The sequence below is a fragment of the Rhinolophus sinicus genome, chromosome X, assembly GCF_036562045.2.
Source record: "Rhinolophus sinicus isolate RSC01 chromosome X, ASM3656204v1, whole genome shotgun sequence".
NCBI lineage: Eukaryota > Metazoa > Chordata > Mammalia > Chiroptera > Rhinolophidae > Rhinolophus > Rhinolophus sinicus.
This window is the reverse complement of record NC_133768.1, coordinates 81,797,920-81,942,098: the sequence shown is the minus strand read 5'-3', so window position 1 is coordinate 81,942,098 and position 144,179 is coordinate 81,797,920. Positions and strand designations below refer to the sequence as shown.

At 41.5% G+C, this 144,179-nt stretch overlaps 2 protein-coding genes across 3 annotated transcripts in view; one reads left to right on the top strand and one right to left on the bottom strand.

Annotated features, from left to right (window-relative positions):
* Positions 1–12,573, top strand: part of KIAA1210 (KIAA1210 ortholog) — a 55,156-nt gene extending 42,583 nt beyond the window's left edge. The window contains exons 5-9 of the mRNA XM_074323314.1: positions 923–1,028; positions 3,033–6,746; positions 8,739–8,902; positions 10,365–10,458; positions 11,915–12,573. Of these exons, the coding sequence (XP_074179415.1) occupies positions 923–1,028; positions 3,033–6,746; positions 8,739–8,902; positions 10,365–10,458; positions 11,915–12,078 (4,242 nt within the window). The 3' untranslated portion in view covers positions 12,079–12,573. The remainder of the gene's footprint in view (positions 1–922; positions 1,029–3,032; positions 6,747–8,738; positions 8,903–10,364; positions 10,459–11,914) is intronic.
* A 49,633-nt stretch (positions 12,574–62,206) lies between these two features.
* On the bottom strand, positions 62,207–121,693 carry LONRF3 (LON peptidase N-terminal domain and ring finger 3). 2 transcript variants are annotated; one of them, XM_074323600.1, is made up of 12 exons: positions 120,717–121,667; positions 117,938–118,056; positions 114,648–114,770; positions 110,557–110,712; positions 108,242–108,503; positions 107,415–107,505; positions 90,455–90,569; positions 88,120–88,241; positions 68,452–68,610; positions 67,615–67,777; positions 66,452–66,601; positions 63,191–63,493 (listed from the first exon to the last, which is right to left on the bottom strand). In XM_074323600.1, the coding sequence occupies exons 1-12, from the start codon at positions 121,525–121,527 to the stop codon at positions 63,338–63,340; spliced, it is 2,427 nt and encodes an 808-aa protein (XP_074179701.1). In that variant the 5' UTR covers positions 121,528–121,667; the 3' UTR covers positions 63,191–63,337. The 2 variants fall into 2 exon arrangements, with proteins under 2 accessions (XP_019572604.2, XP_074179701.1); XM_019717045.2 differs by lacking the exon at positions 110,557–110,712 and having other exon boundaries at positions 62,207–63,493; positions 120,717–121,693.
* Positions 121,694–144,179: the final 22,486 nt, after the last annotated feature.

Genomic DNA, 144,179 nt, shown 5'->3' with positions numbered 1-144,179 from the left:
GACACAGAGGCTGCTGCAACTTGCTCCGTGCTTTGGAATTTGTTAGGTCTGCAAGTCCTACATGGGATTCTCCTTATCCCCAATTTACAGATGTGGACATAGAAAATTAGAGAATAACTTGCCCAAGGGCACAGAGTGTAAATGATGGAGCAGATCTCCACCCAGGTCGACCTGACCACATAGACTCAAAAATAAATAATTTTGAACTGAGTCTGTTTGCATGGGCACTTCAAATGGGAGCATAAAGAGTTGTATGTTTGTCTTTAGATGCACGTCATAAAGGTTTACATTACCCGAATTCTGGACAATGTTCAGTGCAGTGCCACTTGGACATCTCCAAAGCTGCACTGTAATTATCTGGAAACTTTGTTTATACTAAACCAATTTCAACCCTTAAGTATAAGGGCTGAAACCTTCATCTTTTTCTCTCTTCCTTCCCAACAAAACCACAGTGCTTTTTCTTCTTTTGAGCTGGAAAGACATAATTCATATTTTCACAAAATTCCCTGAAAAAAAGACAAACAGGATTTGAATTTGACTTCCAGGTCTGATGAAGCAAATATCAGAATTCTAGTGTTGCGAAGAATATGCTTGTTATCAGGCCCAACACCCCCATTTGCAGATTTATGGCCTTGCAGTGTGGTTCAGTGGTTTTCAGGATGTTTTAGAGAGTTCCCTGAAGCGTATCACTCAGAGATCAGAAACTTCAAAGGGAGGTGATCTACTTCCAATGAGTAAAATGATCACCAGCCGATAGATGCCACTGGAAATAATTTTCATTGTTAATGGTATTGTTATGCTCCCAGCAGAGCCATTTGGATATCAGGGACTTTTTTCTTGATGTTTTTTGATTTGGGCAACCATGTTGTGGTAGGTGGAGAACTCTTCAGTCTGATTTAACCTCTTTCTTTCTCTCTTTTAGGTAAAACCAAAGCAGGAGGAGCCAAACCTTCCACTGGTTTCTGAAGGGAAGAGTACAACCAGATCAATAGACGCTTACCGAAAGAAGCCCCCAAAAGACAGTGCAGGTTGGCACACCTTTACCCTCACCCAGAAACATGTGCTGTAAGCTTAATTTCATAGTGCTATGTGACAGGAGCTATATAATGAGAATTACCCAGGCCTGCTATCCTTGGTCCTCAGAGAGCTTTCAATTTAAGATACATACTAATGTGGTCCAGGTTTCTCCATCTAAACTGCCTAATTAATACACTTGCCAATTGTGTGGAATTTAGGTAAAGGGTTATACGTGGATCCCTACTTTATCTAAATGAATTTTCAACCAGAAATGTTTTGTGATTGTTTGTAAGTTTCTCTTTTTTAATTTGTTTTTACTCTTTTTTAAAAAATAAGTTTCTTTAATCCACTCTAAGTCTAATGTGCATGCTGAGTTCCTCAGCGAGCCCAGATATCTGAGGGCAGCCAATGGTTTCCCCTTCAGCATTCCCCTCAGCAACAGAACCAGACCATAATAATGGAATTGGCCAAAAACTAGTTTTTTAAATTTGCATTTCTCTTCTGGTATAGAGAAAAGGTCTTGCATTAACAGTGAGACCAGTTCCCATATCCATGGGCAACGAGGGCTGGGGCAGCTTCACACAGATGTCTTTGGCAGCCAACACCCATCAAATCCCCAAACAACAAATACTACTGGAATAAAAATCTCTCTCTGTGTGTATATGTGGATGTTGGCTCCAGCTGATAGCAGCACAATTTCAAACGATACTCGATAAAACAAAATTCCAGTTCCACAAATTAAGTCAAAAAGTTTTTTTTTCATATTTTTGCCACAAAGGATTTCGCACCTGGGTTCAAAGACAGGATATCTCTAAACACATTTTCCCATGAAACCTAACAGAACTACAAAACTGTTCTGCAGAAGGAAAAAAAAAAGAAAGCAAGAAAAGAAAGACAGAAAAAGAAAAAAAATAAATGAGCAATCCCTTTACTTTCTTTTCATCTTTTTTCATATTTATTTTTCATAGTTGTCCCTTTTATGCACAGAGGATAGAACTGATTTTGTGTCCATGGGGGCAGATACTGATTGGTTTTCCATACAATTGAGGAAAGTGGTTTGGCATGCAGGTAGCTATGCTCATTGCTGTCTGCTGGATATGAAAGTACTAGGTGGAGCTTGGGATGCAGTGGATGGTAGGGTGGGAAGGCAGCCAGCACCCTCCCACCTGGGGATCAAGCTGAGCACCTTAGTAAAAATACAGAGAGGAGAGGAGCAATCTGTATCACTGTTGCCTTGTGCTTGACCTGAAGACTATGGATCAATGCAATTGTTAAGGCTTTCCAAGAACTGCTTTGCATGTATATTACATCAGATTACTTTAAGGCAAGGGTGTCTAAACTTTTTTCAACGTTTTTCACCAAGGGCCATATGCGGTAAAATACACAAACAGCTGGGCCACTCACTCGAGGTGAAGTACGTATTGCCTCCCCTGGTTTATTTAAGTAAACTAAATATATTTTTGGAATTTGCTGCGGGCCAATTAACAATGAATCATGGGCTGCAGTTGGCCCACGGGCTGCAATTTGGACACCCCTGTTTTAAGACAAGAGAATAGAAAGCAGAAGAAAAGGGGGCTATAACCCTATCTCCCATATAACCCCTGTTGACACCTTTCTAAAAAAAAACCATTACCTGCACATGATATGAAAATTATGTAGAAAATACAAATACTGATTAGAAAGTAAAATTTCCCTTTGCCCTTTCCCAGTTCCCTAAAATGTAATCATTGCTACAAGTGCAAAAATTGCCTTTTGATGTGTCTTACCCTTAATGGTAGACCAGCCTCTTAATATAATGGTGATGAGCCAATCTTGGAATTGGTTCATAAAACTGGGATTTAACTTTGATTTAAAAATTTTCAACTACAGAAGGCCAAAAGTGACCAAGTTGTTCTCTGTCTTTGGAATAGCTACCTTCTTCATACAAGGTACCCGTTGGGCCAAGGCAGACTGTTCTTATATTAGGAAGTCAAAAGCACACATATTTTTTCTTTCTTTATTTCTATTTGGTGCAGGTCCCTCAAGTCAGGAACAGAGCAACAAAACTGAGCTTTATGATAAGACAACAGACCAGGCTGCAAACACAGATGCTGCTGGGAGTCAGGGCTACTCATGGTCAGCAGCATATGGAAGACAATGTGGAAAAAAAGGATCAAGTGCTTCAGGAAAGAGTGAGTGTGGACCCCGAGGAAGAAGCTCTAAACAATTCAGTTGCAAGCTTGGCCTAGGTGATAGAGCTGGGTCCCCAACTGCTGATCAGACTGCACAAGGTAGCCCTTTCTGGCATCTGTCCTTGGAGAAGCAAGTCATGGAGAAGCTCAGAGCTCCACAAGCAGAAACTGCTACCCCTCAGGAATTGCTTTCAGATAAAAATGACATGGGAGGGAGAAAGGCTGATGTAGATGTTGGAGCCAGAAAAGCATCAGCATCACATCCCATACCTGAAGACACAAAAGAGTCCATACTTTGTGGTCCATCACCATATCATGAAGATGGGGCTTCTGGAGCCAAGAAGACAGAAGCCAAAGCTTCTCTCTTACCAGTGGTGGAAATCCCTTCTACAACCCAACAAGATGTCATGTCCTCAGTGGTAGTGGAGGCTCAGGTGTTTGTGGATCCTTCTCATACCCCATCAGAAGAAGAAGATGCTTCCAGCTTTGATTCACAAAGTGTCCAATTTAAAATGGATTCAGCTCGAGATATCCCAACTATCTGCAAAAAAAGCCCTCCTGAAAATGTCCTCCAGGCCTTTACAGCAAGCATTTCGGGTATGGCAAGTGTTTTGGCAGAGGGAGGCATTTCTGCAGAGAGGCTTCCTCCCAGATGCCTTTCCCTGTCCTTGGGGAAGCCCGAAGCTGAAGAAGTCTCAGATTCAGACAGTGTTTCAGAGGAGGGCAGTGGTTCTGAACAGCAGCTGGCACCCACATACTCTTTCGAGTCCTTGGGAAAGCCCAAAGATGGCCAAGAAGTCTTTGGAGAATCAAAAGATGTTGTTGGGAAATTGAGCAGTTCTCAGGAGCAACTGGTTCCCAGATGTGCTTCCCAGACTTTGGGGGAGATCGAAGATGAAGTGTCCCCAGGATCAAATAGTTATGCTGAAAAATACAATAGTGCTGAGGATTGGAGCAGCTCTGAGGAAGATCTGCCTCCCAGATACCCTTACCCAGCCTTGGGGAAACCCAAAGACCACCAAGAAATCTCCTCAGTTTCGAAGAACACCCCTGAAAAGTGGGGTGTTTCTGTGGAGCAGATTTCTCCCAGACACCCTTCTCAGCCTTTTGTGAGGCCGTTTATTCAGCAACAAGTCTCCTCAGGTTCAATGAGTGCTTTTGCAGAATGGGAGCTGATGCCCCGGAGGCACTTCTCCCCGCCCTGGATGAGCCCTAAATCTGAGGAACAAGCCTCTGCAGGTCCAAAGAGCACTGCTCTTGAGTGGGCCATTTCTATGGAGCCACTGCCTCCCAGAATGACTCCTAAGCACCGGAGGTGGCATAAAGTTGAACAACCAGTTTCCTCAGGTCCGGAAATTGCTACTATTGAAGGGATCACTTCCATGGAGCTGCAGCCTCCAAGACATCATTTTCAGCCCCTGGTGAAATCAACAGCCGAGCAAGAAATCTCTGCCAGTCCAGAGTGTGCTGTGGCTGAGGGGAGCATTTTTGTGGAGCCACCACTTCCCAGATATGCCTTCCAGCCATGGATGAACCCTAAAGTTGATAAAAAAGTTTCCTCCTTTCCAGAGAGCACAGCTGTTGAGGGGAGTGTTTCTATGGAGCCTCTGCCTCCAAAAGTTCTTACTCGGCCCTTGATAAACCCCAAAGTTGAACAAAATGTGTTCTCAGGTTCAGAGGGTGCTGAGAGGTTCATTTCAGTGGAGCCACTGCTCCCCAGATATTCTTCCCAATCTTTGACAAATCCTCAAGCCCAGCATATCTTCCCAGAGAATGCTGCTAGTGACAAGGGCATGTTTGTGGAGCTGCTGCCTCCAAAATACCCTTGCCAGCCCTTGGAGAGGCTTAAATCCCAGCCACTGACCGTTACCCATGACTCAGCTAGTGCTTCCACAGAATGCAGCAGTCCTGTGGAGCCAATGCCTCCCAGATACACTCACCAGCCCTGGATGAGCCCTAAGTCTGAGCTACAAGCCTCTGTAGGTCCAGAGAGCGTTGTGGCTGAGAGGAACATTTCTACGGAGCCTTTGCCTCCTAGAATTCCTGCTCAGCCTCCAATAAGACCAGTTGTGGAGCAACAAGTCTCCTCAGGTTCAATGAGTGCTCCTGCAGAATCGAGTGGTCCTGTGGAGCCAGTGCCTCCCAGAATGCCCTCTTATCCCCTGATGAAACCAGTAGTCAAAGAACCAGTCTCTGCAGGTCCAGAGAGTATTGTCATTAAGGTGGACACTTCTACAGAACTGCTGCCTCCCAGACATTTGTCCATTGTGAGACATAAAGTCCAGCAAATGTCATCAAGTTTTGAGAGTGCTGCTGTTAAGGATTGTATTTCTGAGAGGCCACTGCCTCCCAAATATCCCATCCACTTCTTAGTGAGGTCTAAAGTTCAGGAAATATCCTCATGTCTAGAGAACACGGCTGTTGAAGAAGGCATGTCTAAGAAATCGCTGCTTCCAAGGCATCCTTCCCAGTCATTCGTGAAGTTTATGGAACAGCAAGTCTTTTCAGAAGGCCCTGCTATTGAGGAGCAGATTTATGTGAGTCCTCCATCTTCACATCAACCTTCTAAATCTTTGTTGAGGCCTAAAGTCACGCACCAAGTTTTCCCAGATTGGGAGAGTGCTGATATTGAGGGAGGCATTTCTTTGAAGTTGCTGCCTACAAAATGCCCTTTACAGTCCTTGGGGAGACCTAAAGACCCACAAGAAGTTTCCTCACATTCAGAGAGTGATCCTATAAAGTGGAGCAGTTCTCAAGAGCAGCTGCATCCCAGAAACCTTTCCCAGGCACTGGGGAAGCTTGAGTACCAGCGAGAAACCTCCTCAGTTTCTGAGAGCTCTCCTGAAGAATGGTGCTTCCAAGCTGAGGATGGGGCTGAATTCCAGCCACAGATTTTCTCAACAGGATCAGTGAGTGTACCTGTAGAGTGGATCAGTGCTGAGGATCACCTGCCTTCCAGACACCCTTTTCAGGCTTTTGCAGACCCTGAGTATCAGCAACAAGTTTCTTTAAGTTCCATGAGTGCTGCTGCTGCTGAGGGAACAATTTTTGAGAACAATCCTAGCAGCTGGTCCCTACCAAGAGATCCAGCTTCTCCAAACAAAACCAGAAAACAGAACCAAGGCTCTGAAGACCTCACTAAAAATATTCTGACTCCTGCTAGGAAGTTCAGCATTCCTCCTACCAGGCCAATATCCGCTTCTGGAGACACTTACTCCAAGGAGGAGGTTCTTGAGAGTAGTAATCGAAATAATAGCTACTCAAATTTACCCTCCAGTAAGGCTGATGTTGAAAACCTTTTTGGAGTCCGACTGAAAAAGATCCCTTCTTCACAGAAGCACAAGATTGAGAGACAAGACCATTTTACCAAGCTTCTTTCACTCTCCTTGCACCCAATTTCACCTTCTGTAGGTATAGAACCACAAATCAGAAGAAGTGCTTCCCAGGGGACCCTGAGAAGAGAGAACCTCACCACAAGATCTGATTTTGCAGAGAAACAACAGAGCAGACCCAAATCTGACAGCATGGCCAAGAACCAACCTGCTCATAAGATCCCAGGTGAGACTTTAACTTGACAGATGACAAGTAGGTACCAAGTAGAGGGAAGAACTGGAAATCAAAGTCTTGAATGGAAAGAAATCTGTTCTAGCCTTCTCTGCTGAGCTGTTGCTCTGATAGGACTGGCTTGTGGATTTAGGGGTAGGATAGTGCCCCACTCTAGATTAATGAATTTGGAGAGGGTTAGAGTCTTCTGTTTCTCAAGGGGGTCCCCTTTGGACATCCATGCACATTCTGTAATGGACATCTGACCATGTGCCCATTTTCTCTCCCCACCCTCTGTATGTTTTACATTTAGATGGAATTTTATGCTTTTCTCAAAATACTTTTACATGTATTGTGCTCCCTGCAACACCATGTGGATTTTTAAAGCCAACTCATTAATAGAGCACTATGTTTAGACTCTCAGCTTGAAATCTTAATTTATTGTAAATGTTTGTACTCCCATAGCTTATTCGCTCACCTGATATGTCTAAGAATCCAGAGCTAGGTGATTTTTTAAAAAATCATCAACATTTTATTTACATAGAGGAATAATAAGAAGTAAAACTTCTGCTGTATACTCATCTCTGATAAAATTGTCAACTTTCATCTTATCTTTGCAATAGAAAGGGAAAAAATAAACCTATACAAGTGAGACTCCAATGAATTATTCATCACTTAGTAAATGTGCTCAGTGGTCAGATAAGCGTCCCAGCAGGAGAGCCCAGGGAGAAGTGCCCCAGGAAGAGGAAGGTGGGTTGGTGGTCACTGTCCTCAAGGGCTTCGCAGATTCTCCTCAGGACTGCAGCCCTTCTTTGTCAGCTTCGGATCCTTCTTTTGCAAACCGCAGATTAAGTAGTCAGAAGCCATCCTGAGATATCCAGGAAGTTTCTCAGCACCATCTTTTCAACACCATCATCCAATTCTTCCTGTCTTTCACTTCAGCATCAGCATAGATTTGTCCTCCCTGTTCTGAAGAACACAGCCCAAGTGGTACAGGTAACCAACAATTTTGGAGAGTTGGCATTCCTCCATGTCCTTTCCACACTGGACATTATTAATATTAAGTAATTCTGTCAATATGTATACCAGGAATCAGTTTGGTTATGAGGGAAATTCCGAGGATGACCATATGGACACCAAAAACTGAGCGATGGCAAAGCAAAGATAGTGATCCCCACAGATAATCTTTGGACAGTGATTGAGAGACAATATTTCCCTGTTCCATAGGCAAACTCTGCCATCAGGCGGCCTCAAGTCCAATGATTAGTCTCCAGAGGGCCCCCTGCAGTCTTGACATGGCTTCGTCTTTAAATCCTTAGTTTTAGTGGTTCTGTTCAGCTAGAGTTCAGATGAATCTCGAGGTTGATTGTTGTATAATTTATTTGTAATTTTGGTGTGATCCTGGGAGGCAGTTGGTACAGTGCCTGCCTATTCCGCCATCTTAGCTCCTTGGTCTAGAGCCAGACCAAGATTAGCTGCTTGGTCTAGAGCTAGAGCTTTTTTTGAACACTAATCTCTTTAAAAGCCTTTGTACCTTCAGACTCACATAGTTTTGCATATGCCTATAACCACACCCACATAACTACATGCTTGCATGAGGAACTATGAAGTAACAAATACTATAAGATTTTCATCTGAGTTAGAAGAATGACATCAATGGCCTGAGCCTCTGGCCTCCTGGGAATTTTCCCAGCTCACCTGGCAACCATTTTCCTACCATGATTTGGAGATAGAAGGAGAGTTGGACAAAGGTAGAAAAGGGAACAGTAAGAGGACAGGATGCAAACTCTGAAGTATAGCTTCTTATCTATCCAAGTAGAACAACTCTTGCCTTGTCAGGTTGTGGGGAGGGCACAAAAGAAGGAGGCCATTCTCTATGTGATATCTGTTTATTTTCATTTGGTAATTAAAAAAGATCCCTCTGGGGAATTATTGAGGGTGGACCCTAGCCAGGCTCAAGACCCTGCCTGCCTTGCTTCCATTCTAACTCCTTTCGTTCCTTCTCAGGAAAGGCTCCTGGTCAACAATCAGATTATACCACTTCAGAGACAGCTTGCATAACTATGGTAAAGCAGAGACAGAAGAATTTTGTGGCCCACATTCCTATGAAAGAACTGGAAACCAAGAATACAGCTGGAGCTAAGGCTGAGGCTATGAAGCCTAAATATGGGGTAGGACCTGGGACAGACCACAAAACACTTCAAAAGGTTGCTGGAGCCAATTGATTAGGCTGGCATTGGGAAGTTTGCCAGGCATGCAGCTCCCCACCTCTTTGGTTGCATTAATCAAGACAGGGGGAATCTTCAGAGGAAAAGACTTGCTCTGTACTCAAACAAATGTTGCCCACTCTGTGCTCCTAAAAGATTTGTGAAAAGTAATGAATATGAGAAAATTCTGTAAATCAAATCTTATCCTAAACATTCTAGAGCAGGATTCCATGAAATTGGTTGAGAAATAGGAGTAAATAATAAAAAAAAACACAACCCAAATATAACCACTGGGGTAAGAGTTGGGTAATTATCTTTATAAATATTTTATGCCTATAAGTATGTATATATATTCAAGAAAATATAAATGGAATCAAATGATATGTACTATTTTCCATTTAACATTTCATTTCTGGGCACCTTTTCCTGGGAGTACATAAAGATTTACCTTTATATAAATAAAGGTAATTGACTGATGTTTGGGTTTCTACATATTGATTTGGCTTGGTGTGGCACCTCCCTGTAGGATAAAAAGAAAAGTTATGTGATGGACTAGGCTAATAGTACCACATGTGAATCAGGGATGATGGGATGATGTCTTGCTTCCAATGTCCCATTTGCAATGTCTTTGGAAGTGTTGGAATGAGAACCCCTGTTGTCAAAACTGCAGAAAACTGACTAAAGAAAACATCAAATTTACGTATCAAGATATATGTCTAAGTTCCTATACTTTTAAGTGTTTACTGAATTTGTTGAAGGATCGTATGAAGATCTGTTTAACTCTGATTTAGAGATCTTTTTATTTTCATCATTAGTATTTTTATGGCAGCAGGATCATACAGGGGCAAAGTTCACTTTGGTTAAAGCTTTTGTCAAGGGTAAATGCACTAGGGTATATAAACTCATTAATTTAAACCAGTCGTGGAGAGATTAATTTGAAAAGCTTAAACTGTAATTATTGAAAGACCTATAGTTATATTGTTTTCTAATGCAAGGAGTACAAGTCAGATGTCAACGAGTTTTGCTAAGTAGAAATCTTATGGAACTCACTTCAATTAATTGACAAGATTTGTTTGTAACCACCACATTCTGTTAGCTTGCTGTTAAGTGCTGGGTATAGAGAAAGGTGTGTACTCAAGTTAAATAATTCTCACGTTAAGCTGTTCACACTATTTGTATGATTAGACAACCTTTCTTCCAGATCTAAAAGGTGGTAAACTTGAACAAGCTTAGGTTTTGTGAACCTAAATTCTGAACCAATGTGCTCTCAGTGCCATTTCTCTCTCTCTCTCTCTCTCTCTCTCCTTTTAATTAGTGATGAACCCATAAGACCCAGGACAGGGCTTACACCTTGTGATCTGAATAAGTAATTTGCTGTTTTCATGTCAGGACTTACAAGATTCCTATTTTCATCTTTGTATTAAAGGGAGCTGAAAACCAACTAAGAAATATTTTCACTTCCAACGTCAATAGACAGGAGAAGATGGCACAGATGAAGCTACCTAAGTCTACCAAAGCAGGTAAAAACATCGCCCCCCAATATCCCTCCCCAAATATTCCTGGAAGAATGCTATGAAACTTCTGCAATTTCAAGCTCAGATAATATGTCTCCCACCCGTCCAAGTCGGCTTCATGGTTCTCTCATAGCTCTTCCATTAGATACAGATATTAGCTGGTTTTAGGAAAATCCTATCATTATGACTACTATAAGTCCAGTGTGTAACTATGAGTGGGTTCCTATGTTTTACCACATCGAGGAAGTTGTGTAGGCACAAAGTTGGGATCACTCACTAAAACATTCCTGTGGCTGGTATGCAAGAGGAAAGAACCAAGCTACTTTGCAGTTCATAGCAAAGCAACATTTTCTCACTTTCTATATTCCCAATGAAACTGTTAAAAATAATCCACTATAAAGGCCCAATGGTATTGGATTTTTTAACTATTTAAAAGGCTTATTTCAGCCCCTCTGTATTCTGAGCAGGGGTAGGAGCGGTCTGGAAATGTTGAAAGTTGAAAAAACACTGTGCTGGGGTAGAATAGAATGTAGTATCATCAGCAGTGTTATATGCCAGAGGGATTTTTTTTCAGCAGGAGCAGGTGGTAGGGAGAATGGATTTATATTGAATCATATTGTCCTTTCCCTTAGTTCCCCTCATGAAGAAATTAGACTAACAATTTAAGAACCCATTTTCTGGCCATGAAATAGCAGCACCTGACTGCCTCATAACTATTCATAGTCTCATAGGCACTATACTCCTGCCAAGTGGTTCTCAACTCACTGTGTATTAGAATCACCTGGTGAGCTTTTTAAAAATTACTGATGGTCCTGGCTCTGTTGCTAGAGATCCTAATTCAGTCAGTTCAGGAAATAGCATGGCCATTGATATTTTTAGAAAGAGCTCTAGATGATTCTAATGTGTAGTCACTGTTGAGAACCAATGGGTGAGTCTAAGCCGTTAAGTCAATCAACCAGAAAGCAGGATGAGGGAAGGAGTAGAATTGGGGAATAGGGAGATAGTCTGTTCAATCAGAGTAGTTGGTACAGTGTTATTTACATTGACTTTCACTGGTTGGAGCTATTATTTTGTCATCATTAATGTCACACAACACCATGGATTAGCAAAACAAAAAGAATATTGCCTTATTTGAAATTTAAAAAACTAAACAGATACCATACATATGTTTCTTCTCTGGTCTCAATTCAAAAGTGTAAGACAATCCAATAACAACCACCTGAAGATTGGCAGTTACAGCTGTAGGCATTTTCTCTTAGGCCTTCCCATGCCCAGGTCCTGGTGGCCATAGCCATATTGATTTTATCCCTTTGCCATACCACCCATGGCATTGACCATGCACTGAGTTTCAGAAACCAGAGTAAATATGAAAGAAGGAAACATTTTATTGCATCCCATAAACATAGCTCAGTACCTCTGGGGCTTCTTACTGCTTCTGTGCTATTTGCTGTGGTTCTGGTAGGATTTGAAGATCAGAAGATATTTCAAGTGCCTGCCACGAGAAAAGAAACCAGACGATCTTCAACTCTCCCAGCCGTGCTCCAAGATTCTGCTGAGCCAGTCTGGTTCTCCCTGGCTAAGAAGAAAGCCAAAGCATGGAGCCATATAGCAGAAATCATGCAATAACTAGCTCCTGGGTGGAGCATCAGCATTTCAAGTGATAATTGCCAAGAGCTGTATTAATGTCATGTACTGATTTATTTACTGTAACCATTTTTATTAAGCAAAAGAGGCTTAAAATGGGAATTAAAGCTAATAATTATTTGAATGAAACAAATGCCATGAAAGCCTAAAGTTCAGTAGTCACTATGAGCATCTGAAAATCCAGCATTTCCGCTATAAAAAAACTATAAATGTGTGCACTGCTGTACAATTGGGAAATTTTTAGCTTTGTACTTTAGAAGGGAGAAAGCAAAAACATTTTGTTGGAGCAACTAAGATAAGGTCATTTCCCTTGATCAAATACATTAATTCTAGTGGAAATGTCCAGATGATTTGGCCCAAGGACTGACTTTTAGGTTTTATCAGCCTTGTTAAATGTTTTAGTTCTTTGGTTGCTGCTCCAAGCTTTGCAAAAGGCCCTAATGTGTTTCCCCAGAAATAAGACCTAGCCAGACATTCGGTTCTAATGGATCTTTTGGAGCAAAAATTAATATAAGACACAGTCTTATATTATAATATATAAAAGTGGGTATTATATATTATATTATATTATATTATATTATATTAGACCCAATCTTATATAAGACCAGGTTATTATATTAATTATATTATATAATATTATATTATATTATACCCAGTCTTATATTATATTAAAATAAGACCGTGTCTTATATTAATTTTTGTTCCAAAAGATGCATCAGAGTTGATGGTCTGGCTAGGTCTTATTTTCGGAGAAATTCCATAGAAGAGGTGGTGGAAGTGAAAATTCTGGATCTCCAAGAAACATTTTGCACAGCCAGTCTCCCAATAAGCCAGTGCCCTTTGACACAACTTCTCTATATTTGGGGACACTTAATGCCTGCAATTTCTACTGAGCCCTCTCTTTGCATGTGCCCCATGTCAACCTGTCACAGGTCTGGCAGCAGTGAGCAGCTTTTTATGAGGCAGAACTCCTCTGGATGGTTAGTTCATCACTGTTTGACCTCTTGCCCCAAAGCCACTGTGTCCCTCTCCAGTTGCTCAGAAGTGTACTGGGTATCATACTGTGGGGACAGAGCCAGGAGTTGTTTCCAGGCTCTTGGCCTCACGTGGAAAGGTGCTCTCTCAGGTAGTAAATAGCCATCAACTATTATTGCATGGCCATCAGCTGTGGCTAGTTGGCCGTCAGCTGTAACCAGTGAGCCATTGGCCAATAATATAACTGTCGTGACTACGCTAGCAGAAAATGGGGCTAGCAAGCAGATGGTGGCTGGCAAGGGCTAAGTGTGGATTGCGGATTGCAGAGAGGTGGACTGCAGCTAGCAAGTGAGGTTGGTTGGCAGAGACAAATGGACGGCGGGTTGCAGATCCTGTGGCTCCTGCTTCCTGTGTCTCCGACCCAGCCGCCAGCGAGACTACTGTGGTGTGACTCCCTTATCTATGGCTCCGTTGGTGTTCCTTTTTGACCTCACTATGTTCTGTGTTCTTATGTGGGGAGTGGGAGCTGAGACCCCGCAGGCTGCCCCGCATGACAAATGGCGCAGTGAGCAGGGTATGGTGCCGGCCAAAGCTCTCCGAAGGGCAGTGGAACAGTTTGTGCATATGAACACTCAGTCTCAGGAAGACCAGGAGGAGCAGAGCTGGGAACGGGAGGCGTGGTCTTCCTGGAAGACTCGAGCCTCCAGATGGCACACCACCCTCTAGGCCATAGAAGGCGTCACCTTCCATTTGGTGGTCCGCTGCTGCCGTGGGCTCCTAGAATTGTGGACATCTTACTCCTGGGCCACTGCCCACTTGGACACCTGGAGCAGCAAGCAAGTTTCCAACCAGCACAGGAAAAGCCGTGCAGCTGCCGGAGAGCTGGACCCCCGTGGAGGGGTGGACGTTTCCCCAACCAGCACAGGCTGGAGAAAGCGAAGGTCGTTGCAGCCCTGGGGGCTGGGAAGTGCTTCCTGAGGCAACCTGGATGCCGGACTTGTCCCAGGAGGAAAGGCTTGCTGAGTCCTCCGTGGGAGATGCGGGTAAGGTCAAGGTCGTCCCTCACCCCCAGGAAAGCCCTGGCGAATGACTATGGACTATGGGGAATTGCCTTCTATCCCTAATTTAATGGACAGCTTGACTGTTTGTTTGGGAACGTACCACCATGTAATGGAACTGGCGGATGTTTGCTTTTGTGTCTTGACTGGGCCGCTAGCCGTTGAGAACATGTGAGAACCCTGGCTGAGCCCAGGAAGTTTGGGTGTGCCCAGAGAGAGTGGTGGTGCCCTGTGAAACCCTGGCTGAGCCCGGGGAGACTGGTGGTACCCTAAGAAGCCTTGGAAGTCTGGCTGTGCCCAGAAGTACTGGTGGTGCCCTGAGAAACCCTGGCTGTGTCCAGGATATTGCATTCATCTCCGGGGTCCTCGCAGAAGACGCTTGTCGCGTAGATTGTGAGGGAAGACCCTGTAGGGGTGGAGTGTGGGGACAGAGCCAGGAGTGCAGTTTTCAGGCTCTCGCCCTCACATGGAAAAGTGCTCACTCAGGTAGTAAATGGCCATCAACTGTGATTGGATGGCCATCAGCTGTGGCTAGTTGGCCGTCAGCTGTAACCAGTGAGCCATTGGCCACTAATATAACTGCCGTGGCTATGCTAGCAGAAAATGGGGGCTAGCAAGCAGATGGTGGCTGGCAAGGGCTAAATCTGGATTGCGGATTGCAGAGAGGTGGATTGCAGCTAGCAAGTGAGGTTGGTTGGCAGAGACAAATGGACGGCGGGTTGTGGATCGTGTGGCTCCTGCTTCCTGTGTCTACAACCCAGCCGCCAGCGAGACTACAGTGGTATGACTACCCTATCTATAGCTCCGTGGATGTTCCTTTTTGGCCTCACCATGTCCTGCATTTCTATGTGGGGAGAGGGAGCTGAGACCCCGCAGGCTGCCCCACACGACAAGACATATCCTATTTTATAAGCAGTTAAGGCCCTGTTGAAATTCAAAGTTCTACAGATGCCAAAAGCTATAGTTTCAGTCAAGAAGCATTCCATGAAGGAAGTCTGGGGCCACTGGAGAGCTCTTACCCCCTGGCTCCAGCCTTAAGGTGGAGACCTCCCTGTAGCCCAGTTTCTTGTCCCTTTCCCTCAGCAAACTGTTTTACAAGATTTTAGCCCAAAGCAAAACTGCCATAGAACAATTAACTTTCTGCTAACCAGAAGCCTTAAGTAATTAAATCAGCCTCTCCTTGCTCTCACTACTAGAGGCATACACCTCAAAAGTCACTAACTTCGATAGCCCCCACCTCCCAAGTGAACCACTCACCCCAGGCCTTTCCCCTCTATTCCATCCCCAAAACACACCAAACACTGAAAGCTCCCTTTGGATGCCTGGACAGTACCTAGCTAATTTTCTCAGGAGAGCCTGAAGGGTCTTCTCAGTATACCTTTCACTGTGTCTGCCTCTGTCACTTCAGGGCTACTTTGCTTAAACAGAAATGCAGGCCTAGATATAACTGTGCCTTTAGGTTCTGAGTAGGGTGTTGCCTCATTAAAAAAAAAAAAAAATTCAGAGAGGCAGTGAGGTGCCAGAGCTAATCTAAACACTTGATGCTTCGTTTTGCTGATGGTATGTGACATTGTACAATCATATACTGGATTTTGCATTTTCTTTATAAAACATCTATTTTTCCTAATGCTGTATCTTTGCCTTTTTGATAATGCTAGGTTTTTGATTGATTGAGTTTGATATTCTTTGTATTCCCATAGTGAATAGTTAATTAAGGTAGATGCCCTTTAGCCCGGTAATCATCTATATTATTTGTTATACCTCCTTTCCCCCTTTCCTCAGGGTGGACCACCATTAAGTTATTCCCACTCTAAGAATTCTCCATTAACAATTTACTTTCCACAGTTAATAATAAAATTCTGTTTTTAAGTAGAGGTTAAGTTTCTTTTTAATGCCTAGAGGTACATTCTGATGTTTTCAGCTTCTTTTAGCATTCTTGATTTTTGCTGTATGTAAAGCAAATAAATTCAATAAAGGCCTGTTCTGTAGTCCATCTCTGTCTGTCACAGGGAGGGAAATCAAATAGAATGTTGACGGTTCAGGCTTGAGGGTTGTCAGAGAAACAAAATGATCGTAACAGGGTGTGTGAAGCAGAAAGGGCCTGTACACAGGTGTGCCTAACCAAGCTGATGGCCTCTCTTGGGTATTTGTATGTGGGGGAGTGGTATTGAAGAGGAGGTTTTTATCTGTGGAAACACCTGGGGAGCAAAGAGACGGGTGGGAGAGACAACTCTGATGGGGGTGAGTAGAGGGGGCAAGATAGTGGTTGTACTCCATCCTGGCCCAGGGACTAGGTCTAAGTCCTAACAATATGGGCTACTGGAACAAACCATTATCAAATGCTGTGGGGACAGAGCCAGGAGAGCAGTTTCCAGGCTCTTGGCCTCACATGGAAAGGTGCTGGCTCAGGTAGTAAATGGCCATCAACTGTGCTTGAATGGCCATCAGCTGTGGCTAGTTGGCCGTCAGCTGTAACCAGTGAGCCATTGGCCACTAATATAACTGCCGTGGCTACGCAAGCAGAAAATGGGGGCTAGCAAGAAGATGGTAGCTGAGCTAGCAAAAGTGGATTCCAGTTAGCGCGGCGGGTTGCAGCTAGCAAGTGAAGTGGGTTGGCAGATAGAAGTGGATGGCAGGTTGTAGATAGTGTGGCTCTTGCTTCCTGTGTCTCCAGCCCAGCCACCAGTGAGCATATGGTAGTATGATCCCCCTATCTATGGTTCCGTGGGTGTTCCTTTTTGGCCTCACCATATCCTGCGTTCTTATGTGGGGAGCGGGACTAGAGACCCCAGAAGAGACCCTGCCTGTCACCCTGCATGACAAAAGGAAAGGGCTCCACTGTGCTCAGGTAACAGTGTAACTTTGAGTGAACAAGGGGAAGGGGTGATAGATCAGATATTTAACATGGCACTCCTGTAACATTTGTAATATTTGTAGGGTTCAGAAAAATAATTCAGTTAGGGATCCACATACCATATGTATAAAAATATTTGAAATGTTTAAATAAACTAATCAACTATTAAATAAAATAAGTTGTATCTCCTTCTAGGACAAATGTACCTTCATAACCACCTAAAAGTCCAGGTTGGGATTTAGAATTTTCAAACTCTTTTAAATCCTGCTTCAATGTTATGGGAAGTGCTGCCCCCTTGCCCCTGCCCCTGTACCTAGGCTAGACCCCACCACCTGTTCTGGGCATATATCACCACTACCCTTAGGCCTGGGAGCACATACCCCAGTAGTGGTCAGTCCTCCCAAGGTCAGCTCCAAGAGGAGCATGTAGGCCCTGGAAGCAGGCTTGGGACTGTTCAGAGGTGCCAGGTAACTGGAGCATGAGCTAGCAGGGGCACACCCCTTTTTCCTGTAGGGAGGGGCGTGGTTGGAAGAGGACCAAAGCAGAGCCTCTAAAGCATGGAGCTCAGGACAGAGGTCCCTCTTGCCCGGGTCTGAAAGCAATAACATAGTATCAACTTATACAATAAATACTAACAAATCAGAATCAATTTGAAGGTGTTCAAATCACACTATATGGAAAACTGTCTATTGACTTGCCCTTTTGTTTTAGGTAGTGATTATAAGGGGCTTGTACCTCTCTGTCTCACCATGTGGTTCTAGACATAAGGAATACATAATACATTTTAAAATGTCAATACTAATGGCAAAAAAGATTGTTAAAGTGGTACGTTTGCTTCATTTTAACAGGCATTAGTGGAACACCTACTAAGTGAAAAACTCAGTGCCCAGGGCTTTGCGAAAGGTGAAACCTTTTATGGTCCCAACCATTCAGGTGGTGAGGGGTTGGGGACATATATATATATATATATATATATATATATATTTTTTTTTTTTTCCCTCAAATACTTGGATGTGAATGTTCATAGAAGCACTATTCACAATACCCAGAAGATAGAAATAATGCAAATGTCCATCAGTGGAAGGATGAATAAACAAATTTGGTACATTCATACAGAATATTATTCAGCCATAAAAAGGAATGAAGCACTGATAACATGTTACAACATGGATGAAACTTGAAAACTGCGAAGTGAAAGAAGCCAGACACAAAAGTTCACATATCGTATGATTTCATTTTTATGAAGTGCCCAGAATAAGTTCATAGAGATGGAAAGCAGATTGGTGATTGCCAGGGGCTGGGAGGATGGGGAGATGGGGAGTGACTGCTTAATGGGTACAGGATTTTGGGGTAATGAAAATATTTTGGAAGAAGTAGTGGTTGCACAAAATGGTGAATGTCACTGAATTGTTGACTTTTAAGTGGTTAATTTTAAGTGAATTTCCTCAAGTAAAGAATGCTAATATGTTAGGATATGAGATGTGCTACACAGAACATCAGAGAAGGTATCAATCAGTGTGACCAAGAGAGCACTTATCTAATTAAATGCAAAAAATAGGCCACTAGTCTCAAGGCCCCAGGCCTGCCCCTTCACTGATCCTCTGGTCAAATACGACTTCACCCTTTCCTCACCCCTAAACAGCGTAGAGATGAAGCCCATTCTCTTCCTTTCCTTTTTAAATTTCTCTCATTTTTATTAGGAAATATTTGAGACCTACACAAATGTATGGAGATTAATACTATCTACATCAATGTACTCACCACCCAGTTTAAGAAATGTAACATTATAAATACAGCTGAATCCCACTGTGGAGCCCTCTCCAATAGAACCCTCCTCCCTTTCTTTCCCAAAGAGGTAACCATCATCCTAAATGAGATGTTTATCTTTCCCACGTTATATTTGTATGCATCTCCCATATGCATGCTCTTTACTCCAGATATTTGTATCCACAATCAATATATAGTGACCATTTTCCATGTTTTTTAGACTTCACATACATGGTATTACGTTTGTATCCTCCTGGAACCAGCTTTTCTCCCTTATTCATTTTTCTGCTGCCCTCATCCAATCATACCTGTGTCTCAGCCCCTGTGAGTTCTAGTCTCCTCCCCAGTCCAGCCCTTGTCATCCTGTTCAGTTTACTTGCAACAGTCCCAAGCCAGTGAATTAAGGCTGGTCCTACCATAAGTGAGTCTCAGCTTCTTCCTCTGTGGCTTTAAACCAGTGCTTTTCAAACCTTAGCTGCATCAGAATGCCCTGGAAGGCTTGTTAAGAAAGAATGTTGGGCCTTCCCTCAGAGTTTCAGTGAGTAGGTCTTTGGTGGAGCCTAAGGATTCCTGGGTGATGCTTATGATGCTGTTTTGGGGACCAAACTCTGAGAACCACTACTCCAAATCAGTATTGGGGCCCAGGCTCAGCAACACCTTCTGGCCTCCAGGCAAGCTGGGCCACCCATGAGGTTTCCTTCAAAACTGTGCTCTAGGGCCGCACTGTCTAGTAGACATACAATGTAAGTCACATGGGTAATTTTAAGTTTTCTGGTAGCCGCATTAAAAAAAAGAAATGGGTAAATTAATTTTAATAGTATATTTTAATTCAATGTATTATCATTTCAACAGGCAATCCGTATAAAATTTATTAGTGAGATATGTAACATTTTATGTACTTACAGCACATCTCAAATCATACTAGGCATACTTCAAGTGCTCAGTAGCCACAAATGGCTAGTGACTATCATAGTGGACCGAGCAGCTCTATATGCTTGATCTCCATCTCTCTCTTTACTAAAATTGTTTTAAACTTGGCATTTAAAACTTTTATTTTTTTTTTGCCTGCAATATAATAATTTAACCAGGCTTACAAAATGGTGGAAAGTGATACCTTTCCATGAAGGTAAAGTAGGCCAAAACAAAGAGGTATGAGAGAGATTTGATTCAGAATTATTTATCTAAATAAAATCTGCCTGCATTTCAGTTTACTAATTTAAAACAAACTTATTTTTAACTACAACAAATGCTGTCAAATATATCCATAAAATGTAAAAGTCAGATGTCACTGAATAGTATTTTTTGGGTGACAAACTTCGGAATGATACCAGTATTTAATAAAATTCCCATGGGCTTCTGGTAAATGAAAAACCTAAAAAGAGTGAACAACGATTCTTCTTTCTCCATTTTCTTTCTATTCCTTCCAGCTGCAAGATGAAATGAGAGAAAATGAACAATTACAAAGCATTAACCAGCATCAGTGACTTTCTAAATCTAAGTAAATCATCCGCTCTATGTGTATCTGTTGCATTTCTGTGCTATATTGCAACAAGTAGAGAACACATTTCCCTCTTGTAACCTGCCTTGCAGGATATTTGGTCTCATCCAAAACATCCATAGAGACATTTGGTCTATCCAAGGACCTAGGCTAAAAGGTCCTTGATATTTGGTCTTGTCTAAAATGTTCATGCTTAGAAAATATCCTGGGTTCAAATAGCCTGTAGTTTATTTACACTTTTGGTTTACAGGACTAATACCTAAAAATGCCATCATGTTTTATTGGTCCAATAATTGTACTGTGGCTGTATTGCCAATAATAACATTTCCTGCCTCAGTAGCCTAGCTGGTAATGGTACATGGTACATGGGGTCAGGGCTCGAATCTTGCAGAAAAGCGGTATTTAAATATTAAGGACCTTTTGTCATGGACATTTTGGACAGGACCAAATGTCTGGTAGTCGTAACCTGCACTGTTGGATATAGGGTGCTCCTTCCTATAACTGATGGCTTCAATCATGTGATCATACCAGCCAGCCTTATGTTCCTCTTGCCTAATACCATAAATGCTTTTTCTTTTTTCCATGAGAGGCCATTCTGAGATTTAAATAAATCTCTGCACCTTAAAAGCCTGTACTCATTCCATAAATCATACTCCCTTACCCTCCTAGACCCTCAGTTTCCCTATCTCCCCATGAGAAAACGGCTGTTATTAGAAATTACACAGCTGTGAAAGCACAAAAAAAGAAAAAATGTTAATCATTTAAATATACTAAAAAATAACATATACCTTGATATTTACCAATTCAGTGATAAACGATAATCATAGTGTGACTAAGTTTCTTTTCTTTTAACTGTCATGAAATACAAAAATCTACAACCAAATGAATTATTAGGTATTAATCATTAAATGTGGTCATACTTGAAATTCTTTTTGCTATTTGTAAGTAGTCACATTCTAAAAGAACTTGTCTCCTAGTTAGTACAGGAAATTGCATTCCTGTGGCCAAGTAATGAAGGCACAATTAATGAATGTACAGACCAGTACTTTCGCTGCTGCTTCTAGTAACTGTTTTCTAATGTCATATTGGCCTTGGATATTGATACATTTACCATTTGTTAGTAGTCTTACAGGTAGAAGATGAAGACCTCATAAGAACAAATGAGGAGCCATGAAGTATATTTCAGTACATAATGCATTTTATATTGTTAGGTATATGAGTATTCTATTAACATTTTAAGTAGGTAAAATTGAATTTTTAACTAATTTTAAACAAACTTTTTCTTAATTTATTGGGAAAATTAAAAAAATAAAAATAAAGCTGTCAGTAACAGGTAAATGCCAGGAATGGTTGGGTGATATTAAAAGCTATCCACAGATACCTGGGTTTTCCAGGCCCATTCTCTGCTGGGTCCACATCCTTTTCGGGTCCTTCTTGTTTTTTGTTAAACTCCGTTTTTCCTTCCTTACTTTCAGCATCTTGGGCCTCTTCCTCAGAGTTTTCGCACTGATATGTAGTTGTTTCTTTGGTGAAGAATAATAATACAGACTTTGGGATCAGACATTCACAGACAAAAAAAAATCCCAATTCATAACAAATGGGAACATCCACCACTCCACACTCAGGAGAAGCAAGAGGAGAGAAATAACTAGGAAAAGAACAGCTGAGCACCTTTCTACTGGTTAATACAACACTTCCATGGCCCTCATATTTTTGCTGCTTGATCCTTTTCACAGTGACCTATTTCTCTTTTTCCAATAAACCTGCCACCCTGTGCTGCGGATTACTTCTGGCCCTTCAGATAAAAAGGGATCAGAATCATCGGGACCTGATGCATTCTGTATGTTTTGGTCAGAAGTTTCCTGCGAAAATATTTTTGCCTAAGCGACAATTCTATGCTGAAGCTCCTTAGTTCCTCAAGCCCAAATATTTCATTTTTACCAAGTGCTCCCCTTCTGTTCATAATGTTTGGGGATCAATTTTCAAAGAATCTTGACATTTTTAAAAGTCATGAACCAAACATGAGACATGCCATTTGCTTGTTCTTTTCCTTCAGGTTACCCCTCATTATGCTCCCCCTCCTCCCTCCAGAACACACCTACCCCCTTTGGACATTTGTCTGTGGGCCATGAACTGCACTGATGAGCTCAGATTTCTTACCAGAGGTTGGTACAGGGCAGCATATTTTTTTCTCAAAACGGGAAAGGTCGTTATGGAATTGGGCTTTTCCTTTGGCCCATTTGGCCTGCATTGCAGTTTGTTGAGGGCCCTGACCTGAATGAGTGTGGCAGGCCAGTGCGCCCTCGCTGCCCGCCCACAGTGGAGCCTCCCTGGCTCTGGGGCCTCCTAGACCCTGGTGCCTGCTCCTCACCTTCCCAGGCTGCGGCTTCCTGCGTGGGCTCCTCCTCGGCCGCGGGCTGCTCCTTGGCCTCGGCCTCGGCGTCCGGCTGGTCCTCGGGCTCTTGGGCCGTGGCCCCCTCTCCTGGGCCCTCGGGTTCCTGGGCCATGGCACTCTCTCCCGGGCCCTCCAGCAAGGGCAGCGCGGGCAACTGAGCCATGCCTTGGGCCATCCGAGGCCCAACCTGCATCTGCACGCGACCGCCACGGGGCCGCACGAGGATGTGGTGGTTGTAGTAGATGCGGTACAGCAGCGAGTGCACCAAGTCCAGGAATATGAAGCGGAAGCCCACCATGGGGAACTGGCGGGCATCCATCACCAGGTTTCGGTGCCCCGACATGTTCTCCTCCCCCTCATCTGCAGGCCCAATGTCGGAGTCTTCCTCGCTGCTCCCGCTCTCCAGGGCTCTGGCCATGGCCTGCTCAGCCGCCTGCTCACCCTCCTCTTGCCCCAGGCCCCCAGCGGCCCCTGCGACTCCAGCCGCCCCTATCACATCGCCATCGCCCCCGTGAGGCCCCGAGTCACCAACGACCCATGTTCCCGCTGCGCCCATGGGACTCTCCTGGCCACCTGGGCCCGGGTTTCCATCCCCTGCAGCCGGGTTTCCACCCCCTGTGGCAGACATGGCACCAGGCAGTACCTCAACTCGGCAGCGATCCGGGTGTGGTGAAGACAGCCAAGATGGTGGCCACTGACCCGAGGTGGCTGCCGCTGTGGTGGGCAGTGAGGCCTGACACGAGGTAGATGGGGCGGCAGAGGAGCCGGCAGTTGAGGAGGCAACAGTCTCTGGTGGTGCCTGAGGAGGCCCCACGTCAGGAAAGGCGGGGAGCTGATGTCAGGAGCCAACCACCACGGCCTCAGACGACGGTAGATAAGGCGGGAAAGATTCCATGAGACCGGTAAGGAGGGGCGGGGCCAGAAGAGTAAACAAAGGGTTGCGCCCCTCCTCACAAGCTCCAAGCTCATTTGTTGAGAAGTGAGGATTGACGTGCTGGGCGTCCAATGAATGGCCAAGGCCCTTAGGTTCTAGCATGGCTCCCAATCACCTGACTGTTCTGAGTCCTTAGGGTCCTGAGCTACCTCCAGGCCCACGCAAATCCTGCCCTTGTAATTTTGCGATTGCGCAAAAACTATAGTAGGCCAATACGGAGGTATCCTGGGTTGGCTACACTGCTGTAAAGGGCAGAGAGTAAATATTTTGGGTTTAGGAGAACTCAGAGGTAAATTTCACCCCATTCTATAGATACTTATATAACAAGAGAAAAAACAAATTTTCGTAAATATTGTACTGTTGAAACTAAAATTATAATAATTGCAAACCATTTTTTATAATATATGTCTATTAGTGAGAAAAAATGGAATTCTTTGGGGAGAATAACATTTTGCATTACTGGGATACAAAGTTACTGTTCTCTGTCATCAAAATTGATTGTATATGTTCATCTATTGATCTGTAATGACGTTTTACATAGTTTATCTTGCAAATGTGTTTTCACACAGATATTGGCAAATATTAATATCAATCCATGAGATTGGAACTTCCAAATACTGATATCAATCCATAAGCATATGATTTCAATTGCACATATTCATCTCTTAGGCATTTATAGAATTAGATTTGTCTCTTGATACTTGCCTTTTAGCATGTCATTACATTTTAGATTAATCACTTCCAATTGAAGTTTATGTGGAAGTTCCTCAATTGCACAGTCAAGTGGGTTTGAAACATGGAAATTTCCTTTATATTTGCATAGAAGTCTGAAAAAAAGATGCTGGAACTATTGTTTGAGCTTGGCTATATATACCCACTGAAATTTTGTGTGGAAATAGAGATCTAGCTCCTATTTTAACTTTTGCCAGCATGGGAAGTGTGTAAAGCAGCCTGATATTAATTCAAATGGCGTTAGTTGCTATTGAAATGACTTTACCACAGTATAAGTTTTGTATACAAGCACTGCTTACCATGTAATTTTAGGTTGAATTTTTAAGAAATATTATCAAACCTACAACAAAACTAATTTCCAAAGCCATTCAGTGTTGAATGATAATAGTTGACTCTCTCTCTCTCTCTCTCTCTCTCTCTCTCTCTCTCTCTCTCTCTCTCTTTCTGTCACACACACACACACACACACACAAACACCACACATTTTTCTTTTTTCTTTTTTTTAAATTAAAGTTTATTGGGGTGGCAATCATTAGTAAACTTACATATATTTCAGGTGTACAATTCGGTTATACATCATCTGAAAATCCCATTGTGTATTCACCACCCAGAGTCAGTTCTCCTTCCATCACCATATATTTGATCCCCCTTACCTTCATCTCCGACCCCCAACCCCCACCCCCCTTACCCACTGGTAACCACTAAACTATTGTCTGTGTCTATCAGTTTTTGTTTCTCACTTGTTTGTCTTGTTCTTTTGTTGTTTTTGGTTCATATACCACATATCAGTGAAATCATATGGTTCTCTGCTTTTTCTGTCTGACTTATTTCGCTCAGCATTATATTCTCAAGATCCATCCATGTTGTCAAAAATGGTCCTATTTCATCTTTTCTTACCACCAAATAGTATTCCATTGTGCATATATACCACAACTTCTTTATCCATTCATCTATCAATGGGCATTTTGGTTGTTTCCATGTCTTGGTCACCGTAAATATAGCTGCAATGAACATTGAAGCACAGGTGTCTTTATGGATAAATGTTTTCAGATTTTTTGGGTAGATACCTAGGAGTGGGATTACTGGGTCATAAGGTAATGATATTTTTAATTTTTTGAGGAACCTCCACACTGCCTTCCATAACAGCTGCACCAGTCTGCATTCCCACCAACAGTGTATGTGGGTTTCTTTTTCTCCACAGCCTCTCCAACACTTGTTACTATTTGTCTTGTTGATGATAGCCATTCTGACCGGGGTGAGGTGATAACTCGTTGTGGTTTTTATTTGCATTTCTCTGATGATTAGTGATGTTAAGCATTTTGTCATATGTTTATTTGCCATTTGTATGCCCTCTTTGGAGAAATGTCTCTTCAGGTCCTCTGCCCATTTTTCAATTGGGTTGTTTGTTTTTTGTTGTTGAGTTGCATGAGTTCCTTGTATATTTTGGATATTAGCCCCTTATCGGAGGCACTGTTTGCAAAAATCTTCTCCCATTCAGTTGGTTGCCTCTTTATTTTGTCGATGGTTTCTTTTGCTGTGCAGAAGCTTTTAAGTTTCATATAGTCCCATTCATTTATTTTAGCTTTTACTTCCATTGCCTTGGAGCCAAATTCATAAAATGCTCTTTGAACCCAAGGTCCATAAGTTTAGTACCTATGTTTTCTTCTATGCAGTTTATTGTGTCAGGTCTTATGCTTAAGTCTTTGATCCATTTTGAATTAATTTTGGTACATGGTGACAGATAGCAGTCCAGTTTCATTCTTTTGCATGTGGCTTTCCAATTCTCCCAACACCATTTATTGAAGAGGCTGTGTTTTTTCCATTGTATATTTTTTGAATCTTGTCAAAAATTATCTGCCCATACTTATGTGGGTTTATTTCTGGGTTTTCAATTCTATTCCATTGGTCTATGTGTCTGTTTTTCTGCCAATATCATGCTATTTTGATCATTGTTGCCCGTAGTACAAGGAAAAGTCAGGGAGTGTGATACCTCCAGCATTGTTCTTTTTTCTTAAGATTGCTTTGGCTATTAGGGGTCTTCTGTGGTTCCAAACAAATCTGATGATTTTTTGTTCTATTTCTTTTAAAAATGCCATTGGGATTTTGATGGGGATTGCATTAAATCTGTATATTGATTTGGGTAATATGGCCATTTTAACTATGTTGATTCTTCCAATCCATGAGCACGTAATGTCTTTCCATTTCTTTGTGTCTTCTTCAATTTCTTTAAAAATGTTCTATAGTTTTCAGCATATAGGTCTTTCACATACTTGGTTAAGTTTATTCCTAGGTATTTTATTTTTTGCTGCAATTGCAAAAGGAATTGTTTTTTGTATTTCTTTTCTGAGATTTCATTGTTAGTATATAGGAATGCAATGGACTTTTGTACTTTGATTTTGTAGCCAGCAACTTTACTGTATTCGTTGATTGTTTCTAATAGCTTTTTGGTGGAGTCTTTAGGGTTTTCTATATATAGCATCATGTCATCTGCAAAGAGTGATAATTTAACTTCTTCATTCCCAATTTGGATGCCTTTTATTTCTTTCTCTTGCCTGATTGCTCTGTCAAGGACTTCCAACACTATGTTGAAAAGCAGAGGTGATAGGGGACAGCCCTGTCGTGGTTCTGAACGTAGAGCAAAGGACTTCAGTTTTTCACCATTAATTATGAGATTAGCTGAGGGTTTGTCATATATGGCCTTTATTATGTTAAGGTATTTTCCTTCTATACCTATTTTATTAAGTGTTTTAATCATAAATGGATGTTGTATCTTGTCAAATGCTTTTTCTGCATCAATTGATATAATCATATGATTTTTGTCCTTTATTTTGTTTATGTGATGTATCACATTGATGGATTTGCATATGTTGAACCATCCTTGTGCCCCGGGGATGAACCCCACTTGGTCGTGATGAATAATTTTTTAATGCATTGTTGTATTCGATTTGCTAGAATTTTGTTTAGGATTTTCGCATCTGTATTTATCAGAGATATTGGTCTGTAGTTTTCTTTTTTTGTGTTGTCCTTACCAGGTTTTGGTATCAGGGTAATGTTGGCCTCATAAAATGAGTTAGGGAGTACTGTCTCTTCTTCAATTTTTTGGAAGAGTTTGAGCAGGATTGGTATTAGATCCTCTTTGAAGGTTTGGTAGAATTCACTAGTGAAGCCATCTGGTCCCGGACTTTTGCTTTTGGGAAGGTTTTGGATGACTGATTCAATTTCTTACTGGTGATCGGTATGTTTAGATTTTTCACTTCTTCATGGTTCAGCCTAGGAAGGCTATATGTTTCTAAGAACTTGTCCATTTCTTCTAGGTTATTGAATTTGGTGGCATACAGTCCTTCATAGTATTCTTGGATGATCCTTTGTATTTCTGTGGTGTCCGTGATAACTTCCCCTTTTTCATTTCTGATTTTGTTAATTAGTGTCTTCTCTCTTTTTATCTTAGTGAGCCTAGCCAAGGGTTTGTCAATTTAGTTAATCTTTTCAAAGAACCAGTTCTTTGTCACATTAATTTTTCTATTGCCTTTTTGTTCTCTATTTCATTTGCTTCTGCTCTGATTTTTGTTATTCCCTTTCTTCTGCTGACCGTGGGTTTCATTTGTTCTTCTTCTAGTTCTTTAAGGTGTAACATGAGGTTATTTATTTGGGATTTTTCTGGTTTCTTGAGATAGGCCTGTAATTATATACATTTCCGTCGTAAAACTGCTTTCGTTGCATCCCCAAAATTTTGGTAGGCTGTATTTTCATTGTCATTTGTTTCTATGTATCTTTTGATCTCTCCTCTAATTTATTCTTTGATCTAGTCATTCTTTAAAAGTATGTTGTTTAATCTCCATGTATTTGTGTCTTTTCCAGCTTTCTTTTTGCAGTTGATATCCAATTTCAAAGCCTTGTGGTCAGAGAATATGCTTGGTATGATTTCAATCTTCCTAAATTTGTTGAGGCTGATTTTATGTCCCAATATATGGTCTATCTTTGAGAATGTTCCATGTACAGTAGGAAAAAATGTGTAGTCTGATGTTTTAGGATGAAATGTTCTATATATATCAATTATGTCCATTTCATCTAATGTGTCATTTAGGGCTGCTATTTCATTATTTATTTTCTGTTTGGATGATCTATCCATAGCTGTCAATGATGTATTTAAGTCTCCTAGTATAATTGTGTTTTGGTCAATTTCTCCCTTTAGTTCTGTTAGTAGTTGCTTGGTATATTTGGGTGCTCCCTGATTGGGGGCATAAATATTGATGACCGTTACGTCTTCTTGTTGTATCCCTTTACCATTACGAAATGCCCATCTTTGTCTCTTGTTAGTTTTTTCACCCTGAAGTCTGTTTCATCTGATATCAGTATGGCTACACCTGATTTTCTCTGGATACCATTTGCTTGGAGTGTCAATTTCCACCCTTTCACTTTGAGTCTATGCTTGTCCTTGTAGCTGAGATGTGTCTCTTGGAGACAGCATATGGTTGGGTTTAGTTTTTTGATCCAATCTGCTACTCTGTGCCTTTTTATTGGTGAGTTCAGTCCATTTACATTTAGGGTGATTATTGATATGTGAGGATTTCCTGTCATTCTATCTTTAGTTTTCTGGTAAGGCTGTGTCTCCATTGTTTCTTTGCCTTTTTGTTGTTGTCCATTATTTCTGTGTGGAGGTATTCTATGATGTGTCCCTCTGTTTCTTCTTTATTAGAGTATATGTTTCAGTTTTGGATTTTTTTTAGAGTTGTTACCGTTAAGTTTATGCAAAAGAAGGTTTGATATTTATAGTATTGCTTTTTTTTCAACAGGCTTACTTTCTTTGTTCCCATGTTCAGGTTCAGGCCTTTACTCTCCCCCTTTTTATGTTTTGGTTGCCACAAATTGTCCCTGTTGATGGTGGTCAAATAGCCTCCTTTGGTATTTCTTGTAGTGCAGTTCATGTATTAGAAAATTCCCTCAACTTCTGTATGTCTGGAAAGGTCTTCATTCCAACTTCGTATCTAAAGGATACCTTTGCTGGGTATGTTATTCTTGGCTTGTAATTTCTCTCTTTCAATAGTTTGAGTATTTGGTGCCTCTTCCTCCTGGCTTGTAGAGTTTCTGCTGAAAAATCTGATGATAATCGAATGGGCTTTCCTCTGTAGTTTACCGTCTTCTTTTCCCTGGCTGCCTTGAGGATTCTTTCTTTGTCGTTGATTTTAGACATCTTCAATACAATGTGCCTTGGAGAAGGCCTGTTGGGGTTCAGGTAATTAGGTGTTCTATTTGCTTCTTGGATTCGAGGGTACAGTTCTTTCTACAAGTTTGCAAAGTTCTCATCGACTATTTCTTTGAATATGCTGTTTGTTCCCTTCTCTGTTTTTCTCCTCCTGGTATGCCCATTATTCTTATATTGCTCTTTCTGATGGAGTCAGAAAGTTCTTGTAGAGTTCTTTCATTTCTTTTAAGTCTCAAGTCTCTTTCTTCTTCCATCTGTGTCATTTCCAGGTTTCTATCTTCGATGTCACTGATTCTTTCCTCCATCTGGTCAACTCTACTACCTAAGCTGGTTATTTCATTCTTAATTTCTTCTATTGAGTTCTTAATCTCCAGAAATTCTATTTGGTTCTTTTCTAAAATTTCAATCTCTTTTGTAAAATGCTCATGTTGTTCTTTGATTGTGTTTCTGAGTTCATTAAACTGCCTTTCTGTGTTTTCTTGCATCTCATTGAGTTTTTCAGAAATGCAATCTTGAATTCTCTGTCATTCAAGTCAAATATTTCCATATCTTTAACTTCATTTTCTGGAGACTTTTCACTGTCTTTCTGAGCTGTCTTGTTGCCTTGGTTATTTATGGCAATTAATGATTTATTATTTCTCTTCCTAGACATCTACAGGAGTGGGTTCTGCAACTGGTTGATAGGAAGAGGTCTTTCTTTTGTTTTCCAGTACATGTTGGTAGAATGTTTTATTTTCTCTCCGTCTGCAGCCCTTTTTTCTCTCTCACACTGTAGTGTTATGTTTTCTCTGCACTATTCCAGCTTCTCACACAATGGGGGGGGGCGTTCTCTTGAAGGTGGGCTTCTCCTCTTTTAACAGTTTGCCTGGGTCATAGGGCGCTGCTTCCCTGTGGTGATGCGGAGAGCTTTTGAAGTTCCAAAGCTATTCCTGCACCAGATTCAGAGCCCGTGTGTCTCATCAGTTCTATTTACTCCTGCAGGGATCCACCCAGGTAGGTGGGGACAGGGGTGGGGTGAGTTGTGAGAGGTGGCCCAGAGCAATGACGGTGACCGCCACCACCACAGCCAGTCCTGCTTCCACAGCTCCCTCCCCTTTGCTGGAACTAGTTGGGCTGCGAATCTTTGTCTGCAGATCACAGTTCTCAGAACAGCAAATACTCTGTTGTTTTGATCTGACACTGCTGCTGTTCTGCCTCTTGTACTGGGCAGGTGGGGGCAGGGAGAGCTCTGGGAGGGTAGGGAAGGGGCGGCTAGTCTCAGTGACTAAGGTTTCCGTTCTCTGCAGCAGTGAGGGCTTAAACCACCGTTTTCAGCCTTCTTCCCTCAGTCTTTTCTCCGAGGTCTCTGCTGTGAGCGTTGGGTTCGGCTGAGTTATATGCTGCTCCCTCAGCCCTGTGGGCCATAAGCGGAGCCCTAGTAGTCTGAGTTCTTCCCTCTCCCACCGCTGTAGTAGTTCCAGGATGCAGCGTGGTCGGAGCACTGAGCTAGGTCTGCATCCTGTGCCCACGCAGCTCCGTTTTCACAGTTCTCCCTTCCCTCCTCCCCGGCTCGCACAATTTGCCCATCTTTAGGTCAATTCTGTAGTGAGATCCTTCGTCTTGCCTGTCTGCTGTGCAGGGAGTCCTTTGTGGTGTTATAGCTGTTTAGTTTGTTGTAAATTCCAAGGGAGCTTTACAGAGGCTCACCTCACATTGCCATTTTGATCGGAAAATCCACACCCCACACATTTGTACCACAGTGAAGTAATAGAATTGCTCTGTGGCAGGGCAAGTGAGGATATGCGGCTTCTATTTCTGACAAAAGTTCACAGAAGCGTGAAGTTAAGTTAATGAGTGTGAATGAAGTTTAATAACACATCAAAGATTCAAATATTGTCTGAAATGTAACTGCTGATAAATAATATAATGAATAACCATAATAGTTAAATACCTTACATTTTCACAAGTTTTACATATTTGTTTACTAACCTTTCATCTGCTCCACACATATTTTTAGCACCATTAGTTGTAACACATCTTAGGTGATTCCACTTCAGGTTATACTAAGTGTTTTTATTCGAATTCTTCAAAAATATTCTCCCCAGAGTGGTTCCATGCGGACTGTTCATATATACTAATTCTTCAATCATTTTAAACTCAGGAGTCACCAACCTCTCAGTCCTGCTCTGATCACTCTTTTTACTGTCAAGTTCCTGGGATGACAAGTATGAAATTCTTGATATGTTTTGTTAGACAGTACAAGTATTACTAGGACAATCTCAGGCAGGTCTTTGAACTCAAAACTCTCCCAAAGTAAATAAAAATTCTAATTGGCTATCTGATTACATCTCTTAAATTTCTTGAAGAAAGCCCATAGTTCTGCCACTTGGCATCCCAAAAATGAGCTTATTAGGAAGCTGCCAATGAAAAACTATGGCTATGAAATGATGGAGATTACTATAACTAACCATTTCAGTGCTGAGACACTAGTGGCTAATTCACACATAAGGGACAGTAGTACCAATATAGAATATGATGCTAAAACAGTGCCTTAGTCCATACAATGAAAGGTGATCATTTGAAGTCCAAGCTACCTCCAAGTAAGTCCCTTACTCCTCTCTCCAATCTAACAGTAAACTGCTACGTTGTTTAACACCATCAGAGTCAAGTCTCTCTTACAGTCAATATTCAATGGACACAGAGCAACTGAATAAAAGACATTCAAGGAACTCAGACAAACCATTGTTGAAATACTTTGTAGTAAATATGCACAATTGGTAGAAAAGCACAAGGGGTATATGGGCCTTTATATAGTGGTGATATTTTATTGTCAATAAGTCTAGCTAGCAAAGATAAGTATTTTATTTATGAGTGAGCACACATTGGAAGCTTTACTATTTCCAATTTGTGAGAAAGTTTCTGTACTTAAGATCAGAGACAAGAAACCTGGCAATAGTTATATGGACTTGTTAGCAAAAATCTCATCTTTATAAAACCCATACATGAAGAAAGTCCCAGAAACACAATGTAAAAAACCAGCAACATCTCAGCATTGGCTCCTCAACTAAACAACAGCAATCTAGCAATTTTAATAATATCTGTTGGCTCACAAAGCTACAGGACATACACTGCAGATGCTAGTCATTCCGTTGTTCACCAAGCATGCATTAAGCACCTACTATATGCCTGGAGTTTTGCTAGTGATTCCCCATTCACAGTTGCATAAGACTTATGACTGGCCCTAGTTCGTGGTATAGAGGGTCAGACAGACACTTGGACGATGATGACACAGGTGTCAAGTGCTAAAACAGAGATGAACACAAAGTGCTATGGGAGCACAGAAAGAGAATGATTAACTGGGAGTTGGGGAGCAGGGAAGTGGTTTGGTGCCTGGGAAGATGCTCAAGAAGAGGCATTTCACCTGGATCCTGAAGGATCACTAGGAGTTTACCTAGCAATGAAGGATGGCAATGAAGGGGGAAGGAAGGGGGGGAAGTTAAGAGCATGCATAGTGGAAGAGTGTGTGTGTGTGTGTGTGTGTGTGTGTATGTGTGTGTACCTGTGTAGGGAATGAACTGGCTCCAGCATGGACAGAGTAGCAAATGGGCCTGGAAGGACAACTGAGGCAATAATTACTACTACTAATAATTAATTATTATTACTAATCATTAAGATTTTCTGCCTCCTATATAAGCACACATTCCTCTTTGTGCCACCATTCCCTTTCCCTCTCACCTAACACAGTGCCCTCCCATCCTCTATTCTTCCTACCCAAACTGATCAACTTTATTCATTAAATCATGCGTTTACACATCTACCATATTTATTGGGTAACTTCTCATAATAGCAATGCTGTGTCCCATTGGAACTCTCTTGTATCTATTCTTCTTTGACACATGAAACCCAAAGATGGCAAAAGTGTTCATGATCCCCATCCTGTTGTCTCTGCCACCATCACTCCTGTGCCCCTCTGGAGGAGTTGGCTAAGACCTCTTGATGCCAGGCCCTCCCAGCTGCACACAGTGTTGGTGTTCTGAAATATCTGCCAAGACACTATGTATATTCAATCATTTTCTCTCCAGCTGCTTCCTCCAGTTATCAGCAGGGCTGAAACACAACATGATGACAGCTGTGACATGAAGTCTCTGGTAAGTGCCCTGCACATGGAACCTCTTCTTTGTGCAGGGAGGTGTGACTGGATACTTGGCATGGAGAAATATGTTGTCAATGAAAAATTAAGGCTATGAAATGATGGGAGTGAAGGAATCCCAGAGGAGATGGTACTTTTGCAGAGGTAGCAAGTTATCTCCCTAGGTGGTTGGAGATAAGTCCCTGGGAGGTAGAAATAATTAGCACCAGCAAAGGAGAAAGGAAAAGTGGGTGTATCTTCAGGAAATACCTGAAGCAAAACTGTGGAAGAGTCTCCTCCCAGCTCTGACCTTGGAGCTCTCTTCATGGCAAGTATGTGGCCCAGAAATCCATGGAACAGTCTCAAGGGCCTCAGTCATCTGCCTGAGCCTGCCTGGAGTTGAAAATCTATCCAGGAGGTCCCACTTCATATCTCTAGTGTGCAGTTTGTGCCTGACTTCCATATCCAGTCATCCACCCAAGACTTTTGATGTTCTCCAAGCCAGGAAGTTGGCACAATCCAAGACTTCAGATTTCCATAGGGAAAAATACTCCTTTTCCCCACTCCATTCCCTCTGTCAGTCAACAAGTGGCCAAGTCCTTTCCCTGTGTAGACCTCTCATCAGGATCAGGTTGGGACAGAGGGAATAACCCAAGGCCACAACAATGTGAAGAGATTACCATTTGATGGCATGGCAGGGGACACCCTCTAAAGACCAATCCAAAGCTCTTTTTCACAGCCTGGCCCCCAATTCACCACCTCCAGGAAGACTTATTTTCTATATCTGCTCTCCTTCCCCCACCCTCACTCCACAGGCTGTCCTGAATTACAGTGATATGTGTGGATGTTGTTTAGCTCCCTCACAAAAGCACGGGTCTTTGTAGGGGAACGTATAGATCTGCTTCGAGTTTCTGGCACCCATGGCATCTTTGCACAAGTAGGTGTTTGTGATGGAATCACAGGGTTTTGGAATCACTATCACCATCAATGGTATTCCTCTTCCATCTGCCTAGGGCCAACTGTCCACAAAGGGCCTTCCCATCCCCTCTCCTTTTCTCTCTTTGGATCCAATACACGGCCACCTATGAGGTTTCTGCTCTTGTGGCTGGTTGTGATGCTGGGATGCCTGGGAGAATGAGGGATTACACCCCCCAGGTGAGACCCATCTCACCCCCTCCACACACACAGGGAGTGACTTGGCCTGTTGCTGGCCTCTTTGCCCACTGTGTTACAGCCAGACTGGGCTGTGGGTGCTCCCCAAAGAGAAGCAGCCACACAGGGGTGCCATCTCCCTACAGGAGCTGAAAGTCCTGGGGTCAAGAACGTGGGGTCCTCAAGTTGAGCGCTTCCTGCTGTTCATGGAAGCCACGGGAGGGGCAGGGGACTGTCAAGAATCCTGGTCTCTCAGGACATGACGTTGCCTCCCATGTCTCAAGGGGCTCATTGCAAGGCCCTGTGACTTGGAGCTCCGCCCCCTGGGAGTGGAGTGGAATATTAGGGCTCCGTCCTTTATATTGAGAAGGAAATGCAGCCCTGGTGGGCTCTGGTCCCAGGGGCGAGTTTGCACCTACAGACGCCCGTTTGCACTTACAGGCTCACCTTCCTTGTGGGGTTTATGTTTTTCCCTCCAAGCTCAGTTTTCCTTCCTAAGCCGGACCTCATTCATTATTCCTGGTGATATTAACATCTACATCTATCTCACAATCTAGACTTTCACTTCCAAGACTTCTTTTTTTTTAAATTTATTTTTTAAATTTATTGGGGTGACAATTGTTAGTAAAATTGCATAGATTTCAGGGGTACAATTCTGTATTACATCATCTATAAATCCCATTGTGTGTTCACCACCCAGAGGCAGTTCTCCTTCCATCACCATATATTTGATCCCCCTTACCCTCATCTCACACCCCCCACCCCCCTTAACCTCTGGTAACCACTAAACTATTGCCTGTGTCTATGAGTTTCTGTTTCTCATTTGTTTCTCTTGTTCTTTTGTTGTTTTGGGTTTATATACCACAAATCAGTGGTATATAATGTGACAATCAGTGAAGTCACATGGTTCTCTGCTTTTTCTCTCTGAATTATTTTGCTCAGCATTACACTCTCAAGAATCATCCAGTTGTCACATATGTTCCTATATCACCTTTTCTTACCGCCGAATAGTATTCCATTGTGTATATATACCACAAATTCTTTTTATTTTAAATGAAATTTATTGGGGTGACAATTGTTAGTAAAATTACATAGATTTCAGGTGTACAATTCTGTATTACATCATCTATAAATCCCATTGTGTGTTCATCACACAGAGTCAGTTCTCCTTCCATCACCATGTATTCGGTCTCCCTTACCCTCATTTCCAACCTCCCACCCCTCGCCCCCCTTACCCTCTGGCAACCACTAAACTATTGTCTGTGTCTATGAGTTTCTGTTTCTCATTTGTTTGTCTTCTTTTGTTGTTTTTGGTTTATATACCATGTATCAGTGAAATCATATGGTTCTCTGCTTTTTCTATCTGACTTGTTTCGCTCAGCATTACTCTCTCAAGATCCATCCATGTTGTCACAAATGTTCCTATATCATCTTTTCTTACTGCCGAATTGTATTCCATTGTGTATATATACCACAACTTCTTTATCCATTCATCTATCGAAGGACATTTTGGTTGTTTCCATGTCTTGGCCACCGTAAACAAAGCTGCAATGAACATTGGAGCACACGTGTCTTTATCTCTAAATGTTTTCAGATTTTTTGGGTAGATACCCAGGAGAGGGATTGCTGGGTCATATGGCAATTCTATTCATAATTTTTTAGGAACCTCCACACTGCCTTCCATAATGGCTGCACCAGTCTGCATTCCCCCCAACAGTGTATGAGGGTTCCTTTTCTCCACAGCCTCTCCAACATTTGTTACTATTTGTCTTGTTGATGATAGCCATTCTGACTGGGGTGAGGTGATATCTCATTGTGGTTTTGATTTGCATTTCTCTGATGATTAGTGATGTTGAGCATTTTTTATATGTCTATTTGCCATTTGTATGTCCTCTTTGGAGAAATGTCTCTTCAAGTCCTCTGCCCATTTTCAATTGGGTTGTTTGTTTTTTGTTGTTGAGTTGCATGAGTTCCTTGTATATTCTGGATACTAGCCCTTATCGGAGGCACTGTTTGCAAAAATCTTCTCCCATTCAGTTGGTGGCCTCTTTATTTTGTCAATGGTTTCTTTTGCTGTGCAGAAGCTTTTAAGTTTCATATAGTCCCATTCGTTTATTTTAGCTTTTACTTCCATTGCCTTTGGAGTCAAGTTCATAAAATGCTCTTTGAACCCAAGGTCCATAAGTTTAGTACCTATGTTTTCTTCTATGCAGTTTATTGTGTCAGGTCTTATGCTTAAGTCTTTGATCCATTTTGAATTAACTTTGGTACATGGTGACAAATAGCAGTCCAGTTTCATTCTTTTGCACGTGGCTATCCAATTCTCCCAGCACCATTTATTGAAGAGGCTGTCTTTGCTCCATTGTATGTTTTAGCTTCTTTGTCAAAATTATCTGTCCATATTTATGTGGTTTTATTTCTGGGTTCTCAATTCTATTCCATTGGTCTATGTGTCTGTTTTCTGCCAATACCATGCTGTTTTGATTATTGTAGCCCTGTAGTACAAGCCAAAGTCAGGAAGTGTGATACCTCCATTATTGTTCTTTTTCTTAAGATTGCTTTGGCTATTCGGGGTCTTTTGTGGTTCCAAACAAATCTGATGATTTTTTGTTCTATTTCTTTAAAATATGCCATTGGGATTTTGATGGGGATTGCATTGAATCTGTTTATTGCTTTGGGTAATATGGCCATTTTAACTATGTTGATTCTTCCAATCCATGAGCACGGAATGTCTTTCCATTTCTTTGTGTCTTCTTCAATTTCTTTCAAAAATGTCTTATAGTTTTCAGCATATAGGTCTTTCACATCCTTGGTTAAGTTTATTCCTAGGTATTTTATTCTTTTTGCTGCAATTGCAAAAGGAATTGTTTTTGTATTTCTTTTCTGAGATTTCATTGTTAGTATATAGGAAGGCAATGGACTTTTGTGCGTTGATTTTGTAGCCAGCAACTTTACTGTATTAGTTGATTGTTTCTAATAGCTTTTTGGTGGAGTCTTTAGGGTTTTCTATATATAGCATCATGTCATCTGCAAGAGTGATAATTTAACTTCTTCATTCCCAATTTGGATGCCTTTTATTTCTTTCTCTTGCCTGATTGCTCTGGCAAGGACTTTAACACTATGTTGAAAAGCAGAGGTGATAGGGGACATCCCTGTCGTGTTCCTGAACGTAGAGCAAAGGGCTTCAGTTTTTCACCATTAATTATGAGATTAGCAGAGGGCTTGTCATATATGGCCTTTATTATGTTAAGGTATTTTCCTTCTATACCCATTTTATTAAGTGTTTTAATCATAAATGGATGTTGTATCTTGTCAAATGCTTTTCTGCATCAATTGATATAATCATATGATTTTTGTCCTTTATTTTGTTTATGTGATGTATCACATTGATGGATTCGATGTTGAACCATCCTTGTGCCCCGGGATGAACCCCACTTGGTCGTGATGAATAATCTTTTTAATGCATTGTTGTATTCGATTTGCTAGAATTTTATTTAGGATTTTTGCATCGGTATTCATCAGAGATATTGGTCTGTAGTTTTCTTTTTTGTGCTGTCCTTACCAGGTTTTGGTATCAGGGTAATGTTGGCCTCATAAAATGAGTTAGGGAGTACTGTCTCTTCTTCAATTTTTGGAAGAGTTTGTGCAGAATTGGTATTAGATCCTCTTTGAAGGTTTGGTAGAATTCACTAGTGAAGCCATCTGGTCCCGGACTTTTGCTTTTGGGAAGGTTTTGGATGACTGATTCAATTTAGTTACTGGTGATCGGTCTGTTTAGATTTTCCAGTTCTTCATGGTTCAGCCTTGGAAGGCTATATGTTTCTAAGAACTTGTCCATTTCTTCTAGGTTGTTGAATTTGGTGGCATATAGTCCTTCATAGTATTCTTGGATGATCCTTTGTATTTCTGTGGTGTCGTGATAACTTCCCTTTTTCATTTCTGATTTTGTTAATCAGTGTCTTCTCTCTTTTATCTTAGTAAGTCTAGCCAAGGGTTTGTCAATTTTGTTAATCTTTTCAAAGAACCAGCTCTTTGTCACATTAACTTTTTCTATTGTCTTTTTGTTCTCTATTTCATTTAGTTCTGCTCTAATTTTTGTTATTTCCTTTCTTCTGCTGACCTTGGGTTTTACTTGTTCTTCTTTTTCTAGTTCTTTAAGGTGTAACATGAGGTTATTTATTTGGGAGTTTTCTTGTTTCTTGAGATAGGCCTGTAATGAGATAAATTTCCCTCTTAAAACTGCTTTTGTTGCATCCCAAAAATTTTGGTAGGATGTATTTTCATTGTCATTTGTTTCTATGTATCTTTTGATCTCTCCTCTAATTTCTTCTCTGACCCAGTCCTTCTTTCAAAGTATGTTGTTTAATCTCCATGTATTTGTGTTTTTTCCCGCTTTCTTTTTACAGTTGATATCCAATTTCAAAGCCTTGTGATCAGAGAATATGCTTGGTATGATTTCAATCTTCTTAAATTTGTTGAGACTGATTTTATGTCCCAATATATGGTCTATCCTTGAGAATGTTCCATGTACACTAGAAAAGAATGTATAGTCTGATGTTTTAGGATGAAGTGCTCTATAAATGTCAATTATGTCCATTTCATCTAATGTGTCATTTAGGGCTACTATTTCGTTATTTATTTTCTGTTTGGATGATCTATCCATAGCTGTCAATGATGTATTTAAGTCCCCTAGTATAATTGTGTTTTGGTCAATTTCTCCCTTTAGTTCTGTTAGTAGTTGCTTGGTATATTTGGTGCTCCCTGATTGGGGGCATAAATATTGATGACTGTTATGTCTTCTTGTTGTACAGTCCCCTTCACCATTATGAAATGTCCATCTTTGTCTCTTGTTATCTTTTTCACCTTGAAGTCTGTTTCATCTGATATCATTATGGCTACACCTGATTTTCTCTGGGTACCATTTGCTTGGAGTGTCAATTTCCACCCTTTCACTTTGAGTCTATGCTTGTCCTTGTAGCTGAGATGTGTCTCTTGGAGACAGCATATGGTTGGGTTTAGTTTTTGATCCAATCTGCTACTCTGTGCCTTTTTATTGGTGAGTTCAGTCCATTTACATTTAGGGTGATTATTGATATGTGAGGATTTCCTGTCATTCTATCTTTAGTTTTCTGGTAAGGCTGTGTCTCCATTGTTTCTTTGCCTTTTGTTGTTGTCTATTATTTCTGTGTGGTGGTATTCTATGATGTTTCCCTCTGTTTCTTCTTTTATTTCAGTATATATTTCAGTTCTGGATTTTTTTTGAGTGGTTACCCTTAAGTTTATGTAAAAGAAAGTTTGATATTTAGAGTATTCCATTTTCTTCAGCACGCTTACTTTCTCCATTCCCATATTCCGGTTCAGGCCTTTACTCTCCCCTTTTTGAGTTTTGGTTGCCACAAATTGTCCCTGTTGATGGTGGTCGAATAGCCTCCTTTAGTATTTCTTGTAGTGCAGGTCGTGTATTAGAAAATTCCCTCAGCTTCTGTATGTCTGGAAAGGTCTTTATTCCTCCTTCATATCTAAAGGATATCTTTGCTGGATATATTATTCTTGGCTCATGATTTCTCTCTTTCAATAGTTTGAATATTTGGTTCCACTCCTCCTGGCTTGTAGAGTTTCTGCTGAAAAATCTGATGATAATCTAATGGGCTTTCCTTTGTAAGTTACCGTCTTCTTTTCCCTGGCTGCCTTGAGGATTCTTTCTTTGTCGTTGATTTTAGACAGCTTCAATACAATGTGCCTTGGAGAAGGCCTGTTGGGATTGAGGTAACTAGGTGTTCTATTTGCTTCTTGGATTCGAGGGTCCAGTTCTGTCCACAAATTTGGGAAGTTCTCATCGACAATTTGTTTGAATATATTCTCTGTTCCCTTCTCTTTTTCTTCTCCTTCTGGTATGCCCATTATTCTTATATTGCTCTTTCTGATGGAGTCAGAAAGTTCTTGTAGAGTTCTTTCATTTCTTTTAAGTCTCAAGTCTCTTTCTTCTTCCATCTGTGTCATTTCCAGGTTTCTATCTTCGATGTCACTGATTCTTTCCTCCATCTGGTCAACTCTACTACCTAAGCTGGTTATTTCATTCTTAATTTCTTCTATTGAGTTCTTAATCTCCAGAAATTCTATTTGGTTCTTTTTTAAAATTTCAATCTCTTTCGTAAAATGCTCATGCTGTTCTTTGATTGTGTTTCTGAGTTCATTAAACTGCCTTTCTGTGTTTTCTTCCATCTCGTTGAGATTTTTCAGAACTGCAATCTTGAATTCTCTGTCATTTATGTCACATATTTCCATATTTTTATGTTCCTTTTCTGGAGAATTTTCACTTTCTTTCTGGCTGACTTGTTGCCTTGGTTATTCATGGCTGTTACTGCTTTATTATTTGTCTTCCTAGACATCTACAGGAGTGGCTTCTGCAACAGGTTGATAGGAAGAGGTCTTTCTTTTGTTTTCCAGTACTTGTTGGTAGAGTGTTTTATTTTCTCTCTGACCGCAACCTTTTTTTCTCTGTCACATGTTAGTGCTTTGGTTCCTCTGCACTATTCCAGCTTCTCACACAATGAGGGGATTCCCTGTGAGAGGGGCTTCTCCTTTGTTAATAGTTCACCTGGGTCACAGGCACAGTGTCCGTGTGGGTATGCAGAGAGCTTTTGAAGTTCCAAAGCTCTTTCTGCACCAGATTCAGAGCCCTTATATGTCAGCAGTTCTGTTTACTCCTGCAGGGATTCACCCAGTAAGGTGAGGCCAGGGGTGGGGTGAGTTGTGAGAGGTGGCCCAGAACAATTGCAGCGACCACCACCTCAACGGGTCCTGTTTCCACAGCTCCCTCCCTTTGCTGGAACTAGTTGGGTTGTGAATCTGTGTCGGCGGTCCACAGTCCTCAAACAGCAAATATTCTGTTCTTTTGATCTCACACTGCTACTGCTCTGCTTCTAGCACTGGGCAGGTTGGGGCGGGGCGAGCTCTGGGAGGGTAGGGAGGGGCCGGCTAGTTTGAGTACCTAAGGCTTCCATTCTCTGCTTGGCAGTGAGGGCTTAAACCACTGTTTTCAGCCTTCTCCCTCAGTCTTTTCTCCGAGGTCTCTGCCATGAGCGATGGGTTCAGCCGTGTTATATGCTGTCCCCTCAGCCCTGAGCGCCATAAACAGAGCCCTAGCAGTCCGAGTTCTTCCCTCTCCCGCAGCTGCGGTAGTTTCGGGATGCATTGAGCTTGGAGCACCGAGCTAGGTCTGCGTCCTGCGCCTGCGCCTGCGCCTGCGCTGCTCTGTCTCCACACTTCTCCCTTCCTTCCTCCCCTGCTCACACGATTTACCCACTTTTAGGTGAATTCGGTAGTGGGCCTGTTTGTCTTCCCTCTCTGCTGTGCAGGGAGTCCTTTGTGGAGTTATAGTTGTTCCATTTGTTGTAAATTCCAGGGGAAATTTATAGAGCCTCACCTGACACCGCCATTTTAATCCTCGTAACTTGTCATTTCCTTCTGCACCAGCCCCTGGCAACTACCAATCTTTACCAACCCCTTCTTAATTCCAAGTGTGCACATTTAGAAAGGTTCATCATATTAGCATCCCTAACCATAGTGGTGAATGACAATGATTGCTTTTAGAAGGTGGAAGAATGTTCCAGAAATAGACTTGGGAATGTTAATGCAAGAAATTGTCTTCTCAGGATAAAAATAAAGAAATGTACATATAATTCTGACATTCTATCTTATAGATAGGTCAATGTAAATATCCCTTATAATCTTCGTACTATTCTACTTGGATTTGATTGGTTAGCTTAGTAAATTAAATATTATAATAAAAGAGTTGTATGGTGTGATGTGCAACCTTGGCTCAGTTACTTGACCTGTCTAAGCCTCCATCCCTTTGTCTATAAAGTAGGGGAAATATAAGTCTCTATCTCTTTGCTTCGCACAATTCTTAGTACATTGGGAGAGGTCAATAAGTATTAGCTGTTATCATTTAAGGTAAAACAAATGCCATTACAATGGAAAGTAGCATACTGTCCTGGAAAAAGCACTGAACTGGACGTCAAGAGTCCTAACTTCTAGTTTTGATTCTGCCAGAAAATAGCCATAATGGCCTTGGGTCAGTGACAAAATCTCTCTGGACCTTAGTTTATTCACTTGTAAACAAAAAAAAATGAGGACATTGGACTAGGTAATTTCTAAGGGCCTGTCAAACTTTAAATATCATTCTACAACAGTTTAATAACTCCCCTATTATAGAAAACTCCACCCTCTCTGCTTCCTACTATCCTCAAAGTGAATATAACTAAAATGTGTAAATTACTGGATTAAACAATATCCATGAGGTTATCAGAGGAAAACTTGTACGGGCTTCTCACCAGTACTGCAGCACTTTTTTGCCCATGGCTGTAGTCTGTTGTGAGGGACAAATTACAGCAGGAGCCTGCAATAATGAGCTGGAGAATATTGGCACCGCTCATGAGTATGTTATTAGCATGATGAATGAGGCTGTTGAGCTTACGCCTTATCATCGACATTCATGTGCCACTATCTTCTGCATTTGGAACACATGGAGGTGCTTCAGAAGCACCCATACAATAGTTCTTTGATGACTATGTCTGGAACAATTAAAACATTCATACTGATCTTGCTTTGGCTTTGTTTAAATGAATATTATCAAAGCTTTGTTCCTGAAGAAAAGCTGCCTCTGGAGACTGGAAGCCAGTCAATTTCTTATAACTGCAACCTGGCATTGAAAGGCTATGTGGCAAATTGGTCTTTATTGATTTGGGGGGGTATTAAAAGCACACTTAGCCATATCATCAACAAGACAAATAGTAACAAATGTTGGAGAGGCTGTGGAGAAAAAGGAACCCTCATACACTGTTGGTGGGAATGCAGACTGGTGCAGCCGTTATGGAAGGCAGTGTGGAGGTTCCTCAAAGAATTACGAATAGAATTGCCATATGACCCAGCAATCCCTCTCCTGGGTATCTACCCAAAAAATCTGAAAACATTTAGAGATAAAGACACGTGTGCTCCAATGTTCATTGCAGCTTTGTTTACTGTGGCCAAGACATGGAAACAATCAAAATGTCCTTCGATAGATGAATGGATAAAGAAGTTGTGGTATATATACACAATGGAATACTATTCGGCTGTAAGAAAAGATGATATAGGAACATTTGTGACAACATGGATGGATCTTGAGAGAGTAATGCTGAGCGAAATAAGTCAGACAGAAAAAGCAGAGAACCATGTGATTTCACTGATATGTGGTATATAAACCAAAAACAACAAAAGAACAAGACAAACAAATGAGTAACAAAAGCTCATAGACACAGACAATAGTTTAGTGGTTGCCAGAGGGTAAGGGGGGCGGGTGGTGGGGGGTGGGAGATGAGGGTAAGGGGGATCGAATATATGGTGATGGAAGGAGAACTGACTCTGGGTGATGAACACACAATGGGATTTATAGATGATGTAATACAGAATTGTACACCTGAAATCTATGTAATTTTACTAACAATTGTCACCCCAATAAATTTAATTAAAAAAAAAAAGCACACTTAGCCATGAAATTGACTCTCTGAACCTGTTGTGGAAAAGACTTCACAATCCTTCACAGAAAGTCACTTGCAGACTTCCTTTTCTCTGAAGAAAATAATAAACAAAAAATAAAGAAAAAAAGTTTTGTAGGAAACATCTTGATTAACGTGCTGTTTCCAGAGAAAGAAACTAACAAATTAGCCTTCAGTTTGAGGGCTGATTGGTTGAGTATGATGTCAGGATGCCCAAGGGACACCTACAAAGGACGTCAAGTGTACAGGGAAACCAGGGGCACCGAGGTGACCAAAGGACAAGTTCTACTGACAGAAACATCATATTTCTGTAAGGGTCAGACAAACATTACATTAGCATAAACATGGAGAACTCTGGGATACCTGCGCCCCTTGCAGAAGTCTAACAAGTGGAAGGTAGTTAATGCATAATCCGCTCCTTACCATGTGCAAGGGAGGTGCAGAAAGAAGCCCGTGTGCTGTTTCATGGATAGATTTGTGGGGTATGTGCCCTTTGATGATGAAATTAGATTGGATTACTGCCTGCTCCTCCAGGGTGTTGAGGTTCTGGGGAAATGATTCTCACTAACCAATTTCATAATAGGTAGATTTCCAAAAATATTTCCAAAATAATTGGGGGGAATGACTTAATAATGATTCACACTCATTGAGTACTTACTATGTGACAGGAACTCTGAAAAATCTTTACATGATTTATCTCATTTATACTTCATAATTATCCTGTGATATACTGTGAGGTACTATAAGGAAATTTAGCCTCAGACAGAGGAAGTAATCTACAGGAGGTAAATGACAGATCTATGTGACTCCAAAGCCATTATAACATTCATCATCATTATAATAGAAGACACAACTCCTTCCTCAAGTAACTAGGAAGAATATAGGGAGGGGATAAGGAAGAAGGCCTATAAGCAGAAAACAGTCTTTTTTCTTTTGCCTATGACTCAGCTATGATTGTGACTCATACAAGACTGAAGGTCACTCAGCAATTTGGAAATAACCCTGGGCATGTATTAGAGCCAATGCATGAGTGCTGTAGCTCTGGTTGTTATTCCAAACTGTCCTCTCTCACCACTACTCCCTCAAAGTTAAACATTCTTCAGTCTTCCATTCCTACCTTCCTCACACAAATGTGATCAAAGACAAAAAACAAGGTGCCTGAATGTGCTGTTTGGGGGGTAAGGAGGGCAGAGGTGTGTTCTGAGACACAAGGAAGGTTGACAAAAGAGCAATTTCCAGGGCCCAGGAATTGGGCAGCATCCCAGCATGGTCTCCCAGCATTTTTGTTGTTGGTGAGAATGGGGACTCTGGCCCTTCTGTTGGGGCTGATGTTGATCGGGTGACAGGCTTTCCTCCCACAGGATGCTGAGAAAATAGAATTAATTTCTCTCTTTTTCCTTCATTGTATGATCCAGACTAGAAATAAACTTCTCTAAGTCAAACCGCATTCTCATCAGCAGGTGCAAAATAAAATAGCTGCCTTATATAATGCTCGGCAGTCCCCCACATTAAACAAAAGTGGGTTGATTAATCAATCCATTTACATCTGGTTTGCAGAGGTGGCACTGAGATAAAAGAAACTAATGGTGGGTGTTTACTTCCAGCAGTTTCTGTATTAATCATCAATTTTCTACTTGATGCTTGGAGACATAAATGGGAATTTATTATTGTTGTCAGAGGTTGTGGGATGGGGGAGAATGAGAACAGCAAGGGATGTATCTACAGGGTAGTTTAGCTCTTTATAACCTTGGTAAATCCTCAGGTTCCCAGGCCTAGGATTTTTTTTTTTTTTTGTACCTGCCACCATGCCCATCCTGGTTTTCCTGTGTTTTCTTGCCCACACATCACTTTACTCTCAAATACAGCTGGCTTGTACTCATCTGCCCCCTAACTCACCAAAAAAGGATGCCTGCCCACTCTTGCAAGGGTAGCAGAACAGCAAAGATCACCCAGTCTGAGCAGCACCAGGCTTTTCAGACTGAAGCTTTAGAGTTTCTGCTTTCTCAAGTTTTTTCCTTCCACCCTTTAGGGCACCCCCCTCATCCTGAAGATGTATACATAACTTATATACTCCCAACCCCTACTTCCCACCACCATTTGAAGGCCTTCTTAACAATAGGGTAGTAGGAGGCAGCCTCAGGAATTTGTAAATACCTACTTGTCTCCTCCTTGATGAGTGGGGATGTCATTCACTCATTCCAGTTATATAACTGCTGGTCAGCCAATTCCTATAATGCTATTCTCCGACCTAGTTGCACCTCACCATTTAATGATTTCATAGGTTACAAGAGGTGGGGCTGTCAGGTTGCTATAGAAACCTTTGCTCTACTGATCTTTATTATTTTTTACCCTAATAAAAAGTTAAAGCAAAGTTAAATCAACTATTCAATGAGGGATTGGGTATATTCTAAGCATAATGTGCTCTTTCATACTAGGGAATACTTGAAAATTTTCTAACTCAGACAAATTCAACTTGCCTCCTTGGTTTTTTGTTTTATATGGTATTTTGACATTTTTCAATCAAATAATCTTATTAAGTTTCCAAAAAGAAAGAGAAATATCCCCTAGTTGTGCATGCTTTTGCTAAAGGACTAACTTCATTTTCATGCCTAGACTCCATAGGCTGGAATGGAGTAGGGAAGATTGGAGAAATGATAAGACATGGAAAAGGAAGAGCTGGAGGTACCAGATGTGTGGCAAGCCTGAAGTCACAATAAAAAATGATCAGCTAAGAACTATGCTCTAGGTCCAAGGGGTAAGGCCACAAAATCCCTGAATCCTGTGTTTTGGAGACCAGCAAGCAGTTAGGTACCTGAGTAACTGGAACTCAGGCCCCAGGCAGGTGGCTGAGGAACAGTAGAAGTCCCTAAGAATAAAATTTGAACTTGGAGCTGAAAAACTGCCTTCTGATAAAAGATTGGGACCCTAGATGCCTCCTGCCCAAGAGTGGGTGGCACCAAGGAGTAGCTTGGGGGAGCTATATAGACCCCCTTGTATCTACCTGTATCCTAAAGTTACCTTCAAATAAAAATAACAAAAGCTTTCCTTGATTAAGGCAACTTATGTTTTCTTAATATTTAGGTAAAGGATGAAAGAAAACCTACTTAAAGACTTTTGCTATTTCTGCTCCTCTACCACATACCATCCAACTAGAAGTAGTGTGCTTGCTATGTTAACTCAGCTTTAGGACAAACCCCTGGCCACAAACAGTGATGCTTCTTTTTGGCCCATTTCCCCACCTCCCAGAATGTCTATATAGATAGACATTCTTCCTATATAGATATTCTAGAGCTGTCACTGTATCTAAAGCTGACCCTTGGTTTCCAAATAATAGAAAATCAGTTTACACAGAAAAAAAATGTGACATTATCATTATCTACCAGTCTTCATGCCTGAGTGCAAAAAGGGCTTAGATGGGGTGGCAGGGGATGCATTCTAAGGCAGCTTTCATTCCCAAGAGAGCCCAGACTGAGTAGGGATCACAGCTGCCTTACTCTCAAGGGCTCCACTTAGGGCTGAACAATGTCTGTGGAGCCTACTGGCCTAGCCAAAGCATTGGACAAGGATGAGGAACAAAAAGGAAGGACTAAATAAATAAATAAATAAGGACAAAAAGGAAACGGGGGAGGAAAAGAAAAAAACACCTCAGGTCAGGTGTTCCTCTTGCCAGTATCTCTGATGGCTAGAGCACTGCTCAAAATTACTTGACTACTGAGAACTCTGAGGCCATCACCTATCCAACTTTGAATGTCCCTGACACCTAGTAACATTTGCAGTTGAGTTGCTCTCAGGATACAGATGTAGACCTGTATCATAGCAGTCAGTGGTCTTAATTATAAGCCACAGAAACCATTTCTAACTGATTTAGGGAGAAAATGTATTTATGTAAAGGTTTTTGGTAGCTCACAGAGTCCCTAGGAGAGCTAGGCAGCCTAGCCCAGGTCTATGCAAGCCAGACAATGACCATCATACTGCATAACTACCCTGCTCAGGACACTACTAAAGTTGCCACCAGTGGGCACTAGACATGGCAGCCTGCCCCCTAATACTCTCAACACTGAACTAGAAACTCCATCTTGATGCAACCACTGCTGCTGCTAGAGATGCTCTGCCTCCCGCCAACACTGATCAATGGGAATTTCCCCAAATATTGGAAGGGAATTTAGAGTCTGGAAAGTAAAAAAAAAGAAAAAGAACTGCATTTATTTGCTAGAGCTGCCATAACAAAATACCGCAGGCTGGGTGGCTTAAACAGCAAGAATTTATTTTCTCACAGTTCTGGAGGCTAGAAGTCCAAGATCAAGGTATGACAGGTCTGGCTTCTCCTGATGCCTCTCTCCTTGCCTTGCAGACAGCCACCTTCTCACTGTGTCCTCATATGGCCTTTTCTCTTCTTATAAGGACACCAGTCATATGGGATTGGGGCCCACCCTAATGGCCTCATTTTAACTTAATTGCCTCTTCAAAGGCCATATCACATTCTGAGGTACTGGGGTGGGGGTGGTTAGGGCTTCAACATATGAATTTTCCAGAGGACACAATTCAACTCACAACAGGGACAAATGTTTATTTCCCCAAGTTTGCCATGCTGCTATAGGCACTACTGGTTTGGGATGGCTTGCTACTCCATTCCGTATACCATTCTCAGGTCAAACCAGGCTATCTTCTCTCTCAGAATCTTATATAACAGCTACTTTCTCTAATCTATCAGTCCTCTATTGAAGTCCCAGCCTGCTCTGTGACTGCACTTACCCAAATTAAACTATCTGGAGTTCTTAAAGGTCTTGATCTGATATTCTTCTAGATGAAATATTGCACTTCAAATTGGCTTATCTAATGGCAGGTAGTTCTGGTACAAGTATCAACTTATGTCCCTAGGACCAGATGGGCGGAGATATCTAGAAACATTTGACTATCATGTTCCTCAAGATAAGCTCTGGAGAAAATGATTTAGAATATCGTCCCACTGCCTTTAAAAAAAATCACAATGCATATGCAACACTGTTAATCTAAAAAACCTAGCTAGGTACAGATATCATGTTCTTACTATCAGAAATATGCTATTTTCTTTTTGCCATGTAGTTCTAGGTCAATGAAGAGTGTTACCCCCATGAGTTCGTCTATCTAGCTCTCATTGTGCAAAATGTCATAATCCTGTTTTGTAAGTTGAGAGTCATTAATTTTTCCCTAATAAGTGGCTGTCAACAGAAGTGACCTAGCTAAAATTCTGTTTGAAAAGAGTAAAACAAGGTTGTTTTGTTTATGGGCCACCACATAAACATTTCTGGGCTCAATCTGATGACCTCTTTTCTTTAGACAAGTAGAATGTTCTATTCTTTAGCCCCACAACTAAGGGAAGAAGAAGGTGGGGAGAGATATAATGCTACTCCTGGCAAAGAAGCAGTTTTGAATGGTGGAAACCAATGGAGGATAGAAGGATAGTCAGAATTCGACTTTTAAAAAATGTATCAACGTGGCTTCCTGAGCTGTGGGTTTTGTTTTGTTTTTGTTTCCGTGAAGCTGAAATTTATAGGAATTATAATATGCAAAAGTATATTGGGAAACCATAATGAAACTTTTTAGGAGGATAAGGCAAAGCCCGTTTGTGGGAGATGCTGGAAACCGTCAGCTGGGTCAGGCAGAGGATGAGCAGGCAGGTAGTATTCAGAGGCTACTGGGGAAAAGGGGAAGCTCAAACCAAAAGAGCAGAACAGTGTAATGCAAGGCTCAAGAAAATAAGAGCTAAAAGAGCAAAGGAGGGAAACCGGGTGGGAATATGACTATGGATCCAAGATGGGAGAGCACAAGTGTGGTGAGGCAAGGACAGAGACTACCAGATGAATAAAACAAGGGAAAAAACAGGAAGTGAACGTCCAATTTGTTTTAGTCTAGGCCTTAGAGTCAGAGAAAGACTATTACCAGGAAGGGCGCAGGTCAGAAGCCAGGGAGCAAATAGAGCAAGATGGTCCATGATGGACGCGTGTCATGGGGTCTAAGACCCATCCCCCAATTTATGTGTCCATGTATATGGCTTTTAGCTGATTCTCAAAGGCAGAACAACTTACACACATTTTCTGTTTACACAGAATGCCCTCAGATAGATTAGGTGAATATTTACACTTGCATATTCGCTAGGTCAATTCTAAGCTGTAGCCCAATAGCCAGCATGCCAAGGAGACGAAGTCAAAGGGAGGTGGGGGAGGCAGTCCTTAAACTTATCAGACTCGAGAAGTTACAAGTTTGGGTCAAGTCCAAATTTGGCACGTTGTCCTGATATGCTGAACCGCCACCAAGTCACTGGAACATTACGGGGCTCTCATGTTAACCTTGGTAGCCTTAAATAATTATGGCTTAGAACTTCTTGTTGAATATTGTGGACTTTAGTGTGTAGAGAGTGCTTATACACAGAGTGCATGAATGGGCTTCATTGATTCAGAGGAGGTCTGTAAACTATGCAAAGTGTATTCAAAATTGTGTGTGTGTGTCTTTTTCTAGAGAGCAGGTGCATAATGTTCCATGTTTCTGTGTGACGCAATAATGGTGATAACCACTGAGATACAGCAATATAAAGAACAATGAAATAAGGTTAAATTATCTACTCAGATGGCCAAAAATTCAGGAAAAGGTCGTCTTGGCCTAGAAGGAATTTCAAGCTTGTGCTGCCCCTCTAGAAGCTGCGGTGAGAGTCAGAGCTGTGAAACCAAGTAGCACTGATAGTACTTGTGAAGGGACCTCTGCTGCCAGAAGCCTTATGTCAGGGTAAACACGGATAGGAAGCTAGGAAAGCCATTTGATGAAAGCTTACATTCATGAATAGCCTCAGTTTTTGAGGTTATCTTACAACAAGGCTATTTTTCATACAGTCACAGAGTTTTACCGATAAGTCTGAACAAAGACAACATTTGTCATACAACATAAAGCTTGTGTTCCATTTGCCGACCACACTGCATATAGTGCAGTACAATCTAATTTACATATGAATCCTGGATTTATCTTGTGAATATCAAAACCATATCGTATTAAATGTGTGAATGTGTTACCACATATTTTTTCCTTATCTTCGGCATTCTCTCTCTCTCTCTCTCTCTCTCTCTGGTTTATTTTACTACATTGGAAGAATCATAAAATGGAAATGGTCTGGGGCTTCCTCAGCTTCTGTGATTTTTCTCACTTAACAGTCAAGTTCAACCATACATCTAAGTCCCTAAGTGTGCTATCCTGCAATGGACAGGGAGAGAGAACAGGCTGGTCAGAGACAACAGGGGATGAGCCTGGGCCGAGCCATGGAGAAGGCAATGAGGATAACTTTGATGGGATAAAGCTCCCTGCCATGGTGAGAAATGAGCACTCTGGAAGAAGACTGCCTGGATTCATATCTCCTTCCACTGCTTGATTGCTCTGTGCCTTAGAACAGGTTCCTTAACCTCTCTGAGCCTCAGGTTTCTCTTCTATGAAATGGGGATGAGAATGGTACTTGCCTTATAGGACTGTTGTGAGTGTTAAAGAGCAATTCGCCTGGGACATAGTAAGCACCCAATATATGTTAGCTGCTGCTGCTATTATTAGTATTACTTATCCTTGTGTAGTGGTGGTAAAAGAAGACCTTTCTAGCTGAGAGCTCCCGGGCTGGGGACCTGTAAATCTATTTTGCTGTGACCTTAATGGAATGAATGATGAGGATTGAACTACTCAATTCCACTGAAATCCTAGAAAGCGGGAATAGTTTCAATCTTGTGGTTTGAAATGGGTGGGTGTGGAAGGATGACCTTAAGCAAAAGCACAGAAGATAGTTGTCTATTATGTGTATTTCAACAGCCTCTGCCGAGGTTGTTCTGAAAATCTCTCTATCATACTATCATGGTGTCTCTAGGTCTCTGTTAAAGTACAAATAAATTATCTAAGAGCCAAAAACCTGAAATCTGGACTCTAAGTACTTCACATGTCCAAATGAATTCATTTACAGGATTGCTTTTTCTTAAAAACAGCTATTGGCATTGGAGGTAAGTTTAGAGACAGAGAAAGAAGAAATACCTAGAGCCGGTGGTATACTGGTAAAAAACGCAGCAATCGGTTTTCTGAGAGGGGAGCCCTGATTTCTAGTGTGATGTAAGTACTCCCACCGTGGCTGACTTCAGCTACCAACCTGACATCACTGAACATGGACTTGGAAAGAGATGCTCAGTGGCATACCATTGTCTAGCATTTCCATCACATAGATGCCATAGGCCCAAATAACTTTAAGAGCATAGATAAGAGTCATAGCCAGTATAATAATTAGGAAGTGATGAGCTTTGAGCATTTATTACTTTGTTTTTGATGTAATTTATTTAATTATAAGTTTATATAACATTTTAAAATAATGGCTGTGTTTAACAACCAGCTTGTAAAATTTCTGAAATCTGGACAATTAGCTTTCATAAGCCAGTATGAGCCAGCTCCCACACACCACAGCCAGGGCCCTGGCTTATGTTGATTGATCGAGGTGAGGAAATTGATCTGGGGCCATTGTCCCAACACCTTCAGAAGTTATAAATCACAACCCTCTACTCTAGTCCTGCCAGAATCTTCCTTTCCCCACCTCTACTCCAGGCCTCCCCATTTCTGAACATTCTATGCACTCTTTAAAACATGTACATCCCACTGATCCCCACTTCTCTTCCTCTGGTCTAAATCCTAAGGTGCCTTCTGGGCCCAGCACCGGGAATCAGGCTGTGCCAAGAGGATTTCCATGGTGGTTACCCAATGAACCTGACTTGGCCAGCAAGTTGAGCTCTCATACACTAGCCGTCTCCCCATCTTCCAGAAGCCTGCTACACAGGCCCACCTAGAGACCAGATGGTGGTTTCAATCAGCATAAAATTAAAGTGTGAGAAACCAGACCCTGTTTCCCTGTTAGGAACTGCCATGCCTTGAACTCTGTGCTCTGCCAGGCTGAATTGCTCACAATATACCTTATAACATGCCAGGGCTCTCTCTACGGACCACCAGATTTTTTCACGTGTTGCTTCTGCCTGGTATATTCTTCAACCCCTCTCCACTATTCTTACCTTTCAGGATTCAGCTCCTGCATTACCTCCTCCAGAGATCCTTCCCTGAGCACCTCCAAGCAAGATTAAGTGCCTTTCCTCTGAGATATCACCATGCTCTATAACGCTCTGTGTTTTCTTTCCTAGGCTATGAGCCTCTCAAGGACACGGACAGTGTTGTATTCCTCTCTATAGACCAATGCTAGCATATGTGTCCTGTAAATATTTGTTCCCTTAATAATTGAATGAATTAGAGGTGTTAATGCCCTTGGAGAGCCTGGACTAAGTAAGAATTGCCATTGTAGCTGAGCCCCTATTTTCCTGGCAGTTCCTATAGGTGGAAACACCTCAGGTGAACACCCTCCTGTCTGAACTGTGATGCCAATGTGAATATTAGAAGACCCCCTTTCCTATTTATTTATTTTTTGAACACATGTCAAAGACTTTATTCAACTCATTAATTAATGAGGAAACCAGTTAGATGTTACAACCTGTTCCAAGGAGAACCTTTTTCCACTTTAAAAATTCCTTCATCCATGAATTTATAAGCATGTAGAGCTGGTGGCCAACAAATCCCACCCCTTCAGGCATCTGGCCTCCAGCATGAAGGACTGGATTGAAAGTCTTCTTTTCTTTGTGAAGCTGTTTCATTAAGGGACTTTAAAAACTTTTAGGAAAGACGGAAACAGACCAGACACTTGATGGAATCATTGGACCTATGAACCAACTCTGAAACCTCTTGATTATGGTCTTCCTACTATTGCGGTGTGGATATAGGAAAACTTTTGATGAGGTGTCCTTTGAAAAGCAAGGTTGAATATGTTTTGATGGCCTGTCCGTACTGGATCAGGATCCCAAAATCTGATTTTCTTCCTCGCTGGGATATATAAAAATCTCAACTCCTTCAATGATCACCTGAATGATTGGGAGTGGAGGGGTGTCTAAGCTGGCAGACATGATTCTCAAGGACTCCTTCTGCCCAGCCTAAAGCAGCCTGTATTAGACCCATCAAACTCAAACTTCTGAGGAAGAGGTAGAAGTTTCTCCCATGCAGCAGGTTGTGTGACAGAAAACCTCCTTGAACAGAGGAGCAACCTAAAAAGAAAAGGTGGGGGGAGTCAGAGAGAGAATAATTCCCAAAGGGCCCTGTCCAGACAGGCTGCAGTTCTTAAATTTTTGTTGTTGTTCTTCGCAATGGAAGTTCCATCTCCAAGATGCACCCCCATCAGAACATTCACAGGGTGAGGACAGGCAGCTGTAAGCTTTCTCTAGTGTGCAGAGTGTGTATAAAATATTAAGCCCTATATTGGTCACTACTTCATGGAATGACCTTGAACACTGTTGTACGATCACAGTTCTGTTTTCTGAAAAATGGGAGAACAATACCAGCTAAAAACAGGAAGCTGGGCTGGGTGACTCTTCCAGCTCTGGGATGTGTGACTCTAGAACTATGGGGTTGCAGCATTCAAATGTTCTCATATATTACACATTTTGAATCTTCAAATCTATACTCATTTTTTTTTTTTTTTTTTTTTTTTTTGGTGACACAAGAAGGCTCAAAGCAACCACAGAGATGGGTTGGGGGAAAAGTAAGCTGGGCAAGCTATGTTGAAAATTGTGGAGCCCCTGAGTTTGTACTCATTAGGGAGAGAGGCCCTCATGGAGGAGAGTTCCAAAGACAGAAGATGGGCAAGACTTTAGGAGACCAGAATTAGAAAGAATATGCTAGGACACAGGAATCAAAACCTGATAAATGAGGAAATGGCGGGCTTCATGAGATGCCATCTAAATTGCAGAGTAAGAATAACAACTGTGAGGCCAGACAGCCTGGATGCCAAACCCAGCCTCCCTGCTTCCTAGCTGCATGGACTTCCAAAGTTGCTTTATTTTTCTGAGCTGCAGCATCCTCCTCTGTAAAAGCTTGGTAATAATAGCACCTCCCTCAGCACTAAACATGATCATACTTAACACAGTACCCAACCCATTGCATTCAGTAAATGGGAATTGCTCTTGCTGCTTTGCTCATTTGCTGTCTCTGTTACTATAAGTTTCCCACTGGGCATCCATGAGTGGTTGAGTTGCTCTCCTAGGCCTGTGACACTACAGGATGGGCAGCTTATAACAGCCATTGAGTGTGGGCTCTGGAATCAGACTGCCTACGTTTTAATCTGCATGACCATAGGCAAGTAACAAAACCACCCTGTGCTGCAGTTTACTCACCTATAACATGGGAATTGAGATATACTTCATAGATTGTAGTAAGGAGCTCATGGGAAGCTAAACATTAAAAAAAAGTATATATATATATATATATATATATATATATATATATATATATATATATATATATATATATATATTATAAAAGAGCCTGGCATACAATGAATACTTAGTGGACATTAGCTGGGACTTTGGCTGCCTGAGAGTGTAAGAACATGACTCATATTGCCCGAAGACATGACTGCAGTCTTGGTATGGGTACAAGTGGTATTCCCAATTAGATGGAAGATTAAAATCCAGTCACTATGGCAAGAGGATACATGAAGCTCCACCTAGAAGGAGGCAAAATGTCGCCACTTTGGTTGCCATGATTATCTATTTCCAGAGCCCTTCCCTCCCCACTTCCCTTCTTCCCTCCCTCTAGCTGGAACTTATTCCTGTAGACTGCCTAAACAGAAGGGCTTAACTTCATTTGTGGACATAATGCTCCCCCGCAACCCTAACCCCTGGCTTCTGATGAAAATGCTCATTTGGGCTTGTAGGAAGAGCATGTAGTCCTGAGAACGCAGTTACATGCTAGGAGTGGCAATAGGCATCCTGATTGGCCAAAGAGGCAGTGATCTCCCCTGTTCCCATGACTGTGTTGAATATTCCCATAATGCACCTCAAAAATCCAAAAGAAGCAAGATTTTTAAAAATTAAATTTATTGGGTTAGTATTGGTTAGTAAAATCATACGTGTGAAATCATGATTCTTAACTTTTTCTGTCTGACTTATTTTGCATAGCACGATAATCTCAAGATCCATCCATGTTGTCACAAATGGCAGTATTTTATCTTTTCTTATGGCCAAGTAATATTCCATTGTGTATGTACCACATCTTCTTTATCCAATCATCTATTGAACGACACTTTGGTTGTTTCCATGTCTTAACCAATGTAAATAATGCTGCAGTGAACATAGAGGTGCAAATATCTTTATGAATAAATGTTTTCAGATTTTTTGGGTAGATACCCAGAAGAGGGATTGCTGGGTCATATGGTAATTCCATTCTTAATTTTTTGAGGAACCTCCATACTGTTTTCCATAGTGGCTGTACCAATGTACATTCCCACCAACAGTGCATGAAGGTTCCTTTTTCTTCACAGCCTCTCCAGTACTTGTTATTTTTCTTGTTTATGATAATCATTCTAAGAGGTGTGAGGTGATATCTCATTGTGGTTTTGATTTGCATTTCCCTAGTACCTAGTGAAGTTGAGCATTTTTTCATATATCTGTTGGCTGTTTGTATGTCTTCTTGGGAGAAGTGTCTGTTCAGGTCCTCTGCCCAGTTTTTAATTGGATTGTTTTTTGTTGTTGTTGTCGCTGTTGCTGCTGTTGAGTTGTACGAGTTCTTTACATATTTTGGATATTAGCCCCTTATTGGAGGTGTTTTTGTGAAGCAAGATTTTTAGAGCAAAATTGGATTTAGGGTAAGTGGGCTACTTTGGAACTTGATTTGCTGCACTTGTGGCATCCAGAAATTGTTTATATTGACTTACTGGAAGGAAGGCAATGTTCTGCTGGTGGGTTTAGAAGGCAGCACTTCAGTAAGTGGAGGAAAGGTTTTTTCAGGGCTTTCTAATGCAACAATGACATTTGCTAATCCATGAGTTTAAGCGCATATTAAACTTGTGTAGCCAGTCAACCTGAGCATAGGTTGAAATGGGAAAACCAGTAACAGAGAACTGGAAAGGGTGGGGGAAGTGGGCTCAGAGATCTAGAGGCAGGGTTCAATGGAGCCTGCACTTTCTGCCTTGACCAGGGCATCCTGTACAATGGGCTGACCATGGCCAAGTCTGGCTGGGAAGTTTCTGCATTATGTGGAAAAAGCCCATACTGGGGAGCAATACATCAGCCCCTTTTCATCCCACCTCCTGGGAGTGAAGAAATCAAACATAAAAGAGAAAGGGAAATATCTGGGATTCTATGGGTCTTGGGCATTTTTCCTTCCCTTATCTTGCTACTATCTCTTTTTACGACTTGGGATTTCCTCCTAGAGAGGTATCTTTGACCCTGGAGAACTGAAATTTGCTAGGGTGGATCCCAGAGGAGAGGAAGCAGAAAGTGTTGTTGACTTTGCTCAAGGCCTAAGGGACAAATGCAAACAAGTCCTTCTTTTTAGATGATTCAATCCAGATCTCCACAGAGAGTTATGCCAGCATTCTGGGCTGAAGGACTGCCTTGGAAGGAAGATTGTGTCATGAAAGCCAGAGAGGGGGCGACTGGGTACAGAGGGAAATGTCCAACAGAGCCAAGAATTCCCTCTGGAGCCTAGTTGGGCAGGGATTCTGATTTTTCTCAATTATCCAAAAGATCCTGTTACAAACAACATGGTCCAGCCCAAGTGAAATTTTCTATCATTTCATGTTTTAATTGTCCCACTCCCATGTCTTTTTTTTCTTCAGTGGTAAAATAAACCTTGTATAAAATCATCAATGGCACGAGACTAAAATCGGTCCTGTAAAGAAGCTGAGATGTTGCTGAAGTTCTCTTGCTGGAGTTAGCTCATTGTCTCAGTCAGTTTTACCAATTTTCCTGTTAAAAGGTTCACACTTTGCGCTTTAGATTTAGCCTATTGTTGAGAAATGGTTTGATTTAAATTAAAAACGTGTAATTTGCTTTCATGAACATTTTATAATGCCAAAGAAAACAGAGTAAGTTGTGTGCTCTGCTTTAAGCAAACCCAATATATGAATGGATTTACAAATAAACTAGGGGTAGATTATTGGCAAAACTCTTCAACATAATTCTTTAAATAACAAGATTTCCTGGTGTATTTTTTAACATTAATTTATGGCCAGGTTTTCAGAACACATTAGTCACATTAATCAGTTCACACCTGCCTCACTGTCACATACTAAGAGCTTTTTGTCTGAGTGCTAGTCTAGTTCCTTGAAAGATCTTCAGGTCGAATATATTACAACCAATAGGAACAAGAACAAATTAAATGTTCCGATAGCTTTCCTTTCTATTTGGCTTCCAACAAGATGAAGGTATTTGGGTAATTCTTTCCCTAAGGTTTAGGTAGAGGTGTGTTACATACAAAATGAGATGATAGGAAATATTTTTTAATGAACAAATAGCTTTCACAGAGACTTTCTATATCACATTGTTATTACAACATAGATGAGCTGAAACATTTTTGTACAAATTTGGAGGAAAGAAAATCTTAAAGAGAAATCAAGCATATAGAGGTAGTTGAATAGCAATACAGGGGTAAAGCAGTATTTTAATTCCCCTTTCAGTTCATTACAGTGAGGGAGTAAAATGGCTGCTCAACAAACAAATGGAATAGCAAACACAGACACATTTACAGCTGTTTAAATGGCTTGCTTGATATTTTACTCCTAGAATTACTGAGAACTACATAAAATGATGGTACTAGTTTATCTAAGATAAGACTATGATGCCACATTGACCTATTTGCTTTCCTTTAATTTTTTTTATTGTTGTTGCCTTGACAATAGATAAATGTTAAGCAACTTTTAAAATGATGCATAAGCTACCGTGTCACTTTTTAAACTCCTTTTAATCACATTTGTTGTGACAAATTTTTAAACGGCTACTGAGTCATGAAGCAACAACTTTAAAATGACATCAGTAACAGAGATTACAGGCACTTCTCTCTCAAGGTTAACTTAGTGCATTTGAAAATACCCATTTGTAAGTGAAAATGTCTTCATTTCACCTCTGGATGTACATAACCCAGATTATTAAATAATTGAATAGAGGGAGCTATCATTCTAAGAAGAATTGAACATGTACATTTTATATGGCTCCTTTTCCTTCCTTCTCCCTGCACTCAGGAAGGGCCACAAACTACAGCCCATGCAACCAGCTGCTTTTCAGAACTGTCTTCAATCATACATCAAAACATCAATCAACATGCCTGAGAATGGGCTGAAAAATCTGTCCTTTTCCATCATTTGGACTGCCTTCTATTTGCATCTTTATTACACACCTCTGCTATGATTCTGCCTTGGTAGACAGAAATGGATGAAAGTCAACATACTGGGAACTCAAGGAATGAGTCCCTGAACAAAACTCCATCTTGGAAATGGAGTTAGCATGGGGGAACACAGTCCCCAATGGATTCCAGTCCATCAACAGTGTGCAATCTGTTGACAGTAAGAGACCTCTGGGTGCTGTTAACTAGCCTCAGGAGCTCCACTGATCCAATGGCTAGTCACAGGGGATTACCTGAGCCCAGGCCAGCTCCACAGGCAGAGCTGGAAGTGCCACACACACAGCAACTCAACTAGCCCTGTGAGGCTAGCAGCAGTCAGCCTTCAGAAAAAGCAAATTGTTGAAATAGTGAGTCTCTTGCCCCCCTAAGTCAGGGGCAAGCATTCTTTTCTCCAAGTTGTCTACAGAAAATTAGTGTTATCATTTTTCATTTTCTACATTTTGCTGGTTGTTAGCTAGCAGCAGTAGTACACTACACAGCAGAAAGATGTAATGTCTGCTTGGTACCTAATAGATATACACACACATATACATATGTGTGCACAGAGAGAGAGAGAGGGAGAGAAGAGAAAACTACTAAGAAAAACCTATGTCCTGATAGACAGGAAAACAAACAAAATAAATGACACTGTCTATCAAGGGTAAGTCTTGTCCTTCTGGATTTATGTCTTTTCTCTGTATACTCTTCATTCTCAAGCTTTTCTGCAAAATCAATTTACAAGCATTGAAAATATCCATGTCTAACTTATTGCCCCATTCATGTACATTCCAAAGAACACTAAGCCTTAGCGTTGCATCCTGCCTCTCACCACTACTGAAACAAAAGCTTGCAGTAAAACCACCCAAATATGTATCTAGGCTACTGAGAGTAAAGTGCAATTCTGCCTTGCTAAGATCTACATTTGCTGGAGCTCGGTACTCATTTATATAAACATGAATCATTGTACTTTGTGGAATTTTATTTTAAAAAAAATCAAACTTCCCTTTCTATCTAGATTAAGAAGATATGTGTTGGGTAATTTAATTTTACTTAACCTTCAACTTCCCATTGTGAGCTTCTGGGGTGCTTTTGTGACTTGGTTGCCATGCCTATTTAATAAAATTGTGTGTAACACAAACTATTTAAAATGTTAAAAATCTGCAAAGTAATGAGTTAAAAATCAGGCTTGGCTATTTACTGGCTATGTTACTTAGACAAAGTATTTAACATTGCAGAGCCTCAGCTTTCTCATCCACAATATGGGGATAATACTTGATCTCACAGGATTGATGTGAGAAAGACATGATTTAATGAGCTCATGTATGTGAAATCACCCAGCTCAGTACCTGGTATGCAGTAGGTTCACAATACATTTTTGTTGGGGCAACATAAAAAAATACCATAAACTAAGCACAAAAGTCATAGATTGTAAAATTTGTTCACTCGCCCTGGCATGAGCAAGATTTTCAATACATTTTGGAGAGCAGGGAGTGATGAGTTGGTTATCCTAAAGGAGCTAGAAGTTAAGCTTCCATTGTATCAGAAATTCTAGACCTCCAACCAATACTACTTTTTAGCCCTATTGAAATAAGAAAAAATTGCTGACACAGAATTCTCCCTTATCTCAGACCCTCATTTGTTTTCCAGTCTTTTCACTTTCCCAAACAGACTTGATTCCAAAAGGAATTACCTGTAAAGCATCAAGTTATAGCCTGAAACTCAGTGGTGTGGATTCCCCAGACAAGTTTAAAGTGGTTTAAACTGGACATTGTGCATAAAGGTAGTGTTTTATGCCAATACTGGCCCCTAATGATATCCCATGACTATCAGTAACATAATCACAGCTATTATTGTTCAATGTCTCTTCTTAGCTAGGTACTGTGCTAAGTGGTATATATATATATATATATATATATATATATATATATATATATATATATATATAATTGAAGTATGTATATAATATTATATATATATATATATATATATAATTTAATGTTCATAACAACTTATATGCTGTATTTATCAATACCATTTGCTAGATGAGGAAACTGGGTCTCAGAAAAAGTTAATTCACAAAACTAACACATCTAGCAAGCAGAGACACTTATGACCCTTTTTTGGATTGCATTTATACTAGATAATAGGAACCTCTTGTACTAGGAATGTGTTATGACCACATAGTTGGGCACCAAGTCGGAGGAGGGAGCCTTTAATTTCCTGCTCCCTGTGTCTTGTAGAGTTTGCTTGGGCAGTAACCACACCTATCCTTCCATTCTTCATTGGCCCAGTCTGGCTCCAAACATCAAACCTGGTAACATAATGCTCTGACAACATGGCATCCATTACAAAAGTTGAGAAAAGATAATCTGATTTCTGCTGCCCTTAATCTCTCATGTTTCCTGGATCATCTCATTCTGCCTTTTCTGTTTCTGGCCATAGGTGGTAATGGAAGAAGTCAGACTGATTACTTGAGGCATTAACCTCTCACCTTAACAGAGTGGTCAGGGTGCGAGTGTGCAGAATCACGGGGTGGGGTGGGAGCAGTTTGCATAAAGGTGCAAATGGCACAATTCACTTTTTCCCTGCCTTAATCTTTTCACTCTGTCTTATGATACTCCCATACTCACCAAAATATAGTTTTTTTAAAAGTGTACTACCTTTTCTATTGTTTTTTTGATATTTTTCATAACAAACAGTCCTTCAGCAAGTGTTTTCACACATGCTGGCCAGGCTGTGATCCTCAGAACCCTGAGAAGAGGAGGCTAGCTGGGCCTGGCTGTGATGTGCCAAACTGAAAACCATTTCTTCTGAAGGGCTAAATATTATCCTGCCTAAAATTCCAATTCCTAATTGCACTGGGGCAAATTAGAAACACTTATAATTAGATTGCTGAAATGACCACCTATAATAGATTGCAATAAAGGACACTCCTCTGATTCATCAATTTGTTCCAGAAAAATAATTCCTTCAGCCTTGTTCTATGTAACACATAGAAAACGGATTATTTTACTTTACCCTGGCTTATTCCATAATCTATGCCAAATTCCTTAAGTATTTTATACTGTTGAATTCAAACTAAAAGTAAAATGCAATCTGTGAAGATAGATGATCTTACCATGATTCTAAACTTCCTTTAGACATCCAATTGGATAGATACAAAAATGGTTCATGAACTGGCATCAAATGTAATAAAAAATGGTTAAAACAAAAATGGCACTAGTATTGTTACTTCCCCCTAAGTACATAGTAAACTACACCAATAAATAAAGCAACTAACTTCAGTAATGTAACTTAGTTACAAACATACATGTAGAAAAAAAAGTATACAGTAGTGCAAAAAATAAATTATTAAAATGGAAAGAAGTATGAACATTATTTTACATAATGCCATATAAAACCTGAACCATTTGGAATGAGGCCTCAAGTAAGTGAAATAATGCAGTAACATTATTAGTATCTTTGTTTCACATTTCAACCATACAGTCATTCATAGATGAAAGAGAAAATTAAAGCAAAACCACTTTAAACTTTCAGAAAATTTTATGTCAAAAACAAAAAAAATTCTGGGCTCTCAAATACCTCTGCTGTGCATGTAGTTGTGCAGCACGTCAAGAAGCAGGTCACATTCTTTTCGTCTTTCTACTCAGTTTCTGTGATCAACAGCAGGGTAATAATACCTCTGTTTGACACTTCCTGCTGTTAAGATGTTATTGCAACTAGACATATTTACAAGACGACTCCTGTAGGCAGTGGGGAGGGTGGGACTTCCTCTTCAGCAATCCACTCTAACTAGTTTTGGTTTCGGGATATGAAGGCCAGGACACGCCGAATACCATTCAGTCTATCCTTTAAGGACTTCATTGCTAGGAACGGGAGCTGAGCTCGGCCTTCTAATGGAAGAACTGCTAATGTCCACCAGCACCAGGCTGGACCATTTGGGTTAATCTGCAACAGAGAAACAGAATGGGTCCATCCTATTCCCATGGAAGCGATATCAGTCTGTACGTTTCCAAAGCCACAAGGTAAACATCCCAGGTGGAACTGCTTCTGTGTGTGGCAGAGACTGCTAATTTCCCTTGTATCTATTTCCCCTTATCTTAGCTGGGCATATAGCTACCCAGAAAAAGACTACATTTCTCAGCCTCCCTTGCAGCTAGGTAAGGCCATGAGACAAAGTTCTGGCTAATGAGACGTAAAGGGAAATGGTATGTGCGACTTTTGGTTCATGCCTTGGGAAAGAGGCATGTGCCCTCCACCATCCTCTTTCTCTCCCTTCCCTCTAGCTATAATATGGATATGGTGACAATCAGCCTTCTTTAATCAGGAGGACAAGGGCAACATTCAAAGGATGGTAGAACTTTGTGAGGAAGGAACCTGGCTCTCTGAATGATCTCATGGAATGGAACTGCCCTAGGCCTCCAGGACATATGCCTGCTATCTTGTTTAATTAAGCTAGTTATTTTTGGTAGTTGTTAAAGCAAGCAAATCAATATCCTAACAGATACATTATACTTCTTATCCAGTGTGACTTTATGAGCTGAAATATCTACTACTCAGTCTCTTCCACTTCTAAGGTTCTATTTAAGGCCCTTCGGACTGATGCATACAACATGTGGGCCTTCAATTTCCATGACACCCTTAGGCTTTGCTTGTCTCTTAACTCCATTTCCCTGCTTCTGACTCAAGGCAATATAGTCCACATATGCCATGTCACTATATAGGGCCACAGCTAGCTTCTCCCCTGACACCAAGCCTATGATTCTCAGCCCAAAGCCCAGCAATCCCACTTGGCAAAAATTCCAATTCAAAAACATATTCACATGAGAAATATATTTTGTGTCCAGGTATCCTTTTAATAAAGAGCTTTCCCCTCCCACACAAACCTTCACCAAAATTCTGTCAGCAGCTGCCCAGACACACATTTTAGACATTGGTGACTTATTTCCTGCTAAGCCCAGAATGAGTTTTCTGCCCACAACTTCCCAAAGGTTGGTTTTAGGACTATAGAGAACCACATTCTGGTCAGACCTCCTACATGTGGAATTATTTGCCTCCAAATTGGTTCACCTGATTCTCCCTCAAACCTCATTACCTGCATTGCTTCTTTGTGTCTCTAGCTTCCTTTGGATTCATTTTTGTCCCTCACTTTAGTCTGTAACATGCTCTCCCTCCTATTAGCAGTTCTGAATATTAGATTGACATATTTTGAACTTTCTTTCCCAGAATCATTAACAAAGATATTTAAGCTGATGTTAATATTTGTAGTTGTTTCTAAGACTTCTCCTCCTGAGGCTTAGCACATTCTCATTAATAGGACCACTGGAACTGCAGCATTGAATGGATCAAACTGGATGGAATTTGGGCGGGGGTTGTTTGTTTGCTTGCTTGCTTGCTTGTTTGTTTTGCTGATGCTGCCAAAGCAACATGATAAAAACCTTAATAAAAAAGGAAATGAAACCCAAAATTTCAGCTTTCTGTTACTGAAACTTATGAATCACTCTGTGGCATCTGTGTTTTCTCTTATAGAAGATGCTGTTATCATGGCTGATTGCTATCTTTTGCCTGACTGAGGCAGAATGCTTTCCAGAAGGTGAAGGGGTACATTAAGCTTGATCATGAGCTTGCTCAGAGCTCTGCTGTAGTCCTGAGTCACCATGGCCCAGAGCCAGGAGCTGTGTCACACTGGGAAGCACTAACTGGCCTTTCTTTCTCCTTTCAACATTCACTATGCCTTTGCATGAGGGAAGGAGCCACTTTTGTGGTCTGGAGAAAGCAAGACATTTCAGCCCACTAGGGAACAGACTGGTGTTTTACAGCCTCAGAATGCAAGAGGAAGAGGGGACTTTAGTGAGTACCTCATATACCTACCTGCCTCATTTCAGAGATTGGAGAAAAGTGGAGAAAGGGGAAGGGACTTACCCAAGGTCACACAGCTAGATAGGGTAAGCAGAACAGTCTTTTGGGCAAGGAAGTCAGAATATACATATTCTATTTTACTATTGTGACAGAGTCACAAATGACTGTAAGTAAAGAATCTAGAAAGTTATAGAGTGATGATATAAGAGAGCCAGCTCAGAATGTGGGAAAAGTGATAGTGGGGAAATATTTGACTAGGATATCTCCAGCCTTGTCCTAGTAAGAATGTGTTCTCTGATTTATACCAGGCAAGCAAAGCTTGGTGAAACTTAACTATCTCCACTTTCCTGGAGCCTGATCTCTCAAAGGGACCTGTTACCCCAAGCAATAGACTGATCCAGTAGAACCCAATGAACTGCTTTGTAGTGTAACTCAACCAAAGGTAAATTTAACTATTGGGTCAGTTTTCTCAAGACCCACTCACCCCTGATGAGGACAATGACAAGGGTCGAGAACTACAGGGCTACGCATAGAGGAACTCAGGTGTGAAATATTTCTGTGGTCTTGCAGTTGGAAAACTTTAAGGTAGCTGGCCCTATGTCCTAGCTTCCACAGTAATGGTGGAGAGCATTATGAAGCTCTCTGGAAGTCGCAGCCTTTGGTCTCAGCTCCCAGGATACTTTCTCTTAAGCCTGGACTTCATGTAAATCTTGTCACCCTAACACATTACCATGGTATGAATCTGGACTCCCACTGAAGCTGCTCCTGTTGATGGTATCTGTGTTTCCTTTTCTCACCTGACTTATCTCTCAAAACCTGTCTTGGATCCAAGTTCCTACTGTTGCACTTTAGTTCCTCCAATTCTGACCTTGGATCCTTTTGGTCTTAGCCCTGATGCCCACTGCCCAGACCAACAATACCATATTAGCTCCATATTGTTCTCTGAACCTGATTTGCTAGATGGCAACCATGCACCCATCTAATCACAAACCCTATGCTCTCTCATGTGCTGGGGGCAACCGATTACAAAGAGACATCTTTATATACCTGGGGATCCACATCTTTCTCTGGCATTGGACCAAAGTGATTGAGTATCCGATTCTTCAGAGATGATTTGAGTGAATGAAACCATGATGATGCTTGCTCATAGACACAGTTATGCAATCCCATGAGCTCAGCACAATCCTCTCCTTGAACCTGAAAGTATCAAAGTGGAAGTGAAGCATTCTGTACCTTCTCCATTACTCCAAGAGCCACTGTTGGCACTTGACTCTCTTTGAGCATTCATCCTATCTCCCTACAGGAAAGCTAATCTACTCAGATTTCTCTTGTGTGGTATGTGAAAGGCTCCTTAACCAGATAATGGATTTTGTGTAAATACTGGTGAGGGTGGAGGAAGGAGAAAGATTCAGCTGGGTAAATTAGCTGAAACGAGTCATATATAAAACCAGAGCTATAAACTGGACTGAGTGGAAGTATGCTGTTAAACTGGTTATGCTGGTTTATGCCTCTCAACTTTTCATTTTTTTACATCTGTTTTCTAATTGCTCACTGGGAAGAAAGACATGAATGTATTTGTGTCTCAGTGTATAACTCTATCTTCCAAGTTGAATATATTTTTTCATTGATCAAATACTTATTAATCATGTACTACATAGTAAACATAAATATAAGTGAACATGGAATTATTTACCTGTTCTTCTGTCCATTGGTTCAGAAAAACAAGGATTAACTGGACATGTTATCTTTCTGACTCATGGGATAATGGATTTTGGGGAAGGGCTTTTAGTCAGGATGCCCATTTAAAAATGCAAATGCACATGTGAATTTACAATTATCTCAAAAGTTTTTAAATCTAAATAAATTGATAAGTTCAATACACATGTGTAGACCTCACTCGAGCTCTATCCCTTGGTACCCCTGGCAGAGAACTAAATCCTAGCTGAATGGGCGCCCCAAGATTGGTCTGGCTTGGCATTTTTTATGCATGAATATAACTCAGCAACTAAGCAGGGAGACCAGGATACTGGGAGCTGTCATTGCCATTCTATAATCCAATAGCAGTCGGGCAGCATTCAATGTTGTTGCACCAATTTGATGACAAATCCCAAGCCCTCCAAAAGTGAGGAGAAATCCTTTTGCAATCATCTCCATCTGCCAAGTTACAGGGACTGCCTGGCTTTGAGATTCTTGGCACTGGCCACCCTCACCTTTTGGTCTTCAATGTATTCAATGTCGGCTGTGTTGTAACCATCCCGTTGGCCCTGATGGAGGACCTTGAAGCGCCTCTTGCCTATGCTGTCGACCACTGAACGGCCATCGGCAAAGAACTGAACATTTCTGATCTCTAGGATGCAGCCATATTCTGCAAAACTGTTTAAAGGAAATGGAGTAAAAAAAAAGTGAATTCTTGGTAAGTTGTTTCCCTGGCCTTGCCCCCAGCTGTCTCTGTAACCCCATGTTGTGCCTCGAGGAAATTCTTCCTATTTGCCTGCCCCAGGGTCTACAGCTAAAACTATACAACAGGCAGTGCTTATGTGAAAAAAAAATCTTAATGTATTAGTATAACTGCTACCATTTAGTGAGCACATACTATGTGTTAGGTACTGTGCTCAGTGTTTTGCGTGCATTATTAACTCACCATTCCTCCCAACAAACCCAATGAGGTAGGCATTCTTATTGTACCCACTTTACAGATAAGGAAACTGAGTGACAGAAAGGTTAAGTAACTTTCCCAGAGTCAAACTTGCTCCAATGCTGGAGCCAGAATATGAACCCAGACAGTTTGACTCCAGGGTCCACACTCTTATAAAACAAGTTTTACACTATATACCACCCAATTAATAAAAGATTAACCCTGGGGTTTCTTTATATAGGCTGCTTCTCACATGATAAACAAGGGGTCAGAGGGACCCTGATCATTACAAATGCTCATGTTCATGAGCTGGCTAAGTCTCATGAGCTGTGCCTCCTCATCTTCTGGGAGAGCCCTAAAGTAAAACAAAAATCCTCTCCACTTCCCTTGACTCACATAGCCCCTCACTTACCCTTTGATGGGATCTCCAAGGCACATACCAAATTGTCTTGTGCCTGTCTCAATGCATCTACGAATCATCAGACGGTAACAAGGCTCAAAGATGTGCAGGGGACAAGGAACGGTGGGATAGGCCATAGTACACACGAAAATAGGCACGTTCTTATTTAAGCTGTCAGGAAGAGCAAATGACATGGATCTCAATACAATAAAACACAAGACAGAAAGGTTGGTCAAATGTCATCATATGGTTCCCCCACAGGAAGGCAAGGAGACATCAAGATTTGATGGCTGATAAAAAATATTGAAACATATAAGCTTTCCAGTCAAGAAGGCAGCATAGGTAAATGCTGTGCTTGCCTTCTCTCATGACCACATCAAAATTACAACTAAACTACAAAAAAACTATCATTGAGAATCACTTGAATTCTAACTGAACAGAAGCCCCACAACTAAGGACATACAGAATAAGCCACCTTGAGACTGGTAGGAGAGGGGGAGACAATGAACGGCCTGGTCCCACACCCATGTGTGGCAGTGAGAAATTGGGAGGGATAACTTGGATGTGGAGCTCTCTCCCTGAGGAGCAAGGGGTCCCAGCCCTACACCAGATCTTCAGCCCAGATTTCTAGTTCTGGGAAGGGCAGCCCCCACAACTTCTGGCTGTGAAAACAAGCACAGAGTGTCACTGAGTGAGACTGAGGGCAGCTGGAATCCCGGGCACTCCTCTTAAAGGGCCCATGCATGGACTTACTTGCTGATGAACTCACTTGCTCTGAGCTTCAGCGCTGGGGCACCAGCTCAAAAGGCGCCAGGGACATATGGGGCAGAACTGAGTTATCTAGCTTAAGAGTGATGGTTGGAGGGGCAGCTTTCTCCCAGACAGAAGTATTGGCATAATCCATAATTTTTGTTGAGCCCTCCTCCTTCCCACCTGCATATGCAGGGAGCCACCATATATGAGTCTCCATCAACCTGGCTAACACTCTTTGTGTCATCCTAGTGATTCCCTGACAGCCAGCCCCACCCAACTTGTGGACCTACCCAAGATGCTTCCAGTGACTTTTCCATATAAATGGTCTGACTTGGCTCATGCTGCGGACTTTCCTAACATCTCTTAAAGGTTCACAAAACCCAAACAAGCAGCATCTGGCCTCAGTGTGCCCTTCACCTAGTTCTGAGTAAGTCCAAGCCCAGCACTAGTAGCAGCGAGCCTCGGTTTGTGGCTTGGCCTCTTCTAGGCACCTCGAAGCCCAGTGCGAGTAGCTGCCATCTGTGGATTGCATTGTATCTTGTGCCAGGTGGCTCCGGGTATAACACAGGCTGTGGCTGAACTTCGCCTTAGGCTCCAGGGCCAGCACACCCAGTGGTGGCCAGATTTGGACCAAGCTGGAGCCCCACCCAGCTGCATCCATGGGAGACGCACCCAAAGGGCCAACTGGGCAGCCACTAGAGCCCCACTGAAGCAAATCCTTCTCCATAGGGTCAGATCATGCACAATAGCTCCTCCACTGTGGTCACAGAAAGTCCTCACAACCCACGAGATGAGGGTCAATCCCTCCTATTGATGTGCAAACAGCAACCAAGCCTCAACTACAACTGGATGGCACACACAACCCATACAAGGGACATATCTGGAGCACCCGGCTCAGATGACCAGAAAGACTGGGCCACTGTGCCCCAAAGAACATCTACTACATAAGGCCACTCTACTAAAACTGGGAGATATAGCAGCTCTACTTAATACAGAGAAACAAACACAGGGAGGCAGTCAAAATGGCGAAACAAAGAAACATGTCCCAAATGAAAAACAGAACAAAGCTCCAGAAAAAGAACTAAGCAAAATGGAGGCAAGCAATCTACCAGATGCAGAGATCAAAACACTGGTTATAAGGATGTTCAATGATCTCAGGATCAAAGAGATAGGAAACATAAAAATAGAGATAGAAAACAAAAAGAACCAGTCAGAAATGAAGTATAAAATAACTGAAATGAAGACTACATTAGAAGGAATCAACAGTTGATTAGATGAAACAGAGGATCAAATCAGCTGTTTAGAAGATAAGGTAGGAGAAAACACCCAATACGAACAGCAAAAAGGAAAATAAATCCAAAAAAAATGAGGACAGTTTAAAGGGCCTCTGAGACAATATCAAGTGTACCAACAATCTCATCACTGGGGTACCAGAAGGAGAAAAGAGAGCTGAAAACCCCTCTCTTTTAATGACAAAAAAATGAGAGAATGACAGAAAACTTTCTTAACCTGATGAACAAAATAGATGTACAAGTCCAGAAAGCACAGAGAGTCCCAAAACAGATGAACCCAAGGTTGAAGGGAAAAAGAGAATCTTAAAAGCAGCAAGAGAAAAGCAGTTAGTTACTTCCAAGGGAGATCCCATAAGACTGTCAGTTGATTTCTCAAGAGAAATTTTGCAGGCTAGAAGAAGTTGGCACAAAATATTCAAAGTGAAGAAATATGAGGACTTAGAACCAAGATTACTCTACCCAACAAAGCTATCATTTAGAATTGAAGAATAGTGAAAGAGCTTCCCAAAGAAGTAAAAGCTACAGGAGTTTATAATCACCAAACCAGTACTACAAGAAATGTTATAGGGACTTCTTTAAGAAGAAAAAGAAAAAAGAAGATAAAAAATATGAACAGGACGTCATAGAAATGGCAGTGTGAGGTGAGCCTCTTGAAATCTCCCTTGGAATTTACAACAAATTGAACAACTATAATTGCACAAAGGACTCCCTGTGCAGCAAGCAGGCAAGACTAACAGACGTGCAAGTGAAATCATCTAAAGGTGGTCAAATGGGGCAAGCAGGGTAGGAGAGAAGCGGGAAGCGTGGAGACACGGGCCACACTGGCACAGGACACAGACCTAGCTCAGAGTTCCGAGCTCCCTGCATTCCGGAGCTCAGCAGCCGTGGGAGAGGGAAGAATTCGGACTGCTAGCGGTCCCCTTATGCCCACAGTCCTACCTGAGGGATCAGCATATAACACAGCTGAACCCAACGCTCACAGCAGAAACCTTGGAGCAAAGACTGAGGGAAGAAGGGTGAAAATGACAGTTTAAGACCTCACTGCCTTTTGGTGGAGTCTTTAGGGTTTTCTATATATAGCATCATGTCATCTGCAAAGAGTGATAATTTAACTTCTTCATTCCCAATTTGGATGCCTTTTATTTCTTTCTCTTGCCTGATTGCTCTGGCAAGGACTTCCAACACTATGATGAAAAGCAGAGGTGATAGGGGACATCCCTGTCGTGTTCCTGAACGTAGAGCACAGGGCTTCAGTTTTTCTCCATTAATTATGAGATTAGCAGAGGGCTTGTCATATATGGCCTTTATTATGTTGAGGTATTTTCCTTCTATACCCATTTTATTAAGTGTTTTAATCATAAATGGATGTTGTATCTTGTCAAATGCTTTTTCTGCATCAATTGATATAATCATATGATTTTTGTCCTTTATTTTGTTTATGTGATGTATCACATTGATGGATTTGCGTATGTTGAACCATCCTTGTGCCCCGGGGTTTCTCAAAGAATTACGAATAGAATTGCCATATGACCCAGCAATCCCTCTTCTGGGTATCTACCCAAAAAATCTGAAAACATTTAGAGATAAAGACACGTGTGCTCCAATGTTCATTGCAGCTTTGTTTACGGTGGCCAAGACATGGAAACAACCAAAATGTCCTTCGATAGATGAATGGATATAGAAGTTGTGGTATATATACACAATGGAATACTATTCGGCAGTAAGAAAAGATGATATAGGAACATTTGTGACAACATGGATGGATCTTGAGAGAGTAATGCTGAGCGAAACAAGTCAGACAGAAAAAGCAGAGAACCATGTGATTTCACTGATATGTGGTATATAAACCAAGAACAACAAAAGAACAAGACAAACAAATGAGAAACAGAAACTCATAGACACAGACAATAGTTTAGTGGTTGCCAGAGGGTAAGCGGCGCGGGGGTGGGACGTGGGAGATGAGGGTAAGGGGGATCGAATATATGGTGATGGAAAGAGAACTGACTCTGGGTGGTGAACACACAATGGGATTTATAGATGATGTAATACAGAATTGTACACCTGAAATCTATGTAATTTTACTAACAATTGTCACCCCAATAAATTTAATTAAAAAAAAAAAAAAAAAAAAAGACCTCACTGCCAAGCAGAGGACAGAAGGAGTAGGTATGTAGCCTAGCCGCCCCCTCCCACCCTCTGCGATCTCGCCCCTCCCATACCCTCCTACCTTTAGAAGCAGAATGCCAATAGCAGTGTCAGATCAAAACAACAGAATATTTGCAGTTCTTAAAATTGCGGCCTGCAGCCACGGACTTACAGCCCAACCAGTTCCGGTGAAGGGGAGAGCGCCCTGGGTGCAGGACGGCCTGTGCTGATGATTGCCCCCGTAGCTCACAGCAAACTCTCACAACTCACACTGCCCACCCCCACCTATCTGGGCGGATCCCTGCAAGGATAAATGGAGACACTGAAACACACAGGCCCTGAACCTGGTGCAGGAAGAGCTTTAGAACTTCAGAAGTTCTCAACATTCCCCAAAGGACGTGGTGCCCTATATCCCAGGTGACCTGTTCACACAGCATAAGTCCAATTTCCAGGGAATCCCCACAGTGTGTGAGAAGCTAGAACACTGCAGAGAAAATATAACACTACAGTTTGAGAGAGAATAAAAGGTTGCAGTCGGTGAGAAAATAAAATGTTCTACCAACACCTACTGGAAAACAAAACAAAGACCTCTTCCTATCAACCTGTCACAGAACCCACTGCTGAAGACGCCTAGGGAGAGAAATAATAATTTACTAATTGCCATGAATAACCCAGGTAACAAGGCAGCTCAGAAAGAAAATGAAAAGTCTCCAGAAAATGAACTTAAAGACACGGAAATATGTGGCTTAAATGACAGAGAATTCAAGATTGCAGTCCGGAAAAAACTCGACGAGATGCAAGAAAACACAGACAGGTAGTTTAACGAACTCAGAAACACAATCAAAGAACAAAATGAGCATTTTACCAAAGAGATTGAAATTTTAAAAAGAACCAAATAGAATTTCTGGAGATTAAGAACTCAATAAAAGAAATGAAGAATGAAATAGTCAGCTTAGGTAATATAGCTGACCAGACGAAGGAAAGAGTCAGTGACATCGAAAATAGAAATCTGGAAATGACACAGATGGAAAAAGAGAGAGACTTGAGAGTTAAAAGAAATGAAAGAACTTGACAAGAACTTTCTGATTCCATCAGAAAGAGCAATATAAGAATAATGGGCATACCAGAAGTAGAAGAAAGAGAGAAGGGAACAGAGAATATATTCAAACAAATACTCGGGCAGAACTTCCCAAAGTTGTGGAAAGAGCTGGATCCTCGAATCCATGAACTAAATAGAGTACCTAACTACCTTAACCCCAACAGGACTTCTCCAAGGCACATTGTATTGAAGGTGTCAAAAATTAACCACAAAGAAAGAATCCACAAGGCAGCCAGGGAAAAGAAGACGGTAACCTACAAAGGAAAGCCCATTATGCTATCATCAGATTTTTCAGCAGAAACTGTACAAGCCAGGAGAGAGCGGACTCAAATATTCAAACTATAGAAAGAGAGAAATTTGAGCCAAGAATAATATATTCAGCAAAGATATCCTTGAGGTATGAAGGAGGAATAAAGACTTATCCAGACATACAGAAGCTGAGGGAATTTTCTAATACACGACCTGCACTACAGGAAATACTGAAGGAGGCTATTTGACCTGAAACAAAAACAAACAAACAAAAAAGAATACAAAACCATGAGAAGTGTGATGAACAGACAGAAGCAGGAAATGGCAACCCCTGCACAAAATAGGGCACTGTACACTTAAACATAACATACATGATAAAGAAGAAAAATGAAATCATTAAAGAAAAGGAGGAAAAGGACACCTTGCTACTGCAGTGCAGGAATCAACTCACAACATAAATACGGATGATTTGTGACAACAAAAACTTAAAAGGGAAGAGGGTAAGTTCTGAACTGGCATAAAGGAATGGAGAAGGTAAGCATGCTGAAGAAAATAGAATACTCTAAATATGAATCATTCCATTACATAAAAATAATGGTAACCAACAACAACAACAGCAAAAATCCAGAACTGAAATACATAACATAATAAAAGAAGAAAAACTGGGGAAAATCACAGAATACCACCACACTGAAATAACAGACAGCAATAAAAGCCAAACAAACAATGGAGATGCAGTCCTAACATAAAACCAAAGTTAGAATGATAGGAAATCCTCATAGGTCAATAATCACCCTAAATGTAAATTGACTGAACTTACCAATAGAATCGCACAGAGTAGCAGATAGGATCAAAAAACTAAACCCAACCATATGTGGCCTCCAAGAGACACAACTACAAGGACAAACATAGACTCAAAGTGAAAGGGTGGAAATTTACACTCCAAGCAAATGGTATCCAGAGAAAACCAGGCGTAGCCATACTGATATCAGATGAAACAGACTTCATAATACAAAAGGTAACAAGAGACAAAGATGGACATTTTATACTGATAAAGGGGACTATACAACAAGAAGACATAACAGTCATTAATATTTATGCCCCCAATCAGGGAAAACCAAAATACGCAACGCCACTATGAACAGAACTAAAGGGAGAAATTGACCAAAACACAATTATAGTAGGGGACCTAAATATATCACTGACAGCTATGGATAGATCATCCAAACAGAAAATAATAAAGGAAAAGCAGCCCTAAGCAACACATTAGATGAAATGGACATGATTGACATTTATAGAGCACTTCATCCTAGAATATCAGACTATACATTCTTTTCTAGTGTACACGGAACATTCTCAAGGATAGACCATATATTGGAACATAAAACAAGCCTCAACAAATTTAAGAAAATTGAAATCATACCAAGCATATTCTCTGATCACAAGGCTTTGAAATTGGATATAACTGCAAAAAGAAAGCAGGAAAAAACACAAATATGAGCAGATTAAAGACATACTTTTAAAGAATGACTTGGTGAAAGAAGAAATAACAGGAGAGATCAAAATGTACGTGAAACACATGAGAATGAAAATACATCCTACAAAAATTGGGGGGATGCAGTGAAAGCAGTTTTAAGAGGGAAATTCATATCATTAAATGCCTAGCACAAGAAATAAGAAAATTCCCAGATAAGTCACCTCATGCAACAACTTAGAGAACTAGAAAAAGAACAAATGAAAACCAAAGTCAGCAGAAGGAAGGAAATAATGAAAATCAGAGCAGAACTAAATAAAATAGAGAACAAAAAGACAATAGAAAAAATGAATGTGACCAAGAGCTCGTTCTTTGAAAAAGGTAATAAATTGATAAACTCACTAAAAAAGAGAAGACACAAATAAACAAAATCAGAAAAGAAAGAGGGAAGTTCTCACGGATGCCACAGAAATACAAACCATTATCCAAGAATACTATGAAGGACTATAGGCCACAAAATTCAATAACCTAGAAGAAATGAACATGTTCTTAGAACCACATGGCCTTCCTAGGCTGAATCACGAATAATTAGAAAATCTAAATAGACCAATCACCAGTAAGGAAATTGAATCAGTCATCCAAAACCTTCTCAAAAGCAAAAGTCCAGGACCAAAACCCTCCCAAAAGCAAAAATCCAGGACTAGTGAATTCTACCAACATTCAAAGAGCATCTAATACCTTTCCTACTCAAACTCTTCCAAAAAGTTGAAGAAGAGACAATAATCCCTAACGTATTTTATGAGGCCAACATTACCCTGACACCAAACCCTTGTAAGGATAAGACGAAAAAAGAAAACTACAGACCAATATCTCTGATGAATACAGACACAAAAATTCTAAACAAAATTGTAGCAAATCATATGCAGCAATGCATTAAAAAGACCATCACGACCAAGTCCGTTCATCCTAGGGCACAAGGATTGTTCGACATACGCAAATGGATCAATGTGATACACCACATAAACAAAATAAAGGACAAAAATCATATGATTATATCAATTTATTCAGTAAAAGCATTTGACAAGATACAACATCCATTTATGATTAAAACACTTAATAAAATGGGTATAGAAGAAAACACCTGAACATAATAAAGTCCATATATGAAAAACCCTCAGCTAATATCACAATTAATGGTGACAAACTGAAGCCCATTGCTCCACATTCAAGAACACAACAGGGCTATTCCCTATCACCTCTGCTTTTCAACATAGTATTGGAAATCCTAGCTGGAGCAATCAGGCAAAAGAAAGAAATAAAAGGCATCCAAGTTGGAAATGAGGAAGTTAAATTGTCACTCTTTGCAGATGACATGATGCTATATATAGAAAACCCTGAAAAGTCATCAAAATGGAAGCGTGAGGTGAGCCTCTGTAAATCTCCCCTGGAATTTACAACTAATAAAACAAACTGAAACTCCACAAAGGACTCCCTGCACAGCAGACAGGCAAGACGAAGAGGCTCACTACTGAATTCACCTAAAGGTGGGCGAATCGTGCAAGCCTAGGACGAGGGAAGGGAGAAGCACAGAGACGGAGCCGCGCGGGCACAGGACGAAGACCTAGCTCAGTGCTCCGAGCTCCCTGCATCCTGGAACTATCACAGCTGTGGGAGAGGGAAGAACTCAGACTGCTAGGGCTCGATTTATGGCCCTCAGGGCTGAGGGGACAGTATATAACACGGCTGAACCCAAGGCTCACGGCAGAGACCTCGGAGAAAATACTGAGGGAAGGAGGCTGAAAACAGTGGTATAAACCCTCACTAACAAACAGAGAATGGAAGCCATAGGAACCGAGATAAGCCCCTCCTTCCTACCCTCCCAGAGCTTACCCTGCCACCACCTGCCCGGTGCTAGAAGCGGAATAGTAGCAGTGTCAGATCAAAAGAACAGAACATTTGCTGTTCTGAGAACTGTGGACCGCAGACACAGATTCACAGCCCAACAAGTTCTGGCAAAGGGGTGGGAGCTGTGGAAACAGAACCGGCTGTGAGGGTGGTCGCTGCAATTGCTCTGGGCCACTTCTCACAACTCACCCCACCCCTGGCCCACCTATCTGGGTGGATCCCTGCAGGAGTAAACAGAACTGCTGAAACATACAGGCTCTGAATCTGGTGCAGGAAGAGCTTTGGAACTTCAAAAGCTCTCCACATACCCACACGGACACTGCGCCCTGAGACCCAGGAGAAATATCAACAGAAGAGAAGCTCGTCTCCAGGGGAATCACCCCATTGTGTGAGAAGCTGGAATAGTGCAGAGAAAACATAGCACTACTGTGTGTGAGAGAAAAAAAGGCTGCAGTCGGAGAGAAAATAAAACAATCTACCAACAAGTATGGGAAAACAAAAGAAAGACCTCTTCCTATCAACCTGTTGCAGAAGCCACTCCTATAGATGTCTACGAAGAGAAATAATAAATCAGTAATTGCCATGAATAACCAAGACAACAAGTCAGCTCAGAAAGAAAGTGAAAACTCTCCAGAAAAGGAACTTAAAGATATGGAAAGATGTGACTTAAATGACAGAGAATTCAAGACTGCAGTTCGGAAAAAAACTCAATGAGAAGTAAGGAAACACAGAAAGGCAGTTTAATGAACTCAGAAACACAATCAAAGAAAAATATGAGCATTTTACCAAAGAGATTGAAATTAAAAAAAAAAAAAAAAAAAAAAAAAAGAATTTCTGGAGATTAAGAATCCAATAGAAGAAATTAAGAATGAAATAGCCAGCTCAGGTAGTAGAGTTGACCAGATGGTGGAAAGAATCAGTGACATCGAAGACAGAAACCTGGAAATTACACGGATGGAAGAAGAAAGAGACTTGAGACTTAAAAGAAATGAAAGAACTCTACAAGAACATTATGATTCCATAAGAAAGAGCAATATAAGAATAATGGGCATACCAGCAGTAGAAGAAAGAGAGAGGGGAACAGAGAATATATTCAAACAAATTGTTGGTGAGAACTTCGCAAACTTGTGGACAGAACTGGATTTTCCAATCCAAGAAGCAAATAGAACCCCTAATTACCTCAATCCCAATAGGCCTTCTCCAAGACACATTGTATTGAAGCTGTCTAAAATCAACGACAAAGAAAGAATCCTCAAGGCAGCCATGGAAAAGAAGATGGCAGCCTACAAAGGAAAGCCCATTAAAGTATCATCGGATTTTTCAGCAAAAACTCTACAAGCCAGGAGGGAGGGGAAACAAATATTCAAACTATTGAAAGAGAGAAATTATGAGCCAAGAATAATATATCCAGCAAAGATATCCTTTAGACATGAAGGAGGAATAAAGACCTTGCCAGACATACAGAAGCTGAGGCAATTTTCTAATACACAACCTGCAGTACAAGAAATACTAAAGGTGGTGATTCGACCACCATCAACAGGGACTATTTGTTGCAATGAAATCATAAAAAGAGGGAGAGTAAAGGCCTGAAGCGGAATATGGGAATGGAGAAAGTAATCGTGCTGAGAAAATGGAATACTCTAAACATCAAAATTTCTTTTACATAAACTTAAGGGTAACTATTCAAAAGACATCCAGAACTGATTTTGTATACATACATACTGTAATAAAAGAAACAGAGGGAAAAATCATAGACTACCACCACACAGAAATAATAGACAACAATAAAAAGGCAAAGAAAAAATGGAGACACACCTCACCAGAAAAGTAAATATAGAATGACAGGAAATCCTCACATATCAGTAATCACCCTAAATGTAAATGGACTGAACTCACCAATAAAAAGGCACAGAGTAGCAGATTGGATCAAAAAACTAAACCCAGCCATATGCTGTGTGCAAGACACGCATCTCAGCTACGAGGACAAGCATAGACTCAAAGTGAAAGGGTGGAAATTGACACTCCAAGCAAATGGTACCCAGAGAAAATCAGGTGTAGCCATAATGATATCAGATGAAAAAGACTTCAAGGTTAAAAAGATAACAAGAGACAAAGATGGACATTTCATAATGGTGAAGGGAACTATACAACAAGAAGACATAACAGTCATCAATATTTATGCCCCCAATCAGGGAGCACCGAAATATACCAAGCAACTACTAACAGAACTAAAGGGAGAAATTGACCAAAACACAATTATACTAGGGGACTTAAATACATCATTGACAGCTATGGATAGATCATCCAAACAGAAAATAAATAACGAAATAGTAGCCCTAAATGACACATTAGATGAAATGGACATAATTGACATTTATAGAGCACTTCATCCTAAAACATCAGACTATACATTCTTTTCTAGTGTACATGGAACATTCTCAAGGATAGACCATATATTGGGACATAAAATCAGCCTCAGCAAATTTAAGAAGATTGAAATCATACCAAGCATATTCTCTGATCACAAGGCTTTGAAATTGGATATCAACTGTAAAAAGAAAGCGGGAAAAAACACAAATACATGGAGATTAAACAACATACTTTTAAAGAAGGACTGGGTCAAAGAAGAAATTAGAGGAGAGATCAAAAGATACATAGAAACAAATGACAATGAAAATACATCCTACCAAAATTTTGGGATGCAGCGAAAGCAGTTTTAAGAGGAAATTTATCTCATTACAGGCCTATCTCAAGAAACAAGAAAACTCCCAAATAAATAACCTCATGTTACACCTTAAAGAACTAGAAAAAGAAGAACAAGTAAAACCCAAGGTCAGCAGAAGAAAGGAAATAACAAAAATTAGAGCAGAACTAAATGAAATAGAGAACAAAAAGACAATAGAAAAAATTAATGTGACAAAGAGCTGGTTCTTTGAAAAGATTAACAAAATTGACAAACCCTTGGCTAGACTTACTAAGATAAAAGAGAAGACACTGATTAACAAAATCAGAAATGAAAAGGGAAGTTATCACGGACACCACAGAAATACAAAGGATCATCCAAGAATACTATGAAGGACTATATGCCACCAAATTCAACAACCTAGAAGAAATGGACAAGTTCTTAGAAACATATAGCCTTCAAGGCTGAACCATGAAGAACTGGAAAATCTAAACAGACCGATCACCAGTAACTAAATTGAATCAGTCATCCAAAACCTTCCCAAAAGCAAAAGTCCGGGACCAGATGGCTTCACTAGTGAATTCTACCAAACCTTCAAAGAGGATCTAATACCAATTCTGCACAAACTCTTCCAAAAATTGAAGAAGAGACAGTACTCCCTAACTCATTTTATGAGGCCAACATTACCCTGATACCAAAACCTGGTAAGGACAGCACAAAAAAGAAAACTACAGACCAATATCTCTGATGAATACAGATGCAAAAATCCTAAACAAAATTCTAGCAAATCGAATAAAACAATGCATTAAAAAGATTATTCATCACGACCAAGTGGGGTTCATCCCTGGGGCACAAGGATGGTTCAACATCTGCAAATCCATCAATGTGATACATCAAAAAACAAAAAAACAAAATAAAGTACAAAAATCATATGATTATACAAATTGATGCAGAAATATCATTTGACAAAATACAACATCCATTTGTGATTAAAACACTTAGTAAATAGGTATAGAAGGAAAATACCTTAACATAATAAAGACCATATATGACAAACCCTAAGCTAATCTCATACTTAATGGTGAGAAACTAAAGCCCTTTTTTCTATGTTCAGGAACACGACTGGGCTGTCCCCTATCACCTCTGCTTTTCAACGTAGTGTTGGAAGTCCTCGCCAGAACAACCATGAAAGAGAAAGAAATTAAAGACATTCAAACCGGGAATGAAAAAGTTAAATTGTCACTGTTTGCAGATGACATGATGTTATATATAGAAAACCCTAACGACTCCACCAAAAACCTGTTAGATACAATCAACAAATACAGTAAACTTGCCAGCTACAAAATCAACGTACAAAAGTCCATTGCATTCCTATATGCTAACAATGAAATCTCAGAAAAGGAAATATAGAAAACAATTCCTTTTGTAATTGCAGCAAAAAGAATAAAATACATAGGAATGAACTTAACCAAGGATGTGAAAGACCTATATGCTGAAAACTATAAGACATTTTTGAAAGAAATTGAAGAAGACACAAAGAAATGGAAAGACATTCCGTGCTCATGGATTGGAAGAATCAACATAGTTAAAAGGTCATATTACCCAAAGCAATATACAGATTCAATGCAATCCCCATCAAAATCCCAGTGGCATATTTTAAAGAAATAGAACAAAAAATCATCAGATTTGTTTGGAACCACAAAAGACCCCAAATAGCCAAAGCAATCTTAAGAATAAAGAACAATAATGGAGGTATCACACTTCCTGACTTTGGCTTGTACTACAGGGCTACAATAATCAAAACAGCATGGTATTGGCAGAAAAACAGACACATAGACCAATGGAATAGAATTGAGAACCCAGAAATAAAACCACATAAATATGGACAGATAATTTTTGATAAAGAAGCCAAAACATACAATGGAGAAAAGACAGCCTCTTCAATAAATGGTGCTGGGAGAATAGGATAGCCACGTGCAAAAGAATGAAACTGGACTGCTATTTGTCACCATGTACCAAAGTTAATTCAAAATGGATCAAAGACTTAAGCATAAGACCTGACACAATAAACTGCATAGAAGAAAACATAGGTACTAAACTTATGGACCTTGGGTTCAAAGAGCATTTATGAACTTGACTCCAAAGGCAATGGAAGTAAAAGCTAAAATAAACGAATGGGACTATATGAAACTTAAAAGCTTCTGCACAGCAAAAGAAACCATTGACAAAATAAAGAGGCCACCAACTGAATGGGAGAAGATTTTTGCAAACAGTGCCTCCGATAAGGGCTAGTATCCAGAATATACAAGGAACTCATGCAACTCAACAACAAAAAACAAACAACCCAATTGAAAAATGGGCAGAGGACTTGAAGAGACATTTCTCCAAAGAGGACATACAAATGGCAAATAGACATATGAAAAATGCTCAACATCACTAATCATCAGAGAAATGCAAATCAAAACCACAATGAGATATCACCTCACCCCAGTCAGAATGGCTATCATCAACAAGACAAATAGTAACAAGTGTTGGAGAGGCTGTGGAGAAAAAGGAACCCTCATACACTGTTGGTGGGAATGCAGACTGGTGCAGCTCTTATGGGTGGCAGTGTGGAGGTTCCTCAAAAACTTACGAATAGAATTACCATATGACCCAGCAATCCCTCTCCTGGGTATCTACCAAAAATATCTGAAAACATTTAGAGATAAAGACACGTGTGCTTTAATGTTCATTGCAGCTTTGTTTACCGTGGCCAAGGCATGGAAACAACCAAAATGTCCTTCGATAGATGAATGGATAAAGAAGTTGTGGTACATATACACAATGGAATACTATTCGGCAGTGAGAAAAGATGATATAGGAACATTTGTGACAACATGGATGGATCTTGAGAGAGTAATGCTGAGCGAAACAAGTCAGACAGAAAAAGCAGAGAACCATGTGATTTCACTGATATGTGGTATATAAACCAAAAACAACAAAAGAACAAGACAAACAAATGAGAAACAGAAACTCATAGACACGGACAATAGTTTAGTGGTTGCCAGAGGGTAAGGGGGGTGGGGGGGGAGGTGTGGGTAAGGGGGATCGAATATATGGTGATGGAAGAACTGACTCTGGGTGATGAACATACAATGGGATTTATAGATGATGTAATACAGAATTGTACACCTGAAATCTATGTAATTTTACTAACAATTGTCACCCCAATAAATTTAATTAAAAAAAAAAAAAAAAGAAAAATGGGCAGAGAACCTGAAGAGACATTTCTCCAAAGAGGACATACAAATGGCCAATAGACATATGAAAAAATGCTCACCATCACTAATCATCAGAGAAATGCAAATCAAAACCACAATGAGATTTCACCTCACCCCAATTAGAATGGCTATCATCAACAAGACAAATAGTAACAAGTGTTGGAGAGGCTGTGGAGAAAAAGGAACCCTCATACACTGTTGGTGGGAATGCAGATTGGTGCAGCCGTTATGGAAGGCAGTGTGGAGTTTCCTCAAAGAATTACAAATAGAATTACCATATGACCCAGCAATCTCTCTCCTGGGTATCTACCGAGAAAATCTGAAACATTTATCCATAAATACACGTGTGCTCCAATGTTCATTGCAGCTTTATTTACGGTGGCTAAGACATGGGAATAACCAAAATGTCCTTCCATAGATGAATGGATAAAGAAGTTGTGGTATATATACACAATGGAATACTATTCAGTGATTAGAAAAGATGAAATAGGACCATTTGTTACAACATGGATGGATCTTGAGATTATAATGCTAAGCGAAATAAGTCAGACAGAAAAAGCATAGAACCATATTTAATTGATATGCGGTATATAAACCAATGTGATTTTTGGATGATTTAATACAGAATTGTATACCTGAAATTAATGTAACTTTACTCATAATTGTCACCCCAATACCCTTTAATTAAAAAAAAGATAGAAAACGAGACCTTTGTATATGCTGCCTAAAAGAGACTCACTTCAGATGTCAGAGGGTCTGTAGATTGGGGGAGGTGGCTTATCACTTTGTAAGGGGTGAAATGTCTAACTATTGTATTGTTTTGTACACCTGAAACTAATAAGTAATAAAAAGATGATGACAACCTTAAAAAAGGCACAGAGTGACTCGCTTCATATTGAGAGATAGAAACAGATTGAAAGTAAGTGGATGGAAAAAAATATTTTATGAAAACGAAAAAAAAAAAGTTGGGGAGCAATTCTTATTCCAGACACAATAGACTTTAAAACAAAAGTATAACAAGAAAGAAAGAAGGATGTAGTATTCCCACTTCGTGTATTTATCTGAAGAAACTGAAAGCACTGCTTCAAAGGGACATGTGTATCCATACGTTTGTTGCATCATCATTTACAATAGCCAAGAATTTGAGGTAACCTGTGTGTCCATCAATGGATGAATGAATGAAAAGGTAGTACATACATATAATCGAATATTACTCAGCTGTAAATAAGAATGAAATCTTGCCATCTGCAACAACACTGATGAACCTAGAGGGTATTGTGATGAGTGGAGTACGTCGGACAGAGAAAGATAAATGCCATATGATTTTACTTATATGTGGAACCTAAAGAACAAAATAAACAAAAGAGAAACAGACTCTGTATCTCTTAGATACGGTGTACATTTTGACGGTTACCAGCTAGGAGAGGGTTTGGGGGTGGGTGAAAAAGGGAAGGGATTAAGAAGTAAAAATTCGTAGTCACAAAATAGTCATGGGAATGTAGGGTATAGCATAAGGAATATAGTCAATATTATTGTAATAACTACCATGTTTCCCCGAAAATAAGACCTAGCCAGACAATCAGCTCTAATGTGTCTTTTGGAGCAAAAATTAGTATTTGACTATAAGACCGGGTCAATATAATATAGTATTATATAACATAGTATACTATACTATACTATACTATACTATACTATACTATACTATACTATACTATACTATACTATACTATACTATCATGTAATACCGGGTCTCATTAATTTTTACTCCAAAAGACGCATTAGAGCTGATTGTCTGGCTAGGTCTTATTTTCAGTGAAACACGGTGTGTATGGTGTCAGATCCGTACTAGACTTACTGGTTGATCACTTTGCAAGTTATGTAAATGTCTAATCACTATGTTGTATATCTGAAACAAAGATAATATTGTATGTCAATTGTAATTGAGGAATAAAACAATTATTTAAAAAATATGTATTGAGGAATCAGCAGGATTATTCTAACAGGGAAAAGAATATAAACTTTAAGGAAAACTATAGACCAGTTTTATTTACTCCATAAAGAAACAAAAATTTTATATGTAAGATGTAAAACAGCACAAATTTATATTCATCTATTTAGTTGCTTATGCAATCATTTTCTCTCTAGACCAGTGGTTCTCAATGGGGCAATTTTGCATCTCAGGGGACACTTGGAAATATCTGGATACATTTTTGGTTGTCACAGCTGGTGAGCAGGTGCTACTGGCATTTGGTGGATAGAATTCAGGGATGCTGCTGAACATTCTATGATGCACAGGGCAGCCCCTCTCCTCCACAACAAAAAGTGATCCTGCCCCAGATATCAATAGTGTTGAGTTGGAGAAATCCTGCCCGAGGGGGTGAGGTTGCAATCTAGGTTTTCCTGAAGGCACACACTTCTGGTCGTGCTCCTTTAGGGAAATTGCCATGAGTCTTCTATCTGATGTTTCTCATCTACAGGTAAGGAGTAAATATCACTGGCATATGGAATGTTATGATGTAGAATAATGACCATATGTTTTCACAGCATTTTGAAAATATTAAGGACTATAGAATTGAGAATAATTATGAAAACAATTCTTAAGAGAGTTTGTTCCCATCATAATTTCCAACATTAACACATATTAGAATGAAGGAAATATTAAGTATATGAATGTAAAGATTTCTTAATATTGTTTTATTTATGAAAACCCTAGAAAGTATAGTTTATTGTTAACAACTGAGAGCTTGTCCATGATATACATATAGGGAACAGGGATGGAGTTGCGATGGGGGAAGTGAATCTGTATTGATTCTTATAGGAAATTCTGAGTTTCTTTCAATAACAGTTGTTGATATGAGTGCATGACCATTTAGTTACCAAAAATTCACAGTAAAATTTAGTCATAGTAAAATTCACTTTTACATTTAAGTTGTGTGCCTATTGTTTGTGAAGAAACTTGAGGATCTTAAATATTATAATATAATATATGATTGCATTTCTGATTTTGCAACTTGCTGATTAAACTCTCTACAAGAGTTAAAAATACTAAAATGCAGCTAATGCTGCAGGCTCAGTCCCATTATCAGGTTAGCCTACAGGCTCAAAGATGAAAATTGACATTCTATATCATCTAATTTGGCTCAAGAAGTTCTCTGGTATGTTAACATGGTGGGTGACAGTTATACTTCACTTTTTTTTTTCATGTCTCAACTCAAACAATCTCTACAGGTTTCTTGCTGGCAATATGGCAAGTGTACTGGTAATATAAGTGGACCCAGCTCTCCAGAAGGATGGTGGAAAATTCTCTGCAGAGTCACCCTGAGCATCTCAAATTTGCACAGTCCCTAGAAGATCTGCGTGGCAGGCCCAGCTGGGAAGAGGAGGTAACAATGAAGAGGCGAGAGTAATCTAGCCTCGTGATGCTCAAATATGCCTGTGCATCAGAATTGCCAGGGGCCCTTAAGTCCAGACAACCAGGTTGCAGCACCCCCAGGAACACTGGTGCATTGGTTCTGGAATCAGGCCCGGGCAGCCAGCCCTTCAGCAAGTGCTCATGAAGATTCAGAAACAGACTGAGAGGGAATCAGCAACTTGGCCAGCAACTCCTGGATCCCTGTTCTCTTATTTGTCTAGTAAATCCAATACAGCAACAGCTGAACCTGAAACTACCAATAAATATAAGATCATTTGCCCAAATCTCAAAACGATTAAGTTTAGGATGCCTTTAAATAGAAATCCCTCTAGCATAGTGCAGTGTTTGTTAATGGTTAATGAAACATTAAATTATATTTGAGAGGAGGGCTCAGAGAGATTCAAGGTGAACTTAGGAATCAAAAATAAAGATAAAGGTGACCTGAGCATATTTAATATGAGTCAATAAGGGAAAAAAAAGATTTCATTTCTAGCTTCCCAGGAAAACATGTCCAAAGTAGGAGGCACATTCAGACAAACTGATGGTAGTTTAGAAATAGTTCTCTACAGGGTGGGTACAAAACCAGAACAGCTTTTGCAACCAGGAACCTAGACCTCAGAATGCTGTGAGGATTCCACACCTGGGTTGGGGAGACAGGAGGGCAGCAGTACAAGAGGCAGATATTAGTGATTACCTCCTCCTGCTTTGTCTGCTAAATGAACTGTTCTTCCAGCCAGGCAGAGCTTGGAGCCCTACTTCCATCCCCATCCCTACCTACCCTTCACCTCTCACAATACCTGTGCATGGCAGAGAACGCCTATAACAAGAAGCATTCTTACTATTACCATTATTAAGTGCTTACTATGCACTAGCTCATTTGATCTTCATAGTAAGTCCATAATTATCCCCAAGCTACTGATGAGGAAACCGAGGCCCAGAGAGGTGAAGTGATTTGCCTATGGTCATGAAGTATTCTCACTTTGTGGCAAAACTGGGTCATAAACCCAGGTCTGGCTGACACCAAAGTTCTTAGCACCTCCTTATATATTTGAAAACAGTCTTCTGGACACTTTATCAGTTCCCCTTGATTATGCTACTCCAATTTACTCCTGCCGGTGACACCCAGTTACTAGTGCCAAGATGAGACCTAGTCAGTGGTTTGGCTTAAGCTTCTTCAGTGGTATGCTGACAAATGTTGAACAACTGGCTTTCGGGAGGCGGGTTGTGGGGAGAGAAGCCCTTGTTTATAGCATTTGCAAATTTCCATGGTGTAAATACTCTCACCATGGCCAATTTTAAGCTACCAGCGTGATATCACTGAATGAGGAGTTAGGAAGAAATGTGCACATTCAGCTCTATGAACTGGTATGAGTGAAACTGAAAAGAGAAACATGCATATACATACTTAGAAAGTTCTGCCATTTCCTCTTCATAAAGTTTCCTTCGTTCCTTGAGCTCTTCTGGAAGGAATTTAGCTATTAGCTCTTCCATTATGACATTTTTGCTGTATTTTCTTGATGCCAAGCACTATATGGGAAACAAGGCTATTAGATATTATGCAGTCATCAGAAAAACACAAAGCACTTCTGATGCAATCAGTAAAATAGTCAAATGGCCCACATATTGGAGTAATTTAGACCCATATATTAGCAGCTGATACTATTATAATGTATGTATTCTTTCGATGTTAGACTTTAAAAAATGCAATCAATTACTCTTATAATTAGAAATAAATATTTTAACAAGGAAAAAAGATTTGTATTGATGTTTTAAAAATCTCGTCACTGTCCTAAAACACTTAAATTGAGATCATGTTCCTGTCAAAAAAGGGGTAAAATCCTTTCCTTTCCTATTTCTGATTTTTGTTTACAAGATCACAGAAACTGTCTCCATCTGGGATATGCTGAATGTCTGTGGCCAAAAGGTTCAGGGAACTAAAAAGCAATTTTCAATCATTGATCCTTTCCTTTCCTGCCCAAACTCCACCCCATTCCAATGCTTGGCTTCTGGATATTGCAAGTCTAAATATTTTTCTTCTCTATCTTTAGTTTAAAAAAAGAAGAAAACAAAAACAGCTAAATACTGGTGATGTGTTCATCTATTTGTGTGTTTTTTTTAATATACCATTTAGGTACCACTGAAATTATGTCATAAATCATGATTTCAGAACCGAACTCAGCCTCAACTGTCACTATTACTCTCCTCCCAAACATCCCTAACCCATGCATATCTAGGTATCTGTAAGTAGGGGGCATTTAACCGTGTGGACCAGACAATGGGACTTAAAACATCTGCAGAGAATTGCTTGCTATGGAAGCTACCCACACAGACTCAGCAGGGGGAGCTCCTGAGTATAAAACTGCTGGCTTTAGACAAATTTTCCTTTCCCAGTGTGGGCTATGTCTGTCTATACTGCAGTGAACATGATTGGAATAAGATATTCATTTCTCTGGGAGATGGAGTAAGTGTGACCCTGTGTGAATACAAAGAGATAGATGAGAATATCTTCTAGACCCTGTGTCTGGAACCCCACAGTATCTGCCTCCAGGATGCTTTATAGGACACTGACTGGCTGCCGGAGAACTAACTGCTTTGTCCAGCTGGGGAAAAGCAATGACTCAGGAGGTAGCCAATCCAATAAAGAGATGACTCCTCTGTTGACGCTAAGACAAAAACCCAGGAAAGGCATATACTAAACTGTTAACAGTGATTTTCTCCAGGTGATGAGCAGATTATGGGTAGATTTTTCTTCTTTCTGCTTATCTGAATGTCATAGTGTTAGCACAACACAAATATATTATTTAAGTGTAAAGACTTCTCATCTACAATATGCCAGCAAACCCCACCCCTTTACCTAGGTAAGGTACGGCACTCACCCTCTTCCAACCCAATACACACCCCCAGAGTTATCCTGGATGATTTCACTCCATTCCCTTAGTTTACATTTTGGGGTGTTGGGGAAACTCAACATGTGACTTCTCTGGACTTACATTCACCTAGAGATAGTCTTGCATCTCCAACCTCTAGTCTGGGATGACAGGGGTCAAGTGACCTTAATACTGACTGTAAAATGTGGCACACATGTCCCTGTGGGAGGAAAACAAGATGGATTCCCAGACCCATTGGTGCTAAAGGAAATTCCATTAGGTCCACTTGAAAAAACCAAGGTGGCAATTTGTGTGATTCATTTTAGAAAACCTGAAAGCCTCAGAGCTTTTCAGGTAGCTAAGGATCTGCTAATAAATACAGTGGCTCCTGAGGGGTGGGACAAGGACTACATTGAAAGTCTGTGAGATTTAGCTGAAGCCCTGGGAATGGTCTCTTCAAGTCACAGAATAAACACTGACAAAAAGAGGACACCAATGCTCATCTAGTCCAAGCCCAGAGAGGACACAAGATTCACCCAAGATTACAGTGAATCAGGTGCTATGATGGGATTAGAACCAGGCTACATATTTATCATCAATTTAATATTTTTGTTTCCAACACAAATTAATTTCACTACAAACAGTGCATAAAAAGCTAGCTGTTGCCTCATTTTCTTGAAGGATTTTGTGGAGAGGGGATGGGTGGCTATAAAGTAGGAGAAAGAGATGGATGGTCTGAGGGAGTATTTTGCCCTAGCACAGTGCAGTGGCTTGGAATCCAATAGGACACAATTTCAAATAAGAATTTTATTTAAGAGTCTTAGTACCCAATTCCAAATAAGCTAACCCAACCAAGAAAGAAAAATGTTTTACCTGTGAAAGACCATCTTTGCACAGTGGACACTTCGCGTTGTGATCTAGGCATCTTTCAAGACATTTTAAGCAAAATGTGTGCCCACAAGGTGTTGTGACTGGCTCATAGAATAATCTGAAATTTAGGAATCAAAATGAAAAAAAAACTGCAATAAGACCAAAAAGTAAAAGACAGAGTATTATTTGGAAAATTCTGTGTGTGGGGCAGGATTCTTTTTTAAAAATCCCTGCAGTTGTTTCACTTCAGAAAAGCATTTGTTTTTATTTGTGAACTTGATTTTAAAATAATGCATTTATTAAAGTTTAGGACATAGCTAGATCATTTTGTAACATTAGTTCTAGTCAGTCTTTTCTGGGGCATACCGATTACTTTTACCCTGTCTAGAGATGAATGCCCAGAGTGTCTGATAGATTCCATTCTAAAATATTTTGCCAACCTGCTCACCTGAACACTGTAGTACCTCGGTTTTCAAAAGTCTCAGTTGACGAACATTTTGGTTTATGAACGCCATAAATTCGGAACTAAATGCTTCAGTTTTCGAACACGACTCAGAAGTTGAACATGTCACACGGCTTCCGCTGAGTGCAAGATCCTGAGGCCTAGCTGTCGGCTGTTTTTGAATGTTTCACAACTCGTGGATTACACTCGAAAACCGAGGTACCACACTGTATATGTAAACACACAGATAAACACACATGCGCGTACATACACACACACTCACACATTTACCCATTTAAGTACTTTATATCACATTACAATGGAAACAGACTTGGCTTCTTTGCTAACCTTGAATCCATTTTTCACCTAAGCAATGTGTGATCCTGAAGGATTTTGAAATTGCCCCTGCTTTTTATATGGATAGATCATTTTCCTAGAGGCAATAGAATAATATTGTTAATGTGCTTACTGATACACACGTACATACAAATGTACATATATACATGTATATGCATACATATACTTCATGAGGTCCTATTTTAATTGCTTTGTGGGAACTGGACATTTTCAAAGTAATCTGGGTGTCTTTTTAAAAGCTGTTCTGTACATTCAGAGATTCATGGGTTTACTTTGCTTAAAGGAAGGCTCACCTGCAGAACCACTGGTGGGGGCAGCTGAAGATGATGGTTCAGAAGTGGGGCCTGTACTCACCAAGAGGACAGAAAGAAAGGAAAGATGCTTGACCAGCCTATTTTGACCTCATGAAAGTATTCGTTGAGAGAAAGAGGCTGCCAGCTGCACAGCCTCCCTTGTGTGGCCAGAAGGTGCACAAGCAGCCTGGTCGCACTGCCAGGCTGAGCAGAAGAATCAAAATGTCAGAGTTGAAAAGCACTTGAGAAAAAATGGAACCCACCATCCAGAGTAAAACTGAGGTTCAGAGGGGATGAAGTGGCTTATCTACCTACCTGTATATAGCTAACTGTTGGCAGATGAAAGGCTTTCCAACTTTCACTTTCAGTTGTGTGTTCTTTCTACGAGAACAATGACCCTCAGCCATTGCTGTGCATGAGAATCACCAGGGGAGCTTTTTCTTTAAACAGCTTTATTGATGTGCAATAAACTGCATATACTTCAAGTGTACAATTTGATAAGTTTTAATATATGTGCACACCCATAAAACCATCTCTACAATCAAGTTCATGAACACACCCATCACCCCCAAACATCTCCTCATGCCTTTTGTAAACCCTCCCTCCTGCTCCTGCCCACACCACCCATCACCTGGGGACTTTTAAAAACTACAGATGCCTTGGATCACACCTACAGAGATTCAGATCAGTTGGCCCAGGGTAAGGGCCAGGAATCAGGATTTTTTAAAGCTCCTTGGGTAGTTTTAATGTGCAACCAGGGTTGAGAATTACTGTATTATGCAATCCTACTAATCTCTGCATAGGCAAATCTTCTGCATTTGTCTTCAAACCTAATTGTCAGAGTCACCTGTAGAGCTTTAAAAACATAGACATAGCGAAGCCCCACTGGATAAAGTTTGCGATTCAGCAGGTCAAGGGGAGGGGCAGAGATCTGATATTTTTAACAAGCCAAGGAGGTCTGGAGTAGGAGAGAGACTTCAGATATTCACTTTTGTTCTACTTTTTGAATGTTATAATCCTGTCTTAAAAATAGCTAATTTAACAAAATTAATAAATTTTAGTTATTAAATCAGCCAACAAGTAAAATTAATTAAAAAATATCTTTATGATGGAGGTCCTAACTGGTTCGCTAAGGCAAGAAGAAAAGTAAATAAAAATAAGAGGATTGGAAAGGGAAAAAAAAACCTGCTGTTATTGACAAATGGTATGATGGTAAACTTAGAAAATCTAAAAGAATCTACAGAATGATTATTAGAATTAATAGGAATTGATAGAATTAGCAAGGATGCTTGATAAATATACACACATTTGTATTCTATATATCAGGAACAGACATGAGAAAATACATTTTTGAAAGATGACATTTACAATCGCTTTTATAAATCAAGTACCCAAGAATAAATCTAAACAAAGTTGTACAAGACTTCTTAGTGGAAAAAAAACAAAAAAACAAACTATAAACACTTCATTGAAAGTAAAGAAGACCTAAACAAGCACCAATACAAACTCCAACAGGTTATTTTACTTGTTTGTTTTAGTGGAACTTGGCAAGTTGATTTCTACACTTTGTAAGGCAAGGCAAAAGGACTAGAAGAGCTGAGATACTTCTGAAGAGCAACAATGTGGAAGGACTTGCTCTACCAGATGTCAGAACTTATTATAAAGCTGTAGTGATTAAAATAGTGGTAGGACTATCACAAGGGCACACAGATCTGTGGAACAGAATAGAAAGCCCAGCAATAGACCCAGACACAAATTCTTCACTTATGACAACTGTGGTACTTCAAAACAGAAAGGGGATTTTCAGTACATAAGTAGCATTCTCAATAAATGCTATTTGGGATAGTTGGCTAAGCATAGGGGGAAATGAAGTTAAACAATTTCTCACACCATACACAAAAATCAGCTCCATGTGGGCTGTAATAATAAGTGTGAAAAGGAAACAGTAAAGCTTTTAGAAGATAAAATACAATATATTTATGACCTCAGTGTTAAAAGGAAAGATTTCTTAAACAAGACACACACACTAACTATAAATGAAAAGATTGGTAATTTTTACCACGTTAAAATTGGTAAAGTTCATCAAAAGATACCATTAAGAGAGCAAAAAGGCAAGCCACAGAGTGGGAGAGGGTGTTTGCAGCACACATGATTAACAAAAGAAGTCAGTAAGAAAAACAAAGATAACCTAATAGAAAATGGGCAAAGACTCATATGTACCAGTCTACATAAAAATTGGTCATAGCAATGTTGTCCACAGTAGTCCAAACTAGAAACAACCCAAATATCCATCTATAATAGAATTGATAAGTAAACTGTGGTAGATTCATACGATGAGACACTATACACTAATGAAAGTGAACAAACTTCACCTACATGTAATAGCATGGGTACATGTAATACTGAGGGAAAGAAGCCAGAAATGGATATAAATGGATAATTCAATTTATATGAAGTTTTTTAATAGGCAAAATGAAATTACACTGTTTAGAGATGCACACGTGGGTGGTAAAACTATTTTGAAAAGGAAGAGGGAGGTTGAAGAGGGTAGAGGGGGTCAAATATATAGTAACAGAAGGAGACTAGACTTTGGGTGATGAGCACACAATGGAATATACAGATGATGTATTATAGGACTATACTCGAAACATAATCTTATTGACCAATGTCACTCAAAGTAATTTAATTTAAAAAAGAAGAGATAAAAGTCAAGATAGTTGTCTTGGGAAAGGGAGGGAGTCATGATTTGGAAGTGGCATATAGGCAGCTTCTGAGGTTCTGGCACTGTTTTATTTTTTGAACTGAGAGGGGTTGCATGAGTATCCTTTTTACAATAATTTGTTAAGAGATTACATTTATATTTTATGTATTTTTCCACTGTGTATATTTTACAATTTAAAATGCTTTTCAACAGTGTGATTTGCAGCCTGATTTGTGAACCACGACTATGATCTAACTGCCATGTTTCCCCAAAAATAAGACCTAACCGGAAAATAAGCCCTAGCATGATTTTTTTCAGGATAACATCCCCTGAACATAAGCCATAATGCATCATTTGGAGCAAAAATTAATATAAGACCCAGTCTTATTTTAGGGGAAACATGGTACACAGCAGCAAAACCAGAATATCTCACTTCCTCAGTAATCTGTGTCCTAGAATCGGAATGCTTTTTATACATTATCTGATGATGCTGAAGATGAAGATGATTAATGAATCTGTATCTGCAAAACTATTTTTCCTGACGATTTCAAAATTGGGCCTTTAGGTCATTTAAGAATGTAATCCACATAAAATAATAATGATATAGCTGGTTAATTAATTGCAATAAATACTGATATTTAATGAGCAGATGAGTAAAACAGACACAAAAGGATACAGCAATTGTTTGCAAGAGTTATGATTAAAATGTCCCTGATCTGAGTGGTCACAAACAAGAATGCTGCCACAGATGCTGCATAATTATTGCTTTCAGCGGTAAGAAAAGATGATATAGGAACATTTGTGACAACATGGATGGATCTTGAGAGTGTAATGCTGAGCAAAATAAGTCAGACAGTAAAAGCGGAGAACCATGTGATTTCACTGATATGTGGTATATAAACCAAAAACAACAAAAGAACAAGGCAAACAAATGAGAAACAGAAACTCATAGACACAGTAAATCGTTTAGTGGTTACCAGAGGGTAAGGGGGTGGGGGGTGGGAGATGAGGGTAAGAGGGATCAAATATATGGTGATGGAAGGAGAACTGACTCTGGGTGGTGAACACACAATGGGATTTATAGATGATGTAATACAGAATTGTACACCTGAAATCTATGTAATTTTACTAACAATTATCACCCCAATAAATTTAAAAATAAATTTAAAAAAAAAGAAATAATTCTGTCTGACTTATTTCGCTCAGCATTACACTCTCAAGATCCATCCATGTTGTCACAAATGTTCCTATATCATCTTTTCTTACCGCCGAATAGTATTTCATTGTGTATATATACCACAACTTCTTCATCCATTCATCTATCAAAGGACATTTTGGTTGTTTCCATGTCTTGGCTACCGTAAACAAAGCTGCAATGAACATTGGAGCACACGTGTCTTTATCTCTAAATGTTTTCAGATTTTTGGGGTAGATACACAGGAGAGGGATTGCTGGGTCATATGGCAATTCTATTCGTAATTTTTTGAGGAACCTGCACACCGCCTTCCATAATGGCTGCACCAGTCTGCATTCCCACCAACAGTGTATGAGGGTTCCTTTTAAAAGCTGAGAACCATGTGATTTCACTGATGTGTGGTATATAAACCGGGAGCAGCAGGGGAATGGGACAGACGGGTGAGAAACAGCAACTCATAGACACAGACAATGGTTTGATGGTTGCCAGAGGGTAAGGGGGGTGGGGGGTTGGGGGTGGGAGATGAGGGTAAGGGGGATCGAATATATGGTGATGGAAGGAGAACTGACTCTGGGTGATGAACACACAATGGGATTTATAGATGATGTAATACAGAATTGTACACCTGAAATCTATGTAATTTTACTAATAATTGTCACCCCAATAAATTTAATAAAATTAAAAAAAAGAAATAATTCAAGGCTCAAATCCTTAGAATATATCACTTTTCAATATTCAATTCACTTCTATATTCTAGGGCTATTCTGCTACTCTCCAAATGCTGACTGAGTAAATTGACTAGAACAGATGGAATATATTTCTCTTGGGTATGTGTAATACTGCTTTTCACATAAGTTAACTTTATATATTAACAGGCAGTAATTATGATTAGATCCATTATACTATTGAGGAAATTAAGACCCGGACAGGTTAAATAACTTGCCTAAGATCATACAGCTAGCTAGTAAATAGCAGGGCTTGGATGTGAAGTCACATCTGATCCCCAAGACCATTTTCCTTCACTATATGACATGGCCACAACTGTGTGTACGTCTATAGTATCTAGAATATCTAGAACAGACATCATCCATCTACATGTAGAAACACACACTCGCACACACACTTTTCCCCCTCCCTCTCTGTTTCCCTCCTCCCCCTCTCCGAGAGAGATGGAGGGAGGTAGGGAGGCAGAGAGAGAGAGAGAGAGAGAGAGAGAGAGAGAGAGAGAGAGAGACTCTATATAAAGATAGAAATGGATATATACTCAAATTCTTCTCCATTTTATTTACCACTTTAGGTAATAATTTCAGAAAACATTTCAGGGAGGCATTTATAAATCAGAGTAGGGTCAGATTTTTTTCACAAGAAAGCATTTTACATTGTCACAGTGAGGAATTAAACAATAGTAATCATAAATATTTTCAGTTAAATGTCAGCCTGGATACAATGTTTGGCTTATCTGAAAATAGCTATCTTTTGCCAGCAGCTACATCCTTGTATTGTGTTCTTTTGCGCCTATCAAAACGTGAGCAAAGAGAGAGCAAGAAGGAGGGGGACAGATAGAGAGGGGGATAGAATAGAATAGAATAGAATAGAATAGAATAGAATAGAATAGAATAGAATAGAATAGAATAGAATGAAATGACTCCTTAACACCCAGGTAGTTGAGTAGCTAAACCTAGGTTAAATGTAAAGCTTTTTATTTCAATTGAAAAAGAGGTCCCTGGGCCATTAGGTAACTGGTTCAAATATCAAACATTCTTGCTCCACATCTCAAAATATCCTTGTCACCCTAATGGTGCTGCTCCATAGCAGTCCCAGAAGTGGCCCCCAATGGCCAGGATATCCATATCAGGTGAATCTCAAAGAAGAATTTCTATTCACTAAAGACTGAGGGGCAGAGTTTTGAGGTGTTGGATTTAGAAGAAACATCCCTCAGTAGATCTCTCCAAATCCAGCAAAGTATACTCGGAGACTGGAAAGTTCCTCATGAATGCACCTGCCAATTATTGTTCCATTCACTCTTTCCACCTTTTCCCTGTGGAATTTATAAGCTGCTCCTGATTTTCTCCCTAGAGTCAGAGTAGATAAATGCACACTCTAACTTGTTTTCTACCAATGCAGCACCACAGGACTGGAGTTCATTCTAGAAACACACAGGAAGTACAACCTGTGTATGTAAAATTTATGACCAGGCAGATTGTTTAAAACTATCTCTACCCTTAGATCCTCTACCCCAAAGACACAAGAGGGTTGTAATAGAATCTAATAATAATGGTAACAATAAAAAGAAGAAAAACACTAAAGAGCAGTGAAAACAGGAACTTTTCAAGACTACAATAATTCAAGCTAAAGCATGTATATGAAATAGCTCCTGTCAACATCCAATTTCTGACTTAGAGACAAACCTTGTTGGAAAGGGAACTACATTTTTCTGACCAAGAGTTACAGTTTTAAGAGCCTTGAGAATTGACTGGGTGGTGAGTACACAATGTGATATATAGGTGATGTATTATAGAAATCTACACTTGAAACCTATGTAATTTTAATTATCATTGTCACCCTAATAAACTTAATTTTTTTAAAAAAGCCTTGAGATCAGAAATGCTCTCTGGACTTGGCAAGGTTCTTTTTGCCAAAAGCAGCTAGTCCTCCTATAACTTCCCAGCCTATATGGTACAACAGCTATTCCAGACAAAGATGGCTTTTTGTTTTGAAGTGTCACTTAGAACAGAGGGGCAGGATAAGGGAAATAATGGCTTTTAAAGTCAGAGTGAGCAAACTAAAAGGGGTCTTATCCTCTTGGTACTTACTTCTTGGACCAAATTTCTAACCCTTCTCTGAAGCCCCCTGTTGAGAGCAGGAACAAACAAGATGAAAGGGAGAAAGCAGAGGAAAGGGAACAAAAGAACTTCAATCTCAGGATTCTTAGTCTTCAGGGAAAACACAACCAGGATGAGTCTGTGTATTTGATTTTGCATCCCCTGGATGTCGAGGGGAATGATAAGTACACCAAAGAGCTGGGCTTTCTGAGCAAGCTGAATCAAGTCTCTCAAAGCCTGACATCTGAAAGACCACAGGTCATGTCACAGACTTAGAGCCACCATGGAGGCCCATTTCTCTGCTGGGAAGCAGACTTTCCTATCTCATACCTTGACTCTGGCATGACCCACCTGCCACTTTGTTGTGGAGGAGTGGGAGGTGGTAAAAGGAGCAAACTCCGTACAGTATATGGAAAGTTTTCCTTGAGTGCTTCTATATCCCATGTGTCAAACTGTTCATTATCAGGCCTGCTGAGCTTATGAGCAAATCTGACAACTAATTTTTTTAAGAGAAAGGAAAAGTACACATTCGGGTAATGGCTGCCTTAGTTATTTTTATTCAGACGACAAGAAAAGTCATCCCAAATACAAATGCATGTGACTGATATGGAAGGCATATGTGCTTGTAAAGGGCAAGAAAATATCTGAGGATCCTCTGCTGGCAGGATCCCAGTGTGTGGTAGACCAAAATATTTTTCTTGATTATCTCTTCTCTTGAATCAACCATCTTAACAACTTTTGTGCAAATATCTGAGCTTCCTTTTAATATTTTTTTTTCGGGGGAAAGAGGCACATTTGAGAATCTACTCAAAGCTGTGGACTTTGTCCTGAAAACACACACACACACACACACACACACACACACACACACACACACACATGTTTTATATACAACATCAGGAGATTCATAGATCTATTAGAATCCATACATGGAACCTCTTCAGGGGTCCACGGACCTAAAATCAAAGAACCTGTGGTCTAGAAGAAAAAAAAAAAGTTAACATTTATTGAGTGCTTACTATATGTCAGAAACAATTCTAAGAGTTAAGTAGATTTTCTCAATTAATCATAACTACCCCAGGGGGTAGAGACTTCTGTACCCTATTTTACTGATGAGAAAACAGTGGCAGAGAAAGTCACTTGCTCCAGGTCAAATAGCCAGTAAGTGACAGAGTCAAGGTTCAAAGCCGGGGCATTTGGAGCTCTTCCTCTCAGCCACAAAGTCACAGCTGTGAACTGAAACAAATGAAAGCTTTTTTTTTTACACAGACCATGATTATAGTTGCTTCCATTTACTTTTTTTGTTGGGGGTGAGCGGGCATATGAATACTTTGCTTCTCCAGAGTTTTGAGAAAGTAAAGATTTGGCACTGGGTGAAGGTGAGATGTTTGGCCAAGAAGTACAAGCCCAGTTTGACGTCATAGGAATGGCGGCAGCGGGGCACACTTTTTGAGTTCTCCTCCGGATCTTATCACAAACGGGACATCTATAACCCATCAAAAGACTCTCTGCTCGTCACGCAAAACAGCTAAGAGACTCATGCAAGGATTACTTGCAGGTGGGCAAATGGGGCAAGCAGGGGAAGAGGGAAGGGAGCGGAGTGGAGACGTGGCCGCACCTGCGGCTGTGGAAACGCAGCCCGCATCTGCGGCTGTGGGGACACGGACCACACCTTTGGCTGTGGAGAGGTGGCCCGCATCTGGGGCTGTGGAAACACGCCCGCATCTGCGATGGTGGAAACCCGGCCGGAATCCGCAGCTGCAGAGACGCAGGGGATCCCAGGACGGAACAGAGAACACAAGAGCCAGGAGGTGGGCTCTTTCCCTGTGTCCCACAGCTGATCTCTCCCACCGAGGGGGCAGCAAATCCATCATTTGAGGCAATAACCTCAGCTGAGACCTCCAGTTGGGCCCTAGGCTAGACAAAGGACACAAGCTCCATACCTGGGCCCCTCCCCCCACTCTTCCAAGCCTACCGCCGCCCTTCCAGAGACCTAAAATGGCCCCTGAACTGAAAAGTAGTATCAGATTACAGAGGAGCCTTAGTGCTCAGGCTCTGGGAAGACTGCAGCTGTGACCCAGGGAAGAGGCTGGGAAGAGTGGGATTTTTGCTGGGCTAGGAGAGAAGGGACTCCTCCACCCCCAGCAACCACCTTTTCTGGCCTGGGGGAAGAGTGTGACACGGCTGGGCTGGGAGAGAGAAGACCCCTCCATCACCAGCCCCCACCCTTTCTGGCCTGCCTAGGGCAGGGCAATTACAACTGCAGAGGCACTCACAGGGATTGCAGCATTAAGTGGCACACACAGCTCTGGGCTTTCAGAAGCTCAGAAATCTCCCGCCAGCCATACACACACACACACACACACACACACACACACACACACACACACAGAAGAAGTGCCCTAAGACTCAGGAGAACTGGACACAGGGCTGGTGGTGCTACTCTCAGTGTGCATATGTGCAGGCAAGAGCAGAAACTGCACTGATTTTGTAGAAACTACCAACCAGACCCCTCAGCACCACACACCTAAATCTGCAGTTCCAACGTCACTCTGGGCACCAGGAGACCGGCTCTGCCTGCACAATACGCAGAGGACTCTTTGGTACAGCAGAGGACAACCTAGAGATTACTTGGTGGGCTTAAGCCAAGACTGGCACTGCTTTTTGTTTTCTTTTGTTTTGTCTTTATATCTTTGATATTTTTGCCTGTGTTGAGTGGGAGTTGTCAGGTTTTTTTACATGTGAAGGTATTTGATTTTTTCTTTGTTGTTGTTGTTGTTGTTGTTGTTGTGCTGGGTGATATGCTTTGTTCTGAAATTGCCCTACCAGGGCCCAGCTTAAGAGGCACAAGATTCAACATACCCAGAGGCCAACTCCAGACCAAACCAGAGTACTACTGGGTTTGACCTACAAGTGACACACCCAGAGGGAATTCTCTATAGGCACAAGAGCCCATAGAGGCCAAACCACATTTAAGTGGTCAACCCTCATGTGACAGAACACCCTGCGGTGGGCAGAGCCAAGTCTCACAACTAGTCAGCCTAGGAGTTAACCCCACCTACTCACAAGAGAAAAGCAATTAAAGATCTTCTTTAACAGGACAATATAAAGAACACAAGAGTTGCCTTTGGAGCACACGCAGAGGAGAAGAACGAAGTAGTGCTAGTCAAATATAAAGGACACATACTACATAAGATAACCCAGCAAGAACTAAGAACTCTAGGGGATCTACCTAATACATCGAAGCAAGCACTGAGAGTCAGCCAGAATGGGGAAACAAATAAATATGTCCCAAATAAAAGAACAGAAGAAACTTCCAGAAATAGAACCAAATGAAACAGAGGTAACCAACCTATCAGAGACAGAGTTCAGAACACTGATGATAAGAATGTTTAAGGAGCTTAGAGATGACATAAAGAAGGATGTAGAAATCATAATGAACAACCAGTTAGAACTAAAGAACACAATTACTGAAATAAAGAACTCACTTGAAGGAATTAACAGCAGGTTAGATGAAGCAGAGGATCGAATCAGCGACTTAGAAGACAAATTAGCAGAGATCACCCAAACAAAACAACAGAAAGAAAAAAGAATTAAAAACAATGAAGATGGTTTAAGAGACCTCTGGGATAACATCAAGCGCAACAACATGTGCATCATAGGAATACCAGAAGGTGAAGAGAGGAAGCAAGGGATTGAGAACATATTTGAAGTAATAATGTCCGAAGATTTCCCTAACCTGATGAAGGAAACCAACATACAAGCCCAGGAAGTGCAGAGAGTTCCAACCAGGATAAACTCAAACAGGTCCACACCCAGACACATTATAGTTAAAATGGCAAAGGTGAAAGACAAAGAGAGAATCCTAAAAGCAGCAAGAGAAAGACAGAGGGTTACATACAAGGGAACTCCCATAAGACTATCAAATGACTTTTCTACAGAAACATTGAAGGCCAGGAGGGAGTGGCAGGAGATACTCAAAGTGATGGAAAACAAAGGCCTACAACCTAGATTGCTTTATCCAGCAAGGCTATCATTTAAAGTTGATGGAGAGATAAAGAGCTTCCCAGAAAAGAATAAGCTAAAGGAATTTATTACCACCAAGCCAGCATTGCAAGAAATACTAAAAGGACTTCTGTAAATAGAAGAAAGATGAAAACAATCTAACTACAAATTTTAAAATGGCAATAACTATGTAACTATCAATAATGACTTTAAATGTAAATGGATTAAATGCTCCAATCAAGAGACATAGGGTGGCTGAATGGATAAGAAAGCAAGACCCTTGTATATGCTCTATACAAGAGACTCACCTCAGATCAAAAGACACACACAGGCTGAAAGTGAAGGGTTGGAGTAAGATATTTCATGCAAATGGAAATGAGAAAAAAGCTGGAGTTGCAATACTTATATCTGACAAAATAGACTTTAAAATGAAGAACATATTAAAAGACAAAGATGGGCACTATATAATAATAAAGGGATCGATCCGACAAGAGGACATAACCCTAGTAAACATCTATGCACCCAACATAGGAGCACCTAAATATATAAAACAGATATTGACTGACATAAAGACAGAGATCAACAGTAACACTATCATAGTAGGGGACTTCAACACACCTCTGACAACAAGGGACAGGTCTTCCAGACAGAAAATCAATATGGAAACAACAGTCTTAAATAACACATTGGACCACTTGGATTTAATAGATATTTTCAGAGCATTTCACCACAAAGCTGCAGAATACACGTTCTTCTCAAGCGCACATGGAACATTTTCCAAGATAGACCATATGTTAGGCCAGAAAACAAGTCTTGATAAATTTAAGAAAATTGAAATCATACCAATTGTCTTCTCTGACCACAATGCTATGAAATTAGAAATGAACTACAGGAAAAAAACTGGAAGACACACCAATTCACGGAGGCTGAATTACATGTTACTAAATAATGAATGGGTCAACCAGGAGATGAAGGAAGAAATCAAAAGATATCTCGAGACAAACGAAAATGAAAATACGACGACCCAAAATCTATGGGATGCCGCAAAAGCAGTCCTAAGAGGGAAATTGATAGCATTGCAGGCCTACCTAAAGAAACGAGAAACATCACTAATCAACAGTTTATCTTCACACTTAAGGGGTCTGGAAAAAAACAACAACACGGCAAAATAAGCCCAAAGGGAGTACAGGGAAGGAGATAATAAAGATCAGAGTGGAAATAAATGAAATAGAAACCAGAAAAACAATACAAAAGATCAATGAATCCAAGAGTTGGTTCTTAGAGAAGATAAACAAAATTGACAAACCTTTAGCCTGATTCATTAGAAAAAAGAGAGAGAGGACCCAAATTAATAAAATCAGAAATGAAAGAGCAGAAATGACAACAGACACCGCAGAAATACAAAAACATTTTAAAAAATTACTATGAGCAGCTATATGCCAACAAATTTGACAATCTGGAAGAAATGGACAATTTTCTAGAGGCATACAACCTTCCAAGGCTAACTCAAGAAGAAACAGAAAACCTGAATAGACTGATTACCACCAGGGAAATTGAATCAGTAATCAACAGTCTCCCAACAAACAAAAGCCCTGGAACAGATGGCTTTACAGGTGAATTTTACAAAACGTTCAAAAAGAATTATCACCTATTCTCCTCAAGCTCTTCCAAAAAATCCAGAAGGAGGAAGACTCCCAAACACTTTTACGAAGCCACTATCACCCTGATCCCAAAATCAGACAAAGACACCACAAAAAAAGAAAACTACAGGCCGATATCTCTAATGAACATAGATGCAAAAATCCTCAACAAAATATTAGCGAACAGAATTCAGCAATACATTAAAAAGATCATACACCAATGATCAACTGGGATTCATCCCTAGTATGCAAAGGTGGTTCAACATCCGCAAATCAATTAATATGATACACCACATTAGCAATTATGAAAAATAAAAATCACATGATCATATCAATAGATGCAGAAAAAGCATTTGATAAAATCCAGCAGCCATTTATGATAAAAAACCCTTAAGAAAGTGGGACTAGAAGGATCATATCTCAACATAATAAAGGCCATATATGATAAACCCACAGCTAACATCATACTCAATGGGGAAAAGCTAAAACCATTCCCCTTAAGATCAGGAACAAGGCAAGGTTGCCCACTTTCTCCACTTCTATTCAACATAGTGCTGGAAGTTCTAGCAACAGCAATCAGACAAGAAAAAGAAATAAAAGGCACCCAAATCGGTAAGGAGGAAGTAAAACTGTTATTATATGCAGATGATGATACTATATAGAGAGAACCCTAAAGACTCCACCAAGAAACTATTAGAGCTGATAGATGAATTTAGTAAAGTGGCAAGATACAAAATTAATATTCAGAAATCAGTTGCACTTTTATATACCAATAATAAAACATCAGAAGGAGAAATTAAAAAAAAAACAATCCCATTTACAATTGCTACAAAGACCATAAAATACCTGGGAATAAATTTAACCAAAGAAGTAAAAGATCTATACTCAGAAAATTATAAGACACTGAAGAAAGAAATGAAAGAAGATACAAATAGATGGAAACATATACCATGTTCATGGATAGGAAGAATTACTATAGTTAAAATGTCCATACTGCCTAAGGCAATATACATATTCAACGCAATTCCTATCAAAGTACCAACGACGTTTTTCAGAGAAATAGAACATATAATCCTAAAATTTATATGGGACCATAAAAGGCCCCGGGTAGTCTCAGCAATCTTGAGAAATAAGAACAAAGTGGGAGGTATAACAATACCTGACATCAAATTATACTACAAGGCTACAGTAATCAAACAGCATGGTACTGGCATAAAAACAGACACATAGATCAATGGAACAGAATAGAGATTCCAGAAATAAATCCATCCTATATGGCCATTTAATCTATGACAATGGAAGCAAGAATTTACAGTGTGGTAAAGACAGTCTATTCAATAAATGGTGCTGGGAAACCTGGACAGACAAATGCAAAAAAATGAAGCTGGACCACCTCCTTACACCATATACAAAAATAAATTCAAAATGGCTTAAAGACTTAAATGTAAGATCTGAAACCATAAAATTCCTAGAAGAAAATATAGGAAGAAACTTCACAGACATTACCTGGAGTAAGATTTTTACTGATATATCCCCTTGCGCGAGGGAAGAGAAAAAATAAACACGTGGGATTACATCAAACTAAAAAGTTTTTCACAGCAAAGGAAACCATCAATAAAACAAAAAGGGATCCTACTGAATGGGAAAAGATATTTGCCAATGATATATCTGATAAGGGGTTAATATCACAAATTTATAAAAAACTCACTCAACTCAACTCCAAAAAAACAAACAACCCAATTAAAAATGGGCAGAGGACATGAAGAGACATTTTTCTAAAAAGGACATACAGATGGCAAACAGACATATGAAGAAATGCTCAACCTCACTAACCATCAGAGAAATGCAAATAAAAACCACAATGAGATACCACCTCACCCCAGTCAAAATGGCTATCATCAATAAATCAACAAACAACAAGTGCTGGCGAGGATGTGGAGAAAAGGGAACCTTGTGCACTGTTGGTGGGATTGCAGATTGGTGCAGCCACTATGGAAAACAGTATGGAGGTATCTTAAAAATCTGAAAATGGAAGTACCTTATGATCCAGCAATTCCACTCCTAGGTATCTATCCGGAGAAATCCAAAACTCCAATTCAAAAATCTTTATGCACTCCTACGTTTATTGCAGCACTATACACAATAGCCAAGACATGGAAACAACCGAAATGCCCATGGGTAGATGACTGGATTAAGCAACTGTGGTACATTTATACAATGGAGTATTACGCAGCCATAAAGAAGAAAGAAATCTTACCATTTGCAGCAACATGGATGGACCTACAGAACGTTATCTTAAGTGAAATAAGTCAGACAGAGAAAGACAAATACCATATGATCTCACTTATACGCGGAATCTAAAGAAAAATATAAGTGAATGAACTAATCAGAAACAGTTTTGGAGACAGAAAGTTAAAACTGAGGGTTGCTAGATGGGCAGGGGTGTGAGGATAAGGGGAAGGTGAGGGGATTTGAAAACAGTCGGTAACCACAAGATGGCCACGGGGTTTTGAAAATTAATTTGAGGAATGTAATCAATACTGTTTTAAAGATTTTTTAGGGTATCCGATTTACACATGTCCCATTTGGGAAACCACCTCAGGGATGATGTAGATGCCTGATCTCTGCACTGTACACCTGAAGCTGAACAATAATGAATGCCAACTATAATTTTATATATATATATACACATATATGTATATATATGTATATATATATGTGTGTGTGTGTGTATGTATGTATACACTTACAAGAATAGGCGTACAGCATTAGGAATAGAGACAGTGGAAATGTAATGGCTCTGTGCGATGTTGGAGGGATAGTGGATGGGGGGAGGGGGGATCACACAGTTTGAGGGATATAAATGATAAATATCTAAGTATTACTTTGTCTTGTGTACCTGAAACTATATATATATAAAAAGAAGTACAGGTCCAGTACTAATCCTGTTCGTGGCACAAAACAAAACCTAGTCAGGCCCTCAGGCTTCCAAAGAATAGGCCTGTGGCATTGACATTAGCCCTTGAGCCAGTATTGATCTTGATCCAGTAGTTGACATTAGTTTCAGGGTAATAAACCTATGTTACCTACAAGGGTCAGGAAAGTAATGGAAATGTGAGACCCTGGCTAGCATAAAGCAATGGGATGGGGGCAGATACCATGACCAGCTGGAGAGTGTGTGTCCTGTCTCAAGACATTCACATTTAACAACAACAACACAAATATCAATAAGGCCAAATATAAGACATTTAGCCTGTGGGCCATCAGTCTGTGACCTTTGAATAGACCGTTTCCTTCCCACTCTCTAGGTATTTCCAAGTCAGGAGTACAGGGAATGCAATCTGTAAACAGGGGACATAAGCTAGCCCATGTGACAATCAACATGATTTCTGTTTTGTTAGAACCATATTTTATGTGCTACCAATCGAGCAGTAGGTCTCTAGCAGAAAGATTCACACACCAGAGATAAAGACCCCCGAGGCAGTAAGTGACAGCATACATCACATACCTCATACATAGGGAGCATTCAAGATCAGATGCGTCAAAAGATGCAAGGGGAACACTGAGAGCAGGTCTGGCCCCCGGATCAGCAGGAGGATCTGTGATTTAGAAAGCAGTAAGTCAGAGCTGGACCAACCTTGGTTTTACAAACAGTATTTCTGAGGCAAAAGAACATAATTACTTTTTCAGTTTGCCACTCTCACCCTCTCCCAGAGAGTTGATTTAGAGACCACCTGACCCACTGAGAGTGGGATACCCTGAAGTAGACACTTGAGGTGTCCAGAAGCCTCATAGAAAGAGAAGCGCAAGTTCAGGAGTCCTGGGGATTTCATTCAAATGCAACAGGCACTTCATTCAGCAGGAGCAGCAGCAGCAACTCCATGGACTGAGCCAGGCTTTCAAAGCTGATACTAAGTCTTGGCACTGCCCACCTCTCTTGGAAAGATATCGAGCTGCAACTGCTGTTTCTCAGATGCCAACCTACAGGAACAGAACTGGGGCCTGATCACAGGGCCCTTGTCCTCCCTTCCTGGAATAAGGGTGGGGTAGGGAGAAGTTGACCTGGCAGGAAGTGACATCATCAAGGGCATCAGATGTCATAACTTGAGACTGTGCTTGATCTTATGGCTTGGCTTTCCATTGTAATTATTATTGAGTACTGGCAGTACACTAGGAACTGTGCATGCTTTCACAGAAACTTCGCAGCAATGCCTGAGGTAGCACAGCTAAGTGCCAGAGCCTGAGGAGCCCTCATATGGAGGTCAAGTAAGTTGCATATATTGGGGAGCCCAGGCATCTCCTCCAAGCCCCTTTCTCCCTGAGTAGAGTAGGTACCTGATTTAGAGGCTTTATTAGGCACCTCTGGGTCTTGGGTTTCAATTTGACAGTGTTTCCTTTTCTTTTCCTGGCATTTGCCAGTCTTGCTGCAGGCAACTTCTGGAGAGGCAGCAGCCCCCTTCTCCTCTTCTCTTTCCTGGTCTTTCATGTTGCCTTGTCGCCCATCCCCCTTTACTTTCGTTGGGTTCATCAGGCTGCTGCAGTCCCCCCTGGCTGCTGCTTCCTCCTGTATAGAACAACGTGGGAGCTCCGTATTTTCCTGGAGGAAGAAAGAGCCAAATATCAGAATCTACTACAGGGGACAGAGAGAGAACTGAACAGCCCTGATCACTCCGTGGACACATAGGTTAACTGGGTGGCATATTTCTCACTTCTGTCCACACAACATCAGCAACAAAAGCATGCCCAGCTTGGGCAGAGTGGGGGGACTTCCCTTGTTAAGGACAGAAGGGTTTGTAGGGGACAGATTCCTTGGGCAATGGTAAAGGGGAGAAAAGTAAAGTGTGGCACCAGTCCCCGCTTCTATGCAGATTATTCCCCAGTCACCACGTTAGGGAAACCAAGTTATGCAGTGATGGTAGATCCTATCAATGCTTCCTCTCACACACCCCACCACTCCAGGCCATCTGCAAGCCTCATAGCCCAGCTCCAAAAGGACTTTTGGTAAGGCTTTGATACAGGTGTGTCCATGGGTCTACAGTTACCTCATGCTCCAGAGGTATATGTCATACTGGTCAAATGAACTAGGGACAAGCTAATCCTTTTACTAGATTTTGAGGAAAAAGTCTGAAAAAGAGACAAAATAATTTGGCAAAACAATCAATAACATCTCTAGCATTTTAAATAATTTTTGTCTAGGAGAGGGATATTTGAAAATGGATCTAGAAACAAATGCAATGACAAGGATTTATGTGAATTTACTTGGGGAACCCCTAACTGCTCTAATTCATAGTCTACATGTTAAAATGCTCATGTTTTTATTCCCCCTCCAGCCCCTACCAAAAAAAAACAAAAAAAAAACAAAAACAAAGGTAGATAGATGAAAAATGGGAGCATACAGTTGGGAGAAAACAATGAGGTGAGGAGAAAAGTAATGTGGGTTTTCTCATTCTCTAACCTGGGGAGTTCAGGTTTTTTTTCAGCACCATAACGATGCTGCATCCTCAACTTTCCATGAGCCCCAAGCATTGTCTACACAGGACTGCACTGTTTTACAAAGAAAAGTTTGGGTGGAAACCCCATCCCTGTTCCCTAGCTGGCTCTCACTGGAAAGCCAGGGGTGTTCTTCTGCATTTCTGATTGAGCTGCAATTAGAAGTCACTCCAGGCACTTGGGTTCAGTGTTAGTATTCTTGGTCACGTAATCATAATCTCAAACAATTCTGAAATGCACTAGGGCTTCTCTGATTTTAGGAGATCCTCTGAGTTCTACTTACCCCCCTTTTCTTGAATTGGGCACACCTGCATTTTATTCCTTCTCCAAAACAGGGAGAAAAGCTGGGAAAATGTAGGTTTCTACTTGTCAGAGAATCCAACAAGCCGTGGAGAGCCCACAGCTTACAGACAGGAAAGAACATAGGACACACACGGAGGGGGGACTGACTGCTGCCCCAAGGGGCTGAGGTAGTCAGCACTAAACTGCCTTCAGGTCTGGACTTCTGAGCCTCAGCTGCTGCCCACTTGCCCTCTGCTGGGAAAGCCAGGGCCTAGAGACCATCTCTCCGAGATTCTGAGATTCCGTTCCCTTGTTTTCAAAGAAAGGCACAAATACTTGTCTTCCTCCCAGGGACTTAACACTTCCCAAATCGCTTCCCTCTTGTCAGCCTCAAATGTATACCGGAAGTGTACTTATGTGTAAGACATGGTGCAAGAATAGGAAATTACCTCCACTTAGTGATCAAATTGAGCTGTCTTTACTTAAGGAACTCAGCTGCCGCTCAAAGACCAGCAGCTTGAACAAACAAAAACCAGGAAAGGAGGGGCTGTCAGGGGCCCTCTTCCCAGGCTCCACCCCTAGGCTGATAAAGCCACTCTGCTGAATGGCTCCAGGGGAAGTGAGCCAATTTCTTTCTAGTGCTGTCAAATCTCTCTCTCAGCTGGATCTGACCAAGAACGGAAAAATGAATGTAACTAATCATACACACTGAGACCATGCCTGAAATCCAGTTTTATCTTTAAGAAATAACCTTCTAGCAAAGAACACAACCACTAGCAACTACATTTCTTCTTTTTCAGGAACCCCTAGGTTTGCCCACAAAACAGCCAAACAAAGCGTCACGAAGTCACAAACAAACTGGGTGAGTTGAGTTTTACCTGTGACAACTTTGGTAGATTATGGCTGGTGCCTTCAGTAGCCATTGACTTTACATGTTCCTTTAATCTAGGGTGAGGTGCCAACAGCTTCAGGATATCAGGATAATGTTCCTGAGAATCCCCCGGGACTGATGGTGAAAAGAAACTAAGGAGAAGCTGTGACATAAAACAGAAGACTTCACTACTTAAGTTTCTATAGGTGCTCAGGTAAAGGGAGAGGGGTAGGAAGGGGCAGGGGACAGAGCTTTCAGGGCAAAGCTCCAGGGAGGAAGCCCAACACACGGCAGGGGGCCTCACTTCAGCATGAACCAGAATCACCTGGGAGCTTATGAAAACTCCAGGTTCTGAGTACCCACACCCGGCTGCCTAGGTCTGAAGTGTGGCCCAGGAATCTGCATTTTAAAAAGATACCACAGATACCTTTTTCACCCTGGCCAAAGTTAAGAAATCCAATCTAGTGCTACAATTCCGTAGAAATATCTGCAGTATGACTTGAAAACCTATCTAGGAGGAAGGAGACAGAGATGAAAGCAGGGGACAAACATCAGCTGAGGGACCTGGACTCATGCCCATAACACTGCAGTGGGTAGAAGTCCACAACTGTCTTCCAGGTTCCTTGATATTTCTTTCCTCTGCCTGCCCATTTTGCTCCCTCTTCCCCCAAGCATCATCCCTGGATCTTTATTCCCTTCTGCAGTGAAGTGTTATAAAAAGCAGAAGCCAACCTTCCTCCCTCTTTTCCCAGCTTCTCTTCCCTCATGTGACCTTCACTTTCCAGAGAACGTCAGGTAACTTCAAGTACCAGTACTGGGGCTGGCAGGTCCAAGTGTATGGCTGGTTCCCTTGCAATTAGATAAGCCAGTTGAGTGAGAAGATCCAGAAGGAACTGGGAATCAAAGATATGTGTTCCAGTGCAGGCTGCACCATTAGCTGCCCACATTCTTGCTTCAATTCTCCCCTGTGCCAGCAGGAATTATGAACACATGTGTATATCTTGTATGTAACATGTAACACAGGAGCACAGGTCACTTGGCTTCTAAAACATATTCAAGTGTTTATCACCGAGTGGCCCTGTAGTGTTCAGAGACCCACTAAGGGATGCTACACCCCCTTGCTCAGAGTACATAGTCAGGGTATTAATTGATCAAGGGAACCTGACAGAAACTGTGACCAAACTCTCTCCAGTTTGATTTGTTCCCTTGCTAGACCTCGGCAGTTCCTTCATGACGTTCCTTTGGATGCCAGCACTTGCTACATAACCAAACCCTGCTCAGCCTTCAAGGCTCAGCTCCAGTGCTGCCTTCTACTACCCTAGCCTTCCTGATCTCACCTGTCCTTTCATGTTCTTCACTGCACCATAATATAGCACCGTACACTACATAGTCTTGTGTTAGCCTCAAATCGTGTCACAGATGTAAGTCTTTCTCTCTAACCAGATGGCCAACTTTTGGAGGGCACATGACAGAAGTCCAATACATACTCATCACACTGGATGGAATGGAATTAAGACACTAATCCATCCCAGGGCCCACAGAGAGGGTTTGGGTTCAGGCCCAAAGTCCTCAGACAGATCCTTATGTTTCCTTCTAGCTCTGGGAAACCCACTTCCCAGGTCTAAGTTGGTAAAGGACTGAGGTAGGGAGGCACTCACAGTGACCTGGGCCATGAATGCCAGCTTTCAGAGGCCCCTCCTCTACAGGAGCTAAAGTTGGCCCTCAGGAGCCAGTCCCCTTGAGTGGCCCAACAGGCCAACCCATTTCTGAAGCAGTCTCCCTGGAATTCTCCCAAAAAGAGCATGATGCTCTTCAGCAGCAGGCACACAGAATCCTAAGGTACAAGGATAAAATATCAGAGTGTGGAGGGAGGGAAAGTGAGGCAGAAGGGAAAAATCGAAGAAAACAAGGCAGAAACAAATGCAGTATTCTGCTTCTCCCCTTTACTAGCTAAGATCTCATTCTAGGCCTTTCCAATGGCTGGCTTTGGAAAATAGAAGTTGGGGTCAACTCTCAGTGACAGTAATCACTTCACATGAAGGAAAATCAATTTCACTCCATGCCATCCTTAGAAAGGCCCAAATGGGTCAAAAAAAAGGGTTAAAAAAAAGAATCTGAGGTCTGTGGGTATGCAAGGCAGCTAACTAATGTCAAATGAGCCTGGACCATCTCTGTCAAATCTTTAGTCCTGAAAATGGAACAATCCAGTAAATAAGCACTGCTGAGGATGCTGGTCCCCATACATGGCTGCCATGCCCTTATCACACTCAGTAGAATTTTACCTCTAAATTGCCCCAGCTTCAGAACTCCAGACCACTCGTCACGAGCATATGCTTGCATGTATTGTCTGACATTTATATTGTACTGTATAACACATGTAGGATTGTAAGGTCCTTGAGGACTGAGATTGTGGCTTATGCCTCTTTGGGTCTCCAGAGCTTAGCATGATGCCATGTCCCTTCCGGTTAGGCAGTTGTATAAATGACACTAGATGGTCTATAAAAGCAGCTGGAAAGAGAGGTCAACCCAACTGATGATACCAGAGTCTATCAGGCCACCTGGGAAATAAGCAAAAGGTAGTAAAGTAACCACTCACTGCTGGACCCAACACCTGCCTCTTGGCCTTTGCACACTGTCCCCAAAGTCAAGGTTCTTCTAACTTCCTTTGTCCATCCACCCCAGAACTTGATGGTCCCATTGCCACTCTCCACCCAGCCCCAGCGGTGAGTGCTGAGACTCCCAGCATGTCCTCCCTGGACAACAGGATGGTGGAGCAGCTAAGAAGGCAAACACTGAAAGCAGAAGGAGTTGGGTTTGAATGCTCTTCCACCAATCACTAGCTGTGTGGCCTTGGGGAGCCTCAGCTTCTTAATCCATCTCATCTGTAACATGGGAATAAATAATAGCACTTACCTCCATAAGGATGTTGTGGGCATTAAATTACATCTTCCACAGAGAGCCCTAGCCTGCCTGGTGCTAAGGAAACGCTCAATAAATGTTAGCTATTATTATTATTCACACCATGGACTACATTTAAAGTATGGGGAAGGGTCCAGAGTTTAGAGCAATTCTCTGCCACGAGTGCTCCTTTCAAGAACACCTTGTCAATATTCTCAAACCAGGTCAAAGCAGCTTCCCAGAAAAGAAATCTTCTGTCAGAGGCAGAACCTCCAGAGTTCCACTTCCCCTAGTTCAGTGATTTTGTTAGATTCCTTTCTGGAGCCTTCAGAAACCAGTCCTGTCTCTTGCTCCCTTTCTTCACCTGCCACTGTGCTGAACCACACTGGGACAGAAGCACCTGGGGTGTGGTGGTGACTTGGGGGTGGGGCACAAGGAGAGCACAGGCCACCACTGACTGTCAGCATCCAACTTCGGGCCAATTAGCCAGACACCCTGAGTACACTGCAGGAGAGTAAGCAATGAAGTCCGCGAAGTGCAGGTGCTTGAGCTAATGCTCTCAGTGTATCATGCAACTTTTTTAAATAACCGCTTTCTCCTGGGACTCAAGAGTTGGAATGACTATTTCGATTATATTATGATGGCCTCTGACTTACATTTGTGAGACAGTGTATGTGTTTTATTTCTAGCAAAGGAGCTAACAGCTGGAGTTCTGCATATGGCAGGGGAGATTGGGACCAGCATCCTTTCTGAGGACCTGGCTTCCCAGTGTGGTTGGTGAAGCCGTGACTCAGTCCAAAAAAAGTTCTACAACTGCAGGCAGCTCCACACTCCTGACCTCTCGTCAACAGCCAGAATATTCCTAGTGAGCCTCCATCCCCATGTTATCTTGTTTGGTTTTTATTTTATTTTGTTTTTTGTCCCACTGACAACCCAGACTCTGCGTGAAAGAAGCAAGAACATTCCTCACAGAGTCCTACAGAAATGCAGGAACTACTCAATCTGATTGTATACGCCAAGAGAACAGTGTTTGGTGGCAATCAGTTAGCACTTTTGCCTCCTTCCTGTCCCCTTAACCAAGAGAACTGCCCACTCAAGACCCTAAATGCCAGGGAGGGCAGTTCTCTCACTCCCCTCCCTGGAGAAGACAGAGGGGTGGGAACCCATTGGTCAGCTGGACCTGCTGTCATCTCAACTCACCTGTTCGGCTTCAGATCTTGCTCTTTTGTTCTTTCCATCCAGGGACACACAATATAGAAATTCCCTTAGTGCATCCTCCACTTTGCCTAGAGTGGCTAAGGCTTGTGCTTTTCTGAAGTGTGCCTGGAAGAAAACATTAGCATTCAATCCCATTCTTATTCACCTTCTTATCTATAGCCCTATAATGCAGGCAACTGTTTCAAAGCCCGTTTTAAACAAAACTGAGACCCAGAAAAGTGACTTGCCCAAAGTAACACAGCTGGCAAATTCTGGAATCAGGGTTTGAGCCTGGGACTGACTGATACCAAAGTCCAAATTCTTAACCACTGGCCAATACTACTTCCCCCCATCCCACCCCACCATTGTATTGGAGAGATCACCAAGTAACAAGAACCCTCATTTGAGCACATACTAACAAGCTTTCAGGACCCGCCCAGATATGCCTTCCTATTAACTAGTCTGTCAAGCAGAGGCCTCGTCTACTTTATTGACTTGAGTGACCATTTGTAATTACTGATCATTTCTCAGAGAAGCCCAAGGGAAGGGGCATGACCTCTCCAAGACCCCAAAGGCATAGCTGGAACTAGAACTGTGGTCTAGGACCCCCAGAAAACTCTTCCCCACAAAGCAGACTACTTTTCAGAAGGCTAACCAGGGGCTGAGCAAATGCTTTCGCTCCTGTAGGCTCAGCTCACTTCTGCTCCCTCACCACATCTTTAAGAACAAGAAAGAAATTTTGGGGCTCCTCAAGGCCCAAGTCCAACTTCTCAGGGAGAGAAACTCTAGGGGTAGAAGAGGAGCATACTAGGGAAGAGGGAGGAAGAAGAACAGAGGTGGGAAGAGGGCTGCCCTCTCTCTCTGCCATGGGACAGATGGCCCCTGCAATTCCGCTTGGAGAGCATTCCTCTTGAGTCATCTAGGCTGCCCTTCAGGGCCTGCTCCCCACTCCCTTGCCTCCGCAGCTGGTCCAACATAGTGAAAGAAATGATTCAGGTGGCCGCTGCTGAGCAGTCTCCTGCCTCCCCTTTTAACATGACTCTACAGGCCTGGAGCTTCAGACTCCCTGCCTTGGCTACAGAAGCCGGCTGGAATCTGTCTTCTTGAGCAATGCCTCCTGCTCTAAACCTCTTGGGGACCTCTCCTTGTGTCCCCTACCATCCTCCTGTAGCCTAATCTCAGAAGCTAGTGGATGCCAATAACTTATTGCTCCTCCCACAAGTGTTTACCAGGGGCCCTCTGGAGAAAGGCTTGTGTGACATTACAGGGCAGTTAGAGGGGAATTTTGTTGGAAGACTGGAGAGGCCTCTGGGATCCTACCAATCCTACCAAGTAGCAACCCACACACTCCATCTGCTCAGGGCAGCCAGCTCACCCCACTGAAAGCTGTACCACCTACAGGACACTTTGAGTACAACTGAGCCCTGGCTGGATGGCTGGAATAGGGCTTCAAAGGTGAACCCCTCCCACAGGGACATTTGACATAGAAATTGTGGAAACTATGCAAATCAGGCGGTGAGGTGGTTTTGAATTATATGCATCAGTTCAAGTCTTCTCAACTCCTAAGACAACAGAATTCTCTCATCACTGCCTCTCTGCTTACATTTGGGAAAATGAAACTCCTGTTTAATACTTCCATTGACTCTTCCTTCACTGGGGGAGTCACTTTTCCCATTTCACCCCAAAAGTTCTGCTGCTTACTCAGCCCTGCTTCCCACTGCACTATCCAGGCCCCCAATCTTAGTCCCTAGGTTTAGGGTGGGAGCAGAAAAAGTTGCAAGAGAAGTCCTCTTACTCCCCAGGCAGCTACCTGACCTCCACTGCTACAAGGCCTGAAATGCTCCCACTGAAGCTCCTTTGAATTAAGACATTGGTAACTTTTAGCAAACTATGTGTTCCCTAGGAAAGAGAACACACTAATCCATCATCACCCATGAAAACCTTCTCATGAAAGAACATACGAGATTCACTCTGACATTAATGGCCCAGTATACATGTCCACAAAGCTTTATCTTAAGTTCCCAGATCCCCAAAAGTCTGATAATCCAATATTTTCATAAAATTGACATCAAAAGTTACAAGGTGGCAAAACCTGACTTAAAATGACATAAAGTGTGTTATATTCTTTATCCCACTTAGTGTGAATTCTCATGTAATATGCTGCAGTAATATTAGTGTGCTTGATTATGGGGAGCTGTCCAGAGCTCACTGAAGGTGTTACTTCATATAAGGTCTTTCTGAAATCGGAAACATTCTGGATTCTGAACACACCTGGCCCTACGGGATTCAGATAAGAGATCATGGACCTGGACTTGGATTAGTTGGGTTTCCAAGGAAAACATCCTGGGGTTGTGTAGAGAGAGCACTATACCAAAACCCAGCAAGTGTTATATAGCTCACAGAATGGCCATGCTCGATGGTGACTCTCACTGAATCCCTGTGAGGCGATCAGGGCAGATAACAATAGCTCTGTTTTGCAAACAAGGACACTTGGGGTCCAGAGAGTGAAGAGACTTTCCCATGGCCACTTAGCTGGAAGTAGTAGAGCCCAGGCTCAAATCTAATCTTATAAACCAAATATTGACATGTGGCAAAGGGCCAGTTCTGAGGCCAGACAGAGATGGAGAAGGTGACACTTTGCCTCCTGGCATCCTGAGAGATGCCTAGCTTGTCTTTCTCCCCACCCCTCCATGTGACCTAGATGTTTGTGGATACTGGCAGGCTGACTGACTATATTAAGGACTCGAAATGGCACAACCAGCCAGCGATACTTCCCTTACTCTCTTCTTTCTACTGTCCCTGGAAAATAATGGTGATGTTGATGACAGCAAACACTTATATAATGCTATGTGCTAGGCATTGTTCCAAGCATCTTACATGTATTAGCTCATGTAATTCCCACAACAAATTCTGTTGAGTAGGTGCTTTTAATATCTCTATTTTATAGATGAGGAGATGAGGCATGGGGAGGTTAAGTAATTTGCCCAAGGTCACACAGCTTGTAAAAGTAACAGAGCTGGGACATAAACTTAGGCAGTTGGGCTCCCAAGTCCATGTCCTGGAGTCACAAAGCCCAGGCTGCTCTGTAGATCATCAATTAGAGATCAAATTGGGGAAGAGTCCAGTACCTTTCCAGACCCCTGAATCACCCTTTGTCAAGGGTCCCCCAGCTCCCTTGCAAACCCTCCCAGTTCTGCTTGAGTTCTAGTGCCCCTACCCCCCAGGGTGGAGCCCTCTCTGCCAATTCCTGTCTACAGTACAACCCCTTCCCATCCCTCCCATCCCACACTCACCTTAAAACCCATTGGGCGGAGCTTACATGCTATTTCTGCATCATGCAGTGCATCCTCATGAGACTCCAAGGTGAAATAAATTTGAGATCGGTTGCTATAAAGCAAGTGGTCATTTGGAGCTGCCAAAATGAGGGGGGAAAAAAGCCCTCATTAATGCCCCCAGAACAAACACATGATAAGTCCTGTATGAGGATGGAGCTTGAGCAAATGGCAAGTTTAAAAGTTATCTAGGACTTTTCTACTGGGGATCTAAAGGATTAGGCTCAATTTCTAGCACTCATATTGCCCTGACTACCATGCTCCCAGCCACTCTGGGTCTAAGCTTCCTCAGCTATAAAGAAGTATTTTTGCCGCTCTCTGAAGCAGTTCCTTTAGAGGGCCTGTGGTGTCCGTGTGACTGACATAGAGAAAACCCTGGCACCGTGCTTCATGGCTACGTGTGGCTAGCAACAGGAAGGCTGTGAGGTACCACCCACAAGGTAACAGGCCAGGGAAGGGGGAGAGGGAAGTGGCCAGATGTGACCCCTGACAAGTTTAATTTAGTCTCCTTGTGGCATTAGCAACATCTTTGTCTACAAAACCGAGCGCATATTAAGTTTCTCTGAAGAAAATGGAAATGTATTTGCAAGGCTCCAACCTCTCATCACAGATTTCCAAATGTGAATGAACCCGGACTAGGCTTCTGAGAATAAAGTGAGGTTGGCTGTCACCAACACTCTGAATCAGTAGATGCCAGGGATGGACAGGACTTTAGAAATCAGATGGCTCAACCAACCCATTCTTCAGATGAGGAAAATCAAGCCCAGAGAGGGGAAGGCATTTACTGAAAGTCACACAGCTAGCTGGTCAGATTCATTGCTAACTGGCCAGACTGCATCTGGGGTGGGGGACAGGTTCCTTTTTGTTGAAGGGGGTTACAGTACTTAGAATAGTGAGGAGAGAGTGGCTGTCTTTCAGCACAAAGATACTCTTTGTTGGAAAGATTCCTTTCCTCTTAGAAGGTTGAAGTGGTCTTGGCACTCACCCTGACTACTCTGAAGGTAGAAGGAAAAACCCCAGGGAAAAGTGGTCGCAGCAACAAAGGGCAAGGAAGAGGGCAGGGAGGGGCTTTCCTGGCCCTTCGGTGACAGCTGAAAGGGATAGAACTTCCCTTGGAGACCTAGGCTGAAGTGGCCTCCACCTGTTTCCTTCGTATTGCTCTGTTCTTTCCCAGGGACCTAGATCCAGCTTCTTCTGTGGGAACAGGCTTTGTTGTTTTGTTTTGTTTTTCCCCCAGGGGTGTGCCATGGCTTGCTTGGGTGCCCATTACTTATTCTTACGACGTTAGCAAAGAGTTTACAGTCTTCTCTGTCCCTTCTTTTCTGCAGCACATGCCAGCAGAAAATAATGTGCTTTGCCTGGGCACAGAATGAGTGTGTGTGTGGTGGGGGAGTCCCCCTCTCCCTCAGCTGCCGGTCTTGCCCAGTCAACCCTCGTTCCTCCCCCACCCCCATTACCTGTTGCCCTGCTCAGGTGGAGATTCAACACGTGGAGACTCCAGCCCACCCTCTTCCTCCACCCATCAGAGATGGGCTCAAGGCACCCTCGGATCCCAGAGCCCTGTCTGCCCAGCTCTGCTGCCTCCTCCCCAGGACGCTTCACCAGACTCCACGCCCTGCCGGCTGAGTTCCTGGCAGCCAGCCCGAACTGGGCAATACGGGCCGGCGGCTCAGCGGCCACTTCTTGGGACCAGATGTGGGGGCATCGGGGAAGCCTCTCCTTGGGGGAACTCAGGTACTTAGTCCTGCCACAGGGGTGGGGCTGCCCACGTTGCCCTTGAACCTGCAAAGCCCACCCATAAGTCCTCAGGTAGCACGGGAAAACGGGACAGAGGCGTGTTCCCTTCATAGCCAGCCCACAGCCCTCCGGATCCCTGAGCAGTGGCCCGGCCGGTAGTATGCCCGGCTGGCGGGGTAGGGGTTCAAGGCGAAGGCGCAGGCTGCTGGCAGCGGCGGCGGGGGTGGGGGGCATCTATTTCAGCCGAAGCCCGTGTGATAGGAAGCAGTGACAGTGAGTCACAGGGCAGCGGGGCGCGAGCGCTACCCCCCCTCGCCCCCAAGGCTCGCGGGATGGTTTCCGAGGAGAGCGTGGCCCACTTCGGTTACCTCAGCCGTTACACAATCCTGCCCGCCCGCGCGAAGGAGGGGCCGCTGGGCTCCGGCCGCTCGCAGCCCTTATGCAACCAGTGCTCTCCTGACCTAATTCCACGCCGGACCCACCCCACCCGGATCCGCGGCCCCGGAAGGGACACCTCCAGGCCGCAACGGCGGCCGGGGCCAGGCAGGACTGCAGACGCAGGCGCGGAGCGAATACCTCGGACTGGCGGGAGCCCAGCGGAGCCGGCGCGAGGGTGGGAAGAGTGCAAAGTTCCCTTCCTGGCAGGGAAGGTGCGGGCAGGTGTAAGAGGGGGTACAGGAGTGAAAAAGCAGAGGGAGGAGCAGAGACAGGGAATCAGAGATGTGACACCGAGCAAGAAAAGGAGTGACAAAGGTGTGAAAGACAGAGAAACAGTGCCACAAACAGAAACAGAGACACAGAAACACAGAACCTAACAAGAGACAGAAAAAGAAACAGAGGTAGAGAGGCAGGGACACAGAGAGAAATTGATAGGGACAGAGACGAAGTCAGAGGCCAAACTTCAGAAACCTGGTCCTCCCCCACGGTCCCCAGCGTGCTTCTCGGCCCCTGTCCATCCCCCACCTCCCTGCAGGTTCATTGCTGGGCGGTGCTGTGGGCTCACCTAGCCTAACTGCCTCGTTGTACTTGAGCAGCGCCGCCTCCACCTGGCGCTCGCGGTACAGCCGGTTGCCTTCGTGCCGGAGTTGCGACGCCCGTGCCGGACCCGGGAACAACTTGCCGAGGAGACCGCTGAGCACCACGTTGACCCGAAGGGGCGGCGGCTGCCCAGCCCGCCGGGCCCCGCGCGCCCGCCCTGCGGCCACCATCAAAGAGGAGAGCTTGACCCCGCACAGCGCACAGCGCCGGTCGGCTGCCCGCCCGCGTTCCAAGCACAGTTTACAAAAGGTGTGGCCGCAGGACAAGGACACGGGGTCTGATAGAAATCCATGGCACTTCCGGCACTTGAAGCCGTCCCACACTTCGGTGGCCTCAGAGGCCGTTGTTACCCCTGCCTCTTCCGCCACCACCGCGCAGCTCACCACGCTGCTCCGGTCCGCCGGTGCAGGCGCCAGCGCCTCGCCTTGCGGGACGTTCTCCGCCAGGCAGCGCACCAGCTGCTCCAGCTGCTCGGCCACCAGCTGCTGCCGCTCTGACAGCTGTCTGTACACCTCGAGGGCTTCGCGGAGGCGCCCCCCGGACGCCAGGGCGTCGGCCTGCGTGAGCAAGACTTTGCACTCAGTCGTCGAAGCCCTTGGAGGCTGCTCCCGCTCCGGCTTCCGCGTCAGTAGAGGTGCGGAGCCTTCTGTAGCCGCCTCCGGATGGGAGCCTGTGTCTACCCGGTCCACTGATGCCGCCGGCTCCGCCAGCTCGAAGTTGTTGCTAACAAGCTCAGTGGGCAAGCTCAGCATCTGTCGAGTCTGCAATGAATCCATAGAGAGAAGAACACAAGCGGGAGGAGGCGTCTAGCGGCCCAAGACCCTGAGCAGGAAGCGGCAGATGGAGGGAATTGGGGCTGCCACTGCGGCCACGCTGCCGCACGCCGGTCCCTGCCACGCCACCGCGAGCTCCATGCCCGCCGCCCCGCGCCGCCTAATAACTGTCTTGTCTCAGCAAAGTGTTATATAAAACGGCACCACGTGACGCACCGCCACGCCGCTCATTGGCCGGCGGCGGGGAAATTGTTACAAAACCAGACAGTTTTGTAACAGTGTTGCGCTTGCTTCTTTTGGCTTCGCTTTTCTTGGCTTCTTTTTGAGGTTGTTTGTGTTTACACTCCACCTTATTTCTCCCTGGCAATGTGGTTCCTTTTCGGAAGAGGGGGAGAGAAAAGAACCCAGTGTCTGCTCCCAGGCTCTTCTGTCGCCAAACCCCACCCCATCCCACCTCCAAACAGGTCCCCCTGACAGCTGTTCGCTAGCGGCCCTCTTCCCCGCCCCTCCCCGGAGAGGCCGGTACCTCGAGACGCGCAGTCCGCCAGGTCTTTCCGGACGCCCAAGGCTCGCCCTTCTGCGGGTGACAACTGCTGTCTGCGAAAGGAAGCGGGTTGGGAGCGCCCCCGGGAAGACCCCCACCCGGGTCCCGACCCCAGCCAGCGAGCCCTGGGAGCCCCGCCCCATCTCCTCACACTTGGGGTCCCTGACCACCTTCCCCGGGAGTCCTCCAAAAATAGTGAATGCGGTTATCCGAGGGCGCTTGGTCTCTCGTGCTGGGAGTGACTCGGAGCAGCGGCCCGGCGTGTGTAGAACTTGGGCGGCGTGGGCTGAGTGGTGGAAGACGCGCCGAGAAGATGCGCTCGCCAACTCCGACCCGGAGGAGGCGCCCCGCGTGCCCTACTCTTCACCTTTCTCCCCCCAACACCGGAGCCTGCGCTGCGGCGGGAGTCTCACTGGAGACGCACCCAGCCCCGCGGGCCGCTAGCTGGATGAGGGCGGCCGCCAGAACTCGGCCTGTGAGGGTCATTAGGTACTCTGGGGGCGTGGGAGAATAGCAGGCAGAAAACGGGACACGAGAGGGCTACTCTGGAGAAAGTACGCGAATCCTGGTTGACTCCAGTGGCCCGCTGAGCTGCCTCCAGGTTCGCCGCTTCAGAACCCAGAGTTCGGACATCCACGCATAGGGCTGCGCACAAGCCGCCGGGGCTTGGCTTACAATGGCTAGGGGATCTCGAGGGTGCCCCGCTTACTTTCAGAAGGCCAGTGTAAACCGCCCACACTCTGTCTCCCGCCCACCCCCACACTTCGGACCCGAGCCACACGCACAACTAAGTAGGCGATGCTTAGAGACCTAAAGGAATAACGCACTTCCCCCACTGTCAAGCTCCTTGGAGTAGGGAGGCGGGGTCTGGGCTTGCCTCTGGCTCAGTCGGTCTCCAGATCTGCGGGCTCTGGGCAGTGTCTGGAGCAGTACCCGGGGCAGAGCGCCGCCCCTGGGGCCTGAAGATCTGCAGTTGGCTCCTGCTGTGGCCACTTCTTAGCTGAGTGACCTTGGGCAAGTGACCTAAAATGTGGGAACCATGTTTGGGCTTCTGAACCAATGTCAGGGATGAACTTAGTTGAGATCAAATCATGTTTCAAAGCTGGGGACCACAGGCTCTGTCCCAGCTTTGTGTTGCTTTAGGTCGTTAATTCCTCCTTGAGTTAATACCAAGGTCACAGAGAACAGGTACTGTGTGGCCATCCTTAGAGCTTCCCTCTGGTGAGACAGGACGGGGGGGGGGGGGGGCGGGGGGGGCTAGGGTCAGAGGGGAGAAGGGAAGCTGGCACGTAGGGGAAAGACCAAGAAAAGAAAAACTCAGGATACAGCAGGGAAGGCATAAGGCATGCATAGGAAAACTTGGCATGCAGCCCTGGCTTGGTCATAACTTGGTGTAAGACCTTGGGCAAGACCTCTGGGGAAGCCTTAGTTTCTCTTAATTTCCAAGGTTCCCTCCAGCCCTAACTTTGAGTGGCTTCTATCCTAAGACTAGATTTAATGATACCTACTCAACTGATTAAATACAAAGACTAGTCCAGATACTGTCGGTAGGGGCTTGGCCAGGGGGTGAAGCCTGCAGTAGAAGTGGAAGGGCAGGGGTGGCTAGAGGCAGTCAAGCCTGAGCTAGATTTTGAAGATTAGGGAAGTTAGGGGGACTGGCCAAGAGGTGGAGCAGATGGCTATGTTGGAAAGTTGGGGAGAAACTGAGGCTCCTGGCGACTTGGTAGGGGTGGGAGATGAAGGTAAGGGGGATCAAATATATGGTGATGGAAGGAGAACTGACTCTGGGTGATGAACACACAATGGGATTTATAGATGATGTAATACAGAATTGTACACCTGAAATCTATGTAATTTTACTAACAATTGTCACCCCAATAAATTTAATAAAATATTTTTTAAAAATGAAAAAATAAAGTGAGCGCCTTTTATCCTTCAGTTTCCCCTGCTGTTGAATGGGATCTCTCTTAGTCCATTCAGATTGCTATAACAGAATACCATAGACTGGGTGGCTTGTGAAAAACAGAAATTTATTTCTCAGAGGGATTTATTTCTGGAAGCTGGGAAATCCAAGATCAAGGCTCTGGCAGAGTTAGTGTCCGGTCTGAACCTGCTTCCCGGTTCACAGATGGCTGTCTTTGCTGTAACCTCACATGGCAGAAAAGGGCAAGGGATCGCTCTGCAGTCTCTTTTCTAAATACACAGATGCCATTTATAAGGGAGCCCTCAAGACCTAATCAGCTCCCAAAAGTCCCATTTGCAAATAATATCACATTGGGGATTAGCTTTCAACTTATGACTTTTGGGGGACATTAAGTCTATAGCTGGGTCCCTATTATTATCTGCCTGTCTCTTCTGGCACCAGTAAGGAGGAACAGTATGTGGCACTCACTGGTAAGGAGATTTATGTGAAATGGCCATGAGATGGATAATGATGAAAACTTCTTAATTAAATAGCTTTATCCCTGTGACAAGTTTTAAAAAATAGATATCGGTTACCCAAAATTGTCTTCCAGATGCAGATATGGGATGTGCCTTCCTGCTTGGACCACCTTGACAAGTATGCATTCCCTGGGTTGTTTCCCCTCCCCTGCCAGTCAGGAGTGGAGAGGCAAGGAGAAGGCCAAGTCAGGCAGTGGGTCTCAGTCCTGCGGGCATGGAGTAAAGATGCTCTAGCAGCTGCATGTGTCCAAGGCCGACCATGAACTTGGTCAGGAATGTTAATAGCTGCCAGCCAGGTGATGCAGGGGGCACTGTGGAAAGGCAGCACCATCTACTCACTGAACAGATTTCACAAGAGTTTTACATTGTACTTTCAAATTGGGACTGCTCAAATGGGTTTCTACTGAATACTGAAAAACATTACCACAACGTTTTTCTTTCCTTCTTTATTTAAAGTAAACAAATATTACATCGATATACATCTGTGGACCAACTCACAAATCTCCTACTCAAAACTTCCTCCCCTCTGCCCTTACTAATTGGAGCTCCCCAGAAAGAGGAGAGAGGAGAGATTGACAACACTTTTTCAGATTCAAATATTCTCTTCTGCAGGGCCAGGTTCTTCAAACCTCCACTTATTTGGCTAGGATCCCCGTGGCTAAGGTTAACCAGGAAAAAGAGCAAGAGTTGATCTGCATCTCCTTTCCAACTGACTGCAGTAAGTGTTCCAGCTGGGCTCTGAGGAACATCTCTGTGGCCCAGAGGAGACAATAGGCAGGGCTCGACCCTAACTCCCCTCAGCCAGGGCAGCCTCACATCCACTTGTTTCACTGAAGAAAGGCTTTCCCTTCTTTAAAATAAAAAGTTTGAAAACCCTGGCAATTTTCACATATTTTGATGTATTTGTTGAGCATCTTCTATGTACCAGGCACTGTTCTAGGTACTGGAGATGTGTCAAAGCAGCACTTGGCGCCCAGGTCCTCCCTCACATATACTAGCACATCTTTCCCACCACGTTCTTGTCCCCACTTCCCAGGCAGACTAGAAGTTCCGTGAGGGCAAGGATTAGTGTCTTGTGTCTTTCATCTCCTCCTCAGAGGACAGTATTTGAACAGATCATAATGAACATGGCAATGGACGTTCTGGTCCTGGATGGGAGTGTGCAGAGGGACAAGAGGAAACCCAGTTGGAATGTTGTACCTTTCCACTGTGTCATTCACAGAGAAGAGAGTAGGCATGTACATTATTAAGTGTTGACAGTCCTAGACTTGGGAAGAACTGCTAAACAGCTACGGGGTGGAAGAATCCAATCAAAACCAAGGGCCTGGGGTGAGGAGTGAGCAACCCATACACACATGCACACATGCCATGCATGCAAGCTTGGCCAAAGCATTTAATTGCTCTTTGCTTGAGTTTCTCATTTTGTAAACTGGGGCTGACCATCAATTAGGCAGCCCTTATAGGAAAAAATAGGCATTGTGGGCGTTAATGGCATTGGCTATGGAAAAGGCTGCCCCTTGCTATCTAGAGTAGCCCAAACCCAGAGTTAAAAGACACTTTACAGATCAGCCCTGGTTTCACAAATGAGGGAATTGAGGGCTAGAGAAAGCAACTGGTTTACTGCAGGTCACAATGGGAGTTTATTACACAGCCAGGATTGGAAGTTAAGTCTCCTGCATCTTTGTTTAAAGTTCTTTCCATGAGATCAGAAAACTTCCTAAGAACACAGAACACCTCCCATAAGTAATAAATTATTCCAGATTTTCCTAATCACAGGATTCGCAAGTCAACAAATATTGATTGAACACATGCTATGTGCTAATGGAGTTGGCATTTGTGGGACAATAAGAGAAGGATATGACACAGTTCTTATCTTCCAATAGCTAACTGAGGACACGAGAGGCAAAGATTTGAAAGAGTTAAATAAAAATAATAGGCAATATGTGAGAAGTACCAAAATTGGGGAACAGTGAGTCCAAGGGAAAGCTCAGAGGGGACAGACTGCAATGCTTTCCATCTCATAGAGAAGGTGCCTTTAAACTAAGTTGGAGAGGATTTAAAGAGAAAAGTTAAAGACCACCCCAATGCTCAACTCAAGGTGGTTCCCTTCACATTGAGGGCTATATCCAGGAGAAAGGAGGAGAAATCCAAGTAAACTTGGCTAGTCAAGGACCAGGAACTTGTATTTTTAAAGCTTAGCCATGTGATTATGATATTCTGCCAAGTTTGGGGTTCACCAGTGTAAAGAATAATGCAGAATAGATTGGATAAGTGCACCCAATCCTTCTTTCCCTGGCTCATCCATTTTCTCTGGGGGTGGGCATCAATAATTCTTGTCCATATTTTACAGAAGGGAAAACTGAGGGTCCAGAGACTTTCAATGATGTGTTCAAGGTCATTCAGCAAAAATTGGGGTCTCTGGTTTCCTGCCAACCAGGAGAAGTAGTAAGATCAGATGATACCATCCCAAGAAAGATTTTGCTTCATTTCTCTGCAAGACAAGTCAGACCCACTTTGTTAGCCAGAGAGTTTGTTGCCCAGAGTACAAAAACAGCAAGTCTCTGGAGCTGCCAGGTGAGTGGGACAGAGCCCAGGGCGAGGTTAGTCGCTGGGAGCTCGGAGTTCTAACTTTGCTGTGTGACTCATTCCAAGCCATTTCCCCTCTCTCTTTGTCTGTCCTTTGCCTATTAATAACGATGCCCAACGTCACTGTTGGGATTAGCTACCAGTGATGGAAAATGCACAGTGCAATTAGTCCCGATGTGATTCCTGAGAACAGAAGGGATCCACAGCCATCTGCTGACTGTTGTGAGCAAAGTATGTGCTGGCTGCCTTCCATGTAAGGCATTTTCTTCCCAGGAGGAAAATGAGCTACAGGCCTGATGCTGGGCCCTGCTCTAGAGATTCCAGCAGAGAGCAGTCTGGTCTTAGGAGGTAAAAGAAACAAAAGGCTGGTTACCTGGAGGGAAAGCAGCAAATCTTCATCAGAAGGAAATTATTGAAGACTTTGGCAGGATTGGGAAATGGTTAAATCTTGGATCTTTTATAAATTGTGGTAAAAATATACAAAACATAAAATTTACCATTTTAACCACTTTTAGGTGTACGGTTTAGTGGTATTAAGTATATTGACATTATTATGCAACCACTACCACCATTCATCTCCAGAATTTTTCTTCATCTTGCAAAACCAAAACTCTGTACCCATTAAACAAAAACTCCCCTTTTTCCTTTCCCTCCAGTCCCTGGCAACCACCACTCTACTTTCTGTCTCTATAAATTTGACAACTCTAGGTACCTCAAATAAGTGGAATTATACAACATTTGTCTTTTTGTGACTGACTTATTTCACTTAGTATAATGTCCTTAATGTTCATTCATGTTGTAGCGTGTGCCAGAATTTCCTTCCTTTTAAAGGCTGGATAATATTCCACTGTACAGTATGTATATACATTTTGCTTATCCATTCATCCATCAATGGACACTTGGGTTGCTTCCACATTTTGTCTATTGTAAATAATACTGTTATAAACATGAGTACAAATATCAGTTCCAGGCTCTGCTTTCATTTCTTTTGGGTATATACTTAGAAATGGAATTGCTGGATTATGTTGTAATTCTATTTTTAATTTTTTGAGGAACTATCATACAGTTTTCCCCAGTAGCTGCACAATTTTACATTCTTACCAGCAATTCATAAGGGTTTCGATTTCTCCATATCATCACCAACACTTGTTCTTTTCTGTTGTTTTCTTTTTATAATAGCCATCCTAATTGGTATGAGGTGGTTTTGATTTGCATTACCCTAATGATTAGTGGTGTTGAACATCTTTTCATGTGCATATTGACCATTTGTGTATTTTCTTTTGGAGAATATCTATTCAAGTCCTCTGCCCATTTTTAAATCAGGTTGTCTGGTTTTTTGTTGTTGAGGTTTAAGAGTTCTCTATATATGCTGGATATTAATCCCTTATTAAATATGTGATTTACATATATTTTCTCCCATTCTGTGAGTTACTATTCACTTTGGTAATAGTGCCCTTATCTGAAGACTTCGGCAGAACTGGGAGAGGGTTAGAATCGATGTTGGGATCTTGAACTTAATGTACCTGGAGTCAAAATCTGGTTATTTGATGTTGAACGAGCTACTTAATATCTTTGATCTCACCTTAGTTTTTTCATTGGAAAAATGGGGATGATGCTTATGATAGGACCTACCTCATAAGATTGCCATGATAATGAGTAAATGAGATCATATATCTAAAATATTACCACAGAACCTGGCCCAGTTTAAATGCTCAGTAAATGGTAGCCTTTATTAGTATTGGGCTTAAGAAGGAACCAGAATGATGTAATTGAAAGGTGATGCTAGTTATCAAATGGGTGAGTAGACCAATAATATTTAATAACCAACTGGAAAACAGTAATATTACATAATGTCTAACACTTGTGTAGCAAGTTTCAGTTTATAAAGCATTTAAACATTCATCATTCATTCAACATGAGTAAGACAAAGTCCTGCAAAACTGAGCCGGAGAAACCAACAAGGGAAAAGGCAGTTTCAATCAGAGTGATGAGAGCTAAGAAGACAGAAGCATAGGGTGCTGGGAGGGGCACAGAGGAGCAGTTCAAATTGGGGAGGGCTTCCCCAGTGGGCAACATAGACAGAATTGTGCAGGATTACAGGGTTACAGGCAGGAAAGAGGGCATTGGAAGGGGCTGAGAGTTCTAGGTAGAGGACTAAGCGCTACTGCAAAGGCTGGAGTTGAGAGATGTTGGCTCACTGGGAAACAGTTACTAGTTTATTTTGGATGTAGACTAGAATTTGAGAGGAGCAGTGTGAAATGAGCCTAAAGAGGCAGACAGATGCCTGACCATGAAGGGCCTTGTAAACCACGGTAAGGAGTTGGGATTTTATCTTGAGAGTAATAAGAAGCTATTGAAGAGTTTTAAGCAGATTTGTGATGTGACCAGCTTTACCTTTTAGAAAGATCTCTTTGGCTGCAATGTGGAGAGTGGAATGAAAAGGACAGACACAGCCTGGAAGAGACCAGGGAAGATGAACTAAAGAAAAAAGAATAAGGATAGAGAGAAGTGGAGGGTTCAAAAGACATTTAGGATGAAATAGAGCAGGTATGGGGACTGACTGGATGACCTCAGTTGAATCTTTGGGAATAATTCAGGTATTAGCATCATTTTTTTGTTTGAGTAACAGACGTTGAAGAAGGTTGAATGATTTCTACAAGTTCCCACAGTTAGAAAGTATCCAATCAAGACTCTGTCTTCCCACCCTGACATCTCCTGTTCATTCCTCCAGAAAATGCTATTAGATGAGTTTCTAGATCTTTATATGTAAATTCACTTTAAGGAATTCAAGTCCTGTTTCCCCTTCAACTGCTTTGCAGCATATAATAATTTCAGAGACACTTTTTTTCTGAGTTTTTATTGGTTGTCAGTATATTATAGCTTTGCACCCTTGGGCTTCAAGACATTCCCTTCCTTCTACCGTGTTTCCCCGAAAATAAGTCCTAGCCGGACCATCAACTCTAATGGATCTTTTGGAGCAAAAATTAGCATAAGACCAAGTACTATATTATATTATATTATGCTATGTTATATTATATTACATTATATTATACTATGCTATATTATAGCCGATTTTATACTAAAATAAGATTGAGTATTATATTATATTATATTATATTATATTATATTATATTATAGCCCGGTTTTATAGTATATTAAGACGGGTCTTGTATTAATTTTTATTCCAAAAGACGCATTAGAGCTGATGGTCCAGCTAGGCCTTATTTTCAGGGAAACATGGTATTTTACTTAGTGTTTAAGGAGTAGCCTGGATACAAACCCTTCCATCTCAGGGAGGCTCAGATGACGAGTCCAGGGTTCAGAAAAAGTGGGTCGAAGTCCTAGGTTTGGCCACTAGTCAGCTGTGGGATAGAATCTCTTTCTTTCTATAAATTCCTGTCTGAAAACCCTGAGACTACAACCAATGCATACACACTCAAATTCAGTAACTTTATGAATCTCTTTTAAAATAAGTATAACTTCAAATTGTGAATAACCATTCTTCATGGTCTGTTTGGTAAATTGGGTTTCTGACACCATAATATACTCATAGATGTGAGGGATTTTCCCTGAAACTCTACTGTTGGCTCACCAGGGAGTATGTTCCTGCTCTGTAATTGCTGAGTGTGGTGTTATCAGACTTAAACTGTCAACCAAGGTGCATGGGTATGTTTGTTTTTTTTCTCAGATACTTGTACTGCTAATATATATATATATATATATATATATATATATATATATATATATATATATATATACACACACACACACATATGTGGGGAAATTGCAATTCACTGAGCTATAAAACCAGCAGGACAGGAAAAATGAAGACATCAATGAGATGATGAAGGAGAAGTATCTCTGTGAATGGCAAGGCCCTGCACAGGCAGAGGGTCATACAGCAATACTAGTCTTGCTTCAAACCCCACAAGCAAGGTGAGCCTGTAAGTGCAAAGGGGCATCTGTAGGTGCAAACTCGCCCCTGGGACCAGAGCCCACCAGGGCTGCATTTCCTTCTCAATATAAAGGACGGAGCCCTAACATTCCACTCCACTCCCAGGGGGCGGTGCTCCAAGTCACAGGGCCTTGCAGTGAGCCCCTTGAGACATGGGAGGCAACGTCAAGTCCTGAGAGACCAGGACTCCTGACAGTCCCCTGCCCCTCCCGTGGCTTCCATGAACAGCAGGAAGTGCTCAACTTGAGGACCCCACGTTCTTGACCCCAGGACTTTCAGCTCCTGTAGGGAGATGGCACCCCTGTGTGGCTGCTTCTCTTTGGGGAGCACCCACAGCCCAGTCTGGCTGTAACACAGTGGGCAAAGAGGCCAGCAACAGGCCAAGTCACTCCCTGTGTGTGTGGAGGGGGTGAGATGGGTCTCACCTGGGGGGTGTAATCCCTCATTCTCCCAGGCATCCCAGCATCACAACCAGCCACAAGAGCAGAAACCTCATAGGTGGCCGTGTATTGGATCCAAAGAGAGAAACGGAGAGGGGATGGGAAGGCCCTTTGTGGACAGTTGGCCCTAGGCAGATAGAAGAGGAACACCAGGTCTGGATATTCTGCCTCAAAGGCCTGTGCTTTCGTAGAGGAGCTAAACAATGTACACACATATCACTGTAATTCAGTGGGAGTGTGGGAGGCAGATACAGAAAAGAAGGTTTAGCAAAGGCAGTGAGTTGAGGACCAGGCTGTAAAGGAAAGCTCCGGATTGGTCTTTGGGGTGTGCCCCTTGCCACACCGACATTAAATGAAAACCTCTTCAAGTTGTTATGGCCTTGGGTCCTTTCCCCTGATGACAGGTTTACAAAGGGAAAGGAACTCTCCACTTCTTCTGACTGATATAGGGAGTGGGGTGGAGAAGAGCAGTTTTCCCTAAGGGACTAGTTATCATTGTCCAAGTGTATTCTACTCTAGACCATGAACTAGGGCAAGACATGAGTTTTAGGCAGCTGTGAATCCCCAGCCCCTAGCAAACTTCCAGTATGTAGTAGGTGCTCAATACATGCTTAGTAAATTATTGAATGACTAGCGTCTGAAGTATTTATCTGTAACTTCAAATAGACAACCCAGCTTTTCATAACCTGGGAAAACACTTGTTTTCCTGTAACAAACTGTCTGCCTGGGAGCATTTGATTTTGCAGTGTGAAAGGAGCTGCGTTATTAGTCATTCCCACAACACAGGACTCTCAATCCCCTAGATCTGCCCTCTAACCATGACAGTATCCCTTTCCTTCCCCCACCCCAAGACTCAGGCTTCTCTTACAGCCAAGGACCCTCTGAGGCCTTGTGTGCATTTTAACAAATGCCCTGTGGAGACAATGTCCTGCCTTTACTGACCTATCCAGTCAGGGGATGCTACCATCTTTTGAAGCCCCAGTTCTACCTCCTCACAGAAGCCTTTCCTGAGGAAAGCTATGAATCCCCTCCTGACTCTCTGAGCTACACAGTTGACTGAGTCATTTACTATATTACAAGTAAACAGGCTTGACTCACAGAGATGTTTCACATGCAGCTTTTTCTCTCAAATAAATGGTGAGCTTCATATTGCCAAAGATGGTAACACCTGCTTCCCTGTGCCCAGGAATGTCTCCCAAAAGGCATTGTACATAGGTGTGCAGTAAATTCTTACTGAATAAGGGGAGATCGGAGAACTGATCTGGACCTTTCAGGGATCCTCAAGTTACAGATATTTATTTTGTCTATGACTGGTTAATTAACCTTCTGCTATCAAGATGCCTCAGAAGCTGGAGAGACAAGAAACAATCCTGTCTCAACTTCAGATTAGATATCAGGAAATTTTGGTTATAGTCCTGACTCTGCCACCAACTAGCACAAACTTTGGCAAGCCAGTTAGCTACTTTTGGCCTCAGTTTCCCTAATTGAAAAATAGGGATACTGCTACTTCTGGCTAAGATGGAGTAGTAATAGGATTTGTATTTACCCTCCAGGGTGAAGCAACCAAAAAAGACAGAAAATATGAAGCAACAGTTTTCAAGACACTGGATATTAGGCAACAAAGACAGTGATCCCAGAGAGATGGAATAAAACCCAAGATGAGCTCTATGAATACCCCAGCTTATTTTTTTAACAGTTTTACTAGAATATAATTCACATACCCAACAATTCACCCATTTAAAGTGTATAATTCAATGGTTTTTATTGTATTCACAAACATGTGCTACCATTACCAATTTTAGAACATTTTCATCACCTCCAAAAGAAATCCCATACCTTTAGCTATCTATTCCTTGTTCCCTCCAGCCCCAAGCAACTACTAATTTACCTTCTTTCTATAGATATCCCTAATCTGGAAATTTCAAATAAATGGAATCACATAACATATGGCTTTTTGTAACTGGCTTCTTTCACTCAGTATAATATTTTCAAGGTTCATCCATGTTGTAGCATGTATCAGTAAGGACTTCATTCCTTTTTATGGCAAAATAATATTCTATTGTATGGATATACCACATTTTGTTTATACATTTGTCAATTGATGAATACTTGCATTGCTTTCACCTTTTGGTTATTATGAATAATGCTGTTGTGTACAAGGTTTTGTGGACATATATGAGTATTTTCCTTTCTCTTTTGTATATATACCTCAGAAGAGAATTCCTGGGTCATAGGGTAACTCTATGTTTAAACTTTTCAGGAACTACCTGACTGTCTTCCGAAGTGGCTGCATTATTTTACACACACACATTAGCATTGTACAAGGATTCTGATTTCTCCACATTCTCACCAATACTTGTTATCTGAATTTTTGATTAAAACCATCCTAGTGGGTACGAAGTTCATTGTGATTTTCATTTGCATTTCCTTGATGATGTTGGAAAACTTTTCATATGCTTATAGTCCATTTGTTTATCTTCCCTGGGAAAATATATTTTTATATTCTTTGCCCACTTTTTAATTGGGTTATTTATGTTTTTATTATTGAGTTGCAAGAATTCTTTATGTGGTCTAGATATAACTCCTTTATCAGATTAATGATTTGCATATATTCTTTCCCAGTCTGTAGGTTGTCTTTGCACTTTCATGAGTGTCCTTTAAAGTGCAAAAGTTGTTAATTTTGATGAGTTTCAATTTATCTATTTTTTTCTTTTATTACTCGTCCTTGTCATGTAATAAATAAGAATCCTTTTCAAAATTGGAGATCATGAAGATTTACCCTTATACTTTCTTATGTTTTATAGTTTTAGCTTTTATATTTAGGTTTTTGATTCATTTTGAGTTAATTTTTGCATATGGTGTGGGACATGGTCCAATTTCTTTCTTCTACATGTGGATATGTAGTTGTCTTAGCACTATTTGTTGAAAAGACTATTATTTCACCATTAAATGGTCTTGGCACTCTTGTCAAAAATCAGTTGATCTGTGAGAGGCAGCTAATGCTTTTCTGGCTCCAACCAGCCCAGAGCTATCTCACCCCCACAGCTCTTTCCCTATTGCCACAGCATGCATCTGCAGGACCGTGGCTCCAGTTCTCAGGGGTGTAGATATTCTGTTCTTTAATCCAACACTGCTACCGTTTCTTCTGGATCCTGCTTCTAACATTGGGAGGGTGGAGATAGGGTGATCTCTGGGAAGGGGGCGTGGAGGCAGCCAGGCTCTGTGTCTTTGTTTTCTGTTTTCTGCCTGGTAGTGAGGGTTTAAACCAGTCTCACCTGAGGTCTCTGCCCCGAATGCTGGGTTCAGCTGACTTATGTGCTTATCGCACAGGCAGGACTGTGGGCCACAGGGCATGCGCCTTCAGCATGGATTCTTCCCTCTCCCAAGGCTGCAGCGAACTCCGGTCTGCATCCTGGGGCCCTGGGCCCCGGTATCTGCTAGTCCAATTTTCCGACCTTCAGGTGATTCAATATGCAGGTCTGTCATGCATTACTGTGTGATGAACAGGGAATCCTTTGTTGAATTATAGCTGCTCAATTTGTTGTAACTTTCAGGGGAGATTTCAAGAAGCATGCTGCCATTTCTGTGAGGTCACTCCTTAAAAGTTTGTTTTAAATGAAGAAGCTCAAGTAGGGACAGATTTCTTCTTAGGTAAATAACACTGAGTAAATACTTACATTATTTGTTTTTGCTTTGAAACAAAAAAGCAAAAGTGATGGCTTCTTTGAAAGCCATCACTTTCCATCATTGGGTAAACCTATTTTGAGTTCCTTTACTGGTATCCTTCACTGGTATCATATATATATATATATATATATATATATATATATATATATATATATATATATATATATATATAATGTCAAGTTAAAACAGTTTTTGTGAAGATGGACATCTAGCCTCTGGAAACTTGCTACTAAATACGTGGTCTATGTATCAACAACATCAGCAACTTCTGAAAGCTTTGTAGAAATGCAGAATTTCAGACCCTCCCTGGATCTCCACAATCACATTTTAACAAGGTTTCCACATAATTCTTACACACATTAAACTTTTAGGTTCATACTCCTCTGGAAAGTGCCATTATCAAAGGAAAACCAAGTAATGATCCAGGTTTACCTAGAGACTCACGTAATGTTGAAGAGCCTAGGCCTAGATTTTGATTTAGAGAGCAATATGGAAAGAAGATGGGCTTAACCTAGAGTGGGACCTGACTTAATTCACCAGACTATAGCAGGTAAACTGAACAGGACAGAAAGGGTTGGGCTGCGGACAAGACTAGAACTCACAGCAGCTGAGACACAGAGAAAGACCTCCAAGAGAAGCAAAGATTGTGCGGTGGCAGTGGAAAAATAAATAAGGGAAAAGCTAATTTTAGAAGGATACAAATATTATAATATCATTTATATAGATTTTAAGAACATGCAGTAAAATTATTATGTGTGTGTGCATACTATATATGTTTATATAGTACACACGTATACTATCTATCTATCTATCTATCTATATATATATATAGTATGTGTGTGTGTGTGTGTGTGTGTGTGTGTAGGCATGCATGGGAATGATGTATACAAAGACATGTAAGAGAATGATAGCACACTTAGGATAGTGGTTACCTCTTGGAAGGTGTATTAGTTATCATGTGGTATAACAAATTACCCCAAAACTTAGCTGCTTTAAATATACACTTTTAGGAATCCAGGCATGGCTCATCTGGGTCCTCGACTTCAGGACCTCTCTCAAGGCTTCAATCAAGGTATTGGCCAGGAATGCAGTCTCATCTGACAGCTTTACTGGAGAGGAACTTCTTCCAAGTTCATTCACATGATTGTTGACAGAATTCACTTTTTCACAGCTGTTGAACTAAGGATTTGGTTCCTCATAAACTGTTGGCTGAAGGCCTCCCTTGAGTCTTTGCCTTGAGAGTCTCCCAAAACTATCGAACAACATGGCAGTGGGCATCATCAGAGCAAGTGAGTGGGCAACAGGGAGTGCCAGCATAATGAAAGTCACAATTTTTTGGAAACTAGTCACAGAAGTGACATCACCTTTGTCATATTCTATTCATTAGAATCAAGTAATTAAGTCCAGCCCACACTCAAGGGGAGGGTGTGAATACCAGAAGATGGGGCTCATTGAGGGTCATCCTTGAAAGCCTCTCATCAAAAGCAGGGGGTGTTAGCAAAAGAGGAAAACTTCAGTGTGTGCCTATGCAGGCGGCTTCAACTATATCCGTAATATTTTATTTCTTAAGTTGAGTGGTGAGTACATGTATTTATTTTAACGTTTTATGCACCTTTTTTATTTCCTGATAAAGAAGACAGAGAATAAAGTTTAAAGGTAAATGCTCCCAATCTCTGAATATGTTTAAGAAAAAAAAAAGTATTAAGGGGTAATTGTTCAGGAAAAGGGATGAGAGAAGCGGAAGGCCCAGAGGTTTGACAGTTTACAGCCTTGTTTCTATATTTAGTTAAGGCTTCCTAGATGTTTTCTAGTTAGTTTTAACAATTTCTTCTCCCATATTGTATGGTAGCACATCTCGTAATCTGTCTTACATTAATATTATGTATGTGTTCATGTATCTATTTATTCCCCTACCATAAGTATTGTCAGGTTCTAGAAGGTTCATATCGTACAGGATTTTATTTATCTTCCTATCCCATATCACCTAGATCTGTGCTTTGCATATAATAGGTGTTCAGTAAATGTTTGCAAACCAAAGTGGACTTAATACTTCCCCACCTCATGTTGGCATTTGTGTTAACATTTTACAATATATCTTTGCATTCATTAAGGCCATAACCATAGGGTGAAAAAGGAGGCATAAATCCTTTTGTCACCATTATTAAACATATAGAGGGAAAAAATAAGCAGTTACCCATCTAATGTGGTGAAGTATCACAAAAATCTTCCCCTAAATAATATATTCCCCACCATGGAGCCTGCTTTTCCTTTATTACAGAACAATTTTTTAGGTTAAGAGATTATTTCCAGGAAACCTCTGTTAAAATATAAATAATCTTCAAATAGAAACTATAACTATATACCTTAGTGCAATACTTCTTAGTATTTGCAGGAATACTGACCTCTTTGAAAATTTGAAGAAATCTGTGGACACTCCCTACTCCAAATGCATAACATTTCACAATTTCAAGTAAGGGTTCATGAACTTCTACCCTTGCCTTTCCAAAGATCGAATTAGGACATTGAGGGAACAAATCACCACTTGTGGATATTTTAAGGTTGAGGGACCCTAAAGGAGGGACTGTGATTGGAAAGTGGGCACAGTGCCGGGAAAGGGAAGACTTAGTTGGAGCATTTCAACACAGAAAGGGCAGCCCTGAGGTAGCATCATAACTGAAAGTGCCTGCGTGCAGGGGACCCAAGGGAAAGTAAGGAGGAAGGCAAGTGGCTCATAAGGGTGGGGGTCAGGATGTCTTGAAATATTATGACAGAACAACATAATTCAAATTGCCATTGAAGTCCATCTTGGATCTTTTTTTAAAGATCTTGATAGAAGTGCAACACAGATTATAGTAGCTGTAGTTAGTGCAAATTTCATTTTCACAACCCTTAGGAAGTTCCAGGTGAGGTTGGAAACTCTAGGCATCATTATTAGTGTCCAGAAAGGGTTTTTTTTGTTTTTGTTTTTGTTTTTGTTTTTAAGATTTTATTGGGGAGGGGGAACAGGACTTTATTGGGGAACAGTGTGTACTTCCAGGACTTTTTTCCAAGTCAAGTTTTGTCCTTTCAATCTTAGTTGTAGAGGGCGCAGCTCATTGATATACCTTATGACTGCTCTACTCATGATCCACAGAGCATAACAAAATCCTTCACTTTAGGGCACACTGTTAATAGCCTTTTGGGGAAAATGAAGATGAGAGCTACGTGCTCATTCTATACAATTCAGAATGGTATATTGCCCATCCCCAAAATAGTAATTACAATCTTTAAGCAGAAAATTCAGTTCAACTAAGCAATTCTGGAACAAATGCCAAATACAGCATGTGGCTCCAGTTACCACTGCCATATTCTCTCTCCCTTTCTTAAGAAAACACATCTGTGGCGCCATCACTGGTCTCTTAAAAATTGGCATGGTAACCTCACTTTCTTCTCTTGTGAAAGAGAAACCTTTCAATACACACCCTACGCCCTCCTTGCTCCTGCCCTTGGGCCCAGAAGCACAGAACATGCCATACTGGAAGGGTTACAGGACCATGCTCTTTCTCTTTGCAATTACTTTAATTCCCCAAAACAATCCCTTGACTTCTTTGAACTTCTCAAAAGAGAAACTGAAAAGATGAAGAGAGGATAGGAACACATATATAACCCCTTGTCACACACTATGCTTATTACCTCAAGCCCATTTTCTTCACAAAGTGAAACTTCTTCAGAATTCATAATGGAGGACCTTAAACAAGCTCTGAAAGGATTTTAAAGTACATAAAAGTTCACAGAAATAGGATTTACCAAATGTTCAAAAATAATTGTGATGAATCACAATTATGAATAAACATTTTTCTGTCTTTATTACAAAGTTATTTTTAAAGTGTTTCTCCATGAATCATACAAAATAAATGACTGCAACATAAATTGTCATCTTCATAACTATTTCTGAGAGAGGAAAACTACTTTAAAAAAAGACAACCAATATTTTATGTTAAAAATCTATTTCCTGTGCAGTAAATGGTACAGCAATGAAACAATATATTCCTCAAATGTAAATTATATCATTATTTAATGTTACTATTCTTACATTTTGATTCAATTTTTAATCCATAGTAAAGCTCTAAATTGGTAAAATGGCAAGTCCATCTAGATCATTCCATTCTTTCAGGATTGCAACAACATTGTATCTTTGTTTTTGAAACTGGAACCAATTTTTTCAGAGTCACAAATTGATGATAGACTCTATGAATTCTCTGTCCAGACTGGTTTCCATTCAAAGTAAAGAGAGGAAAACTGAATACTTTCAAAGGCATTAACACCACATACTATTCTTTTGTTTATAAAAATGGAAGTATTTTAGTAAAAGAATGTTATCTGCAGTCACAGTTCCTTCTGTTCTCATCACTACCATGAATATCAAGCATCTGATTATATTGACGTTCATATTCTCAGGACACAATGTTCTGAATTCAGTGGTGATCATTCAGTGCTTATAGAATTGTACTGAAATGTTATTGCTACTAGACCCCTCTCCATATCACATGTTTCTCCCACAATGTCAGCATTTCAGAGAGCACCCACTTAAGTGATAAAAATAAAATTATCACTTAAATTACATGTCTGTGTTTACAATTAGACTGTGAACTTCCTGAGGGTAGGGATGTGCCTTATTTGTATCTTTCATATTATCTGACCCAGTGCCTCAAAGATTGTTATGAGGATAAAGACAATAATAATAACTCTTATTGAACACTTACTATGTACCAGGCCCAATTTTCTAAGCACTTTATGTGATTGACGCAATTAATCCTCACAGTGACCCTATGTGAAATATATTATTTATCCCCATTTTACAAATGAGGAAACTGAAGTACCAACAGGTTGAATAACTTGTCCAGTAACTTAGTTTGCAGAGCCAGGATTTGAACCCAAGCAGTCCAGCTCCAGAGTAATATTCTTATCCTCTAAACAGTGTGCTCTGCTCCCTAGTATAGGTGTTCAATAGTTTTCAAGACAGATATTTATTTATTTTTGTCTAAACACATATTGGACCTTAAGTATATAAATGAATGTACAAGTAGTATTTCAAAGACATAGCCATGGGAAGCTTCTACTGCTCAAAAACTTTTGTAATTCCTTCTTTGGAATTGTTTTCAGAGCCAATTTATGAATCACAGGAGAAAAGTTGTCAATACATTGTGATCACAGCTCATTTTTAAATACAGACAGTGTTATACAGTTTGAGGAATACCTTATTTGTCCAACATATTTCTGAATACCACATGTTCTCCAAAAATAAAAAAATCACATTGTTCATTAAAAGAAGAACAATTTGCTATCATTGAAGGTGGTCCAAAAATACACTGCAGAGATATTTTTCAGTCAACTAAAAAACATTGACTAAGCAACTTGTCCTGTACATGCTTGGCCCCAGAGATAAAAAATCAAACAAGACATCCCTTCCTTCAGGGGGCATTCAGCCAGGTGAGACAGACAATCCAGTGTGACAAGTATATTGACAGATGTAAGCACAGGATGCCTGGGGATCCCAGAAGAGGGAAATCAAACCCAAACTAAAACTAATTTTAGTACCCAAAGATAAATACTTGCCGCCACACTAACAGAACAAGGGCACAGACTCTCAAGATGGCTAAACTAACTGGGAGATTATGTCTTTGAATGGGTACACCTTCTCAGGTTTATTTTCAGAAAATAATCATATTATTTTATGTTCATACATGGTACTCAAGGTGTTTTTGCCTTTAAATTAAATCTGGAAACACTTGTGAATGGTAGTTTAAAAGTTGCCTAATTTTGAGTATGTTTGATTATTGTTTATTTTTATTACTGAACAATTTGCAATTCTTCACATTTCCCTGAAGAATTTTGCTAATGAAGTAAACAAAACAAACCAATATACTAAGGAGGTCACTGTTATCAGAATCTACTTGTACACAATGGGCATATGATGACCATTTGTTTGATAAACAAAGGAATTAGTAAATCCTTAATACTGACTCAATAATTTAAACAAAATAGTTTGTTTCCTTCACTTCCTGTGAGCCAAGGTAGAACAGTATAACTCCTACATGGAGAGAAATGGCTGCTCTGGCAGAGACTTATGCTCTTCTCAATATATCAATTTGGATGACAGTAACTTTGAACAACGAGCAGTAGAAGATACAGTGATCCAAGGACAGACTGTGCTTAGAGAGGGGGAAGGGGACTTGGCAAGTGGGCAAGGACTGTCCAACATGGTTGGTCTCAGGGCTTAGATATGATAAGAGATGGTGGGAAGTGTTTCTACCCTAGTTACATGCTGAGGCAAGAGCTTAAAGGCTGTATTCTCTGTAATCCTCACCCCTAGATAGCCTGACCCTAACTCTGTAGAATTGTTATAGAGAGCAAGAAATAATGAAGTTTAGGTGAGGCTTAGGAGAGGTCTCAGGCATGGGATGCTACCTGGGTAGAACAGGCCTTTCTGGAATTTGAGAGTGAAATGATCTTGGATAGGAGAATGCACCACTGGGATAAGGGAACACCTGGTAAGCAAAGGCACTAAAGATAAATTTGATCTGCTTCACAAGTCTGTCTGAAGCCAGGCCCAGTGAGCTCAAAGAGTAAGGGGCAAGAGATAGTAGGAAGGAAAAGATAGCTGCCTGCTTACCATTTATTTACTCATTTAGCACAGTTTCACGTGTTTAAAGAACTGGGATAGGGAGCTGAAGGAGCTACAAAAAACAAAGCAATATAGTTCCTTCCTTCAAGCAGTTTGTAATTCCAAGTGACTCTGAGGCTATGCAGAAATTACAAGGTGTGATCAACTATATAGTGAATGCTGCTGTCAAATGCCATCCAACGGAAAGGCAGGGATCTTCAATGTGGGAAGTAGTGTAACAGTGTGTGACTAGTTTCAACTTGTTGAGTGTAGTCAGTCTGGTGTTAGCTATAGTTGAGAGAAGATGTGTTTTAAAGTGTGCCGTAAATCATCCTCCATCATGACAATACTCTGTGTCACATATCACTTCTGGTATACAGCAATTTCTGTCAGATAAAAATATTACAGTGTGTCCTCATCCACCTTATTAACAGGATCTGACACCATGTGACTTCTGGCACTTCCCCAAAGTAAAAATGATTCAGGACTTTGAGGCAGCCACGACAGCATAACTAAAGACATGCACAAAAGAGGACTTTCAAAACTGCTTCAGAAAGTGGCAAAAAAGTGTGTTCAAAGTGAAGGGGATTAATAGCAATGTGTCTTTTACTGTCATGAATTTTTTTAATTTTAACATTCACCATATGTTTTCATCACACCTCATATGTCTTGTTGTTAAGACATAGAACAGTGAGAGAAATGGTAGAATGTCCTTCTACAGACCTACCACACCTCCTTCCCACCACTACGATCCCTAAAGGCAGAAGGTGAGATTACTCGTCTCTGGAAAGTTCCCTTTGAGTCTTATAACTCTACTTCTTTTGAAAGGCTGCAGAATAATAGCTCTCAAGCACTAGTCTGGGAATCCTCAGATTCTAGAGACAATTCCAATGACTGGGGGACATTTGATGAATACTTCCCCCAAATCATGATATCATTAGGCCCTAAAAGGCTATTTCATCCCATCCACCATTAATTGTCCCAGACTCATGAAAATTTATAAGTGTGGATTTTACAAAGAATGCAGAAATATTCTTTCAAAAGCTTTCCCTGTGTGTTTCTAGTACATCGGTAAATTTTTTAAATTTTAAATTTATATTCAAATTTTCAATAACTTACTACAATAGTTAATTTCATGTGTCAATTTGACTGGACCAAGGAGTGTTGAGATTAAATGCTATTTCTGATTGTGTCTGTGAGGGTGTTTCCAGATGAGATTAGCATTTGAAATCAGTAATACCCTCTCCAATGTATGTGGGCATCATCCAACCCTTTGAAGACCTGAATAGAACATAAGGGCAGAGGAAGGAGGAATTTACCCCCTTTGCTTCCTGTCTGCCTACTTGAGCTGAGACATTGATCTTCTGCCCTTGGACTTGAATTTATACACCTAGCTTCCCTGATTCTCAGGCCTTTGGTTTGGACTTGTATTGCAATTACACCACTGGTTTTCCTGAGTCTCCAGCTTGTGGACAACAAATGTTGGGACTTCTCAGCCTCTATAATCATATGAGCCAATTCCTCATAATCTCTCTCTCTCTCCACATACACACACACACACACACACACACACACACACACACACACACATTGGTTCTATTTCTCAGGAGAACCTTGACTAATACACCTGCCTATTTTATATAGTGTTAGTCAAATTTTTTTAGGAGTTGAATTCTTTTATCAAACAAATTTCACAGAAAATACCCACACACAAAATATAAAACAGCAACTCTGACTGACGTAGGGCGAGGGCCAAAGCTTTGACTTCCCAGCTCTCTTTTATCCATTCTCCAAGAAGACCCATGAAACACCTCATTGTGCAGAACATAGTTTAAAAACCACCAATGTAAATATATTGATTTGTATAAAATAACTGATTAATCAGGTTAGCAAAAAACATAGTAACCTAAAAACACCCTGGTGCTCTAAATAACATTTAAGAATATTTACATGACATAGTCAACCTTCAATTTTCCACCTAGAAAAGAGGAAACAAAAGCATATGAAATCCCCAAATCAATAGCATTGAGTCCTGGAGAGCACAGTATTATGTTCAGGGGCAGCACAATAGTTTTACACTTCTCTTTGAGCTCAGATTAAGCCAGGGATTCTCATTCTCAGCACTACTGACAGTTTAGGACAGATTTTTGTTGTTGTTGTGGGGTCCTGTACATTGTAGGATGTTTAATAGCATCTCTGGCCTCTACCCACTAGATGCCAGTAGCAAACTCTCCCTAGTTGAGACAACCAAAAATATCTCCAGATACTGCCAACTGCCCCTAGTTGAGAATCACTGATAGAAAACTATGTGCCTGACTGAGTAAACAAAAATTCCTAGTATTATAGGTGGCATAAGTA

What these genes read in the sequence shown, in the direction of transcription:
- LONRF3 (XM_074323600.1), bottom strand. Translation starts at nt 121,527, where the DNA reads ATGGATTCATTGCAGACTCGACAGATGCTGAGCTTGCCCACTGAGCTT. An exon ending in TAATAAAGCCTCTAAATCAG is followed by an intron (nt 107,506 to 108,241) that starts GTACCTACTCTA and finishes TCTAAATCACAG; the next exon opens with ATCCTCCTGCTGATCCGGGG. An exon ending in AGAAAGATGTGGATCCCCAG is followed by an intron (nt 63,494 to 66,451) that starts GTATATAAAGAT and finishes TCTCTGTTGCAG; the next exon opens with ATTAACCCAAATGGTCCAGC.